This window comes from Myodes glareolus, chromosome 2 (assembly GCF_982192425.1).
Source record: "Myodes glareolus chromosome 2, mMyoGla1.1, whole genome shotgun sequence".
NCBI classification, from domain to species: Eukaryota; Metazoa; Chordata; class Mammalia; order Rodentia; family Cricetidae; genus Myodes; species Myodes glareolus.
Window position 1 is genome coordinate 110,351,712 of NC_142027.1, and position 128,669 is coordinate 110,480,380.

The 128,669-nt window shown below is 49.8% G+C and overlaps 6 protein-coding genes and 1 pseudogene across 11 annotated transcripts; 2 read left to right on the forward strand and 5 right to left on the reverse strand.

The window, feature by feature from the left end:
* Window positions 1–5,186: 5,186 nt before the first annotated feature.
* LOC125400207 (uroplakin-3b-like protein 1) lies at window positions 5,187–11,816 on the reverse strand. The gene is made up of 6 exons (XM_048434028.3): window positions 11,568–11,816; window positions 9,779–9,931; window positions 9,361–9,580; window positions 8,324–8,400; window positions 7,963–8,071; window positions 5,187–5,433 (listed from the first exon to the last, which is right to left on the reverse strand). The coding sequence occupies exons 1-6, from the start codon at window positions 11,638–11,640 to the stop codon at window positions 5,334–5,336; spliced, it is 732 nt and encodes a 243-aa protein (XP_048289985.3). The 5' UTR covers window positions 11,641–11,816; the 3' UTR covers window positions 5,187–5,333.
* A 13,232-nt stretch (window positions 11,817–25,048) lies between these two features.
* Upk3b (uroplakin 3B) lies at window positions 25,049–31,521 on the reverse strand. 2 transcript variants are annotated; one of them, XM_048433858.3, is made up of 6 exons: window positions 31,103–31,521; window positions 30,803–30,952; window positions 29,655–29,880; window positions 28,147–28,226; window positions 27,125–27,254; window positions 25,049–26,167 (listed from the first exon to the last, which is right to left on the reverse strand). In XM_048433858.3, exons 1-6 carry the CDS (start codon window positions 31,182–31,184, stop codon window positions 26,008–26,010), a joined length of 828 nt encoding a protein of 275 aa, XP_048289815.3. In that variant the 5' UTR covers window positions 31,185–31,521; the 3' UTR covers window positions 25,049–26,007. The 2 variants fall into 2 exon arrangements, with proteins under 2 accessions (XP_048289815.3, XP_048289816.3); XM_048433859.3 differs by lacking the exon at window positions 31,103–31,521 and adding an exon at window positions 30,473–30,566 and having other exon boundaries at window positions 30,803–30,942.
* Window positions 31,522–35,058: 3,537 nt separating this feature from the next.
* Dtx2 (deltex E3 ubiquitin ligase 2) lies at window positions 35,059–74,859 on the reverse strand. Of its 5 annotated transcripts, none has more exons than XM_087903534.1 (12): window positions 74,702–74,851; window positions 74,365–74,421; window positions 73,337–73,502; window positions 59,858–60,199; window positions 57,748–58,384; window positions 47,934–48,037; window positions 41,575–41,712; window positions 39,573–39,646; window positions 38,878–39,036; window positions 37,376–37,537; window positions 36,708–36,797; window positions 35,059–35,662 (listed from the first exon to the last, which is right to left on the reverse strand). In XM_087903534.1, the coding sequence occupies exons 4-12, from the start codon at window positions 60,123–60,125 to the stop codon at window positions 35,435–35,437; spliced, it is 1,860 nt and encodes a 619-aa protein (XP_087759660.1). In that variant the 5' UTR covers window positions 60,126–60,199; window positions 73,337–73,502; window positions 74,365–74,421; window positions 74,702–74,851; the 3' UTR covers window positions 35,059–35,434. The 5 variants fall into 5 exon arrangements, with proteins under 5 accessions (XP_087759660.1, XP_087759658.1, XP_087759661.1 ...); XM_087903537.1 differs by lacking the exon at window positions 74,365–74,421 and adding an exon at window positions 36,169–36,278 and having other exon boundaries at window positions 35,524–35,662; window positions 74,702–74,859; XM_087903532.1 differs by lacking the exon at window positions 74,365–74,421 and having other exon boundaries at window positions 74,702–74,859.
* A 10,492-nt stretch (window positions 74,860–85,351) lies between these two features.
* On the reverse strand, window positions 85,352–94,341 carry Zp3 (zona pellucida glycoprotein 3). The gene is made up of 8 exons (XM_087897605.1): window positions 93,889–94,341; window positions 91,592–91,710; window positions 89,569–89,672; window positions 89,301–89,478; window positions 88,296–88,413; window positions 86,423–86,514; window positions 86,208–86,326; window positions 85,352–85,579 (listed from the first exon to the last, which is right to left on the reverse strand). Exons 1-8 carry the CDS (start codon window positions 94,201–94,203, stop codon window positions 85,368–85,370), a joined length of 1,257 nt encoding a protein of 418 aa, XP_087753731.1. The 5' UTR covers window positions 94,204–94,341; the 3' UTR covers window positions 85,352–85,367.
* A 1,811-nt stretch (window positions 94,342–96,152) lies between these two features.
* On the reverse strand, window positions 96,153–96,644 carry LOC148123138 (trafficking protein particle complex subunit 2-like protein). Its single transcript, XM_087903538.1, has one exon. It carries the CDS (start codon window positions 96,619–96,621, stop codon window positions 96,202–96,204), a length of 420 nt encoding a protein of 139 aa, XP_087759664.1. The 5' UTR covers window positions 96,622–96,644; the 3' UTR covers window positions 96,153–96,201.
* A 3,773-nt stretch (window positions 96,645–100,417) lies between these two features.
* LOC125400204 (WD repeat-containing protein 70 pseudogene) lies at window positions 100,418–102,633 on the forward strand (annotated as a pseudogene).
* A 5,441-nt stretch (window positions 102,634–108,074) lies between these two features.
* On the forward strand, window positions 108,075–123,411 carry Ssc4d (scavenger receptor cysteine rich family member with 4 domains). Its single transcript, XM_087898100.1, has 10 exons — window positions 108,075–108,172; window positions 113,089–113,140; window positions 113,723–114,146; window positions 115,876–115,953; window positions 116,473–116,787; window positions 118,576–118,653; window positions 119,602–119,676; window positions 119,789–120,100; window positions 121,067–121,144; window positions 122,413–123,411. Exons 1-10 carry the CDS (start codon window positions 108,075–108,077, stop codon window positions 122,727–122,729), a joined length of 1,827 nt encoding a protein of 608 aa, XP_087754226.1. The 3' UTR covers window positions 122,730–123,411.
* The last annotated feature ends 5,258 nt before the right edge of the window (window positions 123,412–128,669 follow it).

Below are 128,669 nucleotides of genomic sequence, written 5' to 3' on the forward strand. Positions count from 1 at the left end.
CTGGTTATCTCTGGCTATGTTCAGCGGCCCTGGAGGCAGGCTGGGCTTTGTAGACCAGGAGTGCTCGTCTGAGGGAGGCTTGGGGAGACACAACACCACCAGCATGATGACGCAGGGTTAAAGTCTGTAGCAGTCTGCTGAGTGCAGGAGGGCAGGAGGAGAGGGATGTTGAGATGGAGGGAAGAAGAGAGAGGGAGGCTGGGAAGGGGAGAACAGAGAGGGAGTTAGGATGGAGAGATGGAGGGAGGGAGGGAGGGAGGGAGGGAGGGAGGGAGGGAGCGGGAGAGCAGAGAGGGAGTTAGGATGGAGAGATGGAGGGAGGGAGGGAGGGAGGGAGGGAGGGAGGGAGGGAGGGATGGAGGGGGAGAGCAGAGAGGGAGTTCGGATGGAGAGATGGATGGAGGGAGGGAAGGAGGGAGGGAGGGAGAAAGAGAGGGAAGTCAGAACAGATAGGAGATGGGGATGGAAAAAAGGGGGGAGAGGGAAAGATGAAGAGGGACTGAACTTGTTTATCCATCATGGGTTAGGAGACTGAGGCCCAGGATGGGTCAAACAGAACACTGAGGCCTGGCCTTGACATTGACCCAGGCTCTATCCCTTGTATCTTCCCCGGGAACAAGTCATGTAACACCCATGTCATCCTAGGGAGAGTGGTCAGTGGTATTATAGGGTTAGGTACCCTGGATCACAGCCCCTCACTGTCACACTCCACTTTTCAGGGTAAGAAGAGTTTTTAAGAAGTCCCCCACCCACCACACACATATACATACACACACAAACATACACAAACACACATACATACACACAAACACAACACAAACACACATACACAAACACACACACACACACACACACACACACACACACACTGGCAGCCACACTGTGCTGGGCTCTTCTTGTGTGACTGAGGTGACTCAGGCGAGGTCCCAAGGAAGTGGATCGCATCTCTGTGGCAGGGCTGTCTCTGTAGAAGGAGGCATCACACCTGGGGGAGGACTTGAGTTGGACCGGACATGTCCAGGGTTTAATGTGAGGATCAGAGGACCTCAGAATGCGCAGGTGCAGGACACAGCAGATCTAGGTTCCATAGGTCAACACGAGGACCGTGAGGCTGTGTAACAGAGTGGACAGGGAGCGAAGAACACGGGGCAGCTACGTTGGGGACCATGAGCCACAACAGGAGATAGCTGAGGTGGGGGACTGTCTCCACAAACAAAACTTTGAAAATTTGGTCATGAAGGTTTGTGCCTGCAAGCCTAGTGCTCAGGAAAAACAAATAACTAAATGTCATTTAAAATGAAAAACAAGGGGATGTTACAGACTCAGTGGGTAGAGCGCTTGCCGAGCATGCAGGAAGCCCTGGGTCCCATCCCCAGCACCCCATAAACTGTGTGACGGCACACCCCTGTGACATCAGCAGTCAAGAGCTAGAGGCAAGAGGATCAGAAGTTCGAGGTCATCCTCAGCTACATAAGGACTTTGAGGATAGCCTGGGCTACATGAGGCCTTCCTGTCTTAAAAAAATATAAAAAAAAATTAAAATCCCATTCTTGTCCTCTGTGTGTCCAGGAGCTTGGCTTCCGATTAGGCGTATCCCCGAGCAGGATGACAGAAGTGGACATTGTATCCCTTTGGCTCTTTCTGGGGGGGCGGGGGTTGCTCCTCTGCCATCTAGATAGGCCCTGGCCGTTTCCATGGCTACTGTGCACACCCATCCTTCTTGGGGCTCAGGGGTTCCTGCTGGCCCTAGGCCACCCACACACCCCCGCTCTCTATAAACGCCCTCAATTGCTCTTCAGGACGATCGACCATCTGTTTCCTGCCATGGCCTCTCATTCAGGGCGTGGATCGAGGTCTGATAGATGGAAGGCATCAAATCAATTCATTTGGCCTTGGCCTTTTTTCCCCCTTCTGTTTTTTTTTGTTTGTTTGTTTGTTTGTTTTGTTGCTGCTGCTGCTGTTGTTTTGTTTTGCTTTCGCTGGTTTGTTTTTAAGACAGGGTCTCATGTAGCCCAGGCTGGCCTCAAATTACAGGCTCGGACCTGTAGTTTTACATGAAAGTTGCTCCGTGCTGGCAACGGAACCCAGGACTCCACATGTGACAGATGAGCACTCTGTCGTTGGCTGAGGCACATCCTTAGTGTCCCCTCCCCTTGCCCTTTCAGAGACAGGATCTCCTGGAAGCCCAGTTGGTCTTGAATCCCCTATATAGCTCAAGCTGGCCTTGAACTTCTGACCTTCCCACTGCTACCTCCCATTCCTAGGGTTACAAGTATGTGTTGCCATAACCGGTTTCAACCTTGGCGTTTTACCTGGGTGGAGGGGTGAGGTCTAGACTGATCACCCAGGGGAAAAGACTGTTGGGGAGCTGAATGGGTAGACCAGTCTGAGGTACACAGAAAAATGCTGTCTCAAGAAACAACAGCAGTAGCCAGGCACTCCCAGCACTCGGGAGGCAGAGTCAGGCTGATCTCTGTGAGTTCGAGGCCAGCCTGGTCTACAAGAGCTAATTCCAGGACAGGCTCCAAAGCTACAGAGAAATCCTGTCTCAAAAAAAAAAAAAAAAAAAAAGCAACAAACTGGAGTGTGGTGGTACACGCCTTTAATCCCAGCATTTGGGAGTGTCTAAAAAAGAGAAGAAAGAAGGGAAGGAAGGAAGGAAGGAAGGAAGGAAGGAAGGAAGGAAGGAAGGAAAGAAAGAAAGAAAGAAAGAAAGAAAGGGTCAAATAAGAAGGGGCAGTAGAGACGGCTCAGTGATTAAGACTGCTGTTACTCTGGCAGAGGACCCAGGCCTGATACCCAGAACCCTCATGCGTGGTGGCTCACAACCATCTATAACTCCAGTTCCAGGGGCTCTCATGCTCTTTTCTCATGGCTGAAGGTCTCAGACACACACACACACACACACACACACACACACACACATACACACACATTAAGTCAATAAATAAAATGCTGGGTGGCATGATAGGGCATGGACGTGATCCTACATCTTGGGAGGTGAACACAGGAGAATTAGTTCAAGGTTCTCTTTAGTTAATGGCTAAGGACTTGGAGACGAGCTGGGGCTACGTGAGATTCTGTCTCATGTAGCCCGGGATGGAATCCTGCTTGTTCTCTAAGCCTTCCTGTTTCTCCCAGCCAAATTATTACTTGGTCATTTGAGAGTTTCCTTTATAGAGGAGCCTTATCTATCTGCTCAGGACCATAAACTACTTAGGGCCATTTGCAGGGATGGGGAGCCCAGCCAGCCATACTTTGCCTGACTTCCTGCCTTCCAGGGCAAGGCCCTACATGTGGCACCAGCAACCACACGCCCTGCCTCAGGTCATGTTGTCCCTAAACTGCCTGCCCGGCAGAAACGCGTCGCTGCTTTTGTCTGGGCACCCTGCCCTCGCCCACCTGGCACAGGTGTCCTGCTCTTTCAACAAAGCCACACGACTCCAGGAAGCCTCCAGTGTGGGTCTTTCCAACGGCTGAGTGCACTGTCCCCTGCATCCCCACCCTCGGCAACCAGGGAGATCGTGAGGGCGGAGTCTTACTGGGCATCAGCAGTGTGGAGCAGGGTTGATGATAACACATCCTGTTTTGCTTTGTATCCTGCCCCCAGGCCCCAGTCCTGTCTGGGCTTCGTTTTCTGGAAGTGTGGGTTGTGTTAAGGATGATGCTAAGCTGTACCTCCTCCTCCTCCTTCTTCTCCTTCTCCTCCTCCTCTTCTTCTCCTTCTCCTCCTCCTCCTCCTTCTTCTTTTCTTTTTCTAGATTTTTATTGTGTTAGTTTTTTTAAACAAAACAAAACAACAAAACAGGGTCTTTCTACATAGCCCTGCCTGTCCTAGAACTCACCAGGTAGACCAAGCGGGCCTCGAACTCACAGAGATCTGCCTGCCTCTGCAAGAACAGCTCTTGACTACTGAATTACTTCTCCAGCCAACAGGGTCTCACTGTACCCTGGCTGCCCAGAACTTGGCTGTAGACCAGGCTGGTGTTGAACTCACAAATATCCACCTGCTTCTGCCTCCCAAGTTCCCTGAGTCTTAATATCTTACTTTGAGAGCTTCTTCCAGAGGAGTGAAGACAAGGGGACAGGAAGGCTGTTCAGGTGACGTTTTAGTGTTCCATCTCTGTAAATAGACCCTATGGCCTAGCTTGATCTTCTGAAACCTCAAAGCCCACCCGTTAGTGGCACACTTCCTCCACCAAGGCCACACCTCCAATAATGCCCCTCCCTATGCGTCGACAGGAGCCATTTTCTTTACGTATTGTAATACTGGCACTCAGGACATCAAGGCAGGGAGATCTTGAGTCCCAGGCTGGCCTGGGTTATATAGTGAGACCCTGTCACAAAGGAAGTGGGCATGGTGGGGTACACGCCTGGAATCCCAGCACTTCAAGGGACAGGTGCAGGAGAATCAAAGCGACCTCAAGGGCCCGACTGCACAAACAGACCTTGTCTCTTGCGGCTCAGGAAATGACTCGGTAGGTGCCTTGCAAGTCTCGGGACCTGACCTGAGTCGGATGCCCGGCACCTGTGTAAAAAGCCAGGCACAGCAGCCACCTGTGTTTGTGACCCCACTGCTGGAGAGACAGGGAAGGACCCCTGGGGCTCACTGGCCAGGTAGCTGAAAGGGACTGGTGAGCTCCAGGTTCACCGACAGATCCTGTCTCAAAAGAACAAGGCAGGCTGGAGAGTTGGCTCAGCCAATGTTGTTCTTTTGTTTGTTTGTTTTTTGAGACAGGGTTTCTCTGTGTATCTTTAGATCTTTGGCTGTCCTGAAACTCATTCTGTAGATCAGGCTGGCCTCGAACTCACAGAGATCCACCTGCCTCTGCCTCCCACGTGCTGAGATTAAAAGTGTACACCACCACGCCCAGCAACCACTTGTTGTTCTTGCAGAGGACCCAAGTTCATTCCCCAGCACTCACACAGTGGCTAACAGCTATAGCGAGACTCCAGTCCCAGGGACTCTGGTGCTCTCTTCTGGCTTCCTTGGGCACCAGGCACGCATGGTGTATACATATACATTCAGACAAAACACTCATACATATATAAAAAAATAAGGCGGAGAGAAAGAGAGCGCGGTGGGTTCCACGTGCATACATACACATGCACACGTGTGTGCATGCACACACAAAGAGGAGAACATCTGGGGTGGGGGAGATGAACCTAGATGTGAGACAAACACAAAAGTATTAGGAAAATTTATTTCTGATAAGGACTGGCTAGTGCAAGCTTTGGATTGAAAGCATTTCCCGCTAGAGTTCCAGAAGGTTCCAAGCAGGCCCCAGTCCAGGTTCAGTTGCTTGGCCCCTGGAGAAAGCCCTTGGAATCTCTCAGGAGCTCTGCTCGACCCGAAGGCTGTCCATGTGGTGGGTGTGATATCGTCTCACACGAACTTGCTCCTCCGGGCTGGACGCAGGAGTGTTCCAGCAGCTTCGGGGGATCGGGAAAGAGAAAGTGAGAGAGAATGGTCAATGAACGGCCTTAATTCTGCTTCTACTTTGATGTGGGTCCCAGGGAGTTTAGAACACCAGAGCTCTCTTCCATAAAACCGGCCCTGTTAACCCAGTTTCTAGCTCCCTTTGTAGTGTCTAACGCTCTAAAGACCACGGTGGGGTTTAGATAAGACCCTCTAAAGTTATTGTTGTTGTTAGTTGGGGGCAGGGGAGTGTGTGTGTGCCAAAGAGCACACGTGACCCAGTGAGACGGCTCAGTGGGTGAAGGTCCTTGCTACCAAGCCTGAAAGTTGGATCCCTGGGTCCCACATGGTTGAAGGAGAGAAATGACTCCAAAAAGTTGTCCCCTGACCTCGACATGTGTGTGGTGATGCACACAGGCTACACTCAAAAGAAATAAATCAAGTGTAACATAAAAAACAACTTTACATTTGGCTCCCTCCTGTCATTTTGTGCATTTTTACGTTTATTTATTTATTTATTTATTGAGACAAGGTCTTCTCGTGTAGTCCTGGCTGTCCTGGAACTTGCTGGATAGGCCAAGCTGGCCTTGAACCCATAGAGATCTACCTGACTCTGTCTCCCAAGTGCTGGGACTAGCAGCCTGTGACATCATATCTGGCTCTCTCTGTCCCTTTATAAGTAATTGTACTGACAGGAAAGAAGATTTTTTTTTTATTTAGATAGGGTCTCATTAGCCCAGGCTGGCCCTCAGCTCCTAACTGAGGATGGCCTTGAGCTCCTGATCCTCTTGTCTCCACCTCCTACTGCTGGAATTACAGATGTGCACCACCATGCAGTCTGTTTTAAGCAGTCCTGGGGAAACCTTTGTGCATGCGAGGGCCAGCACTCTACCAGCTGAGAAGTACCCCTAGCCTGGAAATAAAGAAACACTCATGTTCCTTCCTTTGGCTATCAGACCATAAAACAATGGGTCCCAAGAAATTCCTCAGGAATCCCATGCTGGGAAGCAGACGGTTGAAGCCTGGTGCCAGCCAGAGGGAGACTGGCAGAAGACAATGGCAATGGGTCATTGATAGCTGGGACTATACCTTCACCAGCATTGCTCAGCTGTGCCCATGCCTTACCCTCTATTTAAACCTAAACCTTACATCAAGATCTTGTCTGGATCCCAAAGATTGACTTAGCGAGTCACTGGGTCTCTTGGTTACTCTTTCCCATGTAGGTACATTGACTACATACATCTCCTTTCTCTGCCTTGGACTACTTTTGATTTATTTTATTCTATCACTTTAAAGTGTGTGTGTGTGTGTGTATGTGTGTGTAGGCCAGAGCACTGGATCCCTCTGGAGCTGGAGTTGCAGGTGTTTGTGAGCCGTCAGGCACAGATGCTGGGAACTGAACTCAGGTTCTCTAAACACACTCCTAACCACTGAGCCACCTTTCCTGCCCCTCCTTCTCATTATGATTTAATTGTTCACCCAAGACGGCTGACAGAACCTAGCTTGCTAGGGCTGCCGGCTCCTAGGCTTTGACCCTAATAGGTCCAGTAATACTTTCTTCTTTTTTTTTAACTTTATTTCATGTGCATTGGTAAAATGATGTCAGATTCTCTGGAACTGCAGTTACAGACAGCTGTGAGCTGCCATGTAGGTGCTGGGAATTGAAACTGGGTCCTCTGGAAGAGCACTGAGTGCTCTTAACCACTGAGCCATCTCACCAGCCCCCAGTAATACCTTCTTAATGCCTGGCCCCACCCGAAAGCAAGGGATCCTCTAAACCATGGGTTCTCACTTCCTTCCTAATGCTGTGACCCTTTAATTACAGTCTTCGTGTTGCAGTGACCCCCCCAACTATAAAAATATTTTTGTTGTTTCTTCATAACTGTAATTTTGCCACTGTAATGAACCACAGTGAAAACAACTGCTCTTCAGGATATCTAATATGTGATCCCTGTGAAAGGGTCATTCATCTGCAAAGGGGGTTGTGACCCACAGGTTGAGAACCACTGCTCTAAAAGGTATCACTAGTTCTCTCTTGATTACACTCCACTGTGGGTTCCTCTGCAGGACACCTCGATTCCCTGCTCATACCTGCTGGCAAACTGTCTCCAGGAGCAATGTCCCCGGCCCACACACCTCCCGGACATCTCTGTTTCCCCTTCACAGAGATGCCTCTCCAGGTCCCTCCAGGCGTTGAATGTCTTTTCTTCTGGGAAGTTTTGTGCCAGCCCCCAGTACTTCAGCTCTCTGGCTGAGATGTCAAAGCCAAAGCTTTTAGTGGACTGAGCCTGACCGCAATTCACCTTTCCACCTGCGGGGCCTCACTTTTGGAGTGTTTTCTGACTACCCGCTTGCAACTCCGAAAGCTGCCGCGAGGGGGCAAGCGGCGACCGCGGAGAAACCAGGCCTTTGATGGCGACAAGGGAGAAGGGCTATAGATAAATTCTTCTTAATCTTCAGGGGGAAGAACTTCATCAGACAACAGCAAGAAGAGTCCAAGGCTACTGTTGGGAGGCGGGACAGCACCAACCCTGTCCACTCACCAAGCGGATATGAGCAGGGCGAGGAAGACCACCAGGAAGATAGACGAGAAGACGATGATGATTACAGTACTCTTGCTTCGGGACCCTGGGGCTCCTGGGAATGTCTGGGCTTCACAGTCAAGCAGTAAAATAGTTATTTACCCTCACAAAAAGGTCATTTAGTCAGCTTCCAGACCAACCGTCCCGTGTCCACTGGGGAGGTGTGAGAATCCAATAGACTAGAGGAGGGGGTACGGGCGGAGAATTGGATAGGATCCATTGTGCTCCTTGACTTGGGGAGACCTACTTTCCCCAGGTCCCTGATGTCCCCGGGTCTGTTAGCACCCCCTATACATTTTGAGCCACTCTTAGGTCCCCATACCTTGCTGCAGGTAGATTTCCTCAGACCACTCCGTCTCAGCCACAGGACCCTTGGCGTTCATCGCCAGGAACTTCACTCTGAACAGGAGACCAGCATTGGAGGTGGGGACCCCCCATGGTTCTGAAACCCTCAGATCTTAATGCCAGGGATCCCATCCCGAGGCAGGAGTCGGGTGGGTCCTGGGACTAAAGAGCACAGCCCCAGAGCCCCGCAGAAGCTGTGACCTATCCGGGTTGTGTGACGTGGGCAGTGGCCCTCACTGTATGTGTGGATTAGATCTCTCCGGACCAAATATGAGTAAATCAAGCATCTAGTGAGAGCAGAAAGGGACCAAGGCTAGTCTCCACCTACGAATGCCTAGTCTCGATCAGGGTCAATCCATACGCTCTGTCAGGACCTCCCACGCGTGAGGCGGTGAGTTAGAAGGATGCTATTTAAAGATGTGACCAGGCAGTAAGGGGACACATCGCACCCATGTCAGGTAGTTCAACTGCCTGTAACTCTCGTTCCAGGGGATCAAACACGTGTGTCTTCTGAGGGAACCCACATCCATGTGAACAAACCACACACACATAATTAAAAATAAAATATTTTTTTTCTTTTAAGAAAGAAAGAAGGCACAGTGTTTAAGAGTGATTGTTGTTGCAAAGGATCCAAGTTCGATTCCCAGCATCCACATGGAGGCTCAACATGTCCTTGGGCACCAGGCATATATGTAGTACACGGACATACATGTAGGCAAAACAGTCACACACATAAAAAAATAAAAAAAAAATAACTCTAAAAGGGAACTCTGTAGGACCTGCCTGCGATCCCCCAGTGAGAGGGTGGGGTGTGCTAGAGAGCCCAGTCAGCTTGCTCCATGCCCGGTTCCACCCCCAGCACCACTAACATAAAGAAGAAAAGAAGGGAGAGGGGAAGGAAGGGAAATTACTTGGGAACTCAGGCACTCCATTTGACTTCAATGAACCTTCTAGTAGCTGCCCTGGGCTCCTGCTTGTCCCAGACAGGGCCCCTCCCCCATCTTTGCTGCTCACCTGTAGGGACCAGCACCTGGCAGAGGAGAGTTACAGTCCCTGGACTTCAAGGAACACTTGGTATCATTGCCAACACGGAGGATTCGGAGCTGGCTGCCAGACTGGCCACCCTGGTAGTGTACCCGGCTGGTCCTCAGTGTGAGGTAGTAGCCATTGCGGTCAAAGCTGGCAGGGGCATGTATGTTCTCTACCTTCTGCGGGGCAGTAAAGTTCTGGGTGGCTGAGGGAGGCACTGAGGGTCAGTCAAAGAGAATCGCGTGGGCAGGACCTCAAGGTCCACGCTAGTAGGCTCTGACAGCCATTCCCAGACACAGCCCCCCAAGCACCTCCCTCCTTGCTCCCCCCCCACACACACCTACTATGCCTCTCAGACCCCAGTTCCATTCGCCCATTTCACAGTGAGAAAGCAAACACATACCGTTGCTATGAGCCACCACCAACCAGATGGGGTCTGGGTCAGAAAGGCTGACATTCTCAAACTGGCCCAGGGGCTGCTCCAGCGTGAAGGTGGACTGTGTGAGCCTTCCCAACAGGGCGGCGCTGGAGAGCTGGGGGACATAGCCAATGCTCTCTGGGCAGAGTGGGAAAAGAGGACAAAGGGAGGCTGAGTACATCAGTCCAGCTTCAACCAAGGCAGGATGTATCCATCACCAAAGCCACATTCCAAAGGGAATTAAGGAACCATTTTTTTAAAAAAAAATATATAATTTATTTAACTTTATTTTCTTTGCATTGGTATGAAGGTGTCAAAACCCCTGAAACCAAAGCTACAAACAGTTTTGAGCTGCCATGTGGGTGCTGAGAATTGAACCTGGGTTCCCTGGAAGAGCAGCCAGTGTTCTCAACCTCTGAGCCATCTCTCTAGCCCCTTAAGGAAGACCAGCATGGAAGGGACAAAGGGGGAGGCACACAAATGTCCCATGGACTGAGCCCCTGACTCGGAACACACATCTGAGTGGGACCTGAGGCTAGCTCACCCAAAGACATTACTTCAGACCATCTAGTGGGACCTGAGGCTAGTTCACCCAAAGACATTACTTCAGACCACCTAGTGGGACCTGAGGCTAGCTCATCCAAAGACATTACTTGTTCTCTCTTCTCAGTTCTTTGCCACCCCCCATCATCTTCCATTCTCACCATGGTCACATGACCAACATCATCATGGTCACATGACCAACGTCTATGCTTTCAACCATCATTACTTAAGTCCCCTTCTCAGATCCATCTAAACAGTTTCGTCCTGTAGGACCCCCAGGGAGCACCATGGTTTTGTCCAGCTCTGCTGCTCATGGGAGAAGCCTGGCCCTCCCCTCAAATCTCCTTGATCCTCCTCTGCCCACAACCAAAGCAGGATTCCAATTCTGAGCACCTAACGCTGGGACAATAAAAAAGATGAAGTGGGCCTTTGTGCAAGTCTCATATCTATCCAGGGCTGCGGAAATGGCTCAGTGGGAAAGCAGTTGCCTCTCAAGCTTGAGGACCTGAGTTCTAATCCCCAGCATACACGTAAAAGGCCGAGTACGGTGGCATACATCTGAAGGCCAGTTGTGGTGGACACAGACAGGTCCCTGGACACTGGCACCTGAAGTGATCCTCTGAGCTCCACAATGATTGTGCACGGACACAGCCTTGTACACAATGTTTGATTGGAGACAGGGTTTCTCTGTGTAGCCCTCTCTGTCCTAGAACTCAGAGATCCACCCAACCTGATGAGCTGAGTTCTGTGCCCAGGATCCATCAATTGGCTCCTGAAAGTTGCTCTCTGACCTCCATACTTGCATCTTAACATGCCTTCCCCAATCCTCATACACACAGAGACACATAGACACACACACACACACACCAAACAAATAATAACAAAGCCCCCGTCGTACCTTAGAGGAATATCCTGTATACAGTAGCTGGCTAATGTTTGCTTCATTTGGGGGAAGGGAAATAGAGCTATGGAGAGGAGGGGTTACTTAGGAGCCATTGGTAAAAGTGTGGGTGTGAGAATCCAAAAGAGGAGAGAAGCAGTGTTCTTGCTCTTCAGCCTGGTGGTCAAGAGACAGGCGGCCATCTGTGACTGTGTGAGGTGGGCTGAATATCTTGACACACCCAGGAACCCAGTCCACAACCAAGGGAAGGGGTGCTGGGGTGCTGTAGGTATTCCATCCTACAGAGGGTTGAGTATGTGGGGGTACCCCGCACTCCCCAGCCTCACTCACCCAGACCTGCCCCACACTGGGCGAGCAGTAACAGCGGCATCAGCAGCGGAGACGGTCTCTGATGGAGCCCCATGGCTGGGATGCTGTCCCTCCTTCCAGGTCCGTCTGCAGTGTGGCCCCAGCTGCTCTGTCTGGGCTGGGCTGCTCTGGCTTGGGGGTGCCCCCTCCTCCCGTGCAACTGGTTGGACCAGCTCAGGGGCTGAGTCTGTAGGTTCTGGGGGATTCCGCCTCACTAGGCATGGGTCTGAAGAAAACAGAACAATGAAGGAGACAAGCCAGGACATCTGCACCCCATTCCAAGAGGGCCTGCACTGGGAGGGGCCAGGGATGGAGCAGGCAGTTCTGGGCAAGGGCTGTCCCCATAAAAATCCTGCTTACCTGTCCCGGGTCCTGGCCACTAGGCCACTAGGGCACCTTACAGTCCCCTTGAAAGGGAGGGAGTTCCTTTATCTTCTAGACAAAGGACATAGAAGACAGGTGTCCCTTCAAGACAGGATCAAGATCACCTAAGCTGACCAGCAAATGTTGACCCTAGGACTGACGACTCTCTCTCTCTCTCTCTCTCTCTCTCTCTCTCTCTCTCTCTCTCTCTCTCTCCCTGTACCCCCTTCCCTCCCTCTCTTCCATTACTTGCAGGTAGTTTCTATGCTAGCATCAAACTCAGTGCATAGCCAAGGATGAACCTGAACTCCTGATCTTCCTTCATGAGTGCTGAGATTACAGGAGAGTGCAGGCCACCACAGCTAGCAAACCACAGTGTGTCTCCACATGGACAATGCTGTTATATCTCTATGTGTGTGTGTGATATGTATAAGAAAGATGATAGATAGATAGATAGATAGATAGATAGATAGATAGATAGATAGATAATGGATGGATGGTTGGATGGATGGGTGGGTGGGTGGGTGGGTAGATAGGTAGGTAGATAGATAGATAGATAGATAGATAGATAGATAGATAGATAGATAGATAGAGGCTGAGATGTAGCTCAATGATAGAATTCTTTCCTGGCATGTATATGACTCTGGGTTCCTTCCCCAGTATCACAAATATAGGGATGTGTGTGTGTGTATACATACATGCATACATACATACACACATACATATTCTCTCTCTCTCTCTCTCTCTCTCTCTCAAAAGGATGTTGAAAGCAGTCATCAGAACAAGGAGCCAGGTATAGTTAGTGCCTCATACCTATAGTTCCAGCACTCAGGAGGTGGAAGCAGGAGGATCAGGAGTTCAAGGTCATCCTCAGCTACACAGCCAGCCTGAGCTACAGCACACCCTGTCTAAAAACCAGCAAAACAGGGTAAAATGGGCACTCCTTGCAAAAGCATGTCCTTGCTCATCCTCTCTCAGGGCCCCAGAACTGGGCAGTGTGAGCCTCACAATTAATCACATCATACAGATGACAGGATGGTTCTCACAAGGAAGGGTACCTCCTGCATCCTCATGGTGGGTCAACCGTGAGTCTAGGAAGCTCTCCAGCACCCAGGCAGGCTGCCACTCGCTCCCCCTCCGTGTCTAATTCAGACAAATGATTCGTGTATTTCTCCTCATGTTCCCATCTCCATTCCACTCCTGCCTGCGGCCCAGGCATCCTCTCTAGCCAGCTCAGAGACCCTTGTGTTAGCTGTCTGTGGGGCAGAACAAACGAGCCCAGAACTGAAAACTTAAAATAATAAACGCTTCCTTTTTCTTTACTTTTTAAAAAGTCTAGAGTATTTTTCTCCTTCTTTCTTTTTTTTAAGATTTATTTATCCATGTATTTTATGGATTTGAGTACTCTGTCTTCACGCACACCAAAAGGAGGAATCTGATCCCATTACAGATGGTCGTGGGCCACCATGTAGGTCCTGGGAATTGAACTCAGAACCTCTGGAAGAGCAGCCAGTGTTCTTAACCCCTGAGTCATCTCTCCAGCGCCACTTCTTTTTCTGATGTGTGCATCTATTAGTTATTTATCTTTGTATATGTGTATGCATAGCGTGTGTGCGTGTGAGCACACACACGTGAATGCCATGGCTCCTGTGTGGAGGTCGGAGGACAACGTTCCACTTCCCCCTTGTTGAGTCAGGGTCTTCTTTGTGTCTGTTGCTGTGTTGTGTCATACATACTCCAGGCTAGCTGGCCCGTGAATGTCTGGGTGATTCTCCCGTTTCCACCGCCCATTTCAGAATAGAAATTCTGGCATTACAGATGTGTACCCCTGTATCTGGCCTTTTAAAAAGATTTTGTGGTGTGTGTGTGTGTGTGTGTGTGTGTGTGTGTGTGTTACATGCACACGTACCTGCTTATACATAGGTCCAGAGGTCCGAGGACAACATTATGGAGTCAGTTTTCTCCTCCCACCAGGCATGATGGGGGCTGCTCAGTTCATGGCAGTGGAATATGTAGTAAGGTTGTTCACACCATGATGAACCAAAAACAGAGAGAGCTCAGGATAACCTTCAGAGTTCGACTCCTAGTGACCTATTTCTGTGACTAGACCCCACCACCTCCACTACATTCTGAAGCAGCGCCACCAGCTGGGGACCAAGTACTCAAGAAGTGAGCCTCTGGGGACATTTCAGATTTAACAGAACATAGTAGCCACCTCTTTTTCCATTCCACTGAGGGCAGGGGTCAACCTGTTCAGCTCCACCTGGTTTGTGTTGGGTTTATGATATGGCAAATAGATTTGTCCAAAAACGGATGATTTGGAAACTTCTTGGTGTGTCTGGTTGTGGCCTGGGACTGCCATTTTATTTTTACAGCATCGAGTGGATGGCCATAATGGTATAGCTTCCTCCTTTCAGGGTCCTAGGAGTGTCCAGCACCAGTGAGAACTGGCATGAAAGAGTGGGTCCCAGAGCCCCAGAGGGACCAAGGGGTGCCATACCAAGTCACAAGGAATACTCTACCCCTTTTGACTTTTCTGGCTGTGTACCTTTAGGGGTGACTCATAAGGCAGGTGGGGCTCCCCACTTGCTACCTCTTCATACAAGTCAAATAGAGTTCCAAAAACTCACCCAAGTCACCAAACAAAGACTCAGCTCCATAGCAACCGTCACACCCACAGTCTGAGGAGGTTCACAGGGAAACGGTGCCTCCAAGAGTTGATCAGGCTTGCCTTATGCCCTCCGAAGAGAGAGGGCTCGGGGCTTGCTTGGTTTGGGCCCAAAGAGAAAGCAGAGAGTACTCGGTGCCCACCCGCCCAAACCCTTATGCAGTGGGAAATGCTCCAGAGCTTCTCAACCCCACCCTGGGCCTGAGTCTTTCTACTACAAGGTGGTTCAACCCCTACCTGTTCTGCTGTGTGTCTCTTAGGACAGCTCGCCACCCTCAAAGTCCCATGAGAGACTGCTGCGCCCACCACCATAAACTAGGAAGTGCTTCCTCACCAGGCTCAGCAGTGAGGCACCTCCAAGAATTCTCCAGTGAGGGGCTGGGGTGTGCTTCAGTGATATAGTTCTTGCCTAGCATGTACAAGGCTCTGGGTTCCATCTCCAGTGTGGCAAATGTAATCAAAAGATATATATCTATATCTATCTATATATATACATAGATAGATATAGATATAGTTATAGATATATATCTTTTGATATTATATATATATCTTTTGATATTATATATATATATATATATATATATATATATATATATATATATATATATAATATCAAAGCCAACCACAAAAAGTACTAGGCATGGTGGCACAAGTCTGCAGTCTCTCCCAGGCTGAGACCATCTTGCACTGCACAGAAAATTCCAGACTAGCCTGAGATGCTTAACTCACACTAGAAAGAGGGTCTAGGGGGATGGCTCAGCAGTTAAGAGCCCTTGTTGCTCTTCCAGGGGACCCAGGTTCAGTTCCCAGCACCCGTGTGATGTTTCACAGATGACTGTACCTCCAGTGGATCCAATGCTCTCTCCTGACTCTGCAGACGGCACCAGGCATGCATGTGACACACAGACATACATGCACATAAATCACTCATGCAAATGTGATTTGCATTAAAATGTTTCTTTTAAAATAAAGAAACAAATCTTTATTTTAAAAATATTTATTTATTTATTATGTACACAGTGTTCAGCCTCCATGCCTGCAGGCCAGAAGAGGGCACCAGATCTCATTACAGGTGGTTGTGAGCCACCGTGTGGTTGCTGGGAATTGAACTCAGGACCTCTGGAAGAGCAGTCAGTGCTTTTAACCTCTGAGCCATCTCTTCAGCCCCAGAAACAAATCTTTTTAAATATTAAGTTCTTTCCTTAAAATATTCAAAGAAAAACACAGTTCTTTCTTTCAGTAGGGGAGGTTTCAACGACATATATCACACGGTGTCTTCAAAACTTTTTGTTATAGCTGTGTGGTGGTGGTGCACACCTTTAATCCTAACATTTATAAATCAGAGACAGGTAAGTCTGAGTTTGAGGCCTGGTCTACAGAGGAAGTTCCAGGATAGCCAGGACTACACAGAGAAACCTTGTCTTGAAAAGCAAAAAAGAAAAAAAAATTAATTTATGATGTGTTTGTGTTTGCGTGCGTGCGTGCGTGCGTGTGTGTGTGTGTGTGTGTGTGTGTGTGCCACAAGATACATGTGGAGGTCAGGGGACAACTTGAGGGATTTCGTTCCTTGCTTCCACCATCCCTGGGGATGGAACTCAGGTCATCAGGCTTGGCTGCAAACTCCTTTGTCAGCTGAGCCATCTCACTGGCCCCTGACCAGGTGTGTTGAGGCTCTCTGGGATGCCAGAACCTCAAGGGCATTCTTTGTGGTCCTGTAGTGCTTTAGGAGGAGCCTAAGGCTGGGGAAAGGTAGGGACTTCATCCCTTCACTTCTTCCACAGAAACTTGCCACCTCCTGTCCCGGGCTGGTAAGAGAACCCCTTCCCTGGGAGACTTAAATAGTTAAATAGTTCCCAAGGACAAAACACAAAGCACCGCCCACCAAAGTTCACCCTGGGAAACCGATGAGCTCGTCCAGTTTTACTTAAAGAACACGGGTGAGCAGTTCCCCCGGGGACCATAGATAACTCCAAAGCAGCCGCACTAGGAAGTCTGCACCAGCCTGGACAATCCTGGCCCTGGGTCCCACAGATGGAGCCCTCTGCATTGCCTTCCTTCAGCACATATGCCTTAGCTCCTCCCCTCAGCACACAAACCATGTGCAATCAAGGGCAGAACTGCACACAAATGGCTGGGAAGCGAGCCTGGAATCGCAGGTGAGGGTCCCATGACCCTCCTCACCCCCCCTTGTGTGACGGAATGCCAACAGACCACAGGCTGGAAAGCAGGGACAGTTGATTAGAAGACAGATGTTGTTTCGCTACGAAGACCTAGGGTAGACATCCTCAGTAGGAAAAACAACAACAACAACAACTACAAAAGGGTGTTGGTACATGCCTTTAATCCCAGCACTCAGAAGGCAGAGGCAGGAGGATCTCTGAGTTCGAAGTCAGTCTGGTCTACAGAGTGAGTTCCAGGACAACCAGGGCTACACAGGGAAACCTTGTCTCGAAAACCAAAGAAACACTAAAATGGTGCCAGGTATGACAGCTCATACCTATAATCTCGGGAATCTGAGGCAGGAGAATTGACTTGGGCTACTGGGCTACAGAGGGCTGGAAGCAGGGCCAGGTTATACCCTGCAAAGCCAGGCCCCGGAGACCTGCTTCCTCACGTGAAGTCCCACCTCCTACAAATTCCACAACTCAAAATAGCCACCAGCTAGGGACTGAGTGGGGACATTTCATTTTTAAACCACAGCTGGCTCTGTGATTCAAAGTTTCTCTGAAGTCACGAGGCTCTCTGTGTGGAAGTTTGAGTGGCTCAAAACTGAGGTGATATCAGAGGACAGAGTGGGGAGCCCGAGTCCTCAGTCACCCCAGCAGCACCTGGACAGAGTGGGGACCCCGAGTCCTCAGTCACCCCAGCAGCTCCTGGACAGAGTGGGGACCCCGAGTCCTCAGTCACCCCAGCAGCACCTGGACAGAGTGGGGAGCCCAAGTCCTCAGTCACCCCAGCAGCACCTGGACAGAGTGGGGAGCCCAAGTCCTCAGTCACCCCAGCAGCTCCTGGAAGCAACCAGATGGGATGCACATGGGAGCAGAGCAACCCACGTTCCAAGCTCATGTCTTCCTGCTTTCTCTCAAACGCTTGATTTATTTTGTTCTTTTTGTAAAGCTGAGGATTGAACTCAGGGCCTCACACAAAACAGTCAAGTTTTCTACCATTAAGCCACACCCCAGCCCCTCACTGGGGGATTCTAGGCAGGGGCTCTACCTCTGAACCACATCCCAGCCCCTCACTGGGGGATTCTAGGCAGGGGCTCTACCTCTGAACCACACCCCAGCCCCTCACAGGGGATTCCAAGCAAGAGTTCCACTTCTGAGCGACTTCTCAGCCCTTCACTTGCCGATCCTTGCCAGGTGCTGTCTGTTGAGCCAGGCCCTCAGCCCAAAAGATGACAGATCAAAACAAGCAACGACAATACCAATAAGAATCCATTGTAGCCCAGGCTAGTCTCCAACTCTGGCCTCAACTTCCCGAGCACTGGGATTACAAGCATGAACCTCCAAGCCAAGTTTGCCTTCCAGTTTTTTTTTAATTGCATCTTCCTTACCCTAAGCAGCCCCACCACATACGAAGACTTCATGTTGCCCAGATACCTGCCATAGCCTTAGGGCAGTGCACACCTTGTCCCAGGCTATCTCTCCTACCTACTTTACAGTATTTTTTTCAAGATTTTTATTTACCTTCTATTATGTGTAGATGTCTGTGTGTTGGGGTGCGGGGGGGTGGGGTATGTGCACCTGAGTTCAGGTGCCTTTGGAGACCAGAGGCATCAGATCTTCAATGGGGCTATAAACCACCACATGTAGGGTTGAGAATCGAACTCAGATCCTCAGCAAGTGCAATTGGTGCTGATCCATCTTTCCGGGACCCCCTCACCTGACTTTCTTGGAGGGTGCTTTCATGACCCCCTGGCAGGGTCAGCAGGGACACCTAACTTCCAACTCTCCTCCTTTCCGCACTCACAACCACCCCCATCCTCTCATCCCTCCACACACTCTGCCCCTCTCCACCCCGTGACCGCACTGCCTCCGAGAAGCCCCGCCCCCACACTGGCTCAGGTGACGCCCTCGGGCTCCCACTATGGCTCTTGTTTTTCTTATCAAGGCTCCCTTCCCCAGCACTGGACACTCTAGGCTAGTTTCAGCTGCGTCTAGTGGAGAGTGCCCGGGAAAAGGTGCCAGAGATGTCTGGAGGACCAGTCCCCTCCCTGTTACTCCCAGGGGCTCTTCCACTGCCCTGTGTGTAGGGGTGGCTTAGAAACGGAGCCATAGGTAGGGTTCCAGGCCCAGGGTCTGAGGGGGCTCCACGAAACACCCCGAGAAACTTGGGCTGTTTTCATGAGGAGCACAGGGTGAGAGGGCTGGGGAGGGATAGGGAGAGGCCTGGATGATTAACGGGGCATTCCTCTCGGTCCCTCATTGGAGGGAAGCCAGGCAGAAGAATGGTTGTCAGGGCAACGCATTCTTTTCTTTCTCTTGGGTCCTCTGGCCTGTGTCTATCACAGGGAGTGGAGTTTCGGGAAGCCGAGAGCGCAGTATTGAAATGCCAAAGGGCCCTGAATATCTTCGGGGTTAAATGTTCACCTCGCAGAAACTGAAGCCAGGAAAATGGGCGGAGCTTCCTGTTGGGGCTAACACAGCAAACGGGGCGGGGCGCAGAGAGTGGGTGTGGCTCCTGTCTTGCTCCCAGGGCTTTCCATAGGACTCCGAGACCTCCAGGCTGAGACAAGCAAGGAGGGATGGAAGGGAGGTGCAGGGTCAGGGATGGGGTTCGGTAGCTCTAGCTATATCCCTGCTTGACCTCTGACCTCTAAACCCTCATCCACATCACATAGCCACATGTCATTCCTTTCTTCTTCCCTCCCACCTTCCCTCCTCCCTTTCTCTCTTTAAAAACTATAGCCCAGGCTGACCTAGAACTTAAAGTAATCTTCCTCCTTAACTCACCAACACTAGAACTAGAGGCATATCATCAAAAAAAAATTTTGTTTTTTGAGACAGAGTTTCACTGTGTCATCCTGACTGTCCTGGAACTCGCTCTGTAGACAGGCTGGCCTTGAACTTGCAGAGATCTACCTGCCTGTGTCTCCTGAGTGCTGGGATTAAAGGTGTGCGCCATTACCAGCTGTTCAAAAGTATTTTTAAATTATTATAAGTATGGGTGTTTTGCCTGCGTGTATTTCTGTGTGCCCCTGTGTGCCTGGTGCCTGTGGAGGCCAGAAGAAGGCACTGGATCCCCTGGAACTGGAGTTAGAGATGGCTGTGAGCCACCACGTTGGTACCAGGTCCTTTGGAGAAGCCATTTGTCTGAATCACGGAGCCATCTCTCTCTAACCCCTAAGACAGCCTCTATTGCATTTATTTATCACATGTGAAGGGGGCTGTGTGCATGTCACAGCACATGTATGAAGGCCAGAGGACAGCAGGTGCTCTCCTTCCCCATGTGGGTTCTGGGGACTGGATTGGTGTCCTGGGACTCAGCAGTGAAAAGTTCTGACAGGACTGGGGAAGACATCCCTTCACCAGCAGATGCTAGAGCTAGGGAGTTTCATGAGGCATTCCCACCCTGCATTCTAACAGCTAGGATCTGCTGACCGATGAATCACAGTACAGTCATACCCCCCCCCACCTCCCCTCCAGTCCTGGATGTTTGTCCTTTCTCTGATGAGCCATGAAGTTACAATGGGTGTTATGGCACTTCCTCATATAGCATCCTCAGGGATCATTTAAAAAAATGGCATTTAAAAAATGTTCTTGCGACTAGGGAAAATAGTAAAGCCCCTGCCTAGAATCCCCCAGTGAGGGGCTGGGGTGTGGCTCAGTGGTAGAGTCCCTGCCTAGAATCCCCCAGTGAGGACTGGAATGTGGCTCAGTGGTAGAGAATTTGCCTAGCATGTGGGGGACCCTGAATATAACCCTTAGCACCACAACTGAGTAATGATAAAAATATAGAATTCTTCCTACTTGGTGTCATGACTTACTCTTGTAATTCTAATACTTGGGAAGTGGAGGCAGGAAAATCACAAGTTGGATGCCAGCCTGGGTTACATAGAAAGACCCTGTCTCAAGAAGCAGGGACCCACACCTTTAATCCCAGAATTCAGGAGGCAGTGGCATTCAGACATCCGTGACTTCAAGGCTAGCTGGTCTACATAGAGGGTTCCAGGTCAGCCAGGGATATATAGTGAGACATTGTCTCAAAACAAGACAAATAAACAAACAATAACAACAACAACAACAACACCCCTCTTCACAACACCGTTGGCACTAGAGATCTAAAGGTTCATTCCAGGGTTGGTCCCCACAGTGATGGGGACTGCCTGGTGTTCCTGGTGTGTGGAATTCTGGGCAGAATGTCCTGCCAGGGTTTGAAGGGGCCTAGCAGCGCCTGTTCTGGGCAGGGCCCAGATTCTGTGACACCTCAGCTGGCATAGCCTATGGCAGGATATCTCCACTGGGTGGCTTCTCACAGTGGCCTCCGATGACCTGAGGGAGGAATCTCTCTTCAGGAAACATTAGCAGTTTGCCAGCACCCTTGTGCAGGTGACTGGCTACCAAACACTGTTGTCACAGCTGAGTGGGAGCTGTGAGCGTTGCCGACATCCATCGCCTCCCCTGCTCTGGGAGAGGTATGGCATGCCTTTGGTAGTTCGGTTCATTTGGCCTACACCATCCCACTGTGGTGTTCTGACAGGGCTGAGGAAGACATCCCTGGAGCAGCAGTGTGACAGAGAACACCGGCGAGGAACAGCTCTGCCGTGCCATCAAGGCCAGTTTTAATTTTTTTTTTATTTTTACTTTTTTAGACAAGGTCTTACTAGGTTACTATGGCTTCCCTGAAACTTGCTATGTTAGCCAGGCTGCCTTTGAACTCACAGAGCTCCACCTGCCTCTGTCACCTGAGTGCTGGGATCAAAGGTGTGTGCCATCACACTTGGCTCAATTTTTTTAAAAAAAAATTTTTATTTTGTATATGTGCATGATGTGGGATTCTCCTCTGTATGCTGTGATTACCATGAATGAATAAAGAAACTGCTTTGGGCCTTTAGTAGAGCTACAGGGGAACAGAGCTAGGTGGGGAAAACTAAACTGAATGCTGGGAGAAAGGAGGCAGAGACAGAGAGAAGTCATGTAGCCCCGCTGAAGATAGACACCAGAACTTTTCCCGGTAAGCCACAGCCTTGTGGTGACACAAAGATTAATAGAGATGGGTTAAATTAATATGTAAGAGTTAGCCAATAAGATGCTAATAGTCCCCGTAGTGTTTTAAATAATATAATTTCTGTGTGATTATTTCGGGAGTCTGGGCAGCCAGGAAACGAACAAGCAGCTTCTTATAACTGTATGTGTGTGCAAGTGTTTGTGGGTACCCAGAGATACCATCAGCGGACTGGATCTCCTGGAGCTGCAGTTACAGGCAGTTGTGAGCTGCCAAGGTGGGTGCTGGGGACCAAACTTGGGGCCTCTTGGGAGAGCAGTAAGTGTTCCTAACTGCTGGGCCATCTCACCAGCATGCCCGCCTTTCAGGTTACTATAATTCTACAGAAGAGAGGGTGCAGGCGATGCCCTGGGGTACATGTGGAGGTCCGAAACCAACTATGTGGAGCTTGGTCTCTCTTTTCATCTTTTTTGTTTGTTTGTTTTGTTTTGTTTTTCAAGACAGGGTTTCTCTGTTGCTTTGGAGCCTGTCCTGGAACTAGCTCTTGTAGACCAGGCTGGCCTTGAACTCACTGAGATCTGCCTGCCTCTGCCTACCAAGTGCTGGGATTAAAGGCGTGTGCCACCACTGCCTGGCCCTCTCTTTTCATCTTTATGTGGGTCCCCAGGACCAAGTTCAAGTTTCCTAGCTCTGGTGGGAAGTGTCTTTGAAGGCTGAGCCATTCTGCCTACGCTCCAAGGCCAGCAAGTCCTACAGACCGTGGGTTTTGCAAGTGCCGTGGTGAGCCAGTGTGCTGTACTGTGCTGTGCTGTGGAAGCTTTGGCTGTTTTTAAGGCTCTCCATTTTCTTGCCCCTTTCCTGTGAAGGGACCAGGAAGAAGGGAAGAGTCACAGGAAACCAGCACATGCTTAACTCCCTGCCTGCCATCTTCCTGCTGGCTTAGGACGCCAGAGCGAAAGGTGTTAGTTGCCTATGAAGAAAAGCCATTGGTTTACTTTATACGCTGGTATACTTTTAGAACAATATTATGTGTGCACATTTGTAACATCTGTACTACTATGTGTACTATGGTCCTGTAGCACCTGTACTATGTGTACTATGGTACTATGCCTGTAGCACCTGTACTACATGTACTACGGTACTATGCCTGTAGCATAGCCTGCACTATGGGAAAGGAACCTATAAATTTAAACACACAAAGACACACAGACAGAGACACAGGCCATCCTTGAATTCCCGAGAATGCCTCCTTTATTGTGTTCCAGGGCAGCTTATATATGGATCCTTAACTGATAGCCACACCCCCAGCCAAACCCACCAGAAACCACTCTCCAGCCATTGGGAACTCCTGAGGGTCTCCTGCTCAGAGCAGCTGCAAATACAGGAAAACAGGAAATTCAGGGTTGGGGGTCCACAGCCCCCAACTTTCATTTACGGCCATGAGTGTGCCAGTGGATGGAGGTGAGGGGACACAGCTTTTGGGAGCGAGTTCTCTCATTCCACACAGAGGTCCTGATGGTGAAACTCAGGTGACAGCCTTGGTAGTGCGCACCATCACCCAAGGAGTCGTCACATTCACCGTCACCGTCACCATCTCCACTAGTGTCGGAACAGTTCAGGCGACTAGGGATGTAAATTTCCCTCACTCATCGGCAACACCTACGTGGAACTAGAACAATGATTGAGAACAAGTCCCTGGGCTGGAGGATGGCTCAGCCGTCAAGAGTACTGGCTGCTCGCTGGGCAGTGGTGGTGCACACCTTTAATCCCAGCACTCGGGAGGCAGAGGTAGGTGGATCTCTGTGAGTTCGAGGCCAGCCTGGTCTACAAGAGCTTCTAAAGCTGCAGAGAAACCCTATCTCGGAAAAAAAAAAATACTGGCTGCTCTTGCAGAGGACCCAGGTTTAATCCCAGCACCCACATGGTGACTCACAAACCTCTGTCACTTCAGTTCCGGGGAATCAACTCCCTCTTCTGACTTCTGCGGATCAACTCCCTCTTCTGACTTCTGCGGGCACCAGGCATGCATGTGGGGCATACACATACATGCAAGAATTACACTCATACACACAAAATAATTTTTTTTTAAAAAAATGAAAGCTGTATTATTTTCTATTGGGAAGAAAAAGAAGAAGAAAAGGACATTACCAGACAGATATCCTGTGTACCTGTCACTCTAGTAATTGAGAAAAGAGCATGGTGAGTTCAAGGCCAGCGAGAGCTAACCTATGATTCTGTTCACACACACACACACACACACACACACACACACACACACATCTAGAACTCCACTATCTGGGAATCTGCTGGAACTCTCTCTGGGGTAGTAACACCCATTTTTTGGCGCATAAAGGTCTCCATTTTCGTGTGTGTGTGTGTGTGTGTGTGTGTGTAATTTTGTGTTTTTGAGGCAGAGCTTCAAACTTGTGTGTAGTGAGAACGATCTTGAACCTGGCCTCAAAATCACAGTAATTCTGCTCCTGGGACCCAACCGCCCCTTGCAGTGGTCACCAAGTCTACTCTTCCCCCATTTTCCCTTCATTCACGGATTTGTAGAGTGCGAAGGCACACGCACGCCCCCGTGTGGCGCCGGCGGCGGGAATCACCGCAGCCTTTGCAAAAAGCCGCCAGCAAGCCACAGGCACCAGGATCACAAAGTCTGGGGACCCTTTCCCAATTCTAGCTGGTCCTTGAGCCCTATGAGAATTCATTCGCCCTAAAAGTTAGAATCTGTTACTTATCTTGCGGTCACGGGTGTAGGGCTGGGTGCCACGTGTGGAGGTGTGGAGGTCAGGGTGAGAGTTGCCAGAGCCGGTTCTCTCCTCCCACACGGAAACATCTCAGGTTAGGTCAGTCTCACCCGCCCTTCATCCGTGTTTTAACTGAGCAAACATCAGTGACCCATGGAAACCAGGAGAGGTGCTGGGACGGAGTGGAGGTGAGGTTAACCCTCTCCCCGACTACCGTTTCCTGGGCTCCCATCTAGTGCAGTTTCACAGACTGCTCCACGCTCGATGTCTCTCTGGCCAGTGGAGCATTTGGTCGGGTGTAGCTTCTATCTACACCTCCAGAGGTCACCTGAATGCTGGGGTGCGGCAGGAAGGAGGATATGATTCAGACCTAGGGGCTCACTGGCTTGATAAAGACCTGCCACTGAGGCGTGTGCCAGGAGGGAGGGTCGCCATGGCCACTGGATCCTGAAATGTGAGTGGGTATCTCCAAAAGCACAAACTGGTGGCGATCAAAGGGCCCCCACATTGCATGCTCCTGCAGTAGAGCCGGCGTGGGCAACACTCCCGCCACCGGAACATTTATTAACTTCCAAAGAGCTTAATCAGACAGGCCCAACGGGTCATGGGGTACATGGGGTGGGGTGGCTGGACAGTGTGGGCAAGCAAGTCAGCGAGCCTCAGGTGCCACCATTCAAGAGAACGGGAGAACTCTGCGAGCTTGACCTGGCTGAGGCTGGAAATATTTGCTTCCCCAACCCCTAAGTGGAGGGTGCAGGAACGCAATGAAGAGGTTAACATGAGCGCATGCGCCGGCCCTGCTGCCACGTGACTACAGCACACGGGCGCCCCCGCGCGGTGCTAGTGGGGACCACCGGCTTTGTCCTGGAGATCTTTTCCTTTGACGGAGTCTGTGATCCCAAAGAGCTCACTATGGTAACTGAAAGAGTGTGACCCTGAGGGCAGTTTGAGGGCACGTCATCTCCCCAACAGTAACAGATCCCACATCTGGACAGGTGTCAGTCCGAGATTCGTAGCAAGGCAGACCCCTCCAAAGTCACAACCAGCTTTGCCCGAGGCCGTGTCTAACACATAACAGATGCGCAATAAATGGTGTGGAGTGAGCGGCTGAGTGTGGGAACCATCTCTCGTGTGTAGAGGGGCTGTGACAGGTAGCCGAGCTGCTATTAATAGCCATTTACACCTTTACACTAGCGAGTCCCGTCCTCAGAAAGTGCCAGGCTCTCGGGACAAGGGTGGTACTTCTGGACTAACCACCTCCTCCAGCCTTACACGAAGGAAGTTAAACAGACCCCAACCTGACCGCGACCATCTCCAAATATTTACAGACAGAGGCCTAGTGAGGGACAGAACCAGAAGTGGAAGATAAAATAGCCAGGCAGCTATGAGGGGCTGGGAAGATGCAAGACTCCCCTACAGGGCCTGTATCCCTGTTCTCTGTCCCTCAGCCCAGACCCAAGCTGCAGAGACCAGGCTACGGGCTGAGGCTGGGAAGGGGGTCTAGGCTGGGGTCACAGCCCACCGGCAATGTGGCAGCCTCGCTGGGAGGGATATGGTGTGTCATGTAGCGTTTTCCCATGAAGGAGCCAATCCGGAGCTGCTCAGGGGCTTCCTCGGGCCACCATAGGCTGGAGCTGCACAGAACAGAAGAGAGAGGGGGTGGGGCACATCACAACCCTACCCAGAGGCCGCCACACGACAGCTGTGTCCCCATCCCCAGCACACTCCTCCCTCAGCCTGTCCCTCACCTGCCCTTATTTGGTACACAAAGTATGTAGTGTGTATGTGTATGTACATGGGTACATATGTATGTGGTATGTGTGAGTGTGCACATGCATTGCCTGTGTGGAGGCCAGAGGTTGAGTTGGGTTAAACTGTCTGGGGACTGGAGAGATGGCTCAGACCTTAAGAGGCTGCTCTTTCAGAGGTCCTGGTGGCTCGCAGCCATCTATAACGAGATCTGATGCCCTCTTCTGGCCTACAGGCGTACATGCAGGCAGACGGACTACAGTGTGTGGGTGTGGAGGTCAGAGGACACCGTGCAGGAGTCAGGTCTCTTCTTCCACCACGCGGGGGCCAGAGATCAAACTCAGGCCATCAAGCTTGGTGGTGGCAGGAGACTTTACCTGCTGAGCCACCCTGATAATGTGAAACCCTTAAAGACTGGCTGGCCACAGGTTCTAGGGACCCATTTCCCTCGGTTAAGTTACAGATATGCACGACCACATCTGGATTGTAGGTGGGGCTGGGGCTCTGAACTTGGGTCCCTGTTTGTGCAGTGAGCCCTGTCCTTACTAAACCACCTCCCCGGTCTCCCTTCCCTCTGTTTTGGAGACAGCTGGAGAGGCAGTTACGAAAAGGATAAAGCCCAGGGAAGAGCCTTGGCAGAAGGCACAGACCCCTGACCCTGTCTTCGGGTGAGTTACTGTCACCCAGGCGACAGATGCAGAGTGGGAACCCCCTCCACACAGCCTCGAAGTATATCAGCCAGCTCAGGACCGCTGTATTCCTGAGAGGCTTCCTCGATCTAGGGATCAGGACAGGGAGGAGGTCCCGGGTGGGAAAGGTGCCCACAGGGTATCATCACTCACAATCGCATAGTGGAGGCTGCCAGGAAAGCCAGGAGCAAAAGGCCGGCCAGGGCAGAGAGAATGGAAGCTATAACAATCATGGAGCCGCTCCGTCGACCGGGCCACGTGTCAATGGAATCGGGGGCTTTCCCTGCACACACAGGAATCATTCAGAGGCTGTCCGGCCACCCCAAGGCTGTCTGTCCCTCCCCATTCGAGTTCAGTGCACTTCAAGGCTTGGCCGAGAGTCTCCTGAGCTTGTCCATCTCCACCAGCCTGGATCAGCCATTGTTCTAACCTCTTCTACACTGAGTTTGCCTTCTAGACTGTTCCCTCCATTTCCCCACCACTGCCCACATGCAGCAGCCAGATCTCAGGACTCACCTCGTCACCATGCTGGTCCCTACATCTGAAGGCATTAAAAGCCTTCAGATGACAGTAATCTGTCACCCCACCCAATCACCTTGGAAGCCTGCCTCTGAGGCAGCAGCCACCCCCAACACTGGCCACTACATGGAAGATGACGCTTGGGCCCTTCTCCCTGTATGCAGTGAGAGGACCTGGGGCTGATGAGGCAGAGACTGGACAATTAAGCAAGGGTGGTAGATGATGAGATGGGATTGGTACTGCACGTTTGTAAGCTCAGCTGCCTGGAAGAATGAGGCAGGGGATCGCAAGTACAGGCCATCCTGGGCTACAGAGGAGAGTCAGAGCCAGCCTGGGCAACTCTCAGACCCTATCTTAATATATAAAGTAAAAAGACGGCTGGGAATGTACTTCAGTGGTAGAGCACCTGCCTAGAATCCCCCAGTGAGGGGCTGGGATGTGGCCCAGTGGTAGAGCACCTGTCTAGAATCCCCCAATGAGGCGGTGGGGCCAAGGCTTTGTGGTACAATGCTTCCCTGGCACAGATAAGATTCAATGTCTAGTACTGAAAACCAAAGTTTTGGTGCCGTTGTGATGGATCTGACCCAAGTCCCGTTCTACAGCATGAGGTTCGGGCAGGGGTTGAGTCAGTCTTAGATCCCTCACCCCAGCACTACCTTGGTGGAGATAAATGGGATTGGACCACTTCGTCTCAGCCTTGGGTGGACCATTGGCATCCATCAAGAGGAACTTCACCCTGGAGACAGCAAAGCAATGAGGACAAAAGGAAGACGTGAATGTCTCAAGTTGGGCATCATGGCATAGGCCTGATATCACAGGTACTCCGTAGGTTGTGGAAAGAGAATCCTAAGTTCAGTGCCTGCCTGGCTACATTGTGAGATCTTGTCTCAAAAATCAAAGGTGAAAATGTGTTGCGGATTCAGCTCAGTGGTAGAGTCCCTGCCTAGAATACCCCAGTGAGGGGCTGGGGCGTGACTCAGTGGGAGAGCACCTGCCTAGAACACACAAACTCTTAGGCTCAATACCAGTACAACAAAATGGAATTACTGATCTCTGGAGTCTATGGGAGCCACCCAAGTGAGAATAAAGTAGGCCTCAAATTAAGAGTCCTGGCAAAGGCACAAGGGTGGGGATGGGGTGTGGTCAGGGCCTGGACAGCCGGGAGGGGGAAGACTTGGCACGATGCTGTCTTTCATGGGTGGAAGCTCTGGGGAGAGAGCATGGTGGGCCCAGCAGAGGAGATGGAAGGAAGCCAGCACTGGTGGCTTATGGGAAGGGGGCAGGTGGAGCAGCTGCAAGAAAGACGCAATTGCCAGCATCCGTAATGGAGCAAGGGAGGCTGGACAGACAGAGACGCCATCTCCTGAGACTACATCCTGCATTCTGGGCTTCTATTGCTGAGTCTCTGAGGACACCTGAGATCTTCATCTCATGATGGATGTTGAAGAGAACCGTGTTTGAACTCTAGCACAACAGGCCTCAGTTTCTTCATCTGCACTATGGGTGGAGAAGTCATGCATTCTGTCAGAACTGCTTATGACCAGAAATAGTGGTCTCATCCTCAAATCCACCTTCCCCTCCTAGGACACATTTGAAAAGGCTTTTCTTTCCTTTTCTTTCTTTCTTTCTCTCTCTCTCTCTCTTTCTCTTTTCTTCTTTCTTTCTTACTTTTTTTCTTTTTGAGATTGAGTCTCATGTAGCCCAGGCTAGCTTAGAATTCAATATGCAGCCGAGAATAACCTCCACTCCTGGCTTTCCTACCTTCTCACCTCGAGTGCTGGGATTACAAGCACGTATTTCCACTCCTGGTTTGTGAAGTGCTGGAATGGAACCCAGGGTTGCATACATGCAAAATGAACGCTAGCAACTGAGCTACACCCCCAGCCTGATGATCTTTTAACCCAGTCTTAAGGAGCAGCTTGCCTCAAACTCATGTGGCTGCAGCTGGCTTTGAACTCACGATCCTCCTGCCTCTGCCTCCAGAGTGTGGGGATCACTGGAGTGTGTCACTATGATCGATGCACGAAAAGGTCATGGGGCGGAGCTGTGACTAGCCAGCATTCAGGAGAAGGCCCTGGAGGGGCACGGTCTGAACCTAGTCTAAGACGTTCCATCTCTCTTTCTGAAAACACCCAACCCCAGGGCAGGGGCTCCGACGACGCACCTGTATGGCCCCTGGCTGGGGAGGGGAGCATTGCAATAGGACTTCTGGTAACAGCCGAAGTCATTGCCGACCCGAAGCACACGGACACCTCCACTGCCACTTGCCAGATCCTCACAGGGCAGTTGATCCAGGGACAGGGACAATGTCATATAGTAGCCATCAGTCAGTAGCTGTGGTGAGGTCGGGATCGTAGCAGAGGTCTGTGGGTTCTGGAAGTCCCTGGAGGCTGGAAGGAAAAGGGTCAGAGAGAAGCAAGAGCAGGGGCTGTCTCCGTAGCTGTGTTAAGTATACTAATACAGAAGGGTGGTGAGATGGCTCGGTGGTAAAAGGCTTGCTGCCAAACCTGACAACCTGAGTTTGATCCCCGGGACCCACGTGGTGGAAGGAGAGCACTGACTCCCCAAAGCTGTCCTCCGAATTCCATGTGAACACCCCTGGACCAACACATATGTAAAACTAGAGAGCGGCCAACGGCTTCTTCATGCCAGGAGACAATCTCAGAGGCATGCCTGATTTCTCCAGACGACACGATGGGATTATCTTAGAGAGGCATGTCTCAACATGGGGGTCGAACGACCCTTTCACAGGGGTTGCATATCAGATCTGCATATCAGACATTTACATTGCGATTCATAACATTAGCAAAATCACAATTCTGAAATAGCAGTGAAAATAATTTTATGGTTGGGGGTCACCACAGTATGAGGAACTGGACTAAAGGGTCACAGCACCAGCAAGGTTGAGAACCACTGTCCTAGGGGGACCAATGTCTCAAAGGGACAAGCTATGATCTAACACTCAGTTGGTAGAGCACCTACCTAACAATATATAAACCTTGGCCTCTGTCCCCACTATCACGTGAACTGGGCAGAACTTGGAAGGTGGAGACAGCAAGATCAGCAAGATCAGACCCTGCCGAGAGAGAGAGAGAGAGAGAGAGAGAGAGAGAGAGAGAGAGAGAGAGAGAAAGAGAGAGAGAGAAAACTGATTTTACCCACCTGGGGGCATAGCACATACCTGGCCAGTCTCTAGTCCTGATGTCTACATCAGAGACCAAGTCAACACTGCCATGCCATCCTTCGGGCACCCCAGACAGCCCCTCTCAGCCTATGCCCCTTCCCCCAAGACCCCAGGTCCTCACCACACACCATTGTTGAAAGCCACCACCAGCCAGATGGTGTCATTGGCTAAGGCATGCTCATCAAAGACGCACCGAGGCTGCTCCAGACAGAAGGTGGTGGCTGTGACCTTCCCTTCCAGGTCCCAGGCTGTTACCTGCGGCTCATAGGGAATCAGGTCTACGGCCACAGGGAACAAAGGTGAAAAGCAAGCTAGACACGGTAGTTCTGTGAGCCCCACCTTCCCCAACCCATTCTCCCAGTTCAGGAGGTGGGATGGGTTTCAGGTACCCCAGGACCAAGGGCATCCATTTCGGGAGTTCCACTTACCTAGACTCAGGCTTCCGGAGAGCCACATCAGCACCAAGAGGAGCAGAGGCTGAGGGTGAGGCTGCCTCCTGGGGAGCCCCATGGCTGCCACAGCACTTAGGAACAGCAGAGGCAGGCTCAGGGGCTGGTTCTGTTACTCCCCACCTCCAATACCTCTGGCCTACAGCTGCTGGCTACTTGGGCTGCCAGGAGAGCAGGAAAGACTTGAAAATATGAATTCACCCCTTCCCACTCCCAGCAGGTCCAGCCCATCACAGGGAGGGGCTAGGTGGGCTCCTGTATGGGGCTCTACCCCAGAACTACAGGAGAGGGCCCATTTAGGACTGGCCTTCACATCATGACCCCCAGGCTCCCCCACCCCAGAGCTGACTAGCTGTCTAGATTGTGGTACCACCTAATTCCCTGCTCCTGGGAGGGAGACACCCCTCCTCTATCTGGGCCCAGAACCACATGCCTGAGATTCCTGAACCCTGGGTGCCAGGAGCCACCCTCTGGCACCCATCCCCACCCAGGAAGTGAGGAGCAGGGAGCAAGCCTAGGTAGGGTAGGCTGGCCCTGACCAGCCCCAAGCAGCTCCGGGACACTGCTGCCCTCTATGTAGCCTATGTCCCATGGAGTCACATCTTCCCCAGCTCTCAACCCCATGTCCTTCTCCAGAAGACTTTGACCTCTGAAAGAACAGAACAAATCATTTATTCTTATTTATTGTTCATTACATTTATTTATGTGTGTAGGAGGAGGGGTTTGTGCCATGGTATGCATGTGGCCAGGGATCAGCTTGTAATAATTCCTCTCTTTCCACAATGGGACCTGGAGACATAACTAGGGTCATCAGGCTTGGTGCCAAGTGCACCTATCCAGAGTCATTTTGCAAGCCCCTTTTTCTGAGATAGGTCTATGTTATTCAGTATTTTTTTTTTTAAGCCCTGGCTGTCCTGGAACTGACTCTGTAGACCAGGCTGGCCTTGAACTCAGAGATCTGCTTGCCTCTGCTTCCCAAGTGCAGGATTAAAGGACCGGTACCACCACGCCTGGAGTTGCACAGTATCTTAATTAGGGTTTCTATTGCTGTGATAAAACACTGTGATCAGAAGCAGATGGGAAGGAAAGGGTTTGTTTCAGCTTACAGCCCTCAGGTTACACCCCATCACTGAGAGGTCAGGGTGAGAACTCAAGGCAGGAAGTGAAGCAGAGGCCATGGAGGAACTGCTTACTGGTTTGTGTTTGCTGACTGGCTCAGCTTGCTTTCTTATACAATCCCTGACCACCTGCCCAGGAACGGCACTGCCCACAATGGGCGAGGTCCTTTCACATCAGCCATGAAGCAAGAAAATGCCCCCCACGATTGCCCACAGGTCAACCTGGTGGGGGTGTTTTTTTCAACTGAGGTTCCCTCTTCCCAAATATATCTAGCCTTTGCCAATTTGACAAAACAAACAAAACAAAAAAACAACGACCACCAAAAAGTCCAGGACACCCAGGCTGGCCTGGGGCTGGGATTCAGGATCCTCCGTCCTCTACCTCTGAATACAAGCCACACCATGTTGCCTGGGTTCTCTATCTGGCATCTTTGTAGGGCTCACACACTGAGTGCTTTACCCCTTCTTCGGGTGAAAATCCTGTCACATGCAAATACTCAGACTTGTTTCTTATGGGCTGTAGGGAGCCGCCAGGATGTCGCCTTGGCGAGATAGTCCTACAGCCTGGAGGTATACAAATCCTTTGATGTTGCCGCACAGGCCAGAGTGTGCTTGGAGCCTTGTTTTGCATTTCAGAGATGTGGTTTCCTGACCTGTCCTGTGGCCTTGGGCCCTAGCAGAATGGCATCAACCAATCAGCATTCGAGCCTTTCACCCTAGAAAAGCAGCTGCCTTTGGGCTCTGCTTCCTCTCTCTGGCTAATCTTTCTCTTGTCCCTGCGCTCTCTCATCTTTCTCTCTCTAAGCTCTCTCTAAGCTTTCTCTCGTCCCTGCACTCTCTCTTCCCTTCCCCCAATTTTCCTCAATCAAGTGCTCCGAATAAAGACGTGATCAGGGAAGGAATTCTCGTTTTCGTGGCGTTCATTCCTGCTGGTCAGGAAGCGCGCCGCAATGGGCAGCTGAGGATTTGGGGTGTTCCAACTTTTTGTCTGTTAGGAACATTGCTACACATTATTTGCATATAACTTTGTTGTGTGGGCATGTTCTGGTAAAACACCCCCGGGAATGAAACTCACAGTCACGTGGTCACCGTTTCTGAGGAACTGTTGCCTAAAGTCAGACAATTTTGCATGTCCAGCAACGGGTAAGTGGCCAGTTTCCCCACCCAGTACTTCAGCAGTTACTTCTGAGGTATTTGATTTTATATGTTTTTGGTTTTGAAATAACTTACTCTATATCCTTGAGTTGGCGGAGACTTCCCTGCCTTGTCCTCTGGGGGGCTGAGGACAGCCTGCTCCAGGGCCTTGGCATGCATCTCCTGGTCCTGAGTTGCCCTGCCCATCAATCAATCTCACACAGCACTGTTTCAGCTACCCGGCACTCATAAACCCCACTCTGGACATGTTCTTACGTCCACTGCTTTTTGGATGGGGGGGAAAAGCCTCATGCAAATTAGCCAGGTGCTTTACCTCCGAGTCGTGCCTCCAGTCCAGACTGTGTGGGGACGTGCGCGTGGATGTCAGAGGCTTCAGCAGCCCTGGAGCTGAAGTTACAGGCAGTTGTGAGTCACCAAGTGTGAGCGTTGGGAACGGGACTCTGGTGTTCTGCAAGAACACTATGTACACTTCACTGCTGAGCCATGTCACCAGGCCCTGTCCGCTCATTTTTTTTGCTGCTACGCTCCAACAGTCCCTACTCTGGATATATTCCCTCATCACGTGTGATCTGTGGCATCGTCTCCCTGGATCTCACTGTCCATCGTGGCAAAGCTCTAAGACTCCATAAGGGAGGCGGTCCAACTGCTGTCCTGAGGCAGAGTGAGTCACAAATGTGGTCTAGGGTGCAGCCAAGTTAGGGGTTCTGCCAAGGCAATCAGTGACCTTGTCCCCAGGGCTGACTTACCAGAGCCTCGGGCTCACGACACTTAGAATCACATGAAAATGTTCTTTTACAATCAGAAGAGGAAGAGGGGGAAGAAAGAGTCTAAGAGCCAGAGGTTGGGGGGAAGCGCACGGAAAACGCTCTCCAGGACATGTGACGTCACAGCAGCTGTGGTTACCTAGCAACACTCCATCTGATAGGGAAGGGTGTATGAAGCTCCCCGCCCACCTGGGGAGCTACAGGCAGTGACTACTAGGGGAGAGGGAGTCACCCCCCCCCCCCCCCCGCCACACACACACACACACGTGGTACAGTCAGTGCTAAAATGTCCATGTTTCTGCAAATTCTCCCCTCCCATGTTGGTGCAAGCAACTCTACTAGAACTCGGGATCTCACAGAAATGAGAAAACAGAACGGGGAGAGGTGGAATGAGAGGGTAACAGGAAATGAAAATGAACAAATAAGGGAAATGTAAGAACCTGCTGTGTGTGGTGGTGTACACCTGGCTGAGGCAGGAGGATTATATGGTTTATAGTGAGACTCAGACTCACTGACCAGGGCCTTAGAGGATGGTGTCCGAAGGACCTGTCCAGCCACTGTCCTTCCGAGCATCCTCTTCACTGGGAAGCAGGGAGACAGCACAGTCTCCCTGTGTGAACAGCACGTTGTAAAGGAGGCTGTACAGTAAGAATAAGGTGGCTGCTGGGACCACACAGCAAGGACTGTGTGTGTGTGTGTGTGTGTCACCAGAGTCTCACTGCTGAGCTCGGCAGTCTTTGTCCTTGATTCCTAGGTGACTTGAATGAGCATTAAGGAAGACAGCTTCCTGCTACACACACCAAGCAAATGTGCCATACAAAGGGTCATATCACACACACACACACACACACACACACACACACACACACACACACGTGCGCGCTTCTACACAGATACATGTTGGCTATAGGGTCTTTATTGCAAAAAAAAAAAAAAATCTGAGGTATGAAAAGCTGGCCAAAAGCTGAGAGGGGTAGGCCCTGCTCACCCCTTGTTGGGTCAGCAGCCCACCCGAGGCTGGAAGGGCCCTTTCCCATCTGTGCACTGAGGTAGCTCCAGCTTAAGCCTCCGCAAGTACAATACTGAGGGTGCCCGTTTTCCAGGCAGACCCCAGCCCAGACAGGAGGGTGGCAGGAGAGGCAGGGAGAAGCCCCAGCTTCAGGAAGGATGCATCCCGCACCCCAACAAACATTCTTGCCTCTCAACAAAGGCACACCTTCCTGCCCGCCCACCCCGGGGGCGCTGGGGCGGTCAACAGAGGCAGGCCCAAGGGGTCACTGCTGCTCCAGGCAGTCCTCGGTGACTCCCTGGGCAGCCAGCTCAGCCAGCACATTCTGCAGGTAGTTGGGGTCTGGATAGCCGTGGCCTGTCAAGTTCCGGTCCATCTCGGTCTTGTGGTGGATCTCATTCCACACTACTGTGTCTGTCTCACCCGTGGTGTTGGATGTCCCCACGGTAAAGATGAGCCGTCTCTTCCAGGCCACCTTCAGGAGCTCCAAGACCTGCCCAGGAAAGGGGAAGGAGGCCCTTTGACAGCCACTGGGGCTCTGCTCTACCGCACTGCCCTTGGCCCATGAGGTGGGCCCATGCACTCCCAGACACCGACCCGCATGTGTGGGCACTCTGGAGTACTTCACACCAGTGCTGACCCAGCCCAACCCAATCCATCCTGGTATCACTCTCGAGGTGGCCTTCCCTCCAAATCTGACAGGACCAGCTACCTCCCTCACTCCTGCAGGCCTCCCGCCCTCATCATGACCTCCACTATCGCTTGGGGCCAGGATGAGACTCAGTGGTAGAGCCTGGCAGAGATAAAGATGGCTAGCAAGATGGCAGTGGGCGACACAAGCCTGACAACCCCAGCTTGACCCTCAGGACCCATGCAATGGAGAGGGAAGAAGGAACTCCAGAGCCGGCTTCTGATTTCTGCATGAAAGCCACAGCAAGGCCCTCACAGCCCCACACCCCCAAAGAAAATAAAAACACAAACAGAGTCCAGCATCATCACCCAGGAGCCAGGCGAGTTTTGGTGTTTTATGTTCAGAGGTGGGACTGAGTCTCACTGTGCAGCTGAGGACGGCCTGGACTCCTGATGACTCTGGATGCTTCTGCCGCCACCTACAAGTGCCGACACTGTAGAAATGTGTCACTGTGCTTGGTTCGTGGGGAGCTGGGGACTGAACCCAGGGCTCTGCACACACCAGGCAAGCTTGTTACCAACTGAGCCACACCCCGACGTACTGTGGCTTCAGAGTGCCTGACCTGCAGCAGCCTGGAGCTTTCTCACCCTTGTGGTTTGGGCCCTGCCCAGGTCCACTGCCAAATCAGTTTTTCCGTGGATCTGGACATTTCTTCCTACCCTCCAAGGCCTTGCTGAGGTCCCAGGCTGGCGAGTGTCCCTAGTCTCTCCTGTGGCTGCTCACTATCCTGACCCAGCACGAACCCCAGCTCTCTGCTATGGAGCTGCTGGAAGGGCCAGGTCACATCTCTCTAACACACAGTGGGTCCCTGGTGAGGGGAAGCAAACAGGGTGGGACAGGGGCTTACCTTGCGGCCTTGAGGGTTATCTGGCAAATAGCACTGCCGGGGAAAGCCTCGGGCTGTGAATGGTTTCCCAGGGCTGGGGTGCTCAGGACCCTGTGAAAGGAATGCAGACAACTTGATGGCAGAACTGTGGCAGGCTGCAGCTCACATGACGTGGAAGCCTCATCCACAGCCTAGCCTGCCAAGCTTGGTCCACTCCTGTGCCAACACTCAGTCAGTGGGGCCTCCCAGCCACGACCACCTGTCTGTCACCTGCACCACCCGATAGCCTGACAACTCGCTCTTTCCTAAGGACACTGTGAACTCTGCCAGGGGCAAGGATGGACATTCCTGCTTCTCCTGCCTTTCTCCACGAACCCCTCGAGTGGGATTTTGACATGGAGCTCAGTACGGGCCTTTTAGCAAGACTGCTCTTCAGCCTTCCACCTGCACACTCAGGAACCCAACACGGTACTCGCCATGCTCTTCTGCCCAGACCACATCAGCTCAGACGTCTCCTCCTGGGGAGGGCCTCCCCTCACTTAGAGAAGGACCCAACCCCCCAGCACTCCTCCAGGCGGGACCATCCTGACCCCTATTCTGGGTGTGGGTGCGGAGAGCGCAGTGGGTGGGAAGAAGGGTGCTGAGGATCAGTGACCTGGCCAGGTCCCTGGTGGGGGGCTGGCCCTCACCTGGATGCCGTGCTGGATGTTGTAAACAATGAGTATAGTCCCGCAGTCTTCGTGGCCCGGGAGAGACGTATGGTACCTGAATACCTCCATCTTTCCCCTCGGCTGTGTTCCAGTCTTCTCCCCATAGATGGTTTTGCAAGATGGACACTGCAGACTCCCGTCCTAGAGAAGACAGATGTGACAGCCTGAGCTAGCAGCTCCCAGAACACTCTAAGTCAGACCCCACAGAGCCTCTCTCCTCACAGACACTGGACCTCGGTGGTACACTACAGAGACTGAACTGCACCATAAACCCGATTCCCATCCAACTGGCGAGACACTGGGAGACTGGCCTGGTAGGAAAATGAGGGTCAAGTCCGCACTTAGTCACCGTCACAGACCCCCCTGCACATGGCTGTCACGACGTGTACAAGGACACCAGCAGCAATGACTGCTGTGTGACTCGGTCCCCTCCCACCTACCTACCCCTGACGAAACTCCACAGGATAGCAGCTGTGTCAGCTGCTGGGGCCTGAGGGGGACTCTCCCTGTGAGAAGGGGCATGGAACCTGCAGTCAGGAGTGGGTTAGGACCCTTGACGGAGTCCTAAGCTTTTTGTTTTTATTTAGCTAAATATTTATTAATGTGTATTTCTGCGTATGCACACACATCTGAAGGTCAAGAGGACAACCTTTCGGAGTTGGCTTCTCCTGCCACTTTTACATGGACTCAGAGTTAGACTTTACATAAAGGTCCTTTACCTGCTGAGCTATTTTACTTGCCCTGTTTGTCTAAGGAAGGATCTTACGCAGCACAGGCTGCCCTGGCACTCCTGAGCCCTTGACATCAACCTCCTAAGTGCTGGGAAAGCAGGTGTCTATGCACGGTGCCCTGAGCGTTTTCATCTGCACATGGCTGACTACTCAGGACTGTCATAGGAAGACAGAAGACAGGGAAAGCGGGTAGAGGATATAGCCCTAATGGCCAGAGGAGCCTAGGATCTCTCCCTAGGGTAAGCTGGAGGAGTCATGTATTCCTACAGCTTGGGGTGAGCCTCAGGGACTGAGATGTATATTCAAAAACATCTATAAGTCTTTGGCTCTTTTTCTGATGCTGGGGTCGGAACCCAGGGCAGGGGCTCTACCTCTGAGCCACACCCCGGCCCCTCACTGGGGATTCTAGGCAGGTGCTCTATCACTGAACTATAGCCCTGGCCCCGGCCTTTATTTGTTTAATCAGGAGTGAGCCCACGCTTTTCAATCTCACAGCTCAGCATCTGCCCTTCAGCTGCTGTACTAGCACCAAAGATATCTTAGGCTACTTCTTTGTTTTGTTTTCTTGAGACAGGGTCTCTCTCTATATATGTTATATATATATGTCTCTCTCTATATATCTCTCTCTATATAGGCTGGGCTAGAACATATGCTCCGACTGCCTCAGCCTCCTGAGTGCTACCCAGAGGTAGCAGACCCAAATGGGCTGTGAGGACAGGTCAGCGCAGTCCCACCCAGAGGCTGTGGTACCTTGTTCCCATTGCAATACATCGCCAGCAAGCACAGCAGGTGGAAGGTATGGCTGCACTTGGTGAGGCGGCCCACAGCCATGGGCCCGAGGCTCCTGCTGGTAGTCATATCACTGTACCCGGAAGTCACAGACAGCTTCTCCATGCAGATGATGCAGTCCTGCAGGGAAGGCACACAGCACATGCTTGTCCCTGCATGCCTACCACAGTATTCACGTGCCAGTACTGGACACAGTATGCCAGTGCAGGGGTGAGGGAAGAGCCCTGGCTCTGTCAGAAGGGAACGCTCGGCCAGCAAAGTCATCTCAGTCACTGTTCCAGAGCAGGGGACCCAGAGCCATCTCTCATCTGTGTCTTAAAGGGCTGACCAAAAAACACAGGTCATGAGGCCAAAAGAGCAACTCAATGGTTCTTACCAGAGACAAGAGCCAGAGAGGAAAGGGTGTCCCTTGGACAAGGCCACCTTGTTCCTTCACAAAGCAGACCTGAGTGGAGTCAGTCATGCCTGCCCGCAGACTGAGGAAAAAGCACACTGCCCAGGACTTCAGCTTAGCCACGGGGTGAGAAAGAGCTCTGGCTACCTCATCTTGGTAATGTCTATCCAAGATGGAAGGCTGGAGCCAGCCCCAGGTCCTGGAGCACAGTGTCAGCCTCCTACAGGCCCTGAGGTTGGGATCCTCCTCCCAGGACACATACCTCATCGGGGGCCGTTCTCAGCTCCTCAGTGTACTTTCTGATCACGTGCTCTGGCTCAGGCTTAGATGCCCCTTCTGGAAGAGAGCAAGATGTGAGTACTGTCCTGGGCAGGCAAGGTGGGGAGAGCAATGCTGAGGAAGGGAGCAGGCAGGCAGAAGTCCCAGCTGCGAGGAGGAATCGTTAGCAGGCCTGAGATAGGAAAGTTAGCTCAAAGTGCAGGCACAGGATGCTGACACCCAACCCAGGCCACCTGCTCGGGGGCAGGGCCGGTCATGGAGGCAGAGGATCCGCAACAGAGCAGCACATCCCTGAGCCACAACCCCCAGAAAACTACAGAGAAGAGTCAAAGAGCAGCTCTGGGAACAAAGCACCCTCAGCAGATCCCAGGGGTCCACCTGCCCAACTGTCAGCACCCCTCACGGAGATTTCAGGAGAGAGGTAGTTTTGAGTCTAGTGGGTATGGAGCGGGGCAATGTGAGCATCTGTGCACACTGAAAATGCTGTCGTAACACAGTACACCCCTTCCCACCTTGGGGCTGGAGGATCTTGGCACATGCCCCCTGAGTCCTGAAGCCAAGTGATCCTGGAAGTGATCATGGCTGGCTGTGCATGCGTGTGTGAAGCTGAGGGGAGCCCTACACCAGGGAGGGCCCAGAAGTCTCCAAGCAGCAGGAGTCGGGACAGAGGGGGCAGACAAAGGACCAGGGAGAATAATGCAGCCTTGAAGCGGCTCCCAGCCAGGGGCCCCACTGTCCAGTCTAAAGTCACGGTGGAGATCCTGTTTGAGGCCATTTTGCAGCCTTCAAAGATTCAAAGATATGGCTGCAAAGATGTGGCTGCAAAGATTCATATCTGAGAGCTGGACCATAGGACCCTTCCAGACCAGAGAAATTGGTGACAGCCACAGGAAGGGATGGCTTAGTGTAGAAGCTGGAATCAGGGGATGTGGGTTTGATTATAGTTCATGTGCAGTGATCAAATCCTACCACCTCAGAGACCCAGGAAGTTTTCACTAGTAGAAGTGTCAGCTGTCAGCTCCTGGACAAGTAGAAACCAGCAGAGGGTACCACACACATCCCATATATGCCCTGTGACTCACTAAACAACCACAAAGACACACACACACACACACCTTACAATCCCTGCAAAGCACTCACACTTTGGCCACTGGCAAGAAAACCAGACAAAAAGAGCAACAGTCCTGCAGCTGCCACATAGGTAGGACCTCCCCTAGATCTGGGGTCTGGGGAGTCGGGCACGGTGGTGCCTGTCTAAGAGGCAGGACTGAGTGTGCAGCTCATCTCAAAAATGGGAGACAGGAAAGCCTGCGGCTACACAGACCAGCGTCCAGGTGACCTCGGGACCCACCTCTGTTCAGAACCAGCTAAGCATCCCGCTGCCCGCTCGCTCACACAGCCTTCCAGTTGAGCTTCAGTTACCGGCATTTCTCAAAGTGGGTCGGCCACAATTAATCCCAGGAGAGTCACCTACACCCAAGAGGGCCAGAGGGACTGCCAAGCGTTTGTGCTCTTCACAGTGTGCCGAGAAGCTGCCAGCCTGCCCCGTCCACAAATCTGTCTCTACATAAGCAGGATACAAGTGTGTGCTGAGAGCTGGATCTTTTGGCTCAGTTAGTAGACTGCTTGCCTAGCATGCCTGAAGTCCTCCCTGGGCTCCAAACCCAACTGCATGAACTGGGCGTGGTGGACGCCTATAACACCAACGCTTAGGTGGCAGCAAGACCAAGGTTCAAGGTCAGTGAGGCTCCCTGAAGAGACAGCAGTATCACGATCAGCAGCCTGGTCAACACCGCGGTTACGGTAACAAGCCTGTCACCCAACAACACTGAGTCAGAAAAATGCCGGTAGCCACTTCTGCTGCAGATGAGGGCAGGGAGAAGAGGTGCAGAAGTAGAGGGACCATGGAGGGCAAAGAAGAGTCCAGGCAGCAAGGATTGGAGGAAGCTGAGCAGGGCCAGAGAGTGTGTGTGAACCGGAACTACCTTTCACGGACATTTTCCTCAGCCTCTTAACTGAGCTGTGACCTTTAGAGGCCGGACGGGAGGCAGGAGGGCCGGTGGGCCGGGGTGCGCGGCTAAGACACACAGGGAGTCCAATGGCTGACAGCACACTCGTCATGCCTACACGGGTGCGAGATCAGACATGCAGAGGGGACAAACGTTAGAAGGAGGCACTCCACAGTCGGTGTCCATGACCCTGCTGGGAGTGAAGCGGTGACCTTGTGAACGGCCATCTAAACCAGGAATCAGTACTCCAGGCCAGACCCCAAGTTCCCTAGGAGTCTACACAGGCCACTGCCGAGCCTGCGCCCACAGCATGCAGGGAGGGAACGGGAGGACAAGGTGACTTTAGGAGAGCAGAGCCACAACAGCCCTGAGGCCTCCTGTGTGGCATCTCCCCATAAGAGGCACAGGGAATGAGGAGACAGGAGTGCGGCAGGGTGCAGCCAAGCTGTGGCAACAGGGGCAGTCCCAGCAGGGCAGGCTTCAAGAGCCTGGGGTCTTCTCTTGACTCTGTGCTAGAGTCACTAGGCCTGGCAGGCCTTCTTGGCTCGTGATCATCCGGCCTCTGGAGAGGTGCTGTCCACCGGCTGTTCCCAGCCAGTCTGGACTGTGTGGGTAATAATGGTGATGGCTGACACTGTCAGTTTGACAGGCTCTAGGACTACAAGGAGACAGCTCCAAATGACCTGGGTTAACTGAGGTGAAGACCACTCTACCATGGGCAACACTGTCCCCTGTGCCGCGCGCGGTCTGGACTGAAGGGAAAGGAGGAGGAAGCCAAGCACTCATCTCTCTGACTTCCAACTGGGGCTGCTGTCCCCACCATGTCCTCAAACTGTGAGACAGAAGCACCCCACTGCTCCCTTTCTCTCTCTCTCCCTAGTTCTTTTTGTTTGGTGTTCTCTCATAGCTTCAGTGGCACCGCCAAGGCGGGGCAGCGGCTGGCTCCCACTGAGGCCACCCTCATCTACTAAGAAGGAATCTGCAACAGGCACCATGTTGACACTGGACAGGTTATGTCTCCAAACACAGGACTGCCCATACTTGGGACCCTCTTACGATGCTGCCCCCTCCTGCACTCTCCCTGGTAATCTGAGACTTCCTAGGATAGAATGTTCTCTTGCTGGAGGTCCACGTTCCTGCCACACTGTCAACCCACACAGAAACCCGAGTCCTTGGGGGTCTTAGCCTGGCTCCAAAGCACTTCCTTCCAGGAATGACGCCTCGCTTCTTAGCCACCTTGACAGCAGTTTTCCTGGTCCTCCTCACAGGCCTCCAGGGCTGGGCAGTCCTCCCATGTGCCATTCCTTTCCAGGACAGGAAGAACCAGAGAGCACACCTGCACCAGAGGTGTTGCAGAGGGGCTGAGGGGCAGCCAGGGCCACAGTTCTCAACTAGGCAACGAGCCGCACTGGGGACAGAGGCCAGCAATGGCCTGGGCGGCATGGCGGAGGCAGGCTGGGGAGCATGTGGTAACCTCTCACTAGGAGGCACCAAAGCACACACCGGAGAGGCTCATTGGAGCCACCAGCATGGGTCACCCCAAGGAAAACCCCATTCTAAGCATATTCCAGGGCTCAAATGCAGTTCCCACAGGAAATGGGGGCTGTGTACAGGAAATGGGGGCTGTGTAGCAAAAGGTCAAGGGGGCACAAAGTTGAATAGGGATGGATTAGCTTTCCTTCAGAGAACCCCAATACTCTGTAATGACTCACGGACTAGAATGGGGCCCACACCAGCACCCTGCTCGGGTGTCAAGTTGGCAGATGGACGTGTGATGTTAATACTGTCAACCTGACATGACCTGAAATCACCCGAGAGACAAACTAAGTCTGAGAGGAACATTCAGATTAGGGTAACTATGGTGGAAGGCCCACTCTAACCACGGGCAGCAGCATTTCATGGCTGTGGGCCCGGACTGGACAAAAAGGAGAAGCCAGCTGGGCAGCATCACTCAGCCCTCTCTGCCTCCTGACTCTATGTAATGTGACCAGCTGCCTCACACTCCCGCTGCCAGACGTCCCCGCCAAGATGGACTGCACCCCCTGGAACCGTAAACCAAAATAAATGCCTACTGTACTTGAGGCGCCTGTCAGCATTTAGCCACAATGACAAGGAAAGTCACTAGTACAGCCATGCTTCCCCCATACCGCAGAACCGGGCAGGTGTCCCCCCAATAGGCAGGCATCACTGTACACACTCTGTGGTGACAGTCACATAGATCACCGCCACCTCAGCTTCTTTACGGTGCTCTGCTTTTCTTCTTTGCACCTAGCCTCCTGAAGCCCCTCAGGCTTGCTTTAGCTGCATCATTCCCCCAGCATGAGGATAAGGATGCTACTGACGCACTATTTTCTGCCTTACATCCTGGGCAATATATACACTTATCTTGGAGGTGTGCTATGTCTACAGAGGAGCAGAGACATCACCTGGAACACTAATGTGATAATTCAGTCCCCAGGAACCAAGTCTCAATATTCCTTCCCCATCAAACACAGTGCTCAGTCCTACAACTCCAATCACAAAAACAAAACAAAACAAAACAAAACTTAAATCGGAATGAAGATGCTTAGAAAGGAAGTGTCCTCTGGGCTGGGGACATGGCTCAGCTGGCAGGGTGCTGGCCTAGCATGCCCGACATCCCGAGTTCCATCCTCAATGCTCCATAAGGTGGGCATGGTGATGCAGCCCTCTAATCCCACCACGTGAGAGCTGGAGGCAGGAAGAGAAGGAGTTCAAGGCCATTCTCAGCTACACAGTGAGTTTGAGGCTAGCTTGGGCTACATGAGACTATTTCAAAAACAAAAGGTGCCCACTTCAAAGTTACAGAATGATGAAACATGAACACCTAAGGGCCACACCCTTCATATCTGCCTTGGTGGCAGCTCTAACAGCCAGGCATTGCAGGATGGACCTCTCTCATCTCGCATGACCTCCCCAAACGCTAAGTTGAAAGGTTCTTCCTTCCGAATGGTTGAAACCAAACCTCCTCCCGCACCCTGCTGAGACGGATTTACCTAGGTGTGAGCCAGGCTGCACATGGCTTCCCTACCATCAAGCTTGTACCGTCTAACCACCTCTAACCACCGGTGCAATTGCAGGGGCTCCCTACAAACACTGACTTCCCCTGTACAGCTGTAATGAACAAGAGTCATTACACTGTTCTGTCTTCCTTCACATTTTTGATCTTTTTTTGCCAAGCGTGGTGGTGCACACCCTTAACTGCAGTATTCAGGAGGCAGAAGCAGGCAGATTTCTGTGAGTTCAAGGCCAACCAGGGCTATATAGTGAGACTCTGCCTCAAAAATACAATTTTTAAAAATCTATTTTTAATCATGGGTTTACTTGTGTCTATGTTTGGGTGCACGCACATGAACGCCCCTGCCTAAGGAGGCCAGAAGGCTGGATGCCCTGGAGACGATTTAGCGGCAGTGGGAACTGCTTGGTATGTATGCTCAAGAATCAAATGAGTGTTTTAAAAAAAGTATTTCTATTTATGTGTATGAGTGTTTTGCCTGCATGCATATCTATGTAACATGTGTGTGTGCCTGGTACCTGCAGAGGTCAGACTAAGACACTGGGTTCCTAGAATTGCAGTTACAGAGGGCTGTTAACTGTCACACGGATGCATGGGAACCACGCTCAGGTCCTCTACAAGATCATCAATGCTCTGAACTGCCGAGTCGCCCCTCCAGCCTGCCTTCCTTTGCATACAGTCCACAAGTGGCAAAGGACCTCGGTGGTTCCAACAACGAGGGTGTTATGAAGAAGCAGCACGTATGGTTACAGAGAGCTTCACAGACTCCAGAGGTGCCTTTTCATAGCCTATGCAGTCTCTCCACAAAAGCAAAGGGCATCCACCCTTCCTCTGCGCACAGCTCTCCTGAAATGGACAGCCACACACCCAGTACCTCTGGACTGCTCCACCTGCCTAAGCCATAGCCATCGCCCCTTCCAGTGCTCTTGCCTAACTCAGGACACCAATCACAAAGTAGCTAAGGATACACTGTGCCCCAGTACAAGCTGGGTATAAAAAAAGAAAAAGATTTCAAAACAGACAGAATTCAGGAGGCTGAGGCAAGAAGATGAAGACTAAGATCCTATCTCAAAACAGAAACTGCAATCCCAGCCTTCAGCGGGCTGAGGCATCAGGCTCACGAGTTTAAGGCCCACATGGAACCCCTGTCTCAAACCAAACAAGATCTAATTAGGGCTAGGAATATGGCTCCGCTGGTAGGGTGTTTGCCAAACATTCACCGAGCTCTGAGTTTCGCCCCTAGGATCTCACACAGGAGGCACAGTGGTACATGACTAATTCTGTCACCTGAGGAGTGCAGGCAGAAGGATCCATCAGTCCAAGGTCAGCCGCCACCAGCCAGGGCTACTGAATTTTGTTTATGGGATGCAGCCAGGTGGGAGGAGAGCACATGGCTCAGCGGAAAAGGCACTTCTCACTAAGTCTCATGATTTGGGTTTATCCCCGGGACTACATGACAGAAGGCACTTCTCACTAAGTCTCATGATTTGGGTTTATCCCCGGGACTACATGACAGAAGGCACTTCTCACTAAGTCTCATGATTTGGGTTTATCCCCGGGACTACATGACAGAAGGCACTTCTCACTAAGTCTCATGATTTGGGTTTATCCCCGGGACTACATGACAGAAGGCACTTCTCACTAAGTCTCATGATTTGGGTTTATCCCCGGGACTACATGACAGAAGGCACTTCTCACTAAGTCTCATGATTTGGGTTTATCCCCGGGACTACATGACAGAAGGCACTTCTCACTAAGTCTCATGATTTGGGTTTATCCCCGGGACTACATGACAGAAGGCACTTCTCACTAAGTCTCATGATTTGGGTTTATCCCCGGGACTACAGGACAGAAGGCACTTCTCACTAAGTCTCATGATTTGGGTTTATCCCCGGGACTACATGACAGAAGGCACTTCTCACTAAGTCTCATGATTTGGGTTTATCCCCGGGACTACATGACAGAAGGCACTTCTCACTAAGTCTCATGATTTGGGTTTATCCCCGGGACTACATGACAGAAGGCACTTCTCACTAAGTCTCATGATTTGGGTTTATCCCCGGGACTACATGACAGAAGGCACTTCTCACTAAGTCTCATGATTTGGGTTTATCCCGGGACTACATGACAGAAGGCACTTCTCACTAAGTCTCATGATTTGGGTTTATCCCGGGACTACATGACAGAAGGCACTTCTCACTAAGTCTCATGATTTGGGTTTATCCCCGGGACTACATGACAGAAGGCACTTCTCACTAAGTCTCATGATTTGGGTTTATCCCCGGGACTACATGACAGAAGGCACTTCTCACTAAGTCTCATGATTTGGGTTTATCCCCGGGACTACATGACAGAAGGCACTTCTCACTAAGTCTCATGATTTGGGTTTATCCCGGGACTACATGACAGAAGGCAAGAAACGACTCCTACAAGCTGCTCTCTGACCTCATACATGCTCCACGGCACGCCCTCTGTCACTCCTCCACACAAATGAATGTTCATCCTAAAATGTTCTAAGGGCTGGGAAGACAGTACAGTTGGTTAAAAAAAAAATACTGTGCCAAGTATGTAGAACTAAATTTAATGCCCAGAACCCACAGAAAAAAGCGAGGCCCAGCAATTGTAATTCCAGAGCTGGGGAGGTAGCACCAGTCAGACCTATGGAGCTGGCTGGCTAGGGAGTCAGGCAGCCTAGCACAACCCGAGAGTCCCAGGTCATTGAGAGACTGACTCAGTCATAAAAACCAAGGTGAACCACGGCCGAAGGGCAGCACCTGAAGAAGTCTTCTGGATCCCCTGCATGCACATTCACAAAACAGATCAAAAGACAGAGTGCCGACACAGGGGCTGGAGAGACAGCTCAGCTGTTAAAAACACCTGCCGTTCTTGCAGAGGGATTCAGGTTTGGTCCCAGCATGCAGCTGCCTGTGATTTTAGCCCTAGGGAAGCCAGTGCCCTCTTCTGTTCTTTTCAGGAACCTGCACTCAGGTGGTAAACATACATACATTCACGCACATACATATACATAATAAATCATAAAACACACACACTAGACCTAATTGAGGCCAAAAGGTCTCATGGCTCCCTTAAGGGCTCTGTAAGGAAATGTTCTAACTACAGTTCAAGTGGATGAAATACTAGGAAAGTATCCACCAGGCCTGACATCCCCCAAGGACAGGAGAGTATATCAATCACCCCAAAGAGGAACTGGTCCCCACGGAGCCCTTAGGACTTCCCCGAGGACCCAGAGAGTACCCTCCCACTAAGCCCCATGGGACACACAGTCTGTTAGGACTCTTACCTGCAAGCGCCTGCTGGACCCTGCTGGGCTTTGGCATCTGCACGGGCACAGTGGTGGGGGCACTCCCTGGGCTGCTGGAGGAGGGACCGCTGGGGAAGGAGGCACTTTGGGAAAAAAGAGAGCAAACTCAGTGGATGGTGTCGTGCTGAGAGCAGCAAATCTGCAAGCCTGGGAGGTTCTTTGGCTGCACTTTCTCAGAAGCCTGTGGGTGGAGGCCCGTGTGCTATTTCCTTAGGCAGTTCAGAAACTCTGAAGACAAGGCATTCAACCAGGTTTCAGATAGACTTTAAAGGCATTCTGTCACTTACATACTTACTGTGTTCCAATTAAAAACGGAATCATTCATTCATATATACACATATGCATACATATGGAGAGCACTGGGAGCAATGAGATGACTCGACACTCTATCTATGAACTTTCTATCACTGAGCCTGGCTTCTGAGTTCAATACCCAAACCCTGCAGGGTAGAAGCAGAGAACCAATTCCTGCACGTGGGCTGTGGCCTAGATACTAGCAAAGGATACGCAAAAACATTTAAGGCATTCAGCTGGGCATTTGGGGTGGTGCCTGCTTATAATCCTGTCACTCAAGAGGCAGAAGATTTGACAGGAGTTCATGGCCAGCTTGGTCTGAGTTCAGAGGCAGCCGGGGGCTGGTTGAGGCTATGTAGTTAAGGCTGTCTCAACAGAGCAACACAGGAATGAAAACAGGAAAAGCTCTATGGGTACCCAAACAGGAGGCCACTTTAGCAGGCAACAGAGCCCAGCACTGCCAGTAATGGGAAAATCAGTACCACATACATACTATGCAACCAGTTAGATCTAATACTGTATCTGTGGAATTCCTATCAAAATGAACCCCCAAAATAAACCTTATGGATTTGATATTTTTCGTAAGTGAAAGTTCTGGGGGTAGAGCACTTGTTTTGTGTTTAAGGCCCTGGGTTCTAGCCTTAGCACTGCAACAAAAATCAAAATTTTAAGGTTTTTTTTTGTTGTTTTTTTTGTTTTTCAGGACAGAGTTTACTCTGTAGCTTTGGAGCTTGTCCTGGAACTAGCTCTTGTAGACCAGGCTGGCCTCAAACTCAGAGAGATCCACCTGCCTCTGTCTCCTGAGTGCTGGGATTAAAGGCGTGCATCACCACCACCCGGTAGGTTTTTTGAGATTTATTTTAAACTATATGCATGCGTGTGGACATGTGTGTGTGCGGGCCCAAGGAGAACAGAAGAGGAAGCTGGAGTCACAGGTAGTAGCAAGCTGACCAAAGTGGATGCTTGGGAAACAAACTCAAGAGCCTTGCTCTTACCCACTGTGGCGCTCCAGTACTCACAAAATAAAACTTTAAATGAAAGATCTAGAGTCTGGGGGGATGGTCCGAGGGTAAAAGCTTACTATACAAGCACGAGGAACTGATTTATCCTCAGGGCTTGCAGGCCAGCCAGTCTAGCTAATCACTGAGCTCCAGGTTCAGGGAGAGGCCCTATTTTTTTTTTTAAAAAAAAAAAAAAGGAGGAGGAAGGCAGAGGCAGGTGGATCTCTGTGAGTCTGAGGCCAAACTTGGTCTACATAGCAAGTTCCAGAACAATGAAAATAAAAATAAGCAAATAGTGCTGGGTGGTGGTGCGCATACCTTTAATCCCAACACTTGGGAGGCAGAGGCAGGAGGATCTCTGTGAGTTCGAGGCCAGCCTGGTCTACAGAGTGAGTTCTGGGGCAGCCAGAGCTACACAGAGAAACCTTGTCTCGAAAATACAAACAAAATAATAATAAGTAAATTCAAAAAGGTGTCATGAGAAGACACAACAGTGTTGGCCTTCGGCTTCAACATGCATGTACACACATGTACACATATACAAACACATATTCCACAAATGTGAGCAGAGTTTACCACAGTGATTATGATCGAAGTTATTCATTTGGTTCTCATTCCTCATGTTCAAATAGCAACAACAGTCAGATCTGGTGATACAGGCCTGTTAGCCCAGTTATTCTGGAGACTGAGGTGGGGCCACCAAGTTCAAGACTGGCCTGGACAACATACTGAGACCTTTTTCAAAGTAAAAAGAGGACATGGAACCCGAGAAATGGCTCAGTGGGCAAATGCACTTGCTGGCAGGCCTAATGACCTGAGATCAAGCCTGACATGGTGAAGAGAGAGGACTCACTCCTGAAGTGACCTTCTGACCTCCAGGTATACATAGATAAGCAGATACAAGTGTGTGTGTATATGAATGCATACACACATAAATATAAAAAGAGACTTGTGGACAGAGCTCATTGGTAAAGCCTTGCCTAACTGAAGTGAGGCCCTGGGTTCAATCCCTAATACAAAATAAATGGAGCCGGGCTGAGGGAAGGTCTCCTACTGTTCCAGGGCTGACCTGAGCGATAAAATGTTTTATTTGCCAGTTGGTAGTGGTATGTGCCTTTAATCCCAGCACTCAGGAGGCAGATGGATCTCTGAGTTTGAGGCCAGCCTGCTCTTCAAAGTGAGTTCCAAGATAGCCAGGGCTACCCAGAGAAACCCTGTCTCAAAAAACAAAACAAACAATTGAATTCCCTACAAATAAGATAACCTAGTGTGGTGGGGCTTCAAAAAGAAGGCTGAGGTAGGCTGGAGAGACGGCTCCATAGATATGGCATGGTACCACCACATGCAAGCCATTATGGTTTGGGGCAGAGTTCTTCAAGAAGAGCTGGCCAAAGGCCTGAGTTCCTGCCAGCGCCTCCTCCCTCCCACTCCTGGGGCCTCCTGGGCCTTTCCAGGCATCCCTGCCCATTCTGATGATGAAATGTGAAGGTTACAAAATGTTCCCATGGGGTCCCACACACTGGCGCTCCTCGGGGCCCAGCCCAGAACTTGGACGGCACTCAGGCACAGTGGAGAGGCACTATCTGGCTCCTGTACAGCCATGTGCATACCAGCCCAGTACTGCCTCCAGCGTCTGCCCCAGACCTGCTCCAGAGACAGGCACAGATCACAGAAGTCGGAGGGTAGAAGCTTCAGGCAGCTGGTGACCTCATCCAGCTGGGAAGCTACACGCCCAACCAGAGCTGAACTGGGGAAAGGCCTCCTACAGGGTTTAAAACAGCAGTGCTCCCTGGCTGGCCTGAGCGACGAGAGAGGTTTTATTTGCCAGACAGTTGTGGCACACGCCTTTAATTCCAGCACTCAGCAGGTAGAGGCAGGTGGATCTCTGTGAGTTCTAGGACAACCGGAGCTACAGAGTAAGTTCCAAGATAACCAGAATTACATTGAGAAACCCTATCTTAAAAAAAACAAAAAGAAAAAAAAAAAAGGAAAGAAAGTTTTATTTGAATCTCATGAATGTTCTCCACAAATAAGATAGCCTGATGTGAAGGGACTTCCTGTCCCCTCTACTCTAAGCCCAAAAAGGTTTGGGGGCTGGAGAAATGGCTCAGAGGTTAAGAGCACTGGCTGCTCTTCCAGAGGTCCTGAGTTCAATTCCCAGCAACCACACGGTGATTCACAACCATCTGTAATGAGATCTGGTGCCCTCTTCTGGTGTGTCTGAAGACAGAGTACAGAAAGGGAGGAAGGAAGGAAGGAAGGAAGGAAGGAAGGAAGGAAGGAAGGAAGGAAGGAAGGAAGGAAGGAAGGAAGGAAGGAAGGGTGGCTAGGGTGCATGGAGAGGGTGCTCCATGACAGTCAAAGAACTGGGCTGAGGTATTGATGTTACCTGACTTGCTGTCAGTCAATGTAAGCTCCACCCACCCTGGGCCTGTTTCTACCTTTCTCCTTATTTTTTCCCTTCAGCTATGGTAACAGCCCAAGCTGGCCCAGAACTCAAGTAGCTGAAGATGACCCTGACCCAGTTTCCAACTCCGGAGGGATGGAATTACAAGTGTGCACTACCACAGTAGTGGTAACTACCAGTTATAGTGCTGGAGATTAAACCCAGGCCTTCCTAGGCAAAACTACAGTCCCAGACTATGTCTCTCCCCCCACCCTCCCGCTTCTTTAGATAGTCTCATATGTATCCCAGGCTGTACTCTAAGTGCCGGAATTAAGGATGCAGGCCACCATTGCAGGCTGGTGCTCTCCTCTCCCTCCTCTCTGGGAACGGGATGATCTGTGATGTAAATTACTCAGCTACTCCGTGCAAGAGGGAGAGAGGGCATCCAGCAGAGCACGATGCCATGCACCCGCAAAGCCAGCTTTTTGGAAGCAGAAGCAGGTGGAGCACCCCAAGTATGAGACAGAGTAAGCTACATAGTAAATTCCAAACCAGTCAGGTCACACAGCAAGACCCCGTTTCAAAAGACATAAATACATACATGCATGCATACAACAGAACATGCCCTTCACCTATCACCTCTCCAGAGAGCAATAAACTTGAGCCCTGAATCAATACCAGGAGGAAGAGAAAGGATTGTAGGAGCCTGTGGGGTCAATGACAGCACAAGAAAACCCACAGAATCAACTAACCTGGGCTCACAGATGTTCAGAGTCTGAACTGACAACCAGTGAGCCTGCGTGGGACTGACCTTGGCCTTCTGCATCTATGTTACAGCTGTGTGGCTTGGTTCTCTTGTGGCACGCTGACAGCGGAAACAGGTGCTGTCTCTGACTGGCTTTTGGGACCCTACTCCTCTTATTGGGTCACTCTGCCCAGCCTAAGTACAGAAGGAGGTTCTTAGTCTTACCACAACTTGCTATGCCATGCTGTGTTGGTACCCATGGGAGACCAGCCCTTTTCTAGACAGAGAAGGAGGAGTGGATTAGGGGCTGGGAACAAAGGGGGGGGGGTGGAGGAGAGAAGGGAGGGGAAACGACAGTTGGGATGTAAAATAAATAAATTTATTTTAAAAAAAGAAGGCCATAAAAATCAAAGTTTGAGACCTTACAACTTCCCAACAAGAGAAAGTTGTCTAAAGGAGAAAGCAACGATTCTAGGGATGTGGTCCCTGGCTGCCACCCCATTCCCAGGGCTTTCCTCACCAGAGACACAAATGGAGAAAGCTGGACTCCATAGCAAATGAAGCTGAGAACATGAGATAAGGGACTCTGAGTTTGTGTGTGTGGTATGTACATGTGTGCATGCATGTTTTCGTATGTATGTGGAGGCACATGGACATCAATGATACCAGGCATCATCCTCAACTGCTCTTCTACCTTATTCATTAAGGAAAGGCCTCTCAATCAAACCCAGAGCCCACCAATATGAGCTTGTCAGCCCCCTTGCTCTGGGACCTTATCTCCCCTTCTGAGGTGGAATTCAGGAAGACTGCCACACCCACCAGATATTTGTGTGATTTTCTGGGGCTCTGAACCCCATGTTCACACTTAATCAAGTCTTTTAATCACGGAGCCGCCCCATCCTAACGTCAATACTCTACTTAACAGACCTTGACACAGGAGGATGAAGCAGAAGGAAATCCCAAGTCACCCATCCTCCACCCTGGACCTGGGCTGCATTCAGCACTAATGGGGACACACTGATGAGTCTCTGAGGCTGCCAACCCTGAGGACCCACATGATGGAAGGAGAGAACCAACTCCCATGAGCCGCTCTCTTGGCTCTACACTTACAGTGTGGTAAGCAAATACACACTTGTACACGTACACAAAATAAACAAACAAAATTAATATAAAAAAGAACTACAGCCAAGGGCTGGAAAGATGGTTAAGAGCACCAGCTGCTCTTCCGGAGGACTCAGATTGATTCCCAGCCACCCATATGGTGGCTCACAACCATGTGTTACTCCATTCCCAGGGGATCCAACACCTTCTTCTGGCCTCCTCGGACATGCACTCACACCTACATATCATATACACATATTTTTTTAAACTTTGTTAAAAACAAGGTGAACAGGTCCTGAGGTAGGACACCCAAGGCTGACCTCTGGCTTTCATGTGCATGTACACGTATGCCCGCTGCACACATATATTCTCTTGTCTTAAGTCTGCAACCATGTGTTAGGCCACATTCATGGCTATCCTCAGTCAGATGAAGCCTGTGGGTACAGGCGGGCCACACCTGGCTAATGTTTCAAAGCTGCCAGTCCTCGCCACCACCCTTCATCAAAACGCTAAGCAAGCTGTCCCGCCCTGCATTACAGAGAAAGGCGTGAGCATGGCACATTCTGGAAAGTTTTCCGCACCCTCCTGAGAACACATTTTGCTGCTTAAAGGGATGAAACTCCAGCTCCAAGGAAATGTAGTTATACCCAGAAGCTCAGGTACAAATGACACGGCTTTGTCTGAAGTTCATGTTCCCAGGGGGCACGGGCAGTTTCACCCAGACTGAGCAAAAAGGGACGGAAAACCGCACGTGTTTTAAGAACAAGAGTTTCCACAAAAGCCTGGGAAGTCACTTGCTCACAGTCAGGGTGCTGCAAACTCTCACCCAACGCTGCTGTCCTCCCTCGGCTTTGAGACTTGTTACCACAGCCCCTGGGGACAAAGAGGGACCAAATGTTTGCATTTGTCCAGGGCCAGCTAGGGAAGAGATCAGGGGGTGACTTCAGCCCCAAGGCTCTACAACCCATCAGAGCAGCGTGCTTGAGGAAGGCCATGGAATAAATTAGGTAGAAGGCTGGCGACATGCCACCAAGCCTGAGGACCTGAGCGCAATTCCCAGGACCTACAGGTCATCCTCTGACCTCCACAAGTACACACCAGCCTTCGCACATATACAAAGTATATACATGTATTTTTTTTAATTTAAAGAGATATGAATAAACACTTGCTTGTTCAGACTGGCTAGGTCCCTGTAAGTGAAAAGCCTGAGGGAAGACGGAGGCACAGGAGCTTACACCGGAGCAGCCTGCTTGCTCTGAGGCTGCCCAACTAACACAGCAGGCTAGCCCAGTTCCTCCTGGCTCCTGCCACCGGGCAAGTAGCAACAGGCAGCATTTGTCCAGCAGCAACAAGCTGGCCCAGTGACCTCCTCCATCATACGCCTGGCCCACCAGAGAGTCCTAGCAGTGTCTACAGGCCTGTAAACCCCAACCAACAGGAGCCCCATAAGAGGAGGAAAGTCTGACTTATCCTCAGTCCCCAGTTAAGAGTTTCCCTCAGCAGGGCTTGGAGGCTCACACCTATAATCCTACACCCGTGAACTGAAGGAGCCAGAATCTGAGGACAGCCTGAGCTACACAGTAAATTCTAGGCTAGGCTAGGCTAAAGAGTGAGATACTGCTTGGGACAGGGAGAAGACAGTGAAGGGGCAGAGAGGGACAGGGAGAAAAAGAGCAGAAGAGGAAGAGGAGGTGAAGAGGAGAAGGAATACAGGAAGAGGATGATTTACCTCAAAATAACTTGTGAAAATTCAGCAAAACTGAAACTCTGCTTCAGTGTTCGAGGCTGTTCCCTCAAGACCAACCCCACACTCCTCCTGGAGCCCTACAGCCTCACGTCCATGTTAGAGCCTGTACAGGACTCAGTGACACCTGTCTGCACTCCCAGTTCTCAGAGGAGACAGATACACATACCCCAGGGGAGGCACACTTTCCCCAGCTCTAGAGACACCCTGGAAGACACCGATTCAGGCCCTCCATCACTGGTTGAGTAGACCCCTCCTCACAGCCTCCCTCCTCCCTGCACACGCAGGCCAGCTTCAGTGCCTCTCTATGTGCCTTGCACAACTGCTATTCTTAGGGTGCTGGCGGACACCCAGGCACCATGCTGGGCAGTTATTATACTACTGAGTCACACCCCAGCCCCTCATTGATGGATTCTAGGCAGGTGCTCTACCACTGAGCCATACCCCAGCCCCTCACTGGGGGATTCTAGGCAGGTGCTCTACCACTGAGCCATACCCTAGCCCCTCACTGGGGGATTCTAGGCAGATGCTCTACCACAGAGCCACACCCCAGTCCCTCACTGGGGGATTCTAGGCAAGGACTCTACCACTGAGCCACACCCCAACTCCTCACTGGGGGATTCTAGGCAGGTGCTCTACCACTGAGCCACACCCCAGCCCCTTACTGGGGGATTCTAGGCAGGTGCTCTACCACTGAGCCACACCCCAGCCCCTTACTGGGGATTCTAGGCAGATGCTCTACCACTGAGCCACACCCAGGCACTTTTCCCCCTTTTGGTGGAGGTGCTGGGATGGTAGAGTGATTGCCTAACATACAGGAGGTGGAAAGAGGAAGAGGAAGAACCACAGGCCAGCTGGAATACAAAGGGAGACTTTTTCTAAAAACAAAACAGAATAAAGAAAACCATAAAACACCAGAGCCAGTGAGATGGTTCCACGGGTAGATAGCCATTAAGCCTGATGACTGGAGTCCAATCCCAGTTCCACATGGCAGGAGAGCATCAACTCACGCAAGATTTCCTGACTCCCCATATGCACTGCAGCACCGGCAACTCGCACACCTACCCGCCCAAAGAAAAGGAAACGATAGAATTTTTCAAAAATACCGATTGGTTTGGGGGCTGGAGAAATGGCTTAGAGGTTAAAAGCACTAGCTCCTTTTCCAGAGGACCCAAGTTCAATTCCCAGCACCCAACTATCTGTAACTCCAGTTCTAGAGCATCTAACTACTTCTTCTGGCACCATGCATGCATGTGCACAGACACACATAGGGGGAAAGCACCAACACACATGAAAAAAAAAATAAATCAACAAACAAAACAGCAAAATTTCACCTTGCTTTGCATGAAAGCAGAACCTATAACCTCAGCATCTGGAAGACTGAGGGCTCCAGCATCACAGACAGACAGAACTAAAAGCACACTGCCTGGCTGGGTCAGGCCTCTGATGTCATCGTCTTTCTCAGGAGCTATACCCCACACCCTCCACTTTTCCACTCTCCTGAACTCCTCTGAACTAAACTGTGGGCTCAGGGTCACAGGTGCAGGTGCTGTTTCCACCCCCATATCTGCACTGCCTGGCACCTGGCAGAAGTCAGCAAGTACTCATTTATTCAAAGTGTCCTCTGCCGGCACAACTCTTCAATCCCAGCACTCGGGAGGCGGGGTCAGGAAGATCTCTGTGAGTCTGTGGCCAAGCTCTGGACTGTCAAAGTGTCCTCAGGTGTAGCGCTCCTCAGGCAGCACACAAGCCCTAGCAAAGTCCATGCTAGAAAGAAAGTGTTCCTGAGGACTGGGCAATGGCCTATAATCCCAACACTGAGGCTGAGGCAGGAAGCTTGTTCAAAATTCATGGACAGCCCCAGCTACATAATGAGTTCTCGGTCAGCCTGGGCTATAGAACAAGTCTGTTTTATAAAACAGAGTTGGGGCTGTGTTTAGTTGGTAAAGTGTTTGCCTGGTATGCAAAAAGCCTTGGGTTTGATCCGCTAGCACCTGAGCAGTAGAGACAGGAGAATCAGAAGTTTGAGATCATCCTTGGCTATACAGGGAATTTTTTTTTTTTTGGTTTTGTTTTGTTTTGTTTTTCAAGACAGGGTTTCCCTGTGTAACAGTCCTAGCTGTCCTGGAACTAGCTCTTGTAGACCAGGCTGGCCTTGAACTCACAGGGATTTACCTGCCTCCGCCTCCAGACTGCTGGATTAAAGGCGTGCGCCACCACCGCTGGCCTATACAAGGAATTTTGAGGCCAATATGAGCTACATGAAACCCTGTCATTTAAATTAAAAAAAGAAAAGACAAGAAAGAATAAAAAGCCTGCTGATCCCAGGCTATCTATCAGGACTCAACGATCAACATGCCATGGTTTGGAAGCTCTATGGGATGCCATACTGGAAAGCCAAGGAACCTCAGTACGTGTGTACTTGCAAGAGACAAGACACCAGGGACAAGCAGGCATGTAGGTGCAAGGCTGAGGGAGAGGCTTCCCACATGGATAAAAGCGAAGTTCCCACTGTGAGGTACCTGGCTCCACTGGAGGTGGACGGTCCTGAGGGCAGGAGCTGTGGCCCCAGGTGGGAGAGGCTGGAGTGAAACAAGGACTGGCTGCCTGGAGCAGGAGGTGTCACGCCCCAGGGGTTGGTGGTGTTCAGCCTGGGTGCAGACCTGGCCCCAGACAGTGAAGGTTTATTATATGGGGCAAAGGCCTGATGGCCCCCAAAGACAGTGGCGGTCCGGTGGGGTGCTTGGGGGGCAGGATACGCAGGCAGGTTGGTCATGGAGTGGCGGTAGCGACTTGGCACAGGGCCAGTTACACTACCATGGAGGCACTGTTGGCAAGAACAGACGAGTCCCATGTGGCCTGGGGGAGCAATGACTGAAGTCACTGGGTAAACTGGCCCGACTTGGCGTCGCACATTCCGGCAGAAGCTGGAAGTCTTGTTGGTTTGCGTTAGGGTAGCATAGTTGACAGTATAGTTGTAGCCCAGTGGGGCCAAGTCCACGACCTGGACGCCCCGGGCTACTTGCTGCTCCAGATAGTCACAGATGCTAGCTTCATAGGCGATCCAGGATCCGTCATCGCCCAGCCACTCCCAGACGATGCCCTGGCCTGGGGCAGAATTCTGTGAAAACAGGTGCCTGCGCACAGACCTCATGGTGCCTGTGGAAAAGGATCAGGACCCATAAATGAAAACGTTCCTGCTACTCCACACGCTGACACTGCAGTGTGCACTACCACACCCACCTTTCTGTGAGCATGTGTGTGTATCCATGTGTGCGTGCCTATGTATGTATGTGCACCTGTCTGTGTGTATGTCCGAGGTGGGAATATATGTCTGTGTGCTTCTGTGTTTTGTATGGATGACTGTATCTGTGTGTTTGTCTGTATATGTCTAAGTATCTATATCTTCATGTGTGTGTGTCTGTGGTGTGCCCATGCTGTGTCTGTGTGTCTGCACCTGTGTTTGTGTATATATATATCTGTATATGTGTGTATGTTTGGATATCTCTCTTTGTCTGTATGTGTCTACGGTGTATGTGTGCATCTGTCTGTGATAATGTTTTTGGCAGTGGTGTGTCCATGGTGCATATGTATTTTTGAGTATGTTTGTGTCTGTGTATATGTCTGTACATGTCTATATATGCACCTATTGTATACATGTCTCTGTGGTGTATATGTGGTGTCTGTGCATCTGTACATCTCCATGTCTGTGTATGTCTGTGTTGCTGAAGATGGACCCCAGGGACATCACACATTCTAGGTGTGTTCTACCGAGATACACCCCCAGCCTCAGTTCTTTCCCCCCAATAACTCAACATCATCACTGTAGGTATGCAGTCACACTGTGGGTATATGGTCATACTGTTATTTGACTTAGGGACTGGCAAACTCAACTCTGTAGGGTATAGAGGACACAAGGCAAAGGGCACCAAAGGACCAAGTCACAGAGCTCACCCTCTATGCTAAGAGGGGCTAGCAGCTTACTTGTCAAAAATGGCTCATATTCAATCAGGCCTTTTTTCCCCTCCCCTTAAGACAGTTTAGTCTTAAACTCTTATAAATCCTCCATCCGTAGTCTCCCAAGTACTGAAACTACAGGCAAGCACCACAAAACTCTCTCAACTACTATGGTATCCTAAATCCATGTTAGCCAGCCTGCTGAAGGAGGAAGGAGCCAGGAGAGCCTCCACACGAGCTCCCAACACATCTGTTACTACTACGAGGTCCATTTCTTCCAGGTAATGGCTGGTTTCTTTTGAGACAAGATTTCGTGTAGCCTAGCCTAACTTAGAACTCACTATACAGTCAAGGATGACCTTGAACTCCTGACCATTCAGCCTCCACCTCCAGAAGGCTACAATTACAGGCATACACTCAATACTGGGTCTCTGCAGTGCTGGGGCTAGAACCCAGAGCTTCTTGCAAGCTAGGTAAGTACTCCACCAACTGAGCTACATTCCCAGTACATTCCCAGCCCCGGAAACTATTATTTATTAATTACAGCACCCTCCTATCAGATGCATTCATATTAAGAGTAGGGATGGAAGGTGTGTCAGTCACAACCATAACCTAAAACCTAGCATGGTACCCAGCCCAAAGCCAAGCACTGTGCCAGAGGCAGACGGGTCTTACCTGTATCCTGACGGAACTGAGTCCAACTGGGGAGGTCAATGATGTAAGGGGCCAGTGAGGGGTCAGCCTGGCCTAAGGGGATGCTGTGGGCCAGGCTCCCCAGTCCGAAACGCTGGCCCTTCTGCTGGACAAACTGCTGCTCAATGAAGGAGCAGACAGTGGCACTGTAGGGGTGCCAAGTGCCAAGCCCATCCTGCCATTCCCACACAGCCACTACCACAGGGCTAGGGTACACCTGCGGCAGAGACGAGCTTGGGGCCATGGCCATCTTCTGCTTTCCTGAAGACTTCAGACCACTCTGAGTTGCAGGCTCAAGTTCATTGCCCAGCACCTCCAGGGGACCTGAAAAGAAGACACAGCAGTTACACACATCAGGGGCCTTGTTAGGCAGCTAAAGAGAACCAACTTCTCTATACCATCCTGAGAGTACCATGAACTAACTCTTGATCCCCATCTCTGCTCTAGCAGACTTAATTAGACATGTTGTTTACCCTACTTTAGCAAGCATTCCAGAATAGGGGGTACAGGGAAAGGGGGTGCTGATCACTACCCAGTCATACCTTTCTGATTAACTACTTTCAGCTCAGAGCTTTTCCTTCCTTTATTCACACACGGGGATAGAATGTAAGACCTGTACACGTCACACATCCTGACTCCTCTCTGTTCTACTGCTGAGCCATGCCCCTGGGACACAGGGTGTTCATGAGTCACCCCAAATCCTTGTGGAGAAGGCCATGATGATCCTGCACATTTGTCTAAGAGCCCCCACAGTTCCCAATTCAGGCCTTATTTGTGAGATAGAGTAGCACCTGCTATATACTGTCCTCTCTGATGTTCCGAGGCTCAGGAACAAGGACTCCAGGACACTCAGGGGCAGTAGCTTCAGTGGGACTTACACACAGGAAATGGGTAATAGACAACAACAGTTTGCTCTACAAATTAAGGACCCAAGTTTAAACCCACAGGACCCACAGAAAAGCTGGGCATGCTATGTGTATCTGTAACCGCAGCTATGGACTATCCTGGCAAAAATGGCAAGCCTCGGGGTTCAGTGGAAGTCCCTGTCTCCTAACAGTAAGAGACATCCCAGTCCTCCTCTGACCTCTGCGTGCACATGCACACACATGCACATACCACACAAAACCAATACCCAAACAAAAGAAACAGATAAGGGACAATCACCAACCACAAGAAACCCTAGATAAAAAAACTAAAGTGTCCCTTGGCTATCTCCCCAGCCCCTCCCTGCACCTGTGCCTTGCTCAGCAGCTAACTGGCTTCTGTTTACCCCAGGGACACTCTGCTCCTCTTTCCGTTCCATCTTCTCCTGAGAACTGACATCCTTCATGCTCAACTTGTGTGACTCAGGGGGTGGGGCTCTGTGGTAGACTGCCTGCCTAGAATCCCCCAGCGTCACATGAGCTCATGACCCAGCACACCCTCCATACAACCAGAACACATACAAGCACAACCCTGCCCTGTGTCTTCCCACCCACCAGATGACAGCAGACCAATGCCCTGTTCACAGCTGTAGGGCCAGCACCAAGCAGGCATTCCATCCATGCTAGCTTAAAACACAGCTGGAGACATTAAGCAATGATGTCATGATGTGCCCACAGCTGTCCCACGAGAGCTCTGCCAGGGCACACTTCTGTGCCCTCACCCCTGCACCAGCTTTAGGACCCTGAACTGACAGTCTCCTTGAGTGTCCTGATTCCCACAGCCAGCTCCATAAGCTCCTGTCAAATGCCTTCCGGTTTCACAAGAACTGAGACTTGCTCGGTCATATGTCAACAGACGCTGGAGCTTCTAGACTCTCCTACCCTTCAAAGTTTCTAAAAGTTCAAGGGACAAAACGAAGAGGCTCTGATGTCTCTAGAAGTTCTCACTCTCTGTTTGCCTTCTTTCATTTAGAACATGGAGATGTTGGCATTTATGTTAAGTGATTTTCATAGGAACTAAGTCAGTCCGTATAGAACACCCACCCCCAGCCACATGTGCTGTCACATGCCTGTAAAGCCCAGTGCTATGGAGGCTGAGGCAGAAGAAAGTGAGTTTGTGACTGGCCTGGACTATCTCGAAAGGAAGGAAGGAGGGAGGGAGGGAGTGAAGGAAGAAAGAAAGGAATGAAGGAAGGAAGGAAGGACAAAAAAAATAAATAAGGGCTGTCAAGATGGCTTAGTGGGTGAAGTGTTTGCAATGCAAACAGGAGAGACCTGAGTTCAGATGCCCAGAGTCCATGGGAAATGATGTGCCTATAACCCAGGCTTAGAGGGGTACACAGGCAGATTCAGCTTTGCTGGCAGCTGGTCTAGTTGAAATGAAACAGAGGTGAACTCCAAGTTCAGTGAGAGACACCGCCTCAAAAACTAAGGTGGGGAAAGTACTAAGACTCCTTGACATCAAACACACACAAAAATTAAAACTGGGTGTAGTGGAACACAGGAGGATCAGAAGTTCAAAGTTAGCCTGGGTTACATGAGAGGAGAGGACGCTTCCAAAAAAACCAATAAACACTCAGCTTACAAAGTACCCACCAGCACCAGGTAAGGGCAGATGGCAGCTGCAGGCTTTGGTCCTTCTGCTGTTTACATGCGTGCACACCCTTCAGGTAGCAAAGGAAGGGAGACCACCGTATGCAAACACAGGCAGTGCAACAGGCCTGTGAGGACAGGAGTGTAACTCTGGGTGCCAGACTGCCACCAAGTAGTCAAGGCCTCCAACAAAGGCCCAGACACTGCCTGAGGATGAGACCCGAGGTGCTCTGGGCAAGGCTGACTCAGCTCAGAATCTACAATTAAAAGTGCCTATAACCTAGCCTAGGCATACACCAGAGGGTTGATTTCAGAGCCTGTGACTCCCAGGATGTCATTCCCAGCTTAGGCAGCCAGGGCCAACAGTATCACAAGTTCACAAGTATGTTCCAACATGTCTGTCCATCCCCAGACGAACCAACTCAAAGACCTTTGCAAACAGCCAGGGTACAGTCAGCAATGTATGCTGTACATTGTACAGGGTACAGCTTTCCATGAAGGTGTGAGGCCACAGTAGATCCTGGGTCTACCACCACCTCCACGGTTGGCCAGGCTCCCCTCATAACAAGCTTTCTATCTTTGCAAGGACCTCATGCCCAGCCATACACAGTTGACTCTAGCAAGTTCCAGAAAATTCCAAGCATTTGCCAGTCTTCAGCCATTGATTCTGCTGGTGTCTCACTAAGCAAGCATGCAAATCTTCCTTCTGAGCCCTCTGGCCCACATCATCACAAGGGAAGTGACTCCACCCTCTTGTCACCTTTAGCACAGAGGCCACAATCATGTGGACCTGCATGTCCTAGACTCAGTATCTTTGAGGGGACAGCAAGTATCCAATATGGGACAATAAAATTTCAAATGTCCCTCAACAAAGAGGGTCTGAAACCCAGGTTGAAAGGGGAGAAAGGCTAGTGAGGAGACTGAACAGGCAGATAACTGCCACTAAGCCCAGCTACTTGAGTATGAGCCCCACAACCCACATGAGAGGACTCCTGCAAGCTGTCCTGTGACCTCCACCCACAACCGTGACACACGCACACATGCACATACAAACATAAATGAATATAATAAAATAAAGGGGGAGACCCACCTACTCCGGGGGCCTGGGCCTTTGGAGCTGGTGCCTAGCCATGCCCACCAGCTTGCCCCTGGAACCCTGCATCACACATACTGCAGCGCTATGTCGACGTGCCTTCCCTACCACAGCCAGCACAGTTGTGCTTCAAAAACCTAATTTGTTTCAGCACCTAATAGTGGAGCTATTTAGGGGTTCTTCTTAATTATGGAAATTACACTAATGGCTGTAGGGGAAAAGCCTCAATTTGGAAACAATATAAGCACCCCATAATATGGGAAGTTCTTTTAGTAAGGTGATAACACCCGAGGCTGCCACTGAACTATGTTATGTACCACCAGCCCCTAGTATCTTTCTTTTAGACAGGGTCAGGCCTCATGGCCCAAACTGACCTGGAAGTCCAAGCTTCAGTCTCCAAATGATGCTACAGGCATGAACTATGATGCCCAGCTCTTTCACAGCTTTTATTATTTGTCTCTAACTGTGCCACGATGATTGCAGGTACCCAGAGTGTCAGAGGTCCTGGAGCTGGAATTGCAGGTGCCTGTGAACTGGGCTAGGGACCGGACACTCTGGAAAAGCAGCAAGCACTCTTAACAGCTGAGCCATCACTCTAGCCCCTTATTTTATAAGACAGAGTCTCACTCTACAGTCCAGGCTGGCCTGGAACTCTAGAAAATCCCTTTGCTTCAGCCTCCTAAGAGCTAGGATGACAGGCCTGAGTTACCACATGTAGTCAGCCCTACCCACTTCATCCTGCAAGCTGTTTTTTAAGCTGGCTCCAAGTTCAGGCGCTTTCCAAGAAACAAAGGTCAAAAACTCCACGCCCAAGCTGCTGACAGACTAACAGGCCTGTAGGTAGACAAGGACCTGCAGAGATGTCTCAGAGGCTGGGAAAGCCTCTCCGAAGGCCAGGAAAAGTCAGATCTCAAATACAAAACTAATGAAGAAATGTTGTACTTTATGAGAAAATCTGATTTAAAAAAATGGGGCCTGTCAGGAAGACCTGAGTTTGCTCCCTGGAACTCACATCCTAGAGAGAGAACAGGTTCCTGCAAGTCATCCTCTGCCCTCCACATCCGTGCACTCCACACCACGAGCACATACACAGCACACATACACATACAATAAATAAGAATGGAATAGTGGCAGGCAGTGGTGGCGCCTTTAATCCCAGCACTCAGGAGGCAGAGGTAGATGAGTTTGAGGTCAGCCTGGTCTACAGAGCGAGTTCCAGGACAGCCAGAGCTACACAGAGAACCCCTGTCTCGAAACACCAAACACACACAAAGGACGGATAAGTTTTTCAGATAAGAGCTGTGAACTTGTAGTGGCACAGCACTGCCTTGTGTGCAGACAGCCCTGGTTTTCAACCCAAGGACCAGACCAGACCAAACAAAGCAAAACCACAGAATTAAAAGTGGGTGCTAAAGGGACTGGAGAGAGGTTAAGAGCGCTGGCTGTTCTTCCAGAGGTCCTGAGTTCAATTCCCAGCAACCACATGGTGGCTCACAGCCATCTGTAGTGAGCTCTGGCACCCTCCTCTGGCATGTGGGCATACATGGAGGCAGAATGTTATGTACATAATAAATAAATAAATCTTAAAAAAAAATGGTGCTGAGAATAGAACCCAGACACTCATATGCTAATCACGCAATCTGCCAGAGAAACACGCCTATTCTCAGCTCCCAATTTTTCAGTTTCTAAAGTAAGACAGTATTAGCTTCCTACTTTAAAATAAAAATAAAATAAAATAATTTGAGGCAGGAGAAATGGCAGCCAGATGAGACTATTTGCTCTGCAACCATGAGGACCTAAGTTTGAGTCTCTAACACACATACAAAAAACTGCGCATGGCTGTACATGTCAGTCACCCCAGCATGAGTGGCAGACACAGGCAATGGACAGATCCGAGCTCCCAATACAGATAATGACCCTGTCTCAAGGCAATAAATAAGGATGAGAGCAACAACAGAAGACACCTGACATCCTAGTCTAGCTTTCCCATCCACACACAGGCACATGTACCCACAGTCTCTGTCTCTCTCTGTCTCTCTCTGTCTCTCTGTCTCTCTGTCTCTCTCTCACACACACACACACAGAAGCACGTGTACCCACAGTCTCTTACACACACACAGTCTAATATTTTAAATCTGTTAACACGACAAACACTGCTACAGATACACTCAGTGACAGAGCACTTACCTAAAATGTCAAACACTTTTAAAAGGTCAAAGCCACCACCAAACCAGGCCACTGCTACCTCTGTTGTTCAGAATCATTATGTGCACAGCTGCTGCCACCCCGGTGGGGCTTCAGTAGTAGGCCTGGTCTACTCATCACAGCAACTCCCTGACACCCCCACATCCCTGCCTCCAGGGAAAACAAGAATCCTGGGACTGCAGACCTTCAGTTCTCCTTCTATTTCACTCTCCTGTGACGGGAGGGCTCAGGCCCAGTGACCCAACTGGTCTTCAACTTACCATGAAGCAGAGGAGGACTTAAGTCCTAATCCTCTTGCCTCCATCCCCAAGAATTACGACGATGGGCAGATTCAAAAGTGAGACTGTACCTCAAAGGTAGAGCATCTGCCTATCATACACAAGGCTCTAGGTTCTATACCTAGCACAGAACAAAATATAGCAAAGAAAGGGGGAAGGAGCCAGCAGTGAGCTGCTCAAATGGGGCCCAACTAAGCAAGGAGGAGCTGTAGTTAAGAGACCAGCCTGGGACATGGGAGGCCCTGGAGCCGCTCAACGGGTTAGGAGAAACAGCAAACCTCCTGCCAACACCAAAAGCAAATATTTCAGACTGTTCCAATTACAAATCTGCTGCCGTGAGGCAAAAACAGTTTGTAAATTAACAGGAGTGACTGCGTTCCAAACTGTAAGAGCAGCTAAGGTGGCTCAGTGGTAGAGCCCCTGCCTAGGATCCCCCAGTGAGGGGCTGGGGTGTGGCTCAGTGGTAGAGCCCCTGCCTAGAATCCCCCAGTGAGGGGCTGGGGTGTGGCTCAGTGGTAGAGCCCCTGCCTAGGATCCCCCAGTGAGGGGCTGGGGTGTGGCTCAGTGGTAGAGCCCCTGCCTAGGATCCCCCAGTGAGGAGCTGGGTTGTAGCTCAGTGGTAGAGCCCCTGCCTAGGATCCCCAGGTGAGGGGCTGAGGTGTGACTCAGTGGTAGAGCACCTGCCTAGAATTCCACACCAAGGGGCTGGGGTGTGGCTCAGCTGTAGAACAATTGTGGAGAATTCCCTAGAAGGGGATGGGAATGTAGTTCAGTGGCAGAACATTTGCCTAGGATCATTCAATTAGAGGTTGAGGTATGACCCAATAGTATTGTGTTTGCTTAGAATCTCCCAGTGAAGAGCTAAGGATGTGGTAGAATGCCTATTTAAGAATCCTCCAGGCTGTGGGCCTCACTCAGTGGTAGAGGATTTGACCTAGCAAGTACAAGGCACTGTGTTCACTCCTCAACATCCCTAACAACAGCAAACTTTCTATGAACAAAAACAGGTGTGGAGATAGGCACTGGTGGTGCATGGTTATAAGTCAGTTATTCCAGCATCTGGAAGGCTGAGGTAGGAGGAATATGGCAAGTTACAGGCTAGCCTAGACTACAGAGAAAGACTGTCTCAAATCCCCCCTCAAAAAAGTGAAAATACTGCTCAGCAGTGGAGGCGCACACCTTTAATCCCAGCACTCAGGAGGCAGAGGCAGGCGGATCTCTGTGAGTTCAAGGCTAACCTGGTCTACAGACTCAGTTCCAGGACAGCCAGGGCTACAAGAAACCTTGTCTTGAAAAAAAAAACAAATCAAAAGTGGAAATATAAATTGCAAACTTGAATAAAGGCTGAAATCAAGAAGGCATGCCAGTTTTTCCATCACTCAGAGGAAGAGATAGGAGGATCAAGAGATCAAGGTTGGGCAGGGCACAGCTGGAGACAGAGGCAAACAGATCTCTGACTACAAGGCCAGCCAGGGGCTCAGAGGGTGGAAGTGCTTGTCATGTGGACCTAAAACCTGAATTCAAGTCTCACTACCCACATACAGAGTCAGTACAGAACTGGCTCCATGAAGTCCTCTGACCTCCATACACACTGTGGCACCCCACACACACACAAAATAAAAAAGACTCAAGGTCATTCTCAAATATAGAGGGAGTTTGATGCCACCACCGCCAGAGATCGATGTGCAGAAACTTTGCTGGTAGGCCATGACTTCATGGTGATATATAGAGTAATGGAGATGGGTTAAATTAATATGTAAGAGTTAGCCAATAAGAAATTAGAGCTAATGGGCCAAGCAGGATTTAATTAATATACTCCCTGTGTGGTTATTTTGGTTCTGGGTGGCAGGGACTAACAAGCACCTCATTCCAACAAATCGGTGCCCACGTGGTCAACTAAATCCATGTAAAACCTGAAGGGCTTGAAAAGGAATTCTAGACAAAAAAAAAAACAAAAACAAAAAAAACAAAAAAAAAACAGAGTTTAACACTGCTTCTTGCTGTTTGGTGGAAGTTTGCTGTCGTTCCTTTAAGAGAGATTTTCCTGATTCAGTCATAGCAGGAAAAAGCCTCGGCTGGTTTAAAATGCCGGCTTTCTGGGCCAGACTACCAGTACGACCTCTGGCTCTTTTGAGAGACCGGAGCATTTGAGCAGGGTTTGTGAGCAGATTGCTGCAGCTTGCTTAATGGCAACATGAACTGGCTGTGTGCCTAGAGACGGGATACTGTGCATGTCTCTCAGAGGCAGCAAGCAGTTCCGCCACGCTGGACTGTGCAGAGCAAGCAGACAGTACCGTATATACCATAATAATGGCATAGCTGAAGTTTTAGACTGGGCAGGCAAGCAGACACTGCCACATTTCCCCTAGTAATGGTGCAGCTTAAGTTTTAAGACATGCTTAGCATTTTAAAAGTGCTCCTGGACAGTAAAGAATTAGAGATATGCAATAAAGACAAACCCAGATGAGTCATAGTGTCAAATAAATGTACATAGGCTTGGAAGAGAGAAGAAAAAGAGTATAGAGATTCATAAAATAAAGTTAATGATTAAAAAAGGGTAAAGTCTTTAAAGAGACAGAGTACATACAGTCATAGATTAAAAGGAATAAAGAAAAATAAGCCACGTAAAAATGGAAAATTCACAAAGACTCTGAATTATGTATATTATTGTGTTTTCCTTGAATTTTTTGACTGTGAAGGAGCTAAGTACAGAGAGACATCATTGTATGGGCTGCAGGCAGATCTCTGAGTTTGAGGCCCGCCTGGCCTACAAGAGCTAGTTTCAGGATAGGCAACCCTGTCTTGAAAAACCAAGATCAGGCTCACTCAGGAAAAAAAAATGTGTGTGTGTGGTGATGGTATTTCAAGACAGGGTTTCTTTGTGTAGCCCTAGCTATCCTGGGGCTCTGTAGACCAGGCTGGCCTACAACTCAGAGCTCTACCTGCCTCCTCTGCCTCTCGAGTGCTGGGATTAAAGGCATGTGTCACCACCGCCTAGCTTAAGAAAAAAGTTATTTTTTAATGAAAAAAAAAGCAGACCACTAAGCCAGAAGAGTAGTGCACATATAATCCCAGCACTTGGAATGCTGACACAGGAGCATCAGGCCACATCATCCTTGGCTACACAGTGAACTGGAGGCCAGAGGCCAGCCTGGGTTACAGGAGAATAGGAGAACCACCTCAAAAAGAAAAAAAAGAAAACAGAAAAAAAATTAAAATTTTGAAAAGCAGACCATGCATGAAGAGCTATTTGTGTACTAATCAAGCTCAGTTTTCACCTGGTAAACAATCATCTAAGAGACTGCTCAGTCAGCTCTGAACTCCAAGTGCCGCACAAGCCCTAACATCTGTGGGCTGAGGAACTTTTCTCTGCAACCATGGCTTTATTCCATGTTGGCCTCTTCTCCTCAGAACATCTGAAGCTCAACTGCTAAGTGCTTGCTGTACAGGCATTAGGACCCCAGTTCCATCCCCATAATCCATGTGAAAACCTCACGCACAGTGGTATACAATCCCAGCACTGGAAAGGCAGAGACAGGAGGGTCCCTGGAGCTCACTGGCCAGAATCAGGGAGCTCCAGAAGAGACCCTGTCTCAAAAAAATAAGGTAGTGAGAGGGTTAAGGAAGACACCCACTGGGTAGTGGTGGTGCACGCCTTTAACCCCAGCACTCGGGAGGCAGAGACAGGTGGGTATCTGTGAGTTCAAGGCCAGCTTGGTCTACAGAGTCCGTTCCAGGGCAGGCTCCAGGTCTGTGTGTGAGCACCCATGGATGCCACAAGATGGTTCTCTGGAGTTGGAGTGACAGGCTTTTATGAGCCACCTGATGTGGGTGCTGGGAAATGAACTTCAGTTCCCTAGAAGAGTAGCAAGTGCTTTTCCTTAACAATTGGGCCCTCTTCCAGCTCTGGACTCCATATTTCCTGAAACAGGATCCCTCACTAAACCTGGAGCTCAACCATTCAGCAGAGCAAACTGGCTAGCTAGCTCCTGGGACTGCCCACCTCCAGCTCCCAGCACTGGGAGTAGAGGCATGCCCCGGAACACCCACTTTTCATGTGGGTTCTGGTGATCCAAACTCACCTTCTCAAGCTTGTGCACAAGTACTTTACCCACCCGGTCAACTCCTCAACCTTCACCAATATTTTCAATTAAAATATATTTGCCATGCTAGGCAAGGCACTATGACTGAGCCATGCCCCAACTCCTCACTGGCAGATCGTAGGCAATTGTTCTATCATTGAGTTTCATCCCAATCCCAAGGCCCAAGTTAAACAGCATGCTTTGATGTGTCCGACAGAAAGAAAACAGTTCTGAATTTTTACAGTGTTCTGTCTATCCTTCATGGAACTCTGCTAAAATCGTAGTCTCCAGAGCTTGGGTGTACATTTGTGGTGTTGAGTAAGTAGCATATAAGCTAAAAAACTTACAAGGTCTCATGTACCCCAAGTTGGCCATGAACTCATCAGGTACCTGAGGATGTCTTTAAACTTCCTAACCCTCCTGCTTCCTCCTACTGAGAGCTAGGAGGACAGGGCTGTGGCACCAGTCTCTGCAGTGCTGCGGATGGAACCTTGCTTGGAGCAAGGTAGACAAACACTCTACCAACTAAGCTACATTCCCAGCCTCTAAAGCAATTTATTTGGTTCATTCCCGTAATGGCTGGAGGGTCCATTAAAACATGGCAGCAGCCTTTTTGAGTAGGAAAACAGACAGAAAACAGAGGCACAGAAGTGACAAGTATGTGGGGGTGGCTTTGTCTTCTCTCAACCCACTTTCCACAGAACTGTATCGTTTCAGGGAGGCATAACCCATTGCACAAGATCAGCATTAAACTGCTCTGAAGCTAATGGCCTCTTATAGTTTATTATTTACATGCAGGTGTGTGTTGTATGTTTATATGCCATACGCCAGAGGGTGACAACAGAGGCCAGAAGAGGGCACTGGATCCCCTGGAGCTGGAGTTACAGATGGTTAGGAGCTGCCTGACACTGGTGCTGGGAACCCAACTAGGGTCATCTGCAAGACCCAGAAGTCTCTGTAACTACTGAGCCATCTTCTCCGTCCCTAGAGTCCACCTCTCAAAGGCTGAGTGTTACCAGGATACTGGGCTCTGGTGTACATACATCTATGGACGACAATCCATTAGCAATCGGCAAGGCCCTCCGAACAGGCTAAATGTACTCCGCCTTCTGCCCACATTCTGGGCGTGCCCACTCCACCGTCACTTCTCGTTGTTTTAGCCGGCACAGCAACCTGGCCCTGCACTGCCCTGGAAGCTCCATGACTACACAAATACTGAGACCCCTTCCAGGCTTCCTCCCCACTTTGTCCTCCTGCAGCTCACCTTGGCCATCACTTCCAGAAGCCTTCCTGACCCAGACGCCTACCTCCTCCTGGAGGAGGGGGACTCACTGTGTGACTCACCTCAGCTCTACACCTGTCACAACACCTTGTCACTAACTGTCTTTCCACCCAAGAAGATGCCAGGAGGAGGAGATCTTGTCTGGCACCTGCCAGAGGTTTGTGCAAACAAACAAACAAAACAAAACAAAAAGAACGTTTCTAGTTCAAAGGCAGTAACAGTGACTCATTTCTCTAGCCTACAAAGCACAGGTTTGTTGGTTTGTTTTTAAGCCCAGGCTGGGTTAGAATTCACTACATATCCCAGGATGGCCCCAAACTCATGATCCTCAATTTACTGAATGCTAGGGTTACAGCTTGTAACACCATGCAAGGATGAACTGGCTACATAGCCCAGGCTAACCTCAAACTTGCAGTTCTGCCTAAGGCTCCAAGTGTAAGGTAACAGGCATACACCACCTTGCTAGGTATGTTTTCCTTTTAATTTACTATTATTGTGTGAGCATAGGTCTGCGTTTGCAATGGAGGTGTGCAGAAATCAGGGGATAGCTTTCAGGAATCCGGTCTCCTCCCACCAGGGGATGGGGGAGGGTAGAACTTAGATAGTCAGGTTTATACAGCAAGGGAAAGTGTTCTTTCTTTTAAAAAAAAATGGGAGAGGGGAGGCACTGAGATGGCTCAGCAGGTAAAGGCACTGCCAATTCTAATCACCTGATTTAGATCTCTAGAACTTAAAATAAATAAAAGTAAACAAGTAACTTTTAAAAGGGGAGAAGGGCACTGGAGAGACGGCTCAGCAGTGAAGAGCACTCACTGCTCTTCCAGAGAACCCGGGTTGAATTCCCGGCACCCACGTGGCAGCTCCCAACTGTCTGTAACTCCAAGATCTGGCACCCTAACACAGACACATGCAGGCAAAATACCAATGCACATAAAATAAAAATTAATTATTCTCCAGAACTCACATGACAGAGAACTGACCCCTGCTTACTGTCCCCTCACTTCCACACGGGCACCATGGCATATACATACAAGAAATAATTTTTTTTAAAAAAAAGTAGTAATAAAAAAATAAATGTTTTGAAGTGCTAGGGCTTGAACCCAGAGTCTTGCATGCTAGCTAAGCACTCTACCAAGGGTGCCTCCCAGCCCATAAAGCATGTCTTAAGGTAGGAAGCATCCTTTAAGACCGGTTAGACAGAGGCAGTGTTGGCAAGAAGCCAACCGAATTTATTTGCAACAGTTGGCAATCAACAATCAACTCCCAGGCTTCATTTTGCTCCTGGAACCCCGAATCCCACCATCCATGCTGCCTGCGTTTCTATGTGTGGACGTATAAATGTTATGTGCATGTGTGCGCAGACGCATGGATACTCCTGAAGGCTAGAGGAGAGCCTGGACCACAGTTCCTCCAGCACATCAACCTTGCTCACTCATCCAATAGGTTAGGCCGGCTGACCGACTAGCAAACCCCAGGGATTTACCTGTCTCCTCCCTGGCACTAGAATTACAGGTGCATATCACCATGCCAGACTTTTTATGTTGGTTCTAGACTGTTGGGGACTGCGGACCCTCAGACCCTGAATTTTCTATGACCCCTTAGCTGCCAGAGTAAACAACTTGCTTTCTTATGATTGTAGCTACTCTGGGAACAAGACCCTCAGGAGTTCCTGATGGCAGGGGAGTGGTTTCTGGTGGGCTTGCAGCTGAAAAATCCGGAGAGCTGGGGCGTGGCCATTAGTTAAAGAGAGCCCTATGTAAGCTGCCCTGGAACAGAATAAAATTGGCATTCCTGTTTCAAGAGTAACCCATGTCTCTGTGTGTTTTTTAATCTCCAGACCCTTGCCTGACCGCGATTCCAGGTGGTGCAGTCGCCACACGAGAGAGTGAATCTGCCAGACAAGCATTGTATGGACTGAGACATCTTCCTTCAGTGGCCACACCCACCTTCTCTTTTGAAAACCAGATTTCAAAAGCAACAAGGTAAATTACCCCACGGCTCTCACCTCCTTTTACTTGAAGGGCTGGCACCAAACTGTCCCTTCTTGATGGAGACACCGGATCTTCAGAAGCAATCACTTGTCTGAGTTCCCATCTTGATATGAATGGCAAGCCACAAAAACCGGGCAAATTCAAGGGCTCGCTGACTCAGCCACACCAATTCTGAGGTACCTTTGCCAAAAAGATGATTAAGTCTTCAATGGAGAAACGGCAAGAGAAAACTAGTGCGCAGATGTTGGATCCCATGTGCTGGGGCTGGGGCCTGGAAATTACCATTTATTTTTCAACAGCCGGGGCAGAGAGCAAAAGGTATAACAATCCTCCTCGGACCACTCAGATAAACCCTTTCCCAGAAAAACCCATATGAGGCCTTCAGAAACCAGTCCACGGGACAGTCCACACGGTAAATAAACAAAGGCCTACACACCTCTGTAGCTGAAGCCAACCCTGATTTTTTTTTCTACTAGAAGTCCACTTTATAGAACTATTACGTTTTAGTTTTTTTGAGCAGGGTCCACGGTATACAGCTTAGGGCTGGCCTGGAACTCCTGATTCTCACAAGTGTGGAGATTACAGGCATAAATCACCACACCTAGCTAATACTTTTTTTTTTTTTGGAAGTGGGAGTGGTTAATACAGAGGCTTGCTACACAGCCCAGGGAAACTTTGAACTCGAGACCCTGATACCTTAGTCTCCCAAGTGCTGGGATTACGAGCCTGCACCACACCGCGGGGCTCTCCAGAACTATATAGGGGCTGAGGTGGCATGTAGAATCTGAGTTCCTTAAATGCCGCGCCTCTGTACACATTCGTATGTGTGCCGTCGTGAAGGCAAAGCTAACGCGGGCAACCCTCAGCCGAGCTTCAAAACAGAGACTCCCCCAAAGTGCCCCAGGGCCCCAGTTTGAGAGAGAACAAGAAAGGCAAACGCCTCCAAAGTCCCAGCCAGTGGTGGAGCACTATTGCCTGGATGCAGCCCCCTCAGGACAGAAACTGTCCCCCTCGGGGAACCAGGGTGGTAGCAATAGCCTACCTGCTCTTCCAGGTCCGGTAGGACTCAAACTCTCAGGCAGGCGGGTGACCCCCGTCTCTGCATAAAAGAGGGCTCTCACCACACCCAGCCCTGTCCCCAGCGCCCAGACCGTCCCAGCCACGACTTCCCGCTTCCAGGACCCCGGTGCCCTGGAACCCAGAGCCCCCTGCGCCCCCAGGACTCACCCATCCCGCGGGTACGGCCCTCCCTCACCCGCACGACCGCCCCCTTCCGGTCCCAGATTGGCTCAATAGCCCCCCTCTCCTCAACCCACCCACCCACCCACCCTCAGGACCCCAGCCTGGGCGCCAGCAGGTGGCCCGCCCGTCCCGCTCACCGAGTCTGAGGGAAGCAGAGGGAACAGGTGGAGAGGACCGCCGACCTCCGGCTTCAGCTGCGGCTCGGCCTGGGAAGAAGCCCCCGACTATAGCTCCGACTCCGAGAGGGAGGCAGCCGGAGTGAAACTCGTCGTCGCAGCCTCCCAGCGCAGCGCTGCGCATGCCTCCTCACGCGGGGCTTTCTGGGAAATGTAGTTCTGGCGAGGCGGAGTGGGCGGGACCAAAGCGCAGCAGCAAATGTTAATAGACCCAGCCTTCTTTTATATACCTGCCTATTGACTTACTCCTTCATATATTACTAATTCATTGGCTTTTAATAATTTTTATTAGTATTTTATTTTATTATCATTGTGTGTCTGATTGGAGTGAGTTACATATAGAGGTCAAAGAACAAATTGATGAGTCTGTTCTCCCTTCCACCTTCACTTGGGTTCCGGTGATCAAACAAGTTGTCAGCCTTGACTGCAAGCGCCTTTACCCTCCGAGCCATCTTGCCGGTCCCTAATGCTTCTTTTTTGTGGTGTTAGGAATTAGATTCAAGGCAAGCAAGTGTTTTGCTGCTAACTAATCCCTAGCTGTGAAATTCATTTTTTTTTTCTTTTTTGAGTCAGAATCTCTTATAGCCCAGAGTGGCTTTGAATTGGCTTCGTAGCCAGAGCTGTCCTTCAACGCCTGATTCTTCTGCCTCTGCTTCCTAATGGCTGACCTTACACGCACAGTTTCAAGAAACATAGACTTTAAATTTAAAAATAAGAAAATAACCTATTTTTAAAAATTATTTAAGCCTTGCCTTATTGAGGCACGACTCACTTGTCTAGCAAGGAGGTAGGAGAGCCTTGGGTTGCAAAAGCAGTCATTAAAACTCCACTTCACCTAATGGAGCCTGTTCAATTTCCTGGAACCAGCTCCCAGCTCACTCAGGAGCAAGAAAAGATGAACACAGCCAAAAAAGTAGAGAGGCCTGGCCTCAGCATTGTCACTGAGGGGCTGGAGTGCTTTCTGTTTTGCTTGGAAAGGCAGAATTGTGTTGCTTCCTGCCTGTGCTAATTGGTCTCCATCTGACACTCTGGAGGGACCGTCTGATAAGACACAGCTGCTTTGCTCATTATTTCTGATGAATGGATGGCACCTGGCATCTCCTGGTGGCGCTGGTAGCCACCCAGGACTCCCGTGTAAGATCTTAATGACTTCACAGCCTCAAGGAATACCTAAGTCTGTCCCCCAAAAGCTCTAGCCAAGGATTTTTGTTGTTGAGAAGCCAAGGTCTTCAGAGAGTGCTTTCAACTCCTAATCCTCCTGCCTCTGCCTTCAGAGCAATTGCAGGTGTGTCCATCTTTCCCAGTTTCCTGGGGTGGGGAGGGGAAGCCCGGGCTTCTAGCCTGCTGGACAAGCACTCTAACTCAGCTATGTCCCCAGTCCTGGGAGCACTGAACAGACCCCTCCTATCTGCTGATTTCCGTTTTGCACGTCTGAACTAACAGATAAGGGCTCATATTTTTTATTACTTTTATTTCTTTGTGCAGGGACAGGACATGCCCCAGCATGCCTATAGAGGACAGAGATATGTCCTTGGGTTCTCTTAGTCTACCACATGAATCCTGAGATCAAACTCGGGTCAAGAAACTCGATGACAAGTGTCTTTTATTACTGAATCATTATGATGGTCCTGCATTCGTACTTAATTCATCTCCAGAGTTTAACAGCAGCCAATCACTGTTTCTTTTCTGAGATACTTCTCCCTATGTAGCCCAGGTTGGCCTTGACTTCACTGTGTAACTGTTTTATCCTTGTAGCCTCATATTTTAGCTTCTGTGCATAAGCACAAAATTAAAACAATTTTTATTTTAAATCTGCCTTAAATCAACTAAATTCACATCCAGACAGATAACCTTAAAAGGTGAAGAAACATCCCCAGCTCCGTCTTCAAATTCTTTTTCAGTAAAAATGCAATTTTTTTAAACTAATGTGGTGACTGGGCCACACCTCTAGCCCATTTTTCTAATATCTAAGCAAATGAATTAAACAAGATATCTCTTAAGCTTTTATATTCTTTGAAATTAAATATAACAACATGATCCTCCCCTTCCTTTTCTTACCTCTAACCACTCCTAAGTGCCTTTGTCCTTGCTGTCGTAAATTCATGGCCTTTTTAACTTACATATGTAGCGCCTGCACTACAGCATGGAACGTGAGCTGGGAACTAGGCTGGAAACTTAAAAACACACGCACACAGACAGATGGGACAGGGACACTGGTCGTCCTTGATATAAGAATGCCAACTTTATTGTGCTCCAGGGAAGCTTATATAGGGATCCTTAGCTGATAACCACACCTCAGCTCTCAGAATTTTTCAGCAGCAGGCCTGACCTCACCTCCCCTGCCATCAGGAACTCATGAGGGTCTTCGTGCTCAGAGCAGCTGCAGGCACAGGTAAACAAGTTGTTTTGCTCAGTTCACTCCAGCAGGCAAAGGGTCAGAGCCAGGCAAAGAAAGTCAAGGGGCTAGGGGTCTACAGCCCCCAACAACATATATGTGTGCAGCCGGGCATTGGTGGCGCATGCCTTTAATCCCAGCACTCGGGAGGCAGAGACAGGTGGATCTTTGTGAGTTCAAGGCCAGCCTGGTCTACAAGAGCTAGTTCCAGGACAGGCTCCAAAGCTACAGAGGAAACTCTGTCTCAAAAAAAAAGAAAAAAAAAAACACCCTAGAAAAAAAGAAAGAGGCAGGGAGGAAGGGAGGGAGAAAGGAAGGGGAAAAAATGGAATCAGCAAAATAACTGAGAAGGGAAAGGTGCCTGCCCCCAAACTTGGTGACTTGAGTCCAATCCTTGACGTTGTGGTGGGATAACCAATTTATCAGAGTGGTTCTTACTCCTCCACATGTACACCCACACACGTGTACATGCAATTTAAAAATGTAAATTTGTTTAAATAGAAGGGTTCTCCAAGAAGGAGTGCAGTACACCCAACAGGACGAATATGGGCTTCTTGCGGATAATCACAAGTGTTGTGGGTTTTGTTCTGTTTTGATTGGCTGGCTGAAACAGGGTTTCTCAGCCCTGGGATGAAGGGCAAACACCACCACACCTGTCACGGTTAGGTTCCTTCATGGTGGGTCTGCATGGCATTTTTGGTGGCTCTCAGGTTACATCTCTAAAGGTTGTAAAGAAAACACCCACACTTAACATTGCACAAAGAGTGTAACTTAGAAGATTAAGAGTTAATGAATTTTAAAACACTCTGGAAGCAGAGAGAGTTGGGTCTCTGTGAGTTCTGGAACAGCCAGGGTTGCACAGTGAGACTCTATGGGGGCGGGGAACAAACTTAAAGCATTTTAGGGCTGGAGAGAGACAACTCAGTGGTTAGGAGTGAGTGCTACTTGCTACTTTGCAGAGGACATGAGTTTGATTCCCAGAGCCCATAAGACAGGTCACAGTCATCTGTAACCTCAGTTCCAGGAGATCCAACACCCTCTCCTGGCCGCTTCAGGCACTGCAGGACCGTGGTGCACAAACATATGTGCAGGCAAGACATTTACACAAAATAAAATGGCACAGAGACCACTTCCTAAATAGAACCCAGCAGCACAGACACTGAGAGAAACAATTGACAAATGGGACCTCCTGAAACTGAAAAGCTTCTGTAAAACAAAGGACATGGTCAACAAGACAAAACGACAGCCTACAGAATGGGAAAAGATCTTCACTAACCTCACATCAGACACAGGTCTGATCTCCAAAATATACAAAGAACTCAAGAAATTGGTCATCAAAAGAACAAATGATCCAATAAAAAATGGAGTACAGACCTAAACAGAGAACTCTCAACAGAGGAATCTAAAATGGCTGAAAGACACTTAAGGAAATGTTCAACATCCTTAGTCATCAGAAAACTGCAAATCAAAACAACTCTGAGATTCCATCTTACACCTGTAAAAATAGCCAAGATCAAAAACATTGATGACAACTTATTCTAGAGAGATTGTGGGGTAAAGGGAACACTTCTGCATTGCTGGTGGGAATGCAAGCCGGTACAGCCCCTTTGGATGTCAGTGTGGCTACTTCTCAGAAAATTAGGAAATAACCTTCCTCAAGACCCAGTAATACCACTTTTGGGTATATATCCAAAGGATGCTCAATCGTGCCACAAAGACATGTGCTCAACTTTGTTCATAGCAGCATTGTTTGTCATAGCCAGAACCTGGAAACAACCTAAATGCCCCTCAACTGAAGAATGAATAAGGAAAATGTGGTACATTTGCACAATGGAGTATTACACAGCAGAAAAAAATAACGACAGCTTGAATTTTGCAGGAAAATGAATGGAGCAACAAAACATCATTTTGAGTGAGGTAACCCAGGTACAGAAAGACAATTACCACATGTACTCACTCATAAGTGGTTTTAAAACATAAAGCAAAGAAAGCCAGCCTACAAACCACAATCCCAGAGAATTTAGACAACACTACGGACACTAAGAGAGACTTATATAGATCTAATCTACATGGGAAATAGAAAAAGACAAGATCTCCTGAGTAAATTGGGAGCATGGGGACCTTGGGAGAGGGTTGAAGGTAAGGGGAGAGGCAGGGAGGGGAACAGAGAAAAATGTAGAACTCAATAAAAATAAAAATAAATAAAATCCTCTGAAAGTATTAGGTATTTTCTTAGTAGACAAAGTGGTGAGGTCTATTTCTGGGCAGTGTAAGTTACAAGATAGATGAAGTAGAAACATAAAATTTCATGTCAATTAAAAAAACTGACAGCCATGTATGGTTGTGCATTCAGGAGACCAAGGCAGGAGGATCTCTGTGAACTCAAGGTCAGCCTGAGTCACAACAGAGATAGCCAGGACTATGTAAAGACCCTGTCTCAGAAACCAAAACAATAATTTTTTAAAAAACAAAAAATAATGCCAGGCATAGTGGCACACACCTTTAATCCCAGCACTTGGAAGGCAGAAGTAGGTAGAAGTGAGTTTGAGATCAGCCTAGTCTACAGAGCAAATTCCAAGATGGCCAGGGATAACAGAGAAACCCTGTCTTAAGGAGAAAAAAAAATGGCCAGATCAAAGTCATGGTGGTACATGCCTTTAATCCCAGCACTCAGAAGGCAGAGACAGGAGGCTCTCTGTGGGTTGGAGGCCAGCCTGGTCTACAGAGTGAGTTCCAGGACAGTCAGGACTACACAGAGAAACCCTGTCTCAAAAAAAAAATAAAATAAAATAAAAATAAAAATAAAACAAAAAAGCCATTGGTGTGTGTGCATGTCTGGAGGTGAGATGTCAACTTCCAGGAATCTGTTCTTTCCTTCCACCATATGGGAACCAGGGATTGAACTCCATTCCCCAAGTGCCCTTACCCACTGAGCCATCATGCCAGCCCAGGCTACACATCATTTCATCTCTAAGTAATCACGGCCTAATCACTGCCCTGACATCTTTGATGTGTCTGTCTCTCCTGGGAAAGGCATCACCCAGCCCTAAATGAGCATAATTTCTACCTTTCTCATCAGTTAAAGCAGATCAGACGGTAAGAGCAAAGCCTCCACCCTCTCCCATGTCTCCATAATACTTTCTTAGGCAAGCCTGCCTCAGTATCCCCAGTGGAGGCCACCTCTCCTGGGGAGAGAAGGGCTTCTCAGCTGAAGATTCAAATGACCCCACCTGCAGGTCAAATCCTAGTCACGCTTACTCCGCACCCCAGACACAACCACTTCCTCTTGGTATGAGGAAATGAAAGAACACTTGAATGAAAGACACGTTCTCAGACTGTTACGACACCCAGAAACTTGAGGACAAGGAACGGATGGAGTTTCATTAAAGAAATGGTCCTCGGCATGTCCTTGGATCACACTCACAGAACAGAGCAGTGAAGAGCACACCCTGCTCTTCCAGAGAACCCAAGTTTGGTTCCAAGTACCCACACAGAGCAGCTCACAACCATCTGTAACTCCAGTTTCAGGGGACGCAATGCCCAGTTCTGACCTCAGCAGGTTGCTCTTGCAGAGGACCTGGGTTTGCTCTGCATCCCCCACGTGGTAGCTCACAAGCATCTGGGACATTATTCCCAGGGGATCTGATGCCGTCTGCTGACACTGCGTACACATGGTGCATAGGGCACACAGACACACAAGGCAGACAAAATACCGCCCCCACGCACACAGTTTTAAATGTTTTCAAAATAATTTTACCATTTATTTATTTATTTGATTTTTCAAGAGAGGGTTTCTCCAGCACTGGCTATCCTGGAACTCTCTTTGTAGACCAGGCTGGCCTCTAACTCACAGAGATCCTCCTGCCTCTGCCTTCTGAGTGCTGGGATTAAAGGCATGCGCCAACACTGCCCAACCCATTAATTTATTTTCATAGAGGGGGGCACATATATGGAGGTCGGACAGAAAAACTTGCAGCAGTGAGTTCTCGTTTACCATGGGGTCTTGGAGACTGACCGCAGGCCAGCATGCTGCAATACGAGAGCCTTTATCTCCTCCGCCATCTCACCAGCCTCTAATCTTTTTTTCTAAGACAGTGTTTCTCCCCGTAGCCTTGGCTGTCCTAGAACTCGTTCTGTAGACCAGGCTGGTCTCAAATTCAGAGATCTGTCTGCCTCTCCTACCCAAGTGTTGGGACAAAAGGCAAGCACCACCACCAACAGGCCTCAAAAATATATTTCTTTTGAGAAACAGTACCTACTGAACATATGCCAGACATAATGCATGAAAACTAGCCAACTCTAAGATCCTAAAAAAAAAAAGAATGTATGCAAGCATTTACATGTAAGCTAAAGATAATTTGAGGCAGTATGATTGGCAGGAGTAAGATCAGGCGGGATGGGAAATGGACCACCTGACCGACCCCAGAGTTCTTCCCAACAGTTCTGCTCTAACAGCACACTGTGGTAGTACACACATGTGATCCAAATACCCAGAAAGCTAGAGCAAAGAGATAGGATAGTTCCAGGCCAGCCTGGACTACAGTGTGAGACATCCTGACCTTCCCCCACCCCCCTCCACATACACACACACAAAAAGACCCCACAAGAAACTAAGGCCAATGAGACGGTTCAGTGAGCAAAGGAGTTTCCTGCAAAGTCTGAGATCCTGAATTTAATGGTCAGACCCCACGTGATGGAAGAAGAGTACCAGCTCCCATAAAGTTGTCCTCTGCCCTCCACATGTACACAAGTGTTCACTCATGCACATACACACACACACACACCTTCACTCTGAAAGAAATTTCCAATTCGTAATTTTGTCTCTGAATTCTTCAGTGGAGGCCAAAGCAGAACCTAGAAACAAGAAGTCTAATTCTCAGCCTGGTATTTTACTCTTCTATCTGGTTTCTAAAACTTATTCTAAAAAAAAAAAATGTGGGCTGGAGAGATGGCTCAGTGGTTAAGAGCATTGCCTGCTCTTCCAAAGGTCCCGAGTTCAATTCCCAGCAACCACATGGTGGCTCACAACCATCTGTAATGAGGTCTGGTGCCCTCTTCTGGCCTTCAGGCATACACACAGAAAGAATATCGTATACACAATAAATAAATAAATATTTTAAAAAAAATGTGTTGGGGCTGGGCAGTGGTGGCATACGTCCTTAATCCCAGCACTCGGGAGGCAGAGGCAGATGGATCTTTGTGAGTTCGAGGTCAGCCTGGTCTATGGAGCGAGTTCCAGGACAGGCTCCAAAACTAAGAAGAAACCCTATTTTTAAAAAAGAAGAAGAAAAAAAACTGGATTAGTGTCTGTGCATGTGTGTGTGTGTGTTGAAGTTAGAGGACAGAATTCCTTCTACCCCTATAGGTTCCAGGAATTGAACTCAGGGTGTTAGTTTGCCAGCAAGTACCTTTGCCAGCTGAGCCATCTCCCCAACCTGATCTACTCTTTGTTACCTCCCCAGCCTTTGCTACCAGTCACACTTCCGGACGACACTTGAGGTTCAAGAACTTCCCATCCTAAGTAGACCAAGAGTCTACCTTGCTCTAAATATACTGTAGACACCTAGTATCCTGTGGCAACAAATGTTTGTAATCCCAGGATTTGGAAGATGGAGACGGGGTCACTCGGCTGGCCGTTTAAGACTAGCCTTGCATGATACCTCATCTCAAGAATCCTGGAGACGTCAGTCTTATTCATGCTAGGTGTGGTGTTTGAAAGAAAATGGCCCCCCAAAGAGAGTGGCACTAGTAGGAATGTGACCTTGTTGGAGGAAGTGTATCACTGTGAGGGATGGGCTTACAGGTCTCCTACGCTCAGTGTGGTATACAGTTTACTTCCTGTTGCCTGTGGATCAAGATGTAGAACTCTCAGCTCCTTCTCCAACACCGTGTCTACCAGCATGTTGCCCTGTCCCACCACGATAATGGACTAAACCTATGAAACTAAACCACCCCAGCTAAACGTTTCTTTAGGAGTCACCATCATGTGGTTCAGAGGTTAAGATCACTGACTGCTATTCCAAAGATCTTGAGTTCAATTCCCAGCAACTACATGGTGGCTCACAACCATCTGTAACGAGATATGGTGCCCTCTTCTGGCCTGCAGGTGTATATGTAGGCAGAACACTGTACACGTAATAAATAATAAAGAAAACATTAAAAAGAAAAGAGAGAGTCGCCATCATGGTGTCTCTTCACAGCAATAGGAACCCTAAGACACTAGGGAAGCATTCTGCTACCAAACTACTGCTCCAGCCCAAACCAGCCATTTGAGCTCCTCCCTTCAGTGTGAGCCCCTCTACCAGCTGCTGTATTGGAGCATCTTCCTCTAGGTCTATGCCTAACAACTGCGGCCACCAAGCAAACTTTCATTTGACCCATTGAAGCTGAGTGTCATTTCAAGATGCTGCTGGACCTGGTGGTGCAGCCCTGGAGTCCTAGCACTTGGGAGATAGAGGCAAAAGGATCAGGAACTCAAGGTTGTCCTCAAGTTATGCAAGTTCAAGGCCAGCTGGACTAAGATGCTATCTCAAACAAAAAAGGGAAAGCATCGCCTTTTATACACGAGACTAAGAATGTAGCTCAGCAGTACAGCACTTGCAAGGCACTGGATTCAACCCCCAGTCTCACAAAAGTAAAGACTGCACAAGGTGGGTAGTCAGCCCGCTAGAGTAGAGGAAACAGCTCTTCTCGCTGGAGATGGAAGTGAAGGTAAAAACTGACTTGGGAGTGTAAAATCCAAGGGATGCTGAGACAGCTCTTCCCGATTCCTGAGACAAAAGGAAATCCCAGCCACCCCTTCTGAGGCCATCAACTACCAAAGGAATCTCCTCTCAGAACCCACAACTATACATTCCCAAAATGCTACTCCACACGCCTTGGTGACCACCCAGAACTAAACTTATTTTGACAACCTAATTGGGGCATATTTTTTCTGCTTTGACCTTACTGGCTACAGGGTTTTTAAGCTTTGTTTTCTTTGATGTGTGTGTATCTGAGTATATGGCACATGTGCACAGGTGTCTATGGAGGCCAGAGGAGGACATCAGATCTGGAACTGGAGGTTCAGGTGGATCCCAACAACTATATTGTGAGCCACCTGATGTGGGTGATGGATCTGAAATCAGGTCCTCTGGATGTGCCCCTAATTCTCTAGCCTCTGTATTATGTGTACCAGTGTTTTGATTCCACATTTTAGTATGTGCATTTATGTGCATTCCTGCTACCCGTGGGGGTCAGAAGGGCTTATCAGATCTCCTGCAACTGGAGTTATAGATGGTTGAGAAAACGGTGGGTACTGGGAACTGAGCCCCTAGTCTTCTAGAGCAACAAGTGCTCTTAATTGCTGAGCCATCACTTGGGTTTTATTTTTTGAAAACAGGGGCTCTTACGGGAGCCCTTGCTGTCTTGAGACTCACTCTGTAGACCAGGCTGGCCTCGAACTCAGATCTGCCTGCCTCTGCTTCTCAAATGCTGGGATTAAAAGGTGTAAACCACAACCACAACCCTGGTTTCTTTGTCTTTAATAGTCATTCATAGCCTAGGAAGACCTTCAGCTTTCTATAAAACTAAGGACAACCTTGAACTCCTAATCCTCCTGTCTCCTCCACCTCCAAGTGTTCAGAGAGAGGCATGAGCCACCCCTCCTGGGGCTTTGGACAGGTACCTTTCTGTCCACTGACCTGAAGAACGGAGCAAGCAGTTCCCTTTTCACCCTTACCCCATGGCAATCAGATCCCTGGAGCCAGGGCTAGAAAATTCCATACACTACAGAAGTCAGTCTGATAGGGCGGTGGTGGCACGTACCTTTAATCCCAGCACGTGGAAGGCAGAGGCAAGTGGATCCGAGTTAAAGGCCAGCCTGATCTACAGGGCAAGTGCCAGGACAGGCTCCAAAGCTAGAGAGAAAACTCTGTCTCAAAAACCAAAAAAGTGACAGTCTAACTGGGCCTACCCAGCTCTTTCAACAGCTCCTGTCTCCATACTGATCTCCTTGGAGTCACATCCTACAGCTACTCCCGGATAGATATATTATCTAATGCAGGAAATACTCGTCCACGTATGTCTTGGTCTCCATCTAAGATGGCTTCTCACCGGATGTCCAGCTATAGATTTCACTATTGGCACATACATGATAGGGGGCAGTCTAGTTCACCCTCCCCCAGGCAACCACCCCCAATCTCACACTCCCCATCAGACACAGGCGCTAAGCCACATTCGGAACTGGATCTTTTATTGTGAAAGGGATACAACACGGGAGGTGCTGCGACACTTCCTGGTGACACCAAGGACTGTAGCAGCCAGGGTCAGGAACGCCACTGTGGCTAGGCCTAAGCCGAGAGCCACAGAGGTGTGCGCAGAAGAGGTCCAGCCCTCCACAGCCTGGTCGCTTGCCTTTCCCAGGAAGATCAGGGGCCCTACAGTGACGTCAGCTTCGTCTGTCACTGTAAGAGAACAGGACATGGGAAAGGTTTGGGTTTGTTTTTTGCTTGGTGCTGGAGAATCAAAGTCCTCAAGAATGCTAGTCAAGAGCCTTGATGAATCACACCCCAGCCCCTCACTGGGGGATTCTAGGCAGGAGCTCTACCTCTGAGCCACACCCCAGCCCCTCACTGGGGGACTCTATGCCAAGTACTACTGAGCCTTTCTTCCAGGCTTTTATATTTGGTTTCTTGAGACAGGGTTTGTTTGAGCCCTCTTGTAGCCCAGGCTGTCCTTGAACTGACTTCTCCTGTCTTAGCTTCCCCAGGACTGGAATGGCAGACATGAGCCATTGCTCTCAGTTCTCAAGTTGAGTAATATTTTCTGAGTGTCATTTTGCGCTGCCTCAGGGGACTGAATGAGGTGTCACCTGACCAGCCACCTTATTCTGCCCACTGCCCAGTAATGTACTGGGAAAAATTGAAGGGTGGCAGAGCTACTTCACGAACAACTAAGAGAGGCTCAGCACCCTCCCACCTGAAAGTCCCAGAAGACATTCCCTAGGTCACCCCCATCGTGATGGAGAAAAAGGAAGCAGCGACAGCAGGTGCCTTAAGAGGAAGAGGCATAAATAGCTCGTGTCTGACATACCGTGCCTGCGGTTTCTAGGAGCCACTTCGTGGGCCCGGGGCCTGGAGTAGCTGGAGCTGCTACAGTCGCCCTTGGTGCAGCAGTCACAGACGTCAGCATCGCCCTCTACTGGCAGCCAGCTGAGGGGCGGAACACAGCAGGCAGAGCTCCCATTAGAACTGAGGCATCAGACATGGGGGGGGGCGTCTGAGGGTCCCCACACCTGGTCTCCTCACCTCTTGGAAGTCCTGTTGAAGGAACAGGCTTTGTTGAGCTTATCTGGGGTCTGGTTGGCTGGAGTGACTTTAAGATGGCAGGTGATGTAGATCTGAAAGAGAGTCACAAGCAGGGGGGCTGAGTTTTTTAGAAGTGTCGATGACTTTTAAAGATTTTGTAGGAAGGCAAGTGTGGTGGTGCAGCACTCAGGAGGCAGAGGCAGGCAGATCCGAGCTCGAGGCCAGCCTGGTCTACAGAGCGAGTTCCAGTACAGCCAGGGCTACGCAGAGAAACCCTGTCTGGTGGGGGTTGGGTGAGAATACTGGCTGCTTTTTTCAGAGGACCCGAGTTCAATTCCCACCACCTGCGTGACTGGAATCTCTTTTACAGACACACTCAAACATGCACACATACAGTGTTTTGTTTGTTTTCTGAGTAAAATAAGTTTTAAAGATGGTGAAGGGGAGCTGGCTCATTGGGCAAAGGTGTTTGTCACCAAGACGAATGACCCAAGTTTGATCCCTGGAATCTACATGGTGGAAGGAGACAATCAAATTGCACTACATACACAACACACAGCATTGCAAAAAACTTAATTAAGCCATGTGCAATAGCCTACATCTTTTAACCCAGGTAGAAGCCGGTAGATCTGTGTGTTCACGACTAGCCTAGTCTACATAGTGAGCCCCAAGCTAACCAGGATATATAAGATCCTGTCTCAGAAACAAAAGGCAAAACAAAAAGTTTAATAACAGTTTGGTTGTTGTTTGTGGATCGTGGGCTGGGGCGCAAGCCCAGAGCCTTATTGTATCTACAAAAGCATTGCTATAGCTGGGCGGTGGTGCCACATGCCTATAATCCCAGCACTCAGGAGGCAGAGGCAGGCAGATCTGCGAGTTCAAAGACAGCCTGGTCTACAAGAACTAGTTCCAGGACAGGCTCTAAAGCTACAGAGAAACCCTGTCTTGGGGCGGGGGGGGGGGGGGAAGCACTGCTATGGAGTTCTGTGGACAGCCTAGCTCTTGCCTTTTTGACACAACTCCATAACCCAGGCACAGCGGGTCCTGGGAATCAAACTCCAGTCCTTCTCAAGAGCTCTTAGCTGCTGAGTTATCCATCTCCTCAGCCGTGGGGGTTGTTTCGGGGGGAACACAAGGTCTCACTACGTTTGCCTTGACTGGTCTAGAACTCCCTATGTAAATCAGACTGGTCTCAGACTCAGATCCACCTGCCTCTGTCTCCAGAGTGCCGAGATTAAAGTACATGTGTGCCTCTAATGCTTTACACAACTATTTATGGCCTTTTATTATTACAGTGTGTGTTTTGCCTGCATGTATGTCTGCACTGTATGCATGCTTGTTATCTGAAGCCAAAAGACTGTTGGATCCCCTTGAAGTGGAGTTACAGATGGTTGTGAGCCACTATATGGTATATTAGGAATCAAACCAGGTCCTCTGAAAGAACAGCCAGTTGGTTATTTTTTTTAAAGATGACTTAATTTTATGTACATTAATGTTTTACCTGCATAAATGTCTGTGTGAAAGTCAGACCCCCTGAAGGTAGAGTTACAGACAGTGTGGGCTGCCTTGTGGGTGCTGGGAATTGAATCCAGGTCCTTTGGAAGAGTAGCCATTGCTTTTAACTTCTGAGCCAGCTCTCCAGCCCTCCAGCCTCTTAACCAAACCATGTCTCCAGCTCCTATTTTATCCAGTTCAAGTTTAAACCCCACATCCCTTACCTGTGAGGGCCTCACTGAGCCCACAGCTTCGTCTACTTGTTACTATTTCTAACATGGTAAGTCATTTGCTTATGGAAGGACTTTGGTAACGGCAGGAGAACATGAAGCCAGACTAGAGGCTCAGGCTTATTCTTGGCTGTGGAAAATGCCATTACCATATTCCTAGAGCTGTTGGTAAAATGGAATACATCCACCGTGAACTGGAGAGTCTCCGGCCGGGGTCGAGGGGCTTGAAATGCAGAAAAGCTCTCAGACAGACCGTCCACAAGGCAGCTTGGAAGAAAAGGGAAGAATGGAGTTAACTTAGCAGCTAGATCACCTTATTACTAAAGTTCCCTGGAAGCCAGGTGTCTTTGTTTGCTTTCTGCTGCTGTGATAAAAACTGACCAACATGAACGTGGGGAGCAAAGTGTGTTCGGCTTACAGATGACAGCTCATCATTGATGGAAACCAAGGTAGGAACTCAAGGGACCTGAAGACAGGAACAGACCCAAAGGAAAGCCAGACCCAAAAGGAAAGTGATGGAAGGCTTGCTCAGCTACACTTGTATAGCCCAGGCCTACCTGCACCATTGCCTGGCTCCGCCTCAATTAGTAATTACCAAACCGCCCACAGACATGCCCACAGGCCAATCTGGAGTTACTTCAACTGAGACTCCCTCTTCTCAGGTGAATCAAGCCGATAATATCAACCAGAAAAAGTAGCTCACACTTGTAATTCCAACACTCCAAAGACTAAGGGTTTTTTTTTTTTTTTTTTTTAGATTTCAAAGTAGAAGATAACTTAGCTGTTAGGGGAAAACGGTATCAGGAAGGGGGAGCAAGAGAAGGTAATGAGGCTGGAGAGATGGCTCAGCGGTTAAGAGCACTGGCTGCTCTTCCAGAGTTCCTGAGTTCAATTCCCAGCAACCACATGGAGGTTCACAACCATCTATAATGAAATCTGATGCCCTCTTCTGATGTGCAGGCATGCATGCAGATAGAACACTGCATACACAATAAATAAATATTTAAAAGAGAGAGAAGGTCATGAGGGTGAATCTGATCAAAATTCACCATATGAGAAGGTCATAGTGCATCCAATTCATATAATATATGCTAGTAAAATACTTAAACCAAGCGGGAATAAAATGACTCCCCAGCAAGGTGGTCAGGTCTCACCCATGGAAGTCCACAATGGTGTGATAGGGAGAGCCATTCTGGTCCGGCGAAGGTGTGGCCACACAGTGGTCTACAAACAGCTGCAATGGCGGGTGGCTTCCAGTCTGGACTTCTGCCTGGAGGTGGGCTACCTCCCCCAGGTGGAAGGTGGGGGATGATTTCTCAGTGCTCCAGTTCTCTGAAGGGACAGAGACAGGGGCTGGAGACCTCAGAGGTATCTACATCCCCCCCCCCCCCCCCGCCGGATTCCTCCAGCCCCGAGACTCACCCTCCATCAGGCGGAGAGAGAAAGTCAGCTTCTCCTCTGAGGACAGAGTGGTGCTGAAGGGAACCCAGGTGGGCCGGATAGCGTAACTGCTCACGTTGCCCTGCCTGTGAGAAAGACTTCAGCTGCTCCCAGCGTTCTCAGATGGATCAACTAGGTAGCCAGACCAAGGGCCCCAAAGGTTGGGCCTGTTCCTTAACCCCTCTCTGCCTACACCTGAACGCAGCCAGACACTCCAACCATGGGGACAGAGACGAAAGCACGGAAAAGACAGGTCTGAGGGTAGAAGCTCCATTAGCAAGCTGACAACTTAGGCCCTGGTGAAAGAAACAGAAGCTGGAAGTGGCAGGAACCCATCACTGGGAGGCTGAGGCAAGAACGAGAGTGTCCCATTCTGGCTCCATTTCAGAGCTTGCCTAACACATGTGGCCCTGGGTTCCATCCCGGCACATCATAGACCATGTGTGGTAGTGCATGCAATGGTAACACACATTTAATCCCAGTAGCCATACTAGTTGCTATAGAAACCGGGTGGCACATGCCTTTAATAACAAAGCTAGAGAGGATTGTAGAACAGGAGGAGACAGCTCTCAGTTACAGTCTCATTCTGAGATTTCTGGAGGCAGGATCATTACTTCGGACTGAGAAAGAGGTAAGAGCCAGTGGCTGGCTGTTTTGCTTTTCTGGCCTTAAGGTTGAACCCAATTTCTGTCAGAGTTTTTATTTATTTGTTTGGTTTTTTGAGGCAGGGTTTCCCTATAGTTTTGAATCCTGTCCTGGAACTAGCTCTTATAGACCAGGCTGACCTCGAACTCAGATCTGCCTGCTTCTATCTCCTGAGTGCTGGGATTAAAGGCGTGCACCACCACGGCCCAGCATCTGAGTTTTTATTATGCTTCAAACAACCACTGGACACAATGACATATCCCAGTCTAGAGCCCCCAGGAAATCTGAGCTGGACATGATGACCCATGACTGGAATCCCAGAGATTGAAGCAAAAGATTAGTGATGAGCCAAGGCCAGACTGTAATACAGAGACTGCCCAAAAAGTCATGCTTGAAATTTAAGTTAAAAAGTTTGCTGGGATGTGGTAGCACATACCTTTAATCCCAACACTCGGAAGACAGAAGCAGGCGATTTGAGTTCAAGACCAGCCTGGTCTACAGAGTGAGTTCCAGGACAGCTAGGGCTACACAGAGAAATGCTTGACTTGGGGTGGTGAAGGGATGACACATACCCATTGTAATTTTTATTTATTTGTTTATTTTTTGCTGTGATTTCTTTGTTGTTTTGAGACAGGGTTTCACTATGTAGACCTAGCTCAGGCTGGCCTGAACTCTATGGAGACCAGGCTGGCTTCAAATCAGAGATCCTCCTGCCTCTACCTCTCTTGAGTGCTGAAATTAAAAATGTATCCCTACATGCATGATTTGAAATAAGTTCATGACTTTATGGTGGATTATATTATATCCATGGCTACTGTGGGACCCACGTAGGTCACTGCCCACAGTAGCAGTGGGCTACTGCCACACTACAAGTCTGGGAGAGACATACACACACACACACACACACACACACACACACACACACACTGAGAGAGAGAGAGAGAGAGAGAGAGAGAGAGAGAGAGAGAGAATCAAGCCAGGCATGCTACCTCCCAGCACTTGGGAGGCTGAGATAGACCGAGTTCAAGGTCAACTAGGCTACAGAATTCCAGGTCATCCTGTCAAGACACAAAACCAAGTCAGGTCTCCTAGCACACACTATAGCCCAGCATTTAGGGGGTGGAGGTGGGGGGTGAGTTTGCGCTTGGGCTTCATGAATCTTGTCTCAATTTCATCTCTCTCCTCCCAGAAAAAAAGCAATCAGTCCCTTAGTGCACACCTGGCATCAGACTCTCCTCAGCAGGCTACCATTTACAATAATCACAGCGGCAAGCCATTTCCTCATCAGAGCAACAATGGTTGTCCTACTTGCAGGCAGCCTCAGCCAACCCAGGGAGGGAGCAACCCGTCCCACACTGACCTGGGGTAGCGGCATTCAATGGGCACCTCCGCTTGGTTAGTCCTCAGGATGGACAGGCCGCCCACAGGGCGGGGCTCATGGATCAGGAAGGTTTTGTAGACCAGGGCATCTTCTGTCACCTGAAGCAAAGTGTAAGGTTTTGTTTTGAGGCAGTATTTCTGTGTAGCCCTGGCTGTCGTGGAGCTCGCTCTGTAGACCAGGCTGGCCTCAAACTCTCAAGAGATCTGCTGCCTGCCTCTGCCTCCAGAGTGCTGGGATTAAAAGGTGTGTCACCGCCCGGCTGCAAAATTGTAATGTTAAACAAATCTAAACCATACACTCTGGGAATGCTTGCTTGGCCCACGGGAAGTTAGGGAATCCAGCCTAGGAAAGCAGACAGACAAGGCTCAGTGCAACCTGCCCTCTGCTGGCCACTAAAGTTAAGAGAGCTGGGCTGGAGAGAGAGCTCAGTCCTCAGGAGCATTTGGGTTCAATTCCCAGCACTCACATGGCAGGTCACAACTGTCCATAACCCCAGTTCCAGGGGCTGCAACCACCCTCCATGATGTACATACAAGCAAAAAACCCACACATAAAAATCAAATTAAAAAAATGTAAAGGTGGTGGCTCATACCTTTAATCCCAGCACACGGGAGGCAGAGGCAGGCAGATCTCTGCGAGTTTGAGGCCAGCCTGGTCTACAGAGCTAGTTCCAAGACAGGCTCCAAAGCTACAGAGAAACCCTGCCTCAAAAAACCAGAGAGAGAGAGCGAGAGAGAGAGAGAGAGAGGAACAGCTGTTACTAGTTTTGATCGATGAGCCCAAGTTGACCTCAAACTCTTGATCCTCCTGCCTCAGCCTCCCAAGAGAAAGGATTACTTGAATTACAAACCAAAGTTTGATCCCACTAAAGTCTATTTAGGACACCTATGAGTTTGGGGGGCTTATTACTAAACATGGGTGATCCCAGAGCAGCTGCACTGTTGGTCGACTTTCCCATTGCTGTGGAATTGCCCCTCCACCTGTCATGTACCCTTTCGTACATTCCTAGACCCTATGCCATGAAGGCAGAATTAGACACAGCTAGCTGGAAGGTGTGGGAGGAAGATACTGAGATCAGGTGAGGAAACAACCTGGGATCAGCATGGCTTTCCACGGTCTGCCTGCACCTGTCTCCAGGTTCAGCCTCATCCACTTGGTCCTATCGCCCGGCCACAATTAAATTTTTAAAACGGGTTTTCATGTAGCTCAGGCTATCCTTAAACTTGCTACATAGTTCAGGATGACCCTGGATTATTAATTCTGCCTTTGCCTCCCGATTGCTGGATCACAGGCATACAGTTTTTTTGTGGTGCTGGGCCTGAACTCAGTGCCTTATGCTTGTTAGGTGAGCTCTCTGGTATATAACTGAGCTATGTCTGCAACCAGTTGAAATGCTTAAGGTCTTTCTGTGAGTCAAGGTCATCATAACATCCTCTGCCCTGTACATCTTCGAATTCAAAGTTGCAGGCATGATGGGGTGCCCCTGTAAACCCAGCCCCTGGGAAAGCAAAGGCTGGGGTTAGAGCTACAGGACCCTCTCTCAAGAACCCCAAATTCTGGGGGCAGGGGGTAGAGTGGAGGTATTAGGTCCATAATGGAGTTGCTTGCCTTGAATGCGCTGGGTTCAATCCTCAGCACTGGTTGTTGCTTTTCTCTGTAAGTCCAGGGTTTTTGTTGTTGTTGTTGTTGTTGTTGTTATTGTTTTACTTTTGAGGCATGCTCTATGTTGCCCCGTCTGGCTTTGAACTTTATATCCTCCTGCCCCAGCCTTCTGGCTATTGGGATAGCAACTCTATATGCCTGGTTCAGAGTTCTGTTGTATTTTGTACAGAGTCTATCATGTGGCCAAGGCTGTCCATAAACTCCTAATTCCCCTTTCTCTACTTCCCAAGTGCTAGAAGTTTGGGCTTGTGTTAACTGGGACCCCAAGCTTTGGCAGGGATTTTTAATGCCTCTAGCAGATGCCTACACTACCCTCTGTGTTCCTTTCCAACTCCTACCCTGTCACCCTTGCATTCTCTTCGTAGGGAGGGACCACAGATCTGAGGAAACCAGGGTCCAGTGAGTAGGCTGGTCCCAAGAACACAGCTACTTCCACCAGATTCTCCCTCCCCCCCCCCATCGCCAGCTTCCAGCGGTGCCCCCACCCCCATCCTCCATGGTGACCACTCTCTGTTTACAGTGTAAGGACACCATGCCATCCCTTAGAAGCGACCTCACCAGACCACCTCCCAGCTTCCCATTCCCCTCACCGAGCTAGGGACGCCCAGCCTCACCTGCACCCTGCTGCAGCACTCATGCAACTGGGCCCTGAACGTGACCACATCAGTATCCACGGAAACCAGAGGCTGACAACTTTCTGAGCCAAGGGTGAGGTGCCCAGGCTCTATGAGCTTCCCAGTGCCAAAAAGGTCTCTATTGACGGTCACCACGAGCTCAGCTTCCAGACACTCCACCTCCACGGATGATGTAGACGTCACTGGGTTCGCAGTTCCACCGGGCAAGAGCCGCAGAGGCAGGGCACAGCACAGCTCCGTGCCCCCGCACAGCACGAGACAGAGGAAGAGAGCATAGCGGTAGCTCGGCCCCATGGTGCCGCCTGAGTTAAGGCTGGGTGCAGAGTAAGCGGCAGATGCCACCCAGGCACCTTATATCCCTGGAGGCCCACCCTCCCACCTGAATTCTCTCGATTGCCCTCAGTCTCAGGTGGAGTCCATCAGCAAGCAACTCAACAAACTTCAAGCAAGCCTCAGACCTCACCTGGACCAAGAATTAGGATCTGGTTGTAGTTTAAAGATACCCCCACGTGATTCCTAGTTAAGGCTTTTGTTTATTTGGTTGGTTTTGTTGTTGCTATTTTCTTTTACTCGTGGTGGGATTTGTTTTTGTTTTTTGGGGTTTATTGGTTGGTTTGTTTGTTTTTCTTCGAGACAGGGTTTCACTGTGTAACAGCCTTGGTTGTCCTGGAGCTGGCTGCACAGACCAGACTGGCCTTGAACTCAGACATCTGCCTGCCTCTGCCTCCCAAGTGCTGCCTTTGCCACCACACCAGACTCCTATTCATGTTTTAATTCTTTTCCCTGTGGAACTGGACACAGAGTTTCCTGAAAGCAAAGCAAATGCTCTCCCAGGCCCCTCTGGGGGAGTGTAAGCGAGTGCTCTACCCTAGGCTTCAACCCCAGCCTTCTTTTCGCTTCTTTGAGACAATCTTAGTAAACTTGCCGGCACTGGCCTCACCCTGTGACCTGGCAGGCCTGAACTTTACAGTCCTTCAGCCTCAATCTTCCAAGTAGCTGTGATGAAAGGTCTGAGCCATGAGGCTGGATTTTGTATACCTACTCAAGTCTGGTCAGCCATCATTTTTAACCTTCTCCCTATTCCCAGCCCTTGGTGCTCAGGACTTGAGGCAACCAAGTCTGGGGTAGGGAAGGAGCGTGGAGGGGGGCACAATCCTGGAGTGATACTTTGATTGAAAGATGCAGGGGTTTTCTTAGAAACAGCTGGGGGATTCTTGCCAAATGAAGACTATAAAGGCATTAATTAGGCATCAAGAGAAAATGTATGTGTCTGGGACCTATTCAACAGCTCGTCCCTAAGGGCAAACGCCTCAATTGTGATCAACCCCTACAAGGCAAAAGCAGTTTAAGATCATTCATTTTATATTTTATTTATTTATCATAGATTTAATTTTATTTATTATTGTTGTTGTTGTTGTTTTGGTTTTTTCTTTTGAAGATTGGGTTTCTCCATGTTGCCCTGGCTGTCCTGGAACTCTTGCTGTAGATCAGACTAGTCTTGAACTAAGACATCCTCCCGTGTCTGCTTCTCGAATTCTGGGGTTAAAGGTGTGCACCAACATTACCTGCTTAATTTTATTTTGAATGGGGGAAACGCAAAATCCCCCACAACCATCAATTCTGTAGTCCAGTTTCTCAAATCTGGGGACATTTCTGAGGTCAGGACATCTGTAGTGTAATGGAGGACACTCTTCCCGAGAAGACCACGTTCCTGGTCACGGTGTTGCCCCTACCAGGTAAATAGCAATGTATGATTTGTCAGGCAAGATCTTGCTATGGAGCCCAGGCTGGTCTTAAGCACACGGCGATTCCCCTGGCTTAAATTTCCTAGTGCCAGGATTACAAGTGTGAGCCACCACACCTAGATTTATTTTAACTCCTTTTTAAAAACATTTATTTATTTTGTGTGGATGGAGGGGGTGGACACATGTGCCACAGTTTGCATGTGGAGGTCGGGGAACAACTTTTGTGAGTCAGGTCTGTCCTGTCTGATGTCATGAGGCTTGGCAGCAAGTGCCTTTACCCTAGGCTTTAGCCATTTTGCCAGCCTCAGACTCCTATTTTATTATTTTCTTTTACTTTAGACAGATTGACCACACTACCCGATATAGTTTACTCTTTATTTTTTTTTTTTATTTTTTATTTTTCTCATCATGGGAGGCATTTAGTGGGAAGGTACAAGGCACACAGTCCTGCCCGTGGGTTACAGTCAGGGAGGGGGAGGGGAATAAATAATCATCAGACGGGGTGAACACAGGCTTCTTTTCCTGACGACTGGGGCGGAGGTCCAGCTCAGCAGACCTGGATCATCATCGAAGTTACCATGTTATCAAAGGCCCTTGACTGGATGCGGTCTCCGGGGTTGTAGAAGGGGTTGCACATCACATCTGTGTAAGAGTTATGCAGCTTCCGGAACATACTGCGGATCTCGTTGTCTCGGAGGGCTGTATTGGAGGAATCCACCACCATGACAAATTTCACCTTGGAATTGGTCACGTAACCATATACCTTGTAGTCCTCAGTTGGATAGAGCAGGCCCAGGTACAGCTCCCTCTGGTCCACCAGTGCCTTCCCCATGGCTGAGATCTTCTCATCTACCACATCCAGGGACGTGTGCACCATGTAGTGGAACTTGAGCTCATCCTCTGTGGGAGTGCTGCGGATGTACAGAGGGTAATTCTCCTTGGCGATCACCGCGATGCACACCGCCATATTGGCAGGCCGTGCGCCGCATCATGTGATAGTTTACTCTTTAGAGCCGAGGTTTTACGTGTCTCCTAGTCTGGGCTAATTTTCCCGTCTCAGCCTCCAGATTTTTGCCACTTTCTTGGGCTTCAGCATTTTTATGTTTTTCTCAGTGGATATATTTATATATATTACTGGGGGGGGTGGTGATAGGGATGTATCCCAGGCTTGCCTCAAAATCAGAATCCTCCCACTGCTGACTGTGAGCACACACAGCTTTAATCACAGCACTAGGGAGGCAGAGGCAGGTGGGTTTCCATGAGTTTGAGGCCAATTCCAGGACAGCTAGAGTTACATGGTGAGATCTTGTCTTAAACAAACAGCAGAATCCTCCTGCCTCAGCCTTCTGAGCACTAGGATTATAGGCACACTACTGTCCTACCCAGCATTGATTTCATGTTTTATTTTTGTGACACGGGGGTCAAACCCAGGACCTTGCACTGACTGTAGTTTTATGAGCTCTTGGCACAAACATCAAAGGACAAATTCTTCAGCAGAGTCCGTCAGAGGGCCTGTGCTCAATCCGCTTCATTTTCTGGGAGATAGACAAGGAGTCTTATTGACGCAGAGCCAGCTGTGAGAACCAAGAAGGAGCAGTCAGGTGGGCCTGTGACTGAAACCCAGGTCCCTGGAGAGGAGCCTAGAAGGACACTGAGGTGGGCCAGGCACAGTCCTGGGAGCGTCAGGCTGACATATTAGACCTGGTAGGCGAAAATATCCAAGTACTGAAACTGACAGATGCTGCGGTCAGCCCTGGGTGGGAGGAGGGACTGGATGTCGATTAGAGTCAGGTGACTACTGCACAGGTGCTCACAGTAATTAGTAAAGGACCACCGGGTCCTAGGATTAGGGAGGGGCCTAACCTTGGGTCCCTGGACTTGGCGAGCTTGTTAGCCTTGGCTGTGTTTGCTGGTTGTGTTGGAAACAGAAGGAGCAGTGTTGGAGATGGAAGAGTAGAGTTAATCTGTGCTCTGTGCTCACAGCCCCATTCCTCCCTGAGCTGGGCAATCCTCCCTTACAGCTCAGCAGACAAAAAGCTGGAGCTGTGTGTGGCTGGGGTGGTGACGCATGCCTGAAGTCCCAGGATGTAGGAGACTGAGGCAGGAGGCTTGTGGGATTGAAGCCAGTCTCACAACATCAACAGGGGAGCTGTTGGGAGGACTCCGCAGCTCAAAGTGTCTGCCTCAAGGTCCAAGGATCCGAGTTCAGTCCCCAGAACCCACAGAAAAGTGAGTGAAAGGCTGGAGAGACAACTCAGTAATTAGGTGTGCTTACTGCCCTTCCAGAGGACCCCAGTTCAATTCCCAACACCCAAAATGGGTGGCTCCTAAACCACCTGTAACTCCAGCTACAGGGGATTTGTAGAAGCCTCTCCTGGCTTCTTTGAACACTCATTTGCACATGGCATACCCTACCGAAGTCAGTCTGACCAGGCAGTGGTGGCACATGCCTTTAAATCTCAACAATTGGGACACCTACACCTGAAGGCACTCAGACCTTGATCTACAAAGCAAATGCCAGGCTAGCCAAGTATAGAGAGTGAAACCCTGTCTGAAAAGCAAAACAAAGCAAAAGCTTAATTGTGGCCCAGGCCTATCACCCCAGCACTCCAGAGAAGGAGGCAGGGGGATCACTGCAAGTCCAAGGTCAGCTGAAGGGACATAGTGAGACTGCCTCCAAACACATATTTACAACGATAGCGGCATTTCATTTGTATTTTAATAAAGAAAGCTTGCTTGAAGACCAGAGTAAAACAGCCTCATTGGTCAGCCTTACAGACCAGGCAATGGTAACACACACCTATTTTTTATTTTAACAAGGTTTCCCTGTAGCTTTGGTGCCTGTCCTGGAACTAGCTCCAGCCAGCTGGGAATACACACCTTTAATCCCAGTAACCACAATAGTTGCTATACAAACCAGGTGGTGCATGCCTTTAATCTCGGTCTTTTTTTTTTTTTTTTTTTTTCCGAGACAGGGTTCCTCTGTAACTTTAGAGCCTGTTCTGGAACTAGCTCTAGTAGATCAGCCTGGTCTTGAACTCACAGAAATCTGCCTGCTTTTGTCTCCCGAGTGCTGGGATTAAAGACCTGAGCCACCACCGCCCGTCCAGCTAATCTCAGTCTTAAAGAGGAATATAAAAGGGGAGGAGACAGTTCTCAGACAGAGCCTCATTCTGAGATTCCTAGAGGGAGGATTTCGGAATGAGGTAGAGTTAAGATCCAGTGGCTGGTTGTTTTGCTTTTCAGACCTTCAGGTTGAACACCAATATCTGAGTTTTTATTTTATTTATTTATTTATTTGGTTTTTCGAGGCAGGGTTTCCCTGTAGTTTTTTTACTATACATTTTTTATTGATATTTATTGAGCTCTACAATTTTCTCTGTTCCCCTCCTTGCCTCTTCCCTCCCCCCTTCAACCCTCCGCCAAGGTTCCCATGCTCTCAATTTACTCAGAAGATCTTGTCTTTTTCTACTTTCTATCTATGTAAGTCTCTCTTAGTGTCCGCATTGTTGTCTAAGTTTTCTGGGATTGTGGTTTGTAGGCTGGCTTTCTTTGCTTTATGTTTAAAAACCACCTATGAGTGAGTACATATGATAATTGTCTTTCTGGGTCTGGGTTACCTCACTCAAAATGATGTTTTCTATCTCCATCCATTTTCCTGTAAAATTCAAGCTGTCATTATTTTTTTCTGCTGTGTAGTACTCCATTGTGTAAATGTACTACATTTTCCTTATCCATTCTTCGATCGAGGGGCATTTAGGTTGTTTCCAGATTCTGGTTATGACAAACAAAGCTGCTATGAACGTGACCCTGTAGTTTTAAAGCCTGTCCTGGAATTAGCTCTTGTAAACCATGCTGACCTCGACTCAGAGAACCACCTGCCTCTCCTTCCCGAGTGCTGGGATTAAAGACACGTGACACCACTGCCCCACCCGGCTGGTAACACACGCCTTAAAGAGGAATATAAAAGGGGAGGAAACAGTTCTCAGACATAGCCTCATTCTGAGATTCCTGGGGGCAGGATCGCCATTTCGGACTGAGGTAAAGGTAAGAAACAGTGACTGGCTGTTTTGCTTTTCAGACCTTCAGGATGATCCCCAATTTCTGTCAGAGTTTTTATTTTATTGATTTGTTTTGTCGAGGCAGGGTTTCCCTGTAGTTTTAAAGCCTGTCCTGGAACTAGTTCTTGTAGACCAGGCTGACTTCAAATCAGAGCTCTTCCCGACTCTACCTCTTGAGTGCCGGGACTAAAAATGTATCCCTCCACGCATGGCTTTAAATTAGTTCATGTGTTTGTGGTGGGCTATATTATACTCATGGCTACTGTGGGGCCCATATAGGTCACTGCCCACACAAGCTTGGGAGAAATACGCAGAGAGAGCCAATCAAGCCTTGCATGCTGCCTCCCAGCACTTAAAGAGGCTGAGACAGACCACCGAGTTCAAGGCCAACTAGGCTACAGAATTCCAGGTCACAAAACCAGGTCAGGTCTCCTAGCACACACTACAGTCTAGCATTTAGGGGGTGAAGGTGGGGGATGATTTGAGTTTGGGCTTCATGGAATCTTTTTTCTAATATTTATTTATTTATGATGTATACAATAAGAAGGCACCTCCTTACAGATGGTTGTGAGTCACCATGTGATTGCCGGGAATTGAACTCAGGACCTTTGGAAGAGCAGGCAATGCTCTTAACCTCTGAGCCATCTTTCCAGCCTGCTTCATGGAATCTTGTCTCAATTTCGTCTTTTCCTCCTAGACAAAGGCAATCAGGTCAGTCTGGCTTGGAGTGGTGCGCTGCTTGCCTTGGTGATTCTGCTGCGGGGATCAAGCAGCCATGGAGCCCTCGGCACCCATCAGAGTGACAGGTACAGACGCGGCTGGACCCGACCCTCAGCTGGCCATCACCATGGGCTTCACAGGCTTCGGGAAGAAAGCTCGCACATTTGACTTGGAGGCCATGTTCGAGCAAACTCGAAGGACAGCTGTGGAAAGGAGCCGGAAAACACTGGAAGCGAGAGAAAAAGAGGAAGAAGTGAACAGAAAAAAACAATTAAGAGAACAAATTGAAGGTGTCGCACCAGCCCCATCCAGCTCAGGGGCAGGCAGAGAGCCCTCAAAGCCATCATCTGGGGACACGAGCAGCAGTGATGGGGAAGACAGTGCTAATTCGTCTGATGGGGAGTTCATTGGCCCTCCCCTACCCCCTAAACCGGTAGGAGGACCAGTTCATACTGGGGATGAAGAGACCCTTGGTCCTTTACCTCTGCCTCTTGGTGAAGAAGGAGATGACGGTGATGACTCAGAAGATGAAGGAGAAGAGGAGAACCCTGTCCTGAGGATTCCTGACTCGCACGAGATGACACTGAAGCATGGCACTAGAACAGTTTCTGCTTTGGGTTTGGATCCCTCGGGGGCCCGTTTGGTCACTGGAGGATATGACTACGGTGTTAAATTTTGGGATTTTGCTGGAATGGATGCTTCCCTCAAGGCATTTCGATCCCTTCAGCCTTGTGAGTGCCATCAGATCAAGGCATTACAATACAGCAACACAGGAGACATGATTCTTGTCGTATCTGGAAGCTCACAGGCCAAGGTGATTGACAGAGATGGTCTTGCAGTCATGGAATGCATAAAAGGAGACCAGTATATTGTCGACATGGCCAACACCAAGGGTCACACGGCGATGCTTCATACTGGCTCATGGCATCCCAGAATAAGAGGAGAGTTTATGACCTGCTCAAACGATGCGACTGTAAGACTCTGGGAAGTCGAAAATCCAAAGAAGCAAAAAAGTGTTTTTAAACCTCGGACGATGCAGGGTAAAAAGGTCATTCCCACTACGTGTACCTACAGTAGAGACGGGAACCTGGTGGCAGCCGCCTGCCAGGACGGAAGCATACAGATCTGGGATCGACACCTGACAGTTCACCCCGAATTCCACTATAAACAGGCTCATGACCCTGGCACTGATACTTCTTGTGTGGCTTTCTCCTATGATGGTAATGTCCTTGCCTCCCGCGGAGGTGATGACACATTAAAATTATGGGACGTCAGACAATTTAATAAGCCGTTATTTTCAGCCTCAGACCTCCCCACCTTGTTCCCAATGACCGACTGCTGTTTCAGTCCTGATGACAAACTCATAGTCACCGGGACCTCTGTTCAGAGGGGATGCGGCAACGGCAAGCTTGTCTTCTTCGCGCGCAGGACTCTCCAAAGGGTGTACGAGACCGACATCACAGATGCCAGCGTTATCCGCTGCCTCTGGCATCCAAAGCTGAACCAGATCATGGTTGGAACTGGAAACGGATTGGCAAAAGTGTATTACGACCCCGACAAAAGTCAGAGGGGAGCAAAATTATGTGTGGTTAAAACCCAACGGAAGGCAAAGCCAGCTGAGACCCTAACCCAGGGCTACATCATTACCCCTCATGCCTTGCCCTTGTTCCGTGAGCCCCGCCAACGATGTACGAGGAAACAGCAGGAGGCGGACAGACTGGACCCCCTGAAGTCACACAAGCCAGAACCTCCTGTAGCAGGCCCAGGTCGTGGCGGCCGAGTTGGAACCCATGGGGGCACCCTGTCATCCTACATTGTGAAAAACATTGCTCTGGACAAGACCGACGACAGGAATCCCCGAGAAGCCATTCTGCGTCACGCCAAAGCGGCAGAAGAGAACCCATATTGGGTTTCGCCGGCGTATTCCAAAACTCAGCCCAAAGCCGTGTTTGCCCATGTGGAATCCGATGATGAAGACTGGAAGAATGAACCAGAGTCGAAGAAACGTAAGATTTGACTGTCATATCGGAGCTGTGTGCACGGAGCACGAGGCAGGTTGCCGTGTTCCCCACCCCGGTGCTTATCAAATAAAAACTTTTTTTTTTCCCAAAGAAATGGCAATTAGTCCCTTAGTGCACACCTGGCATCAGACTCTCCTCAGCAGGTACCGTTTACAATAAACATTTACCATTTACACATCCTGGGAATGCTTGCTTGACCCATGGGAAGTTAAGAATCCAGCCTAGGAAGACAGACAGACAAGGCTCAGTGCGACTTGCCCTCTGCTGGCCACTAAAGTTAAGAGAGCTGGGCTGGAGAGAGCTCAGTCCTCAGGAGCATTTGGGTTCTTTCCCAGCACTCACATGGCAGGTCACAACTGTCCATAACCCCAGTTCCAGGGGCTGCAAACACCCTTTATGATGTACATACAAGCAAAACACCCACATGTAAAAATTAATTGAAAAAAATGTAAAGATGGTGGCTCAAGCCTTTAATCCCAGGACTTGGGTGGCAGAGGCAGGCGGATCTCTGTGACTTAGAGGCCAGCCTGGTCTACAGAGCTAGTTCCAAGACAGGCTCCAAAGCTACAGAGAAACCCTGTCTTAAAAACCAAAACTATGAGAACCAAGAAGGAGCAGTCAGGTGGGCCTGTGATTGAAACCCAGGTCCCTGGAGAGGAGCCTAGAAGGACACTGAGGTGGGCCAGGCACAGTCCTGGGGGCGTCAGGCTGACATATTAGACCTGGTGGGCGAAAATATCCAAGTACTGAAACTGACAGATGCTGCGGTCAGCCCTGGGTGGGAGGAGGGACTGGATGTCGATTAGAGTCAGGTGACTACTGCACAGGTGCTCACAGTAATTAGTAAAGGACCACCGGGTCCTAGGATTAGGGAGGGGCCTAACCTTGGGTCCCTGGACTTGGCGAGCTTGTTAGCCTTGGCTGTGTTTGCTGGTTGTGTTGGAAACAGAAGGAGCAGTGTTGGAGATGGAAGAGTAGAGTTAATCTGTGCTCTGTGCTCACAGCCCCATTCCTCCCTGAGCTGGGCAATCCTCCCTTACAGCTCAGCAGACAAAAAGCTGGAGCTGTGTGTGGCTGGGGTGGTGACGCATGCCTGAAGTCCCAGGATGTAGGAGACTGAGGCAGGAGGCTTGTGGGATTGAAGCCAGTCTCACAACATCAACAGGGGAGCTGTTGGGAGGACTCCGCAGCTCAAAGTGTCTGCCTCAAGGTCTAAGGACCCGAGTTCAGTCCCCAGAACCCACAGAAAGGTGAGCGAAAGGCTGGAGAGACAACTCAGTAATTAGGTGTGCTTACTGCCCTTCCAGAGGACTCCAGATCAATTCCCAGCACCCAAAATGGGTGGCTCCTCAGCCCCCTGTAACTCCAGCTACAGGGGATTTGTAGAAGCCTCTCCTGGTTTCCTCGAACACTCATTTGCACATGGCATACACTAACACACACTTATACATACTGACAGATGTATTTTTTTTTGAGCCAGGGTGTTTCTGTGTAGCCTTGGTTATCCTGGAACTCACTCTGTAGACCAGGTTGGCCCTGAACTCACAAAGATCCACCTACCTCTGCTCCTGAGTGCTGGGATTAAAGGCATGTGCCACCACCACATAAATAAAACTTTAAAAATAAATAAAAGGCAGGAGAGATGGCTCAGTAGTTAGAACATTTGACAGGCCTACAGAGGACCTGGGTTCAGTTCCCAGCACCTACATGGAGGCTCACAACTGTCTGTAACTCCATTCTCAAGGGATCAAATACCTTCTTCTCACTTCCAAAGGCTCCAGGCACAAATGTGATTCTCAGAAATATATGCAAGTGTGGCTGGAGAGATGGCTCAGAGGTTAAGAGCACTGCCTACTCTTCCAGAGGTCCTGAGTTCAATTCAAAGCAACCACATGGTGGCTCACAACCATTTGTAATGAGATCTGGTGCCCTCTTCTGGTGCAGGCATATATGCAGACAGAACACTATATTCTACATAATAAATAAATCTTTAAAAATAAGAAAGAAAGAAATATAAGCAAGCAAAACATTCATACACATAAAGAAAAAAATTTAAATTATTCTAACAAATGAATAAAATATTAATCCAAATTTTTTTAAAGACAGTGGTAGAGCTCCAGCCTAGACGTCCCCAGTGAAGGACTGGGAGCATGGTTCAATGATAGAGTACTTGTTTAGCATGTGCAATGCCTTGGGTTCCATCCCCAGCAGAACCACAAATAGATAAATAAATAGACAGATAACTAATACAAAGAATGAAAAAAGTTAGCTCTTCTCTAAGTCATTGTCTTGAGATGTGAAAAATGAATTTTGTTTTCCTTGATCCCTTGACCTAAACCTAAAGCTTGCTGCGTTCTGGGTTCTTCTAGAACACCACGAGAGCACATCAGAATGGAGGTCAATGGTGCTCCGCGGCTAAAATTTTTCCATCTAGTAAGTAATGAAAGATTTGCATGTAAACGAAGCATTTGGTAGATCTCTGAGGTCGAGGCCAGCCTGGTCTACAAAGTGAGTTCTCCAACAGCCAGGACTGTGGGACGCACCTCTTGACCAGCAAGCAGGGACGACCACAAAATCGAGAATCCTTCCCAAATCACAACTTTATTGGAGCCACTTGGTTGAAGGGGGAATGGGGGACGAAAGAGGGACGAGAGAGAGAAGGAGCAGGGGAAGGCGAGAGGGAAAAGGTGAGAGAGAAAGAGCAGAAAGCCAGAGAGAGCGAGAAGCCCAAGTGGCAGCTGCTTTTCTAGGGTGGAGAGGCTCGGATACTGTCCTGATTGGTTAATACCATTCTGCTGGTGCCCAGGGCCTTGAGTTTGGCCAGGAGCAAGGTTAAGCAAAGGGTGCTCAGCCCCACCCGGCAACATCAAAAGATTTGTTTACCTCCAAGCTGCAGGACCACCTGTGCCATCTTATAATGGCGATTTCTTCAGGCGGCTCCTTATATAGGACTACACAGGGAAACCCTGTCTGGAAACCACTCCCACCAGAGAGAGAGAGAGAGAGAGAGAGAGAGAGAGAGAGAGAGAGAGAGAGAGAAAGAAGCATTTTACCAGCTCTCCATGTTCGAAGGAAACATGTTTTGCGGGCTGGTGTGATGGCTCCGTTGGGTAAAGGAGCTTGCCTCCAGTCCAATGACCTGAGTTCAATCCTCAGGACCTACACTGTGGAAGAAAAAACTGACTCATGCAAGGTGTCTTCTGACTGCCACATTCACGGACTGGCACATGTGCACCTACACATGTCCACACAAGTAAATGAGTGTCATAGAATGTGTGTCTGTTTTTTACAAACAGGGTCTAACTATTTATCTCCGGCTGTCCTAGAACTCACAGAGTCCCACCTGCCTCTGCCTCCTGAGTGTGTGCGCCCGCAAGCCTGGCTTCTTTTGCTTTTGTGGGGCTTGACTTTGATTTTCCAAGCATGCTGAACAAGCATCCTCACTCTGTGAGCCATCTCCCTTGCCCTGACTGTTGATTTCCTCCCTTCGATTCTATTTCTTTCCGTGTTGAGAGAGGGTCTTACTAGGTAGCTGAGGATAACCTTGTTCTCACAGTGTAGCCCAGGCTGCCTCTCCATAGCCTATATGTGATGCTCAGCTGTCCTCCTAACGGGGTAGGGACCCATTCAGGTTTTTCTGCAACCTGAGCCTAGAAGGGAGAGCTGGGAGAAAGGAGGGGCCACCTGCCCTCATAGCTCCTCCTTTTCCTCGGTGCCCTTCCTCTGGGGCCCGCTCACAGCACTAAGGACCACCTCCACTCTCCCTTCGCCTCTCTGGGCCCCAAAGGTCAGGTGGGGACAGGCTGGGGCCACCAGCAGCTCCATGGCCAGCGATATCGCCTCTTCTCTCCTTCCAGCGAAAGAAAGAAAAGAAGAAAGGTCTGTGTTGATCTGCATTTGGGGGGCCCTTCCCCCTCCTAAACTTCCCAGGGCTGAGGCAGTCGTTGGAACTTGGATTATCTGGAGACGAAGGGATAGAAAGAGTCCAGAACACCCCCACAGGTATGAATCCTTCAGTTTTGCTGGCACATGTGTGTGTGTGTGTGTTCTCTGTGTGTAATAACAGTTTCCTATTAAGACCTCCAGATACCCTTCTTTAAAAAAACCCCCAAAAAACTCTTAATACCACATTATTTATTTATGTGTGTACATGCACACACACACACACACACACACACACATACACACACACACACACACACACACACACACACACACACATGACAGTAACGGGGCAATTTGCAAGAGTGTTCTCTCCTTCCGATATGTTGATCCTGGGAATTGAACTCTTGAACTCAGGTCATCAAACTTGGCAGCAATCGCCTTTACCTGCTGAGCCAACTCATCGACTGCTTCCTATGACCCTTCTAACTGTTTTATTCTGACTCCATAGCCATAATTTCATTCAATCATTCAACAAAATGTTTCCTTAACACCCTATGCCACGTATAACTGTTGACTAAGATCTGGTTTTTATCGTGGAGGGTCTGCAGATGGAGGCATTCATAGCAACTGCTAGCACATTAGAGCAGACCAGACACTGGGCAAACCTTTTATAAACGTTAGCTCATTTAATGTGGCAGCAAGTATAAGGGAGAGACTATGAGACCATTTTGCAAATAAGAACAATGTGGCTTCACAGCCTCTGATCACCTGCCCCACCATGGCTGAGAAGAAACCTGAGACGACTCAAGAACCCTGGATCAGTAGTTAAGAGCAGTGGCTGCTCTTGCAGAGGTCCAGGGTTCGATTCCCAGCACCCACAAGGTGATTCACATGCTGTCTGTAACAACTCTAGTCCCAGGGCCCTCTTCTGGCCTCCCCAGATACCAGGTACATATGTAGTGCCCATATATACCTGCAGGCCAAACATCTACACCCATAAAACTAGAACACAAATACCTAAAAGAACCCTGGAAGGCAGATGTGGTGTGGCGCGCACCTATAATCCCAGCATTCAGGGGTGAAAACAGGAATGTGAAGAGCACAAGGTTTGAAATCCTCTTCAAAAACAAGGAAAGGACCACAGCCTCTTAGGACAGTCTCTCCACAGCTGTCCACTGAGAATGGGACAGGAACAGACTCGAGGAGTCAGGCGGGGCTGAGCCTGGATTCCCTGGCATGCCATGATCTAGAGAGTCAGGCTGTCTGGGATTTCAAGTCCCTGTCAGCTATCCTGGAGGAGAGTGGCTTTCTCTCTGGCATCCTAGGCTGCAGAAGCAGGGAATATCTTAGGGGTATCTGAGGATTTCTGGCAGGGTCCCTCAGGGAGCGAGGTGAACGGGTCCGGGGTGGGCGGAGGGCTCCCTTAGAAGCCAGTGACCTGGGAACCATGGGAAGGCCCAGGAAATAACGCATCCCTACCAGGAAAGACTGACTTGTAGCTGCGTCCTTACCGTCCTTATCGTTCCCAGTTCCCGGGTCCCAGCTGTCTCCAGTCAGGGCGGGAGGAAGACAAAAGGGGATTATTCTGCAGGGGGCTATCCTGGGCTTCCATGAATGGAGTGTTGAGAACCTCCTGTCTGCATCCAGATCTGTTTTCAACTCTCTGTCCAAATGCACTGTCTGCTTGCCAGGGGAGTCAAAAGCAAGGAAAAGATCCTCCAGGGAGGGGCACCATGCCCCTGGGCACCTCAGGCTTCAAGGATCCCACACAGGGCCATTTTCTCCCCTACCGACAGCTGCCGTGCCCGGCGCCAAAGGGGCGGGGAGACAGGTGTGTGCTTCTCTCCCCCAGCCCACGCAAGCCCGGTCCTGCCCACTCTGCACTCCAGCTATTTTCTGTATCTGTGTGTCTTCCCTTACTCTTTTGATCTGAGCACACGCACAAACTATGTAAAATTTCATTGAGGTTCACAGGTAGAGTTGTTTCTTTGTTTGTTTTTTGTTTTTACCTGCCTTCCTCACGGAATTTTTTTTTTAAGATTTATTTATATATGGTATCTCGCCTGCATGTATGTCTGTGTGAGAGCGCCAGATCCCTCCGGGCTGTAGTAGTCACAGACAGTTGTGAGCCGCCATGTGGGTGCTGGAAATGGAACCCAGGTCCTCTAGAAGAGCAGCCAGTGCTCTTAACCACTGAGACATCTCTCCAGCCTGGCCCTGGAGATTTTGCTTTTGTTTTTCTGAGAGGAATGGGAAGCTGAGCCTGGGTCTCACTCTCTGAAACTCAAGCTGGCCTGGTACTCACCAGTTAGCCAGGCTTTGCCTCAAACTTGTGACAATGCTCCTGCCTCAGAAGTAAATAACCGTAACTGGGTTTTTGTTTGATTTTTGAGACAGAGCCTCATTGCAGCCTAGGATGACTTCGATCTTGCTATGTAGCTGAGGGTGACCTTGAACTCTTTTTTAAAATATTGATTTATTTATTGACTGTGTGTTATGATTGTTTTGTCTCTTTAAGAGACAAGCCACTCCCACTCCCTTCTTGCCTGCAGTCTCAGACCTTGACTCCCCGAAGAGGGTGCCTCTCCCTCTATCCCTCTTTTCTCTCTCTCTTTCTCTCTACCCCCTCTTCTCCCCCTTTTCCTTCCCCTCCATAACCCATCTAATAAATATCTAACTTAACTTTACTCTGTATGGTATGTTTATCCATCTCTCTTGCCCTGCTGCAGTCACATGGAGCCTGCTGAGTGTTCTCCTGCACCATCCCTGCTTGGGACCCCTGCAGCTTGTAGCAAACCCATCTGCATAGTGTGTCTATCTGTCTGCCCCTTGCCCACCCGCCACCCACATGGCTAGCCGCCGGGGACGCCCAGGGGACAAGCCATCTTGGTTTGTGGGGACCTGCAGCAAATTCCTAACACTGTGCATGAGTGTTTCGCCTACATATGTGTATGTGCACCGTGTGTGGCTGGTACCTATGGTGGTCAGAAGAGGGAATTGGGTCCTCTGGAACTGGAGTCAGGGGTGGTTACAAGTCACCATGTAAGTGCTGGGAATGAACCTGGGTCCTTCTAGAAGAGCAGCAGGTGTGACCAGTCGTAACCGCTGAGCCATCTCTCCAGCCTGACTGATCTCTTGATCTTTCTGGCTCCACTTTTTTTTTAAAAAATATTTATTCATTTATTATGCATACAATATCTGCCTACATGTGTGCCTGCAGGCCAGAGAGGGCACCAGATCTCACTACAGATGGTTGTGAGCCACCATGTGGTTGCTGGGAATTGAACTCAGGACCTTTGGAAGAGCAGGCAATGCTCTTAACCACTAAGCCATCTCTCCAGCCCCCCTGGCTCCACTTTTGTGTGTGTGTGTGTGTGTGTGTGTGTGTGTGTGTTTGCAGTTGTGCACACACATAAAGTGTGTGGGAGACCAGAGGTTGATGGCAAATATTCTCCTCACTCATTGCACATTCTTTCTTTTTTCTTTTTTATGGTGGCACTAATTTTTTTTAATGATTTTATTGAGCTATACATTTTTCTCTGCTCCCCTCCCTTTCTCTGCACTCCCCTTCAACACTCTCCCATGGTCCCCATGCTCCCAGTTTACTCAGGAGATCTTGTCTTTTACTACTTCCCATGTTGATTAGATGCATGTATGTCTCTCTTAGGGTCCTCATTGTTGTCTAGGTTCTCTGCATGTTATTTCTTGAGACAAAATCTGCACTCAGGAGGCAGGCCTGTAATCAAGCCTGGCATGGTCCACATAGTCAGTTCTAGGGTAGACAGAGCTGTGTAGTAAAACTCTGTCTTAAACAAACAAACGAACAAAAAACTCAGCTGGGTGGTGATGGTGCACACATTTGATCCCAACACTTGGGAGGCAGAAGCAGGCAGATCTCTGAGTTCAAGGCCAGCCTGGTCTATAGGGCTAAAACCAGGAAAGCTAGAGTTACACAGAAAAACCCTGTCTGGAAAAACATTTTTTTAAAAAAAAGTCTCTAAAAAAGGGGGAAGAATTAACTCAATTTTTAGTTAATGGGGAATTAATTCAATTGTTAGAGTGCTTATCTGTCTTTCAGGGGGCTCTGAGTTTGATTCCCAATATAAAATGGGACATAATGCTACATGCCTGTAATCTGGATGCTCAGGAGGTGGAGGCAAGAGGATCAGAAGATCTCACTTGGCTTCACAGGAAACTGGAGGCTAGCTTGGGCTACATGGAACCAGCCTAAGTAACTTACAAAAAGTACCAGAGATGTTGCTGAATAGTAGAGCATTTGCTCTGCATGTATGAATCTCTTGGTCTAATCCTCAACACACACAGACACACATGCATACACACACATACAGACATATATACACACAGACACACAAACATACACTCATTCAGAAACATATACACACAGACGCACATACATACTACATACACACAGACACACATACATACACACATTCAGACACATATACACACATACATACACACAGACATATACATATATACACATTCAGACACATATACACATAGGCACACATATATACAAACACATTCAGACACATACATACACATACATTCAGACACATACACACACAGGCACACATACATACAAACACGTCCAGACACACACACATACAGACACACATACATACAAACACATACACACATACAAACACACATTCAGACACATATACACACAGACACACATATACACTCACATTCAGACGCATGCACTCAGACACACAGACACACATACATGCAAATGTCCCCCACATGCTCATACCCACAGACACTCAGACATACATATACACCAACTCACACACACACACATTGACAAAAAAACAATGAAAATAAAATCAACAGGACAGTTGTGGCACATGCCATACTAGAGAAGCAGAGGCAGGAGGAATCTCTGAGTTCGAAGCCAGCCTGGTCTACATAGTGAATTCTAAGACAGGTAGGACTACATAGAGAAACCCTGTTTCAAAATCCCAAATAATAATGATAATGATGATGATGTAATTAATTAACTAAATAGATAAAATTTAAATAAATACCTACGGCCCCCTAAAATTATTTAAGTACCGCCCATAGTACCAACCACACTTGGGCTATGAAGGCCTGGAGGATAACTCTGAGCCTCCAGGTCTGCCTTGGTTGGAACCCACCAGCCTGCCGAGCCCGTATGCCATCCTTTATCTTCCCAAGCCTCGGGTACAGCCAAATGCAGCTCCTTATAAATTTCCATACTTGCCCCCATCTTTCTCCTTCCCCTTTTGTGAATGGATCTAGGGCTTGTGTGAGTTCAGCAAGGGCTCCAACACTGAGCCACACCGCCAGCTCCTCAGTCAGGGATGATGTGTGGACTCTCTACTGTCAAGCCATTCCTCCAAATTCTCAATGGCAGAGTCTAGGCAAGCACGCTACTGAGCCATGGCCCGGCCCACGTCCATCTTCCTCATCTCCTAGCTGGTGCACCTGTCTTTCCCTCCACTAGGATGTCAACCCCATGTGGATATGTCCTTCCCCCCCTGCAGCTGGCCCATGCAGCTGGAAGGAAACACTGGGGATCTGGAGTTCCAGATGGTCCAGCTGTGACCTCTCCTCCGATTCTTAATGGGACCCTCTGAAGAGCCATCCACTGGCTGGACACACAAGGAAACAGAGATGCAAATGGGTCCCCAGCCTGAGGAGTGGAGCCGGGGATGGAAGCCTGGGGATGGGGGTGCAGCCACTATGCCCCTCCCCCCAGCACTGTCCTTGCTTCTTCTCTTCCCACTGGGTGAGTATCCCCAGCCAGCCCCTGCTATTCCTCTCTAACTCTCAGTTCTCCCCACTGTCAACCATGGAGAGAGACCAGGCATGGTGGTGCATATCTGTCATCCCAGTACTTAGAAAGTTGGAGCAGAAGAGTCAGAGAATCAAGGACATCCTCAGCTGCATATCAAGTTCCAGACCAGCCGGGGCTACATGAAGACCTTGTCTCAAAACAACAGAAACAAGCAGGCAGTGGTGGCTCACACCTTTATATCCCAACCCTCGGGAGGCAGAGGCAGGCGGATCTCCGAGTTTGAGGCTAGCTTGGTCTGCAGCCAGGACTACACAGAGAAACCCTGTCTCCAAAAGGCCAAACAAACAAAAACTAGCCTTTACCCCCAGCACTCAGGAGGCAAAGGCAGGCGGATCTCTGTGAGTTCGGGCTCAGCCTGGTCTCTGAAGAGAGTTTCAGGACAGCCAGCCCTGTCTTGAAAAACAAGCTAACAAGTAAAAGGAACAGGACAGGCAAGGTGACTCAGCAAGTAAGAAAGCTTGTCACCAAGGCAGAGGACCTGAGCTAGATTCCTAGAACCTGCATGGTGGAAAGAGACTCATGGAAAGAAATTCAACGTCACAAAGTTGTCCTGTGTATATGACTCATGCATCCATGAGCATGTGCACGTGTGTGTGCATGCACACACACACACACACACACGCACACACACACAGCCCGTATATATGTATTTGAAGAGAAGAAGCATGAGGAATGTTGGCCAAAGTCTATAACCTCAGTACCTAGGAGACAGAATCAGGAGGCTAAAAAATTCAAAACCATACTCATTTTCACAGGAAATTCCAAGTGAGCCTGGAATATGTGACTTTTCTCAAGAAATCATTGAAAAGGGACTGGAGACTATGGCTCACTGGTTAAGAACATTCGCTGCTCTTCCAGAAGACCCAAATTCAATTCCTAGCATCCTCTTTGTTGTTCACAAGGACCCCTAACTTCAGTTCCAGAGTATCTGATGCCCTCTTCTGGCCGCTGGCGGTACTGCTTTTAGTGCACAGACAACACATAGGCAAAACACGCACACAATAAAATAAAATTTTCTTTTTTCTTTTCTTTTTGTTTTGTTTTTTTGAAACAAGGTTTCTCTGTGTATCTTTGGCTGTCCTAGAACTCACTCTGTAGATCAGGCTGGCCTCGAACTCACAGAGATCCGCCTGCCTCTACCTCTCGAGTGCTTACCACCGCCCACCGCCCGGCTTTAATAACTAATTCTTAAAACGAAAAATGACACCAAAACACTGTTTTGTAGAGAGAGAAGCCTCGGGCGCTCAGATCTCTTGCAGGTAGCAGGGGGAGCGACTGAGGTTTTGCTATCGAGACGAATGGGTCTAAAGCCGATCTGCAGAGGCTATGAACCTCTGGGATAGGGAGGGTGGGGGGTGGTTCCACAGATAAGGCCTTTGGAAAAGGAGGCCTCCAAGAGGAGGAGAGTGATGGTGAGACCGTGGGGAACGGGAAGTTGTGTGAAGGGACCAGTTCCCCAAAACCAAGCAGAGACTCACGTTCTTCCTCTGTTTCAGCCAGTGCCCTCCAACCAACTCCGCTGCCCTTTCCAGGTAGGTTCTGCCTCTACCCCTTTATCTGTTCGCGGATACTCCCAAGCTGGCATGGCCCAGCCACACTCCTGTACTTGGGGCTCCCGATTCCCCATCGCACCGGCTTGTGCCCCTTCTTACAGAACTGAGGTTGGTAGGGGGCCCAAGCCGCTGCCGGGGGCGCCTGGAGGTCATGCACAGCGGTTCCTGGGGCAGTGTTTGCGATGATGACTGGGACGTTGTGGATGCCAACGTGGTGTGTCGTCAGCTGGGCTGTGGCCTGGCACTGCCAGTACCGCGGCCCCTCGCCTTTGGCCAAGGCCGAGGCCCCATTTTCCTGGATAACGTGGAGTGCCGGGGGCAGGAAGCTTCTCTGAGCGAGTGTGGCAGCAGGGGCTGGGGCGTCCACAACTGCTTCCACTACGAAGATGTGGCGGTCCTGTGTGATGGTGAGTGAAGGAGGGGACGCCGCGGGGCCAGGGAAGCTGACTAGAGTACTTCCGGCTCATGGACCAAAGGGACTAGCAGGTCCAGGTGGGGCTTGAATGCCCACACAGAGTACCCCTCCTGGTTTTTCTTTTTCTATAATTAGGGATTGAACCTGGGTCCACGTGCATGCTAGGCTATCACTTAACCACTGAGATACATGCCCAGCCTGTGTCAAAATGTCTCTAGGCAAGTAATCTACCACTGAGCTGTGCCCCACCCACCCCATCCATCCATCCATCCATCCATCCATCCATCCATCCATCCATCCATCATTCATTCGATATGAAGTCTCATGCAGACCAGGCTGGCTTGGAACACCAGATTCTTCTCCCTCCACCTGCTAAATACTGGAATTACAGGCATGAATCATCATACCAGACTTACCCCTCCCTTTTCAATAGACCCCTGGGGTCTCTCTGGCCACAAGCTCTGCAGTGCTTAGAGCTGCAGCAGGAACTCGGAGTCACTGGCGTTGAGAACTGCTATTTAGCCAGCAGACATGAGAGAGAACACAAGCCGTAGTCACAGCCTAGACTTTCTGATTCTGCAGGTCTGCGGTAGGGCCTGAGAATTTAGTTTTTCTAGTAAGTTCCCCAGGGATGTCAACTGCATTAAGAACTGGGCTTAAGCCCGGCGGTGGTGGTGCATACCTTTAATCCCAGAACTTGGGAGGCAGAGGCAGAGGGATCTCTGTGAGTTTGAGTTCAGCCTGGGCTACAGAGTGAGTTCCAGGACAGGCTCCAAAGCTACACAGAGAAACCCTGTCTCAAAAACCAAAAAACAAAAAAGAAAGAAAGAAAGAAAGGAGGGAGGGAGGGAGGAAGGAAGGAAGGAGGAAAGGAAGGAAGGAGGAAGGAAGGAAGCTGGGCTTAAGAGACTGGAGAGATAAGAGCACTGGCTGCTCTTCCAGAGGACTCAGGTTTGATTCCTAGCACCCACATGGTGACTCATTAACCACCCCTAATTCCAGTTCCAGGGGATCATCTAATGCCCTCTTCTGGACTCCGTTGACACTCCATGTATGTGGGGTATAGATACACATACAGGCAAAACAATCATATACATTAAATAAAGAAGCTGGCAAGATGGCTCAGTAGTTTAGAGTTCTGGCAGGCCTTGGAGAGGACCTGGGGTTGGTTCCCAACACCCACATGGTAAATCACAGACATCCATAACTCTTCTGATCTCTGTAGACATCAGGTATACACATGACACGGTACACAAACATACATGCAGACAAAGTACTCAGACACATGAAATGAGCAAATCTAAAAAGTGTTTGTAATAACCAATCAATAAACAAAATGAGCAATAGCGAGCACCCAACATGGACCTCTGGTCGCCAGGCGCACATACATGGTGCACACACCTGTACATATACATGCACACATGTGTACACCATATATACACAACAGCAAAATATACTAAGAACTAGGCCTTTGGACAGGCATGGTGACACATGCCTATGATACTAGCATTGGGGAGGCAGAAGCATCAGAAGTTCAAGGTCATTCTTACCCTACACAGCAAGTTTGAGGTCAGACAGTGGTTCTCTATATCCAGGACTTTGGGGCTTTGATCCTGAAAGCAAGCATCTTAGGGCTCTAGACATCTGACCCTCACATGCTGTGTGAGGATGGTGAATGGAAAGATCCACGCATCTTTGCTTCCTCCCTCCTTCCTCTGCAGAATTCTTGCACACACAGCCCCCAACAAGGAAGGTGCTGACCAGTGTAGCACCCGCTACAACCCTCCAAAACGGGAAAGGTGAGTCATGCTTGTGTGGGGGAGATCCTTGATAGGCTAGAGGAGGTGACAGGAGGGGGGGGGGGTGAGGGCTTCAAGGTCACAATAAGACAAAGGGACAAGTAGCGGGAACAACCCTGGGGGAAGAGGGACCCATCTATAAGGGAGGGCTTTATGGGAGAGGAAGTGTGACAGCTACATCTTGCAAAGTGAGGGTTTCTTTGAGCCTCTGGACATGACAAACAGGAACATTCGAGAAGGCCGGTAGAGCAGGGATAGAAAAGAAAAGGCTGGTTTTAGGTCAGGATAACACAATCTAAACTGGTTACCCTGGGACCCACAATCCAACACTCTGGACTGTCAGAAGGTTTGGTCAAGGGGATGAGCAGGCTAATTTATCCCTGCTGGGGATCCTGAGGCCCTAGGGAGGGCACATTCCTTGGCCAGGGAGGCCTGGTGCATTGATGAAGTGGATGAAAATGCCTTCTTGTGGCTCTATAAGATGCTGCTTGTCCCACATTCTCCATCCATCTTCACCAGGTGAGGGCAGCGTGCGCCTGGTGGGCGGCGCCGGCCCGTGTCAAGGCCGGGTGGAGATTCTGCATGGCGGCCTGTGGGGCACTGTCTGCGACGATGACTGGGGGTTGCCGGATGCTGCTGTTGTGTGCCGCCAACTGGGCTGTGGGACCGCCTTGGCCGCCACCACTAATGCCTTTTTCGGCTACGGCACCGGGCATATCTTGCTGGACAATGTTCACTGCGAAGGTGGCGAGCCCCGCCTGGCAGCCTGCCAGAGCCTCGGCTGGGGCGTACACAACTGCGGACACCATGAAGACGCTGGGGCGCTCTGTGCAGGTGCCCGGTGCAGGCGGGGGCGGGGCCTTTCCCGGGAGAAAGGGTGGGGAGGAGAACTGGAAAAAGCAAACTAGGGCTAGGTGGGGAAAAGGGCTTGGATCTCTCCAGAGAGGCTCTGAAATTACCTGTATTATCTCAGGCCTGCGCTGGGGAAGCAACTTAGAATAACCCTCATTATTCTGACACACTAAAACTATATAGACTATCGTAGTATTCCTCTGTTATTAAAAATGCCTCCAGAATTTTCTAGCCAATTCCAAGTATTCTTCATGGACTATTTCAGAATAAAGAAAAAAAATTCCATGATTGCTCCCTCAATGATACTTTCAAAACCCCTATCTGTAGAACCTTGCTCAGTTATTTACAATTCTGAGAATGTAATAAATAGAATATTCTCCCGTATGGCCTATTTCCAATTTGGGAGGTGTTTTCAGTAAATAAAAGGTAGGCATTGGGGTGGTGGATGTAGCTTGGATGGAGGAGTGCTTGCCTAGTATGCATAAAGTCCTGAGTGTAATCTCTAGCCCCACATAAACCAGGCATACTGGTACATACCGATAACTCTAGCACTCAGGACTTGCGTTATAATGAATTGCTCATCCCCTACTACATAAGGAGTCTGAAGCCAGCCTGGGCTACATAAAACCCTGTCTCAAAGTAAAATAATAAAAGACTGGGCCTGGTGGTACACTCCTTTAATCCCAGCTCTTAGGAGGCAATGACCAGCTGATCTCTGTGAGTCCAAGGCCAGAAAGGGCTACTTAGTGAGACCCTGTCTCAAAGTGAAATAAAATAGATGTGATTTTTGTCTTGCTGAGGCAGGATCTCAGTCTAGTCCGGGTTGGCCTCCTCCTATATTAGCTTCCCTAGTGCAAGTATTACAAGCACTAGCCCCCCACACCCCGTCTAACAGATGAGTTATCATCGTTGTGTGCTGGGGAATCAAACCCAGAACTTTGTGCATATAAACCAGGTACTCTACCACTGTACTAAATATACCCTTAGCCCAGCAAATAAGACTCGTGGAGCCAGAACACCATTTCACAAACGGATTCTGTTCTATTAGATGGAAAGTGTTTGCGGCAAACCAGGTTATCATTCCCATCTTACAGATGGGAAAGTTGAGGTACTAAGAGGCAGAGCCTTACCCAGAGTGACCCAGAGCCCCCTAGAGCCCTAGCAGAATCACCACTGACCTTGCTCATTGGAGTTCATGCTCCTTCCCTTTCTAGCCTCATTTTTTTCTTTCTTTTCTTTTCTCTTCTCGCCTCATTTTATCTAGAGAATAGGTAAAGAGTGTATCTTTTATTTTAGCCTAACCTTGAACTCAGTACTTAAAGGGTGACCTTACACTTCTGATCCTCCTGCCTCCACCTTACCGGTGCTAGAATTACAGACATATACAACCACAATCATTTCATGAGATGTTAGGATGGACCTAAGGCTTCGTGCATGCTAGGCAAGCACTCTACCAACTGAGCTATATCCCCAGCCAGAAAATTAGCCTAGTCATAGTCTGTGAGTCCCTCAGAAATGAGCAGGGACTCCTAGCAGGCAAAGCACTGCATCTTTGTATGTTGTACATATTGCATTTCTTGAGAACACGGGACACAGAAATGAAAGTATGGAACAGGCTTGCATCCATGTACCACACAGATTACCACGGTCAAGGTTGGCCGGGGTTCTTCATGTCCTGGCTGGGCTTCCAGCCCTGCGAGTTCAATTTGTTTTCTTTTGGGAGACAACCTTAGCCCTATGTCTGACCCTCTGTCTTTTCTCCCGCTACAGCTCTGGGTCCTCCAACGTTCACTGCACCGCCTTCCTCGGCCACAAAAGAAGACTGGGCATGGCGCACTGAGCCAGCAGGTGAAGAGCCCACCCTCCCAGCTGCCATGGTTGGGACCAGGCTCCAGGAAGGGGTGGGAACTAAGGAAACTGCTCTAGAAGACACAGAAAGTGACATTGGCTAAGGCTTCAGAGCAGATAGTAGAGATGGGTAGAAACCAGCAGATGGGGGCATGGATGACATTCAGATTCTCTGAAAGAGTGGGTAAGAGACTTCTTTAAAATGTTTGTGTCAAAGCAGGGATTGCTGCTGAGGTAGGGAATTGAGAGTCCATGTGAGGGAATTCAAACTGGAAATCAAGGTGAGAAGTTTGGAATTAGAGCTACAACTATCACTAGGATTACAATTAGTATATTTGGGGCTGGAGGGACCGCTCAGTGGTTAAGAGCATTGGCTGCTCTTCCAAAGGACCTGGGTTCAAGTCCCAGCACCCACATGGCGGCTTGCACCTGTCTATACTCCAGTTCCAGGGCTTCTGACACTCTCATACAGACATACATGCAGGCAAAACAGCAATGAACATAAAATAAAAATTAACGCGTTTAAGATTTGGGAGTTGAGGGTTTTAACTCAGTAACATCCCTCAACTCAAGCATTCCATCCCAGCACCGCATAGACCCGGCATGGTGGTTCACACCAAGTTGAGGCCGGAGAGCTTTGGAGTCGAAAGCCAACCTAAAGGACACAGCAAGACCTTGTCTTCAAAATCCAAAAGATTTTAACCCTAGAACTCTGGAGGCAGATCTGAGCTCAGCCCTGTCTGTATAGTGAGTTCTAGGCCATTGAAGGTTACAGGAGAACTTGTCTTGAAAAAAGAAAAAAGAAAAAGAAAAACTCAAAAGATGTTTATTTCTATCAAGTTTTCTGGCGACTTCACCGATTGCACTGTGGCTCTGGGCAGAGACGAGGGTGTGGTAAATGGCCTCCTCGCCCCCGACCCCCTTTCAAAGGCTCCCCTGTCTCGACAGCTACAGGAGTTGGTGCCCTGCCTTCCAGGGATACCATGCGGTTCACCACGGCAGCCTGGGCCTTGGGGAAGAAGAGTAAGTGGCCTCCCGGGTCCCGCCCGGGGTGGGAGCGGGTGGGATGCGGGCTGCAGTAGGGATCCCGCCGGCCCAGCCCGGCCACTCTGGCACCGGCCTGTGCGCCCTGCAGGCGGCAGGCTGCGGCTGGTAGGCGGCCCGAGCCCGTGCCGCGGCCGCGTGGAGGTGCTGTACGCCGGGGGTTGGGGCACCGTGTGCGATGATGACTGGGACTTCGCGGACGCGCGCGTGGCCTGCCGTGAGGCGGGGTGCGGGCCCGCGCTCGGAGCCACGGGCCTTGGTCATTTCGGCTATGGCCGAGGCCCCGTGCTGTTGGACAACGTAGGCTGCACCGGGACCGAGGCCCGCCTCAGCGACTGCTTCCATCTGGGCTGGGGACAGCACAACTGCGGCCATCACGAAGACGCCGGAGCCCTGTGCGCAGGTGAAGCTGCGGCGGGAGGGGTGGAGTCCGAGGCGGAATGGGCGGGGCCGTCCGCGGGCACTGTGAGCGATATGGGCGGGGCGCGGGCGAGCGGGGCGAGATCTGAAGACGCACGGGCTGGGATATGCGCACGTGCTCGCCGACAAAATGGGCGGAGTGCTGTGTGGGGCGGGGCATGGGGCCCTCAGAGCCTCGTGGGTGTGGCCTCTTGAAACACTCGCAGCGGGGGTGGGGCCAAGCCTGAAAGGCATGGGTGGGGTGGTGCGCCTGCGCCTATTGCCTCGTGGGCAGGACCTGTGTATCCTTTAGGGCCGGTCCAAGATTGAAAAGGCGAGCAACTGCACGCAAGCGCCCACTGTTTTGTGAGCGGGTAGTCGAGAATAGGCGGGGCCTCGCCGCGCAGGCTCTGTGGCGAGGGCTAGGCAGGGTCTGATGAGGAATGGGCGTGGCAGTCTCTGCTGCACTGCAGCGGAAGTATTACGCACAGGGCGGTAGCCGCACCCTCCAGGCACTGCTAGCGCTTGTGAGGTAGCGGTGTGACCGGAAGGGCGAGTCCTCTGCAGGGAGAGGATAGGGCGCGACGTAGGGAGGGTTCGTGCTGTGCTGTCTCTGACTTGCAAAGGGTTGTGTGATTCCCTCTCTGCTGAGTCAAGGTTCCTACTAAGTACTGGTGATGGAGAGGAAGCAGAGGTAGCCTTTGACTTTTCAGAGAAATCAATGAAAAAAGGCCGCTTACAAAGTCTGACGGGACATGGTCTACTCCTTTTGTTCATTGCTTGCTGCAGAAAGTGGCATCTCCATCTTTATTGGCTGCCCCGGCCTCGGGGGCCCTCCTGTGTCTTGGCAGTTCTTTGGGGTCCTTTCTGTCTCTACAACATGGGAAGGTTAGGAGAGGTGACCTGGCTCTAGGGAGCATGTTTCCCAACGTGACATCCCGCACTTTTTTTTCTGTCCTTGCTGAGCCAGGCCCAGAGGAGCTGGGACTCCAAGTCCAGCAGGATGGTTCTGAGACCACCCGAATGCCCAGTCCTCGGCCCAGAGATGGTAGGTGCTTACTGCCACTGAAAATGAGGTTGGAACCTTGGGGTTAAGATGGACCTGGACTGAGGAAGGGCAAAGCAGAACTGACCAGGTCCTAGAACACTTGTCCTTTTGTGCTATTCCCAGGCCTCACCGATGGGAGTATAATACCCAGGAAGGAGGAGGTAGATTTTAAACTAGAGTAGTCTGGAACTGGGGGTTGGGAGCAGGGGTTATAGTCCTGTGGGTGGAGTGCTTGCCTGGCTTGCAGGGTCTTCTGGTTCAGTCTCTAGCCAGGTCATCCGTTGGCCAGCCCTTCCTGACTCCTGGCTTTATTGGTGACACAGCACCTCATAAATTGGGTGTCTTGGAACACCCCTGTAATCCCAACACTTTAACTGAGGCAGAAAAATCAGTTCAAGGCCAGCTCTGTATCCGCAGCCCTCCTGGGTCTTGCAGCTCTAAGTAAAAACCTAGAGCAATCTAGAGACTTCTAGTGTTGGGATCGAACTGAAAGGATGGGGATCCAATCTAGGAGCAAGAGAATGCAGAATTAGGTGTGAAGGCCCACGGCTTTTATCCCAACATTATGGAGATTTAGGTTGGAAGGATAGTGAAACCAAGGCCAGCCTGGGCCACATACCTCAGAAAAACAAGTTAGCTCAGTGAATCCAGGTGCAGAAGGGGAGACAGGAAACTTTGGGGGACAAGAGAAGACATGGTCACAGCCCCCAGATGGCTAACCTATGGCTAAGGGACTGAGACTGTGAGCAGAGACCTTAGCAGAGATTACAACACTGAGACACGTGTTGTTTCTTCGGTCTCGAGTCCTGCTGCCCAGCTTTAATGTCACGTGCTGTCCTGAGGGCTCCCAGGGCACCCCTTGACCTAGTCTAGCATGTCAGTTCCTCCTTTTAAAAACAGTTCTTTATTACTTTGTCTCATGAGGGTCTTACTACATAGCTCTGGTTGACCTGATATTTGCCCTGTGGGCCAGGCTGGCTTCAAACTTGCAGAGCTCCGCCTGTCTCTGCCTCCCTAGCGCGGGGATTAAAGGTGTGTGCCACCATGTCCAGCGTTATTTATTATGTGCATGCATGTGTTCACACCCATGTGAACACACAACAGTCAGAATGTGAAGGTCAGAGGATACAACCTGTGGGAATTGCTCTTCTCCCTTCACTGATTGGGTCTTGGGGGTAGAACTCAAGCCAACTGGCTTGATGGCAACCTTGGAGCCATCTCTTGAGCCCGTGGGCTCTTCTGACCCTCCGGCCTTATCTCCAACACAGGGCACCTCCGCCTGGCTAGTGGAACCCACCGATGTGAGGGGCGTGTAGAGCTCTTCCTAGGACAGCGGTGGGGCACTGTCTGTGATGATGCCTGGGACCTACGGGCGGCCATTGTTCTGTGCCGTCAGCTGGGATGTGGCCAGGCCCTGGCAGCCCCCGGCGAGGCCCACTTTGGCCCAGGCAGAGGTCCCATCCTCTTGGACAATGTCAAATGCCGAGGAGATGAGAGCACCTTGCTGCTCTGCTCTCATATCCGCTGGGATGTCCACAACTGTGACCACAGCGAGGACGCCAGTGTCCTGTGCCAGCCATTGTGACACAGCTGGCTGTGCACTCTGGATCATATCAGAGGAGCCTATTGGGGAACTGCCCCTCCTTTTCAAGGATCCCCTCCTGTGATGTCTGCAGTTCCTGGTGCCCCTTTATCCCCTTGCAGGGGGGAGCTACACTGCAGTGCCCCCCCCCCCCGTTCTCTTACTATGCGGTCTCAGACTGTTGTCACCTGCTAGAGGCCCAGTACAGTGAATGTGATAATGTGCCCAAGTCAAAACAGACGTAGGAGAATGACTCACCTCTTCTCTTTGGGGAAACTCATATAGTACCCCAAACCGTTCCTCTCTCCACCCATATCCATAAGGCTTGGGCTCACGACAAATGCCCTTAAACACTTCTAATGACCTGTTTTGGTCTCCCCCCCAAAAAAAAGAGGGGAGGCAGAAGGGGTTGGGCTGTTCTTTCTACAGACTGTCAGGGGACTGCAGAAGGTCCTAGATCCTCACCTTCCCTGCTGGGTGAGGACCTGGACACAGATGGTGCTCGGCTGAACAAGGGGGCTTCAGGGGACAAAGCAGGGACAGGAGGAGCCCCTTCCTGCACCATCTCTGATTTCCACTGCCCCCGGCACAGAGCCTCCACTCTGCAGTAGCAAAGAAGCCTGGAGGTCTGTGGCCGCTGTTCATAGGTGCCAAGTCAATAAAGCATTATTCCTTGGTCTTTTAACTGAGGTCATTGTTTGAGAACCTGTATTGGGACAGCTGGAAAGACTCCAGGCAGGACTTTCTGGAGAACACCCTGAGTAGAGATGGAAGGCTGTGGTCCAAGAGCATCATCCAGTTCTTCACAGGCTCATCACAGCCTGGAAACGCTGAATCACTATGGCAAGCCTCGGGGCCCTAGAGGAGCTTCTGGTCATCCTCCCTATTCTATCATATACTCACAAATCTAGATCCAGGAAAAGAGGAAATCCACCTTATAGTCCCTGTACTGAGGGTGCTGAGGAAGGAAGAGTGCTGGAAGTTCTAGGCCAGCCAGAGTTAGAGTGAGAGAACCCGATAGAACAAACCGGGAAAATAAAATGACAAAAACAAGAGCCACTACTCGGGTAGTATCCACCTGTGATGTTACCTCTTTGAAGGAGTCACCGGCAGGAGGATCAGAAGTTCAAGGTCAGCCTGGGCTTCAAAAGACCTCTCTCTCTAGAGGGAGAGACCCTGCCTGAATTGGCGGTGGTGATGGAAGTCTGTGATCCAAGCATTTACAGGCTGAAGCAAGTGGATTAGGAGTTTAAGGCAGCCTGGGCTTCCAGAGAGGCCCCACCACCTTCTTCCCTTTCCCACCTATGCATTTCTAGATTGGGTTTTTGTTCGTTCGTTTGTTTTGTTTTGTTCTTCAAGACAGGGTTTCATTGAATAGCCCTGGCTGTCCTGGAACACACTTTGTAAACCAGGCTAACTTCAAACTCGGATCAGTCTGACTCTGCTTCCTAAGGGTTGGGGTTAAAGGTATGGGCTACTATGCCTGGCATAAATTTCGTGTATGGCTGGGCAGTGGTGGCACATGCCTTTAATCCCAGCACTTGGGAGGCCGAGGCAGGCAGATCTCTGAGTTTGAAGCTCACCTGGTCTACAGAGCGTGTTCCAGGATAGGCTCCAACGTTACAGAGAAACCCTGTCTCAAGAAACAAAACAAAAAAGAAAGAAAAAGGAAAAAAAAAAAGAGGTGTTTAGTGCCTGTGTTTGGTAGAGGTCACAAGAGTTCTTTCCTTCCACCACGCGGATCCCAGGGATTCTTAAGAGAATTCTAAAGAGAAACCCTTTACCCCGCTGGGCCGTTCATCACGCCGGCCCTGGCCCCTCATCATGTAGACATGAGGTCCTTCTCTCTAAATTTCTGCAGCTTGCTATCCTCCCCTGACAACCTGGGCTGGAGCCAAACATTGAGAATTGAGGGATTAGCAAAAAAAAAAAAAAAAAAAAAAAAAAAAAAGAGGCAGTTGTAAGGTCAAACTCCAAATTTCCAGGGCTTTGCACTGCCCCGGGAAGTGTTGATGTCTGCTTTGCAAAAGGAGGAAACAAAAGCCCAACGACAGTTCCAGGGTTTTGCTGGGTCACCGAAAAACATCAGGGACCAGGTGCTGGCATTCCCACTCTAGCCCCACAAGCCTCGCCGACCTGGACGCGGGCAGGGTAGCATAGGACGTGACGTGGCTGTGCCCTTCCGTCCTACTCAATTCGCGCCTTCCTGCTGAGTCACCTTAGGCGCGCAAGAAAGGCCAAAGCCACGCCTCATTCTCCTTAAAGGATTCTGATTGGATGGCCCGGAAACCGGTTCAGCCAGTCACAGCAAACTGCAGGTTGCTGTGGGGCGGGCCGGGGGGGGGGGCGACGGAGCCGCCCTCTTTGGGACAAACCCCTTATCCACCCCAATTTCCCCGGGAGAGTTCTAGGTCTGGTTAGACAATGGTTTCTGGTCCCAGGTGCAGCATGCACAAGGGAGGACGAGCTAGCCTTTCCAAGAGTTTATGAGACGTTTCAGCCCTGCAGACACTGCCAGTTAGCACCACCAACATCCGGGCCACAGGGCAGCTCTTCTTTCCTTCTTTTTTCTGTTGTTGTTAATAATTTATGTTTTATGTTGGGCGGTGGTGGCGCAGGCCTTTATCTCAGTACTCAGGAGATAGAAGCAGGCGGATCTCTATGAGTTCGTGGCATGACTGGTCTACAAAGCGAGTTCCAGGACAGCTACAATTGATACACAGAGAAATCCTGTCTAGAAAAAAAAGTTGTTTTAGTCAAGATCTCAGGTAGCCCAGGCTGGCTTCCAACTTTCTACACAGCCACAGACGACCTTGAACTTCTGTTCCTTCCTCCTCTACCCACCTCTGTGTTGGGATTGCAGAAGTGCACCACCACCCACCGCCGCTCATTTATGCTGTGCTAAGGAACCCAGAACTTCATGGATGCAAGACAAGCACTCGACCGACCGAGCTGTATCTTAACTCCCTACTGTTGTTTACATGGAGGACATTTTTTTTTCCCCTTTCTTTTTCCTCAAGACTGGGTAAAAAAGGGGGGGGCTGGGTTTTCATGTGTTACTCTGGCTATCCTGGATTCACAGAGAGACTCCCAAGAGCTAGGATTAAAGGCATATGCCTCCATGCCCACCCAGTTTTCTGGAGGATATTTAATCCACAAAGATTCCTTAAAATTGTAAAGATGGTTCACAATAAACCTAGGATTGGAACAGCGTGATACTCATGTACTTAGGAGACTTAAGCAGTCAGAGCTAGATTTTGCAGCTAGCCTGGACTATATCACAAGACCTTTTTTTAAAAAAAACAATTAAAATGGATAAATAAATAAAATGAAGGAGGCTAAGGATATTTGTAGTTCAGCTGGTAAAGTTCTTGCCAAGCACTCAGGAAGTCCTAGGTTCAGTCCTCAGCTCCCCATAAAACTCAACTTGGGGGGGGGGCTGAAGAGATGGCTCAGTAGTTAAGAGTGTTGCCTGCTCTTTCAAAGGTCCTGAGTTTAATTCCCAGCAACTACATGGTGCCTTACAACCATCTGTAGTGAGGTCTGGTGCCCTCTTCTGGACTGCAGACAAACATGCAGACAGACTATTGCATACTTAAAATGCAATAAACCCTTAAAAAAAAAACAAACCCTCAACTTGGACCTGGAGACATGGTTCAGCAGGTAAAGGCACTGGGTGCCAAGTTGGATGACCTGAGTTCAACCCACCAGGCTCACATGGTTGAAAGAGTAATTCTCAGAAGGTGTCCTCCAACTTCCACACACACTCTTGCATATACACGTGAGAGCCAAAGTTAAATTTTAAGTTTTTATTACTGTGCCTTAGAGATCCACGAAACAAAAATGCCTCTGATCTGCAAGCCCCTTGCCCAAGGACAGGTGGTTCCTGAAATGCAGGAGGCCGTTGTCTATGGGAGATGACAAGCCAAGCGTTCACCACTCCACTAAACAGGTCTGACCCATCCAAACAGTGTGCTTGATCACTTGTGGGCAGGAAATACGTCAGGATGTATGTTTGCTTCTGGAGTTGATGGGAAGTACTTAAACGGTGACCCTGGGCCATCTTCTGGAACCCAGAGATGGACCTGGCCAGTATTGAAAGCTTACTTCAAATTTGGCTTTAAATCGTGGTAGTGATCTTATTCTTGACTGCTGGGTTTAACATACACGCTAAATAAAAATGTAATAAAAATCTAAAAAGTCAAAACATCAACAACAAGAAGAAATAGATTTTTAAAAAGCGAAGAAAAATTCAGTGCGGCGGTTGTCACATGCCTGAAATCCCAGAACTCTGGAGATGGAGACAGAAGGATCAGAATTTCAAGGTGAGATCGCCCTCAACTATATAGTCAGTTCAGGGCCAGCCTGAGCTACCTTAGACACTATCACAAAAACATACAATAAATAAAAAGGGTTGGGAAAGGTTACCCACCTCTGGCCAGCATGAGCAATAAACTGAGGGGTTTTGTTATTTTGTTTTGCTTTGAGACAAGATAATGTAGCCCATGCTGGCCTGAAATTTGTCATGTGACCAAAAATGAACAGACCTCCTGACCTTGCTTACCCTCCCAGGTGTTACAGCTTTGCATGACCATCCTTGATGTCTCTGGGACAGGGTCTCACACAGCAGTCAAGCTGACCTGGAACTCAGTTTTCCTGCCTGTGCCTTAAGTTTAAACCCGGGACAGAAGGTACCTATTTAAAAGAGGTACCTATTTAACATATCAAAAGGGAACCTGGCTGCCTCTCCCAGTGTCTCTCAGTCCTCACCTGATACCTGGTACAGGGGTGTGGCTGACATTCCCTGCACTCTCCCCTGAACTACCCAGCCCAGTGCTGGGCTGCCCTTCTCCCTTAGGCTCTTCCTAATATAATCCAGACATTTCCGTTACCCTACCTTTTATACCTTTGGCCTCCTGGCTACTGCGTCTGGTCGCCATGGTTGTTGTCATTCTCCTACCCCCAACCCCATAACCCAGCTCAGTCTGGTCATGTCCACTCTGGACTTTCCCAGATGTCCCCGCCTCTGACTATGCTCTCCAGCCATACCTAGGAGGATCATGTCCTTTCCTTTCGTCATTCCGGTTAGCATGAGGATTTTAACATGGCCTGCTCTATCACAGCAATTTATATGTGTAGGATCACCTTAATGGAGCCTGCATTGTCTTATGATTGGTCCTGCCAGTCCAGTGGAAGTCTGTAATTTCTCAGTCTTAGCAGATAGAGAAAGCAATGCTCAGAGCAAGGACTGACCTGCCCAAGGTCACACACAGGCCAACTGGGACACGGGTGTTTATACCGTCATTGGCTTCTATTTCTGTCTGGTTGCCCCTGTGTGACGGAGGTTGATCCTAGGGAGCCCCAACATCGCTTGTTAGTGTTATGGTTTTTGTCTCTTTAAGAGACAAGCCACGCTCACTCCCCCCGGGACCCCTGCCCTCCTCCTGCCATCTTGAATTCTCACTGTCCCCTCTTGGCGCGCACATGTCTCTCTGCTTCCCCCTTCTCTGTCTCTTTCTCCTCCACTCTCTCTCTCTGTCCCCCTTTCTCCCTTCCCCCTCCATAACCCCCTGAATAAATATTCAACCTCATTCTACATGTTGTGTCTATCCATGTCTCTGTCTCCTGCCCACCAGCCATGTGTCTCCCTGCCCAGTACCAGCCACTGCTCGGGAACCGGCAGCCATCTCTGTCTGGGACTAGTTGCTCCCAGAGCTCGCTGCCTGCCCCCACATGGCCCGCTGGGGATCTTGCAGGGACCCACAGCTGTCTCTGCCTGGGACTGGCTGCTCCCAGAGCCCGCTGCCTACCTACTGCTGCTGGGGACCTCCCAACATTTTTTAAAAAATCATAACAGTTAGGCAGGCTGAGAGGCTTCAGACAAAGTGGCACCTGCTCTCTGCCACCCTGATTAATCTTCTGTCTCGAGACCTTGGCATGAGT

What these genes read in the sequence shown, in the direction of transcription:
- Zp3 (XM_087897605.1), bottom strand. Translation starts at nt 94,203, where the DNA reads ATGGGGCCGAGCTACCGCTATGCTCTCTTCCTCTGTCTCGTGCTGTGC. An exon ending in ATTGAATGCCGCTACCCCAG is followed by an intron (nt 89,673 to 91,591) that starts GTCAGTGTGGGA and finishes TCTTTCTCACAG; the next exon opens with GCAGGGCAACGTGAGCAGTT. An exon ending in CTCTCTCCGCCTGATGGAGG is followed by an intron (nt 89,479 to 89,568) that starts GTGAGTCTCGGG and finishes CTGTCCCTTCAG; the next exon opens with AGAACTGGAGCACTGAGAAA.
- Ssc4d (XM_087898100.1), top strand. Translation starts at nt 108,075, where the DNA reads ATGCCCCTGGGCACCTCAGGCTTCAAGGATCCCACACAGGGCCATTTT. An exon ending in CCAAAGGGGCGGGGAGACAG is followed by an intron (nt 108,173 to 113,088) that starts GTGTGTGCTTCT and finishes GTTGTTCACAAG; the next exon opens with GACCCCTAACTTCAGTTCCA. An exon ending in AACCCTCCAAAACGGGAAAG is followed by an intron (nt 115,954 to 116,472) that starts GTGAGTCATGCT and finishes CATCTTCACCAG; the next exon opens with GTGAGGGCAGCGTGCGCCTG.
- LOC125400207 (XM_048434028.3), bottom strand. Translation starts at nt 11,640, where the DNA reads ATGGGGCTCCATCAGAGACCGTCTCCGCTGCTGATGCCGCTGTTACTG. An exon ending in CCAGTGTGGGGCAGGTCTGG is followed by an intron (nt 9,932 to 11,567) that starts GTGAGTGAGGCT and finishes CACTCTGCCCAG; the next exon opens with AGAGCATTGGCTATGTCCCC. An exon ending in CCAGGTGCTGGTCCCTACAG is followed by an intron (nt 8,401 to 9,360) that starts GTGAGCAGCAAA and finishes TCTCCTGTTCAG; the next exon opens with AGTGAAGTTCCTGGCGATGA.
- Dtx2 (XM_087903532.1), bottom strand. Translation starts at nt 60,125, where the DNA reads ATGGCCATGGCCCCAAGCTCGTCTCTGCCGCAGGTGTACCCTAGCCCT. An exon ending in TGAGAACGGCCCCCGATGAG is followed by an intron (nt 39,037 to 39,572) that starts GTATGTGTCCTG and finishes CCTTCCCTGCAG; the next exon opens with GACTGCATCATCTGCATGGA. An exon ending in ATAACCCTCAAGGCCGCAAG is followed by an intron (nt 35,663 to 36,707) that starts GTAAGCCCCTGT and finishes TTTCCTGGGCAG; the next exon opens with GTCTTGGAGCTCCTGAAGGT.
- Upk3b (XM_048433858.3), bottom strand. Translation starts at nt 31,184, where the DNA reads ATGGGGCTCCCCAGGAGGCAGCCTCACCCTCAGCCTCTGCTCCTCTTG. An exon ending in GGTGGTGGCTTTCAACAATG is followed by an intron (nt 29,881 to 30,802) that starts GTGTGTGGTGAG and finishes TTTTCCTTCCAG; the next exon opens with CCTCCAGGGACTTCCAGAAC. An exon ending in TCCCATTTATCTCCACCAAG is followed by an intron (nt 27,255 to 28,146) that starts GTAGTGCTGGGG and finishes CTGTGTGTGCAG; the next exon opens with GGAAAGCCCCCGATTCCATT.
- LOC148123138 (XM_087903538.1), bottom strand. Translation starts at nt 96,621, where the DNA reads ATGGCGGTGTGCATCGCGGTGATCGCCAAGGAGAATTACCCTCTGTAC.